Below are 144,179 nucleotides of genomic sequence, written 5' to 3'. Positions count from 1 at the left end.
GAAAGAAAGAAAGAAAGAAAGAAAGAAAGAAATATTTAACAAAATAATTAAAAAGAGAACAAGGACTTGATGAAGTGGGAAGATAGCACAGCCCATAACATACTAGACTTTAATGCCTGTGGCCCCAGAAGACCCAGGTTCAATGTCTCAACACCACTGTGAGCCAGAGGTAAGTATTTATCTGGTGTCACTCTCCACCTCCATAAAAATAAATAAATATAGGTGCCCAGTAGTGGCAAACTCAGTAAAGCGCACATATTACATTGCACATGGACCTAGGTTCAAGCCCCCAGTCCCCACCTGCTGGGGAGAAGCATCACAAGTGGTGAAGCAGTGCTGCTGGTTTCGTCTCTCCATCTCTCCATCTCTCTCTCTCTCTCTCTCTCTTCTCCTCCCTCTTTCCCTCACTCACCTCACCTCTCCATTTCTCTGCCTCTATCCAAAATAAATAAATAAAATATTTTAAAATAAAAGAATAGATCTTTAAAAAAAAAAAGAACAAGGACTTTGTCTTGTTCAATTCAGGTCTATTCTAGAATAGACCTTCTACAGAGAATTTTCTCAATAACATGACAAGGAAGAATTAATACCTCTATTTTTAAAAGTCTTCCAGAAGATTAAAGACAGTTTCTATGAAGCCAACATCACTTTGATAACAAAATCAGACACAACCAAAAAAGAAAACTACAGACCAATATCTCTGATGAACATAGATGCTAAAATACTGAACAAAATTCTAGCCAATCAGATATAGCAGTATATTAAAAAGATTGTTCATCATGACCAAGTGGAGTTTATCCCAGGGAGGCAAGACGGGTTTAATATACATAAATCAATCAATGTGATCCACCACATCAATAAAAGCAAGACCAAAAACCACATGGTCATATCAATATATGCAGAGAAAGCCTTTGACAAAATCTAACATCCCTTTATGATCAAAACACTACAAAAAATGGGAATAGATGGAAAATTCCTGAAGATAGTGGAGTCTATATATAACAAACCTACAGCCAACATCATACTCAATGGTGAAAAACTAGAAGCATTTCCCCTCAGATCAGGTACTAGACAGGGCTGCCCACTATCACCATTACTATTCAACATAGTGTTGGAAGTTCTTGCCATAGCAATCAGGCAGGAGCAAGGAATTAAAGGCATACAGATTGGAAGAGAAGAAGTCAAACTGTCCCTATTTGCAGATGACATGATAGTATACATAGAAAAGCCTAAAGAACCCAGCAAGAAGCTTTTGGAAATCATCAGGCAATACAGTAAGGTGTCAGGCTACATAATTAACATTCAAAAGTCAGTGGCATTACTCTATGCAAACACTAAGTTAGAAGAAGATGAAATCCAGAAATCAATTCCTTTTACTATAGCAATAAAAACAATAAAATATCTAGGAGTAAATCTAACCAAAGAGGTGAAAGACTTGTATACTGAAAATTATGAATCACTACTCAAGGAAATTGAAAAAGACACAAAGAAGTGGAAAGATACTCCATGTTCATGGGTTGGAAGAATTAACATCATTAAAATGAATTTACTACCCAGAGCCATATACAAATTTAATGCAATCCCCATCAAGATCACAACAACATTTTTAGGAGAACAGAATAAATGCTACAAATGTTTATCTGGAACCAGAAAAGACCTAGAATTGCCAAAACAATCTTGAGAAAAAAGAACAGAACCGGAGCCAGATCTCAAACTGTATTATAGGGCCATTGTCATCAAAACTGCTTGGTACTGGAACATGAATAGACACACTGACCAGTGGAATAGAACTGAAAGCCCAGAAGTAAGGCCCCACACCTATGGACATTTAATCTTTGACAAAGGTGCCCAGACTATTAAATGGGGAAAGCAGAATATCTTCAACAAATGGTGCTGGAAAAAAATGGGTTGAAACATGCAGAAGAATGAAACAGAACCACTGTATTTCACCAAACACAAAAGTAAATTCCAAGTGGATCGAGGACTTGGATGTTAGACCAGAAAGTATCAGATACTTAGAGGAAAATATTGGCAGAACTCTACTCTGCATAAATTTTAAAGACATCTTCAATGGAACTAATCCAATTACAAAGAAGACTAAGGCAAGTATAAACCTATGGGACTACACCAAATTAAAAAGCTTCTGCACAACAAAAGAAACCACTACCCAAACCAAGAGATCCCTCACAGAATGGCAGATCTTTACATGCCATAGTCAGACAAGAGTTTAATAACCAAAATATATAAAGAGCTTGCCAAACTCAACAATAAGAAAACAAATAATCCCATCCAAATATGGGGAGAGGACATGGACAGAATATTCACCACTGAAGAGATCTGAAAGGCCAAGAAACACATGAAAAAATGCTCCAAGTCTTTGATTGTCAGAGAAATGCAACTCAAGACAACAATGAGATACCACCTCATTCCTGTGAGAATGTCATACATCAGAAAAGACAGCAGCATCAAATGCTGGAGAGGTTGTGGGGTCAAAGGAACCTTCCTGCACTGTTGGTGGGAATGTAAATTGCTCCAACCCCTGTGGAGAACAGTCTGTAAAACTCTCAAAAGGCTAGAAAGGGACCTACCCTATGATCCTGCAATTCCCCTCCTGGGAATATATCCTAAGGAACCCATCCAAAAAGATCTGTGTACATATACGTTCATCGCAGCACAATTTATAGTAGCCAAAATCTGGAAGCAACCCAGGTGTCCAACAACAGATGAGTGGTTGAGCAAGTTGTGGTATATATACACAATAGAATACCATTCAGCTATTTAAAAGGGTGACTTGACGGTTTTCAGCCCATCTTGGATGGAGCTAGAAGAAATCATGTTAAGTGAGATAAGACAGAAACAGAAGGATGAATATGGGATGATCTCACTCTCAGAAAGAAGTTGAAAAACAAGATCAGAAGAGAAAACACAAGTAGAACCTGAACTGGAATTGGAGTAGGGTACCAAAGTAAAAGGACCTGGGGCAGGGGGAGAGAATACAGGTCCAAAAAGGATGACAGAGGACCTTTTGGGGGTTGTATTGTTATATGGAAAACTGAGAAATGTTATGTACAAACTACTGTCGAATGTACCCTCAATAAAGAAATTTTTAAAAAAGAATTTAGATTTCTAATGATCTCTAAGAATCTGCTTTAAGAATCTAAGAGGTCCTAGATCCCAGTTTGATAAACACTACGTAGGCTGATCATATGCCACACAATTTATATGAATATGGAAGATAATTTTTTGTTGATAATTGAGTTTGCAAATGATTTATCCTCATTCATCTTGCAAAAGAATGATGATGACAATGATGATAGATTTTGAGACTACTCCATAGAGCTTATATTAAAGTGAAAAGCATTAATAAATGGATAACTGGATCTGCATAGTTACCTGAAAAAAAAATAACTAAGACTCAACATTTTCATTTTATAAACAACCAAGAGTGACAATGGATGAGACCCTACAATTAGTGTTGTGGAAATCAAATAAACCCCATTCAATTTATACCAAAAAAATTAAAACAATAAAAAGGGGGTTAGGTGGAAGCATACCTAAGCGCCAATGGCACATGGCACACAGTGCAATCCCGGTTTGAGCCTCTGGCTTCCCACCTGCAGGGGATTGCTTCACAAGAAGTGAAGCAGGTTTGCAGGTGTCTTTCTTTCTCTCCCCTTCTCTTTCTTCCCTCTCCTCTCTTATTTTTCTCTGTCCTATCCAACAACAACAGCAGTAACAATAACCATAACATAACAACAACAAAATTAAAAAATGGCCGCCAGGAGCAAGGGATTCGTAGGGTTTGCAGACAGCGAGCCCCAGCAATAACCCTGGAGGAGGAAAAAAAAAAGTAGGTAAAATATAGAAGAAGTAACTCACAATCCTCATGCCAGAGAAAGCAGGTATTTTCAACTTATTGGTATGCCTAGAATTTTTTTTCAAACTTTTCTGGCCCTTTCCTTTTTTTTTTCTTTTAAAATTTTTACACTAGAATTCTTTTCCTGATCTTTAAATAATCTGTACTTGTAATTTTGCCATATTTATGAAATATTTTTAAGACCTTCTGTCCCCATCACATGTTCTCAAACTTTTTAAATTTATTTATAAAATGAAAATACTTACAAGACCATAGGATAAAAGCGGCACAGGTCCCACTGCCAGTACTCCACATCCCATCCCTTCCCTGATAGCTTTCCTATTTTTTATCCCTCTGGGAGTATGGACACAGGGTCATTGTGGGATGCAGAAGGTGGAAGGTCTGGCTTCTGTAATTGCTTCCCTGCTGAACATGGGCATTGGCAGGTCAATCCATACTACCAGCCTGTCTCTCTCTTTCCCTAGTGGGGCAGAGTGCTAGGGAGGTAGGGCTCCAGGACACATTGGTGGGGTTGTCTGTCCAGGGAAGTCAGGTTGGTGTCATGGTAGCATCTGGAACTTGGTGGCTGAAAAGCATTAAGATATAAAGCAGAACAAATTGTTAAATAATCTGGAACCTAAAGGCAAGAAGATAGCAGATAAGATTTGGGGTCTCCATTTCGGAGAAAGCTAGTAGTTCAAACTATATGTTTACTGCTCAAATAAGATTCCTATTATGCATAAGGTAGATAGCATAATGGTTATGAAAATAGACTCTCGTGCTTGAGGCTCCAAAGTTCCAGGTTCAATCCCCCGCACCACCATAAGCCAGAGCTGAACAGTGCTCTGGTTAATAATAATAATAATAAATTAAATAAAATTTAAAAAGATTCCTGTTACTTCTATATAGACAGCCAGTTTCCCCTCCTGAGTTAGAATTTAATTTTGTTAAATATGTTACCTCACTTATTTCTTGAAATCTAAAGATAATTAAATAGTCAACAAGGCAAGTTAGTGAGCTATCAGATGTCTTAAATTTAGGTGAAAATGAATCACAGGATAGATGCTGAGACAAACACCAGTACTATATCTCATTTAGTCCAAAGGCTTTATCCCCCTACTTTGGATACATTTTACTATAAGAATTAAAATAATGGGGAAATATTCAGAAGAAACTCCCCAAGAAATCTATACTTACTCATTCACTATTTACTGAGGACCTATTATTCAACAAACTCTCCAGCATCTAAGACAACCAAATGAAAGCATAAAACATACTACTCAGAAAAGTATCTCAATTCTTTTGCAAAAGAATCCTAGATACTGTACTAGCTACATAAGCAGGGAGGCACCACTGTGTCAGATAGATTTTGGTTTAATCCTTCAGTACATGCTAGCTTATAAACTGCTGGGTCATGGAGGCAGTACAGAAGCAGAGCACCATAGTTTTATTCTTGAGGCCCCAGAGGCTGCAGGTTCAATTCCCAATACTACCATATGCCAGAGCTGAGCAGCGTTCGTGTGTGTGTGTGTGTGTGTGTGTGTGTGTGTGTGTGTGTGTGTTAGATACGATCTTTTAAAAAATACCCAATGTCCTGACTTGACTCTTTTAAAAGAACAATGCCTGAAGAAGCCTGGGAAATCGTTCACCAGTAGCACATGCATAAAAACCTGGGTTCAAGTCCCACAGGAGACCCCCATGAACTACAGAGCAATGATATGATATCTCTCCTCTCTGTGCATCTCTCTTTTTCTCTTCTATAAAAAATGATGAAAAAGTTGGCCTAGGGAGGATATTTAAAAGTATCACATGTGCATGAAATTCAAAGCTCACTCCTTGGAGCTGCACAGAATAATTTAAAATAACTGCTGAATAAAATTAAATATAATAAAGTTAGAAAACATGGTATGATAATACTAGTTATCTTCTCCACTAAATGATAAGGCTCTGTGTGCATATCTAGAGCCTCTAACATAGTGCCTTTCCAGTGTTGGGCTACTCAATGAATGTTAAGTGGGTGAATAAAGAGATGTTTTTCTAAGTAGTGGATCCAGAATAGCATTGTAACATCCTGAAATTCTCTCTTTCACAGAATATTTTCTTCCAGAAACTTCACGTTACTATTACTCACTTGAATCCTTAAATATTTTTTTAAATGTGCCTAGAAAATAAATAAGCAGGCACAGGACCTACATGCTTGATGCTCCCAGTTCGATTCCCAGGAGCACATGTATCAGAGTATATTCCGGCTTCTCTCTTCTTCTCAGTCACATGTAATAAATATTCATATGTATTTTTGTGATTTTTTTATTAGTGATTTAATATTGGTTTGCAAAGTTATAAAATAAGTGGAGTACAATTCCACACTGTTCCCACCTCTAGAGTTCTGTGTCCCCATTCCCTCCACTGGAAACTGCAGTGGTTCTCCCAAAGTCACAGATCTGGGCTGACTAGTATTTCTATAACTATCAGTCTATCCATCTATCTATGTATATGTTTGCCCATATTTCTATGGTCCTGTCTTCTCTTCCTTTCTAAGTCCTGCCTACATCTATTACTACTTCAGAATGTCCTTCCTTTTTTCCCCCCTCCTTTCTCTGGGTCCTGGTGGAACTGGTTTTCAGAGCCCTCTAGTCATCTTCCCCTAACATTTCTCCCCCACTTGGGGGTATGGACCAACATTCTTTTGGGAGGTACAGAATACAGAAGTTACGGTGTCTGTAATTGCTTCTCTACTGGGCATGGGCATTGGCAGGTCTATCCACACCCCCAGCCTATTTCTGTCTTTCCCTAGTTGGGTAGGGCTCTGGAGAGGTGAGGTTCTGGGACATATTGGTGAGGTTGTTCACCCAGGGAGCTCAGGATGGCATCATAGCAGCATATGTGACTTGGTGTCTGAAAGACAGTGAAGATATGAATCACGACAAAATGTTTAATAAACAGGAACCAGAAAGTAGGAATATAGCAGGTGAGAATAGGGATTTGGGGATGCTAAGAAGCCAGGAAGTGTATTTTAGGTTAAGTTCCTAGGGGCCCAAGACTTCAGCAATTTTTGCTTGAACATGACAGTTAACATGGAGGTAGACTAAAAATATTGCCTGAGAAGATGTAATCAGAGTTGAGAATAGAACTAGAAAGCTGAACTAGGGCAGAGAGTAGCTCCCGAACTTGAAGAGAATATATACATTCAATCAGCTGTTAACTTCATCAATCTGACCCAAGACCCATGTATATTCATATTTAGCCTGTATAACCTCTGAGTCTATGTCAGTCTGAACTTACAGTCCATAGTCACAGCAGGGAACATTCTAGGCTGCACTCATTTCAGGACCAGTCTTCCTCAAGTGGTAGAGTAGGCTGACCCAGCCTCTCTTCAGAAAGTGAGATAGTCCATCCCTACCATTGCTAGTCGGTAGGACATATGATGATGTTCCTGATAGAGATGACTGCAGACGGTAGAGATAGGGCTCTAACTAGGCCCATCTTATCTATGGGGAAATTCTAGGATTCCCTGATTAGGGCCCTAGGGGCCGGGGTGGTCTGGTATTGACCAAAAAGGCCATAATAAGTGAGCCAGTCTCTTGCCCGTCTCCAGCTCTTATAGTCCCTTCTTTATCTGACGAGCTTGGGCTCTCTCCCTACTATTAAAACACTGAGTGTCATTTGTTGTATCCAAACCAGCCAGTATTTGGTCTATGGTGTCTGGTCTCAAGTTGAAATAGTTTTTAAATGAGAGAGCAGTGAATAATGCCTGACTAAAAGTTATGAACACAGTATGCATGCACACACATGTGCATATATAACGTACATATCTACATATTGGCCTGAAGGCATGTTTAATTGGATTTACATGTAAAGCTATCACAACTTAAGTCTGTACTCTTCACTTCAAGTCTGTGAAGCTTCTTTGTTCAGAAAGAAGTCACAATTTTCACAACACAAAATGTTTGCCTGTTCTCTTCTGTACAGCTAACAGTAAAGATTGAAGGTGCTCGGGGGTTCTTATTTCTGAAGCATTAAGTTAAAAAGTGACTGACAGTGAGCTGTTTCTTAACAGAACAGAAGTACCAAGTTGAGTCTATGGCCATACCACCCTGAACACGCCGGATCTCATCTGATCTCGGAAGCTAAGCAGGGTTGGGCCTAGTAAGTACTTGAATAGGAGAAATACCAAGTTGACAATGCAACAAGAAAGTCAGAATTGTTGCACTGGGATTGATAACAACAAAGAACTTTTTTTTTAGCTGATGAGAATGACTCAATTAGGTGACTCTAGAAAAACACATAAAGACTTCTTGAAGACTACACAGCTACCCTGGAAACAGCTTTAACTCGTTTTTTTTTTTTTTTTATTGTCTTCCACAATAAGATACTGAATAGACAAGGTTTTCTGAAGTCTTCCCAAGTTTCTAGCAGAAGCATAGACTTCCCTTATTGCCATGTGTCCCCTAGAGGGCAGCGGTGACCCAAAACATAGGGGGACTAATTTGACTGTCAGTGGTGCTTACACTGTCAACTGAGCCTCACTCTGGTCCTTTAAGAACTTCTGATGGATGTCTTCTATAAACTGGTGGTGGGGTGCTTATCTCTGAGTTCTTAACTAGAAAATTCACAGCACGGTATGAAGAAATGATGCGTGGTGTTTATACTTAAGAGATTGAAGGACAACAGGAAATGAAGACTACATTTTATTTGAATGTATCATTAACATACACACCAGTGGGTCCTTTTTATACATTTTTGCCTGCATTTTGGAGTAAAGAATAACATAAGATGATTGGGGAAATATCGTAAACTGTGACAAGGCCAAAAAGTCAGCTTTTTTTTTTTTCATTAACTGGTTTGAAATAAGCTAGAAGATGACTGAATGCTTACCCATTCATTTGTTCTCCAGGAGCTTATCTGATGTGTAAGAACCTATGTACTAGATATTACATTTGGTAACATTCACAACTAGGAGTTGTTAGAATGAATTTGTATTCAAAGAGTGATATTAAAAGAGAGTGAAGAACAGAAAGGGGAACTCAGAGCAGAAGCTGACTGAGTTTGGAGTATGGCGCCAAAGTAAAACTCTCTGGGGTGGGAGGAGGGTAGATGTTCAGCTTCACTGGGGGTGGGGGGAGACAACAGACCTTTGGAGGTGGGAATGATGTTGATGTACTTTAAAAAGTTATACAAAATTATCTGATACACAGAATAATGACACAAATATATACAACTTGTTGTAAACTTTGACAGCAATGTTTGGGATTTCTTTTGGAGATCTACAGGTATGAAATGCCTGTTCTATTCCAACAGAACAAATAACTTTTAAAGTGTAGTGAAGAGTTTCAGAGAGCTTCCTAGGTAGGAAAAAAAAAATCAGTCTGAGTATGCACCTTTCTAATGCTGAGGTTTTCTGTTTTACTTAATGTTGCTACTTAAATATTTCATTCTGCTCAGAGGTATTTTTATGCAAAGGGTGCAACTTTCAAAAGAGACTTTTTGCAGACTGCTCTGAAAGTCTCTTCTCATGCCGATGAATCTATCTTCAGGGATCACTTTTATTGTATTTGGAATACTTGCAGATTCAACTTCTTTACTCACTTTTATCATAAAATTAGAAACGAGATGCCAGAAAAAGATTGATAGTTTCAGAATTAGAATCCAGTCATTTCTGTAGAGAGCAGAGAATAAAGAAAACTGCCCACCGCCCACCTGTATAAAGTATGTGGCCCTGGTAACTTCCCTGACATACATTTTGGTTAGAAAAAACAGAATAGATGGCTTGTGTCATTGCTTACTTTCTTTTAAATCCCTTTAATTAAAACTTACGCATATTTGCAATACTTCCTAGGAGAATTCTGCCATCTTGTCTGCAACCATGGTCTGCACTGCAATCAAGAATTTAATGAGATTTTTAAAAAATTGACTTTTGGTCTTAACAACATGGTAACCATTCGTGATATTCTAATTTTAGATTAGAAATGGAATTGCTCAAATGCACTGAAACCAGTAGATATTTCAAATGGCCTTGCTGTGCATAATTAAAGTAACATATTCATACTATTTTTCACTGTACAGGTTATATTGTGAAACAAGGACTAACAAAGAAAAGTACAATTTTATAAAAATTACAAGGGGAGTCGGGAGTTAAACACAGGTGGCACAAAACACAAGGACCAGCATAGCCATCCCAGTTCGAGCCCCCAGCTCCCCACCTGCAGGGGAGTCACTTCACAGGTGGTGAAGCAGGTCTGCAGATGTCTATCTTTCTCTCCCATTCTCTGTCTTCCGCTCCTATCTCCATTTCTCTCTGTCCTATCCAACAATGACAACAACAAAAATAACTACAACAATCAAACAACAAGGGCAACAAAAGGGTTAAATAAATGTTTTAAAAAATTGCTACAATTGGACGAGGGACAATAGCATCTGTTAAGTTATTTCCATTTGCACAGAACTAACTAAACTACCTGGTATTTCTAGGACTTCAGAAAATAATCTCAAGGCTTTTTCAAAAGACAGATAAGCTCCTAAATAGTTTTCAAGTGAAAAATAAAAGTTCTCTAGAAGAAAACAGAAAATTATGATATCTTAAAAAAGACCTAGACACTGACAGCAGCTATCTTATGAAAAGGAAGAACATTATATAACTTGCTTCTTCCTGAGGGTGTGGAAATTTCCCCTAAAATGAGGGAAAAGTATGTATTAAAGCCAAGTTGGATGCCTGATTTTATTTTGCATTCGAAGTTTGATGTGAGACTACAAAATAGCTACCACTGAACAGAAATCATTCTTCCCACCCCTGCCATTTCTGTGTGTGTACACTGAACAGAAACAAAAACACTGTGTATATTTTGACATGTTGTATACTGTAGGAACGTGTCTCTTTTTTCTTTGGGGGAATGGTTATGTTAGAATTCACAAATAACCAAGTGATTTTAATGTTGATTCCAGCAAATAACTATAGACCACTAACTTCATGTAAACTTTCTGATATTTATAATCAGCAGATACTTTCTACCAAGTGACTCATTAAGATGTTTCTACTCAACAACAGCAATAACAACAATAACAACAACAACGACGTAAAACAAGGGCAACAAAAGGAAAGAAAAAATTTTTTTAAATGTTTCTACTCAGGATAGACCTTCTATGGCTCAAGTAAAAAAAAAAAATCCCTATAGAACTTTGTAAATGATCACTCCATTTAACAAGACATTAATAGCCTATGTGACTTAAATCGCATGACTTATAAAAGCACTTCCACAGGGAGGCAGGCGGTAGGGCAATGGGTTCAGCGCACCTGGCGTAAAGCGCAAGGACTGGCATAAGGATCCCAGTTTGAGCCCCAGGCTCTCCACCTGTAGGGGAGTTGCTTCACAGGCGATGAAGCAGGTCTGCAGATATCTATCTTTCTCTCCCCCTCTCTGTCTTCCCCTCCTCTCTCCATTTCTCTCTGTCCTATCCAACAATGATGACATCAATAACAACAACAATAAGAACTACAACAATAAAACAACAAGGGCAATAAAAGGGAATAAATAAATATATTTTTTTTAAAAAAGCACTTCCACACAAGGATATGCATGTGAACAGTCTGTTTCTTACTGGATGTAGTTAAATCCAATCTCACCATTTTTAAGAAATAGCTTGGGAAAGTTTCCCAAGGTTACATAACCTAATAATTTCTAAGTTCATATTGAGACAAGATCTTCTCATTCTCAGTCTGTATAAATAAAACATTCTATGGGCCTGTATTTACATGGTTGCAGTCATCTTATTCTATTAGGCATCCTAGTTACATCATAATGTAACATAACTGTGCTATCATTTTTGTGGGGTTATTTTTTATATTAAGGGATTAGTGGTTTACAGTAAATACATTTGTTGGTGCATGTGTAAAATTCTCAGTTTTCTGCAAAACACTCTTACCCCCATCCTAGGTCTACCATCATACACTAGGATCTGAAAGTGTCCCCTTTCAACAGGGTGGTGGCACACCGGGTTATGCATACATAGTACAAAGTATAAGGACCCATGCAAGGATCCTGGTTCGATCCCCCAACTCACCACCTGCAAAGAGAGGTCACTTCACAAGCAGTGAAGCTGATCTGGTGTCTCACTGTCTCTCCCCCTCTCTATATCCCTCTGCCCTCTCAATTTCTTTCTGTCCTGTCCAAAAAAAAAAGGTACCACCTCCCCACCACCACCACCCAGAATTCTTTCCTTTGGAATAATACACCAAACCCAGTCAAAGTTCTATTTTGTTCTATTTTGTGTTTCTCCTTCTGTCCTTATTTCTCAACTTCTACAAAAAAATGAAATCACTGCATATTCCTCCTTCCCTCTCTGGTTTATTCCTTTAAGCTCCGTGCAAGATAAAGTGGAGAAGGTGAATTCATCATTCTTAACAGCTGAATTGTATTCCATTGTGTGTATATAATTATATATATATATATATATATATATATATATATATATATATATATATATATCACAACTTTCTCAGGCACTCTTCTGTTGCTGGACACCCAGGTTGCTTCCAGATTTGAGCTATTACAAGTTTTGCTGCTATGAACATACATATCCACTGATCTCTTTGGATGACTGTGTTTTATTTCTGAGCATATATCCCCAGGAGAAAAATTGTCAGGTCATAGGGTAGGTCCATTTCTAGCCTTCTGAGAGTTCTCCAGACTGCTCTCCATAAGGGTTGGAGAGCAATTCACATTCCCACCACAGCAACCTCTCAGTATTTATTGTAGATAAAAAGAAAAAACAAAAACAACAACAAAAAAAAAAAACCTGTGGTATATATGCATGATAGAATACTACTTGGCTGTTAAAAATGATAAAGTGGTCTCCTTTGCATCATCTTGGCTGGAACCAGAAGGCATCATGTTAATTGAGATAAGCTAAAGAAAGGACAAACAATGATCTCACTTATAAACAGGACATAATAAAAACAAAGTGAATCCAGTAGAGAAGCAATTACAGAAGCCAGACCTCTGAACCCCCTAGAGGTCTTTGGTCCACACTCCCAAAGGGATAAAGAATAAAAGTTTCCAAGGAGGGGATGATACACAGCACACTGGTGGTGGGAACTGTATGAATTGTACCCCTCTTATGCCACAATCTTGCCAATGTTCTTAAATCACTAATAATTTTTTTAAAAAGTTGAAAATTAAGAAATCACAAAGCAGAACTTGTTTGGTGTACTGCACCAAAGTAAAGGACTCTGGGGTGGGGTGGGGGGAGGATTCAGGTCCTGGAATATGATGGCAGAGGAGGACCTGGGTGGGAGGGAGATTAGAGTGTTATGTGGAAAACTGAGAAATAGTACACATGTACAAATGACTGTATTTTAATGTTGACTGTAAACCATTAATCTCCCAATAAAGGAAAAAAGTGAAAGTGGTCATGCATCAGAGCAAGAGACTCTGGAGAAGGAGTCTTGAAGAAGCGCTGGAGTCTGATGCATAATGCAATCATACTCATGTGCATTTACCACATTGTGGAGCCCTTGCCTGTTGTATGCTCTCCCCCTGCCAAGAAAATTGGTTCAGTCCTGCTAGTTTTCGCGGCCCACTTGTCCCCACCCCAAGGAACCCCGAGAGAGTTCCAGAGTCCCAGAGTTCGAGAGTGCTTGGCACCGCCGCGGGGGGAAGAGGCAAGAGAGTTCTGTTTGGTGATTAGTTTGGGTTAGTTTATGAATCGTTGTTCCTGAATAAAGAAATACAGCTTCCCTGCCCAGCCATATGTCTCTGGTCGTCTCTGTTACCCGCCCGTGAAGCTAGCCCGGCCTGCTAGAGCCTCCGAATTTCAACAACACTTGCCCCTTAAATAAAAACAAAATAAATAAAAGGAGTTAGTAATGTACTTGTTATAAAATATTAGGCTGCAGATGATGAAATTTCCACTTCTCTAAAGGGGCACTGTCTATATCTACAACTAATATATAATATAACTGCTAAAAGCCTTGTCTGACCATGGACATCAGACTCTGTGAAACCACTCAGATAAAAGTAGTGTTTGATTAAATGCCCAAGAGTTCTCAATAAGGGGGAGGGGAGTCCCTGGTTGTCACATTAATCACTAGGAAAATTCTACAAATGCATTATTTCATTGGCTTTTTCACTCTGATAATTATCAGGGTATACAAAATGTTATTGTAGTTTTGTTGTTGTTGTTGTTATTGCTTTTTGCTTGGCAATGAAATCATTGGTACCTTACCAAAACTGAATCATGCAAGAATATCTTTCTGGCTTTTTTTTTTTTTTTTGGTTCCAGGGTTATCGCTAGGGCTCGCTCAGTGCCTGCACCACAAATCCGCTGCTCCTGGCAGTCATTTTTTTTTCCATTTTGTTGCCGTTGTTGTTGTTTTGCTGTTGGACAGGACAGTGAGAAATCGAGAGAGGAGAGGAAGACAGAGAGCGGGAGAAAAAGACAGACATCTGAAGACCTGCTTCAACGCTTGTGAAGCACCCCCTCCCCCTGCAGGTGAGGAACCAGGGGCTCAAACCCAGGTCCTATGCCAGTCCTTGCACTTTGCACCATATGCTCTTACCCCGGTGAGCTACCAACAGGCCCAAGAATATCTATCTTTCTGCAGTTCTTCCTGCTAATCATCTGTAATGATAGGCAGGATATGCAGAATTTCAATTTCTTTCTTTTTTTATATACCTTTTTTTAAAATTCTCTTTATTTACTGCATAGAGACAGCCAGAAATTGATAAGGTGGAGATGAAAGAGAGGGAGAGAGACAGAGAGAGACACCTGCAGTACTGCTGCACCACTCACAAAGCTTTCTCCCTGCAGGTGGGGGCCAGGGTCTCGAACCCAGGTCCCTGCACATTATTACATCTACACTTAACCAGGTATGCCACCACCTGGCCCTGATATGCAGAATTTCAAAGCTTTCCACAATACCTCCCAATCTCTGTGTCAGAGTAAATTGACATGTCCAGGCTACTGTTTATCACTGTGGTATTTTAGAGGCAAAAGGCAAATTCTTAAAAGCACCGATAACATCTATCTTCATACATGCTCAATATGCGAAGTGAATGTGGCAATTGCTACATCTACAAGACTCTGTGTTTGATCTACAAAGAAACATGAAGACATTCTTCCATTATACATATGTAGAAACTGCCATGGCAGGCCACAGATTAGAAAAAAATAATAAGGATGGTAATTCAGATCTGACTCATTCCAGAGGCCATTTAGTCTAATTCACTTATTTCAGAGGAACAGAAACAACTCCAGCTGGAGACAGTAGCTGACAAAAGCCAGGCTTATCCATGTCCTCTTAATTGCCATTAGCCATCGCTATAGGCCTGAGCTCCTCAGTTTTTACTTTGTTCCATTTTTGTTACAGAATATAGCAGCCGCTCAGGACATGTAAGCAATACCCATTAGTACTGCTGCCTCTGGTGTGTGGAGCAATCACATCTTTAATGGACTCTGAGTCCTTGCTGGTGTGCAGTGCTCTTAAAGAGGCGTGGAGTCAATCTTTTGCCCACTTGGCAGTCAGCATTTGGCATAGTTGCTCAAGTGGTGGAACTGGATGTACGTGGGTTTTGTTTTCTCCCATACCGCTTGGAAACTTTTCCCAAAGAATATGAGATTGTAGTTCCTTAGTCCAAGACCAACAACTATATCATTTCCTTAAAAACTTTCATAATAAGCAACAGTAAACAGATATGATGTGGCCATATCATCCCATCTTCTTCTCCTCCTCCTCCTCCTCCTTCTCCTCCTTCTCCTTCATCCCCACCAGGGTTACCACTGGTGCTCCTGGTGCTGGCAATACAAATCCACTGTTCCTGTGAGTTTCTAAACAAGTCCTGTTTATAGTCTGTAGGCTCTGAGGCAATTACTCACCAAGTTCTCATCAGCAGAACAATGTGGAAAGGCTCCCACTATACAGCCCCACCGCTAGGCCACTGAGGTGTAGCTCTTCTCCTGTGTTTCCTGGTCAGTTCTCTGTTCCCAGATGTCAGCATAGGGCCTCCCCCCTGCTGCTCCAGCCTCTGAGGGCAGCAGTCATGGAGACTCACAGTTGCATTTGGTGAGTCTTAGAGGAGTCCTCTGCTCCCTTCTGCAGTCTTTTTGTTGGTAAAACAGACTGGAGATGGCTCCTCAACTGGCAAACTGCCGGACTGTTACCAGCCGCTCGGGAGTAGATATGGGCTTTAGACCTGCTTCACCGCTCCTAGAGTCATGCATGGTAATGTGTGTGTGTTTCACTGGGTGTGCCACCACCTGGACCCCTGCAATGTTTCACTGTTTAGAGCACAGCAGCATACCATTGTGTATTCCAGGAATGGGGAACCTTTTTTTCCTATCAAGGGTGATTTGAATATGTCATTAGTGGGCTATAAAAATTATCATCTATCTAAAAATTAGCACTCAGTGCTGAACTAAAAAAAAAAGCTTCTATATCTAGAGGATTTTGAGTCCCACCTTGGCAGAGTCAGACCAAATGATTCTGAAGGCCACATACGGCTAGCAGACTCTTCATTCTCTACCCCTGGGGGATATATCCCACACTGCCTTTACCCAGTCGCTCACTGTCGGGCATCTTGGTTGTCTCCATGCCTCAGCTATGGTAAGAAGTGCTGTGATAAGCACATAAGCATGTCTATCATTTTGAATAAGTGTTCTTATATTCATGGCTAGGAGTGGAATCAGTGGATCATATGATAGATCTATGTTTAATATTTTAAGGAGTTTCTATATTGTTTTCCAGAAACCACACCTGTTTACATCCCTGCCAGCACTGTGAAAGACTCCAAATCAAGGGAAACAAAAGCAGTGATAACCAAGTGAGACTACATCAAACTGAAAATGTCTATATATAGACAAAAGAAATCATAAAGACAGAACAGGAGAAAATATATCTAATACATATACCTGATAAGGTCTTAATATCCAAACTACATAAATAATTCATACAACTCAACAACATAAAACAAACAATGCACTCAAAATACAGACAGAAGAGCTGAATAGACATTTCCCCCTGAAAAAAGAAAATGAAATCGCTCATGAAAAATGTGGATCATCACTTATTATGGGGAAATGAAAACCCAAACCATAATGACATTACATCTCAGAGAAAGGTCTATAGGAAAAAAATACATATACATATACATAAACAAGGAGTGCTTTTGGAAGTATGAAGAAAATTATGTTTTTTCCAGTCTACTAACATAATGTGCTTTACTTTATATGTCACTTAAAGTTTTGTTCAATACAGAGAAGACCCAACAGGCTACACCATATACAAGTGTGTAGTAAGCTAAGCTATAATAAAGATTTGTATAACTATGCATATCTACTGAATTTTTTACGTTAAAATGGCTCTGAATTCCTTACCAGTGTAGACATTTTGCTGTAGGTAAAATACACTCCTAAATATATTATATATATATATATTATCTATATATATTATATATAATATATATCAGATGGGGTTGGAAGATAGATCGCTCAATAGGATGCATGTGTTGCCTTGTGTGCAGCCTGGATTTGAACATCGGTACACATGGGGGTATCACAGCACCAAGGGAAAGTTCTAGTACTATGGTGTCTCTCCCTCTATGTCTCTATCTGAGATTTAAAAAAGAATGAAAAATTCAGTCCACAGGTAGTAAAAATCACACAGGTATAAGATCCTGGCAGCGCAAAACAAAAATATTCATATGGTTTCATCCTGCCATCATGTCAAAATCATTCAAAGAGCATTAAAGGTTTCTGTCCACTGACAACTTTGTAACCTGTTTTATTTCAACTTGCACCATGACAACACATAGCACAGTTACTCAAATAAAAAAAAATCATATTCACAGAAGATGGTACAATCAAGTGGTGGATTTGCAGATAGAGGGCCCAGGGTTCTATTACCAGCATGGCACATCCAAGAGTAAAGCTCTGGTTTGTTCTCTCTCTGTCTGTCTGTCTCTCTCTCTCTCTCTCTCTCTATCTATCATCTATCTAATAAATACTTAAGAGAAAAAAGTCATCATATTCTTTTATACTGTCAGAACTTTTCTCATGTTCTTCCTTATGTACCATTCCCTACCTAAATGAATTACTTTCATCATTCGTGACAACACTGATGCTATTCCTTCTAAGACATTTCTTGGAATATTCTGCTACTGTCTCTAGTCACTGGGAAAATGAATTAATTCCTGCTTTGTGCTGCCATTGCACTGGCCACACAGCGCTCTAACACAGAGAACAGATCCTGTGTGGGAGTGTTTGTGTGTCCTGTTAGACTGAGAGCTCTTCTGAGTCTCTCATCTCTGGGTATCTAAGGGCCCAAGAGCACCCAACATGGACACTAGGTAAACATTTTTCAAAGAATGAATACTTCTTCCATGTATTCTGCAATACACTGTGTTCTAACCTAAGTGTTTTCCCAGGTTTCAATCTTATGCCTATAAAGATGGAGTCACTGTGTTTTGGTTTCAGGGTCTTTCTTTTTTTTTTTTTTTTTTTTCCTCCAAGGTTATTGCTGGGCTCGGTGCCTGCCCCATGAATCCACAGCTCCTAGAGGCCATTTTTTCCCCTTTTGTTGCCCTTGTTGTTGTAGCCTCGTTGTGGTTATTATTATTACCATTGTTGACGTTGTTCATTGTTGGATAGGACAGAGAGAAATGGAGAGAGGAGGGGAAGACAGAAGGGGGAGAGAAAGACAGACACCTGCAGACCTGCTTCACCGCCTGTGAAGCGACTCCCCTGCAGGTGGGGAACCAGGGGCTCAAACCGGGATCCTTATGCCGGTTCTTGAACTTTGTGCCACGTGCGCTTAACCCACTGGGTCACCGCCCGACCCCCGGTTTCAGGGTCTTTCACAGCTAACATAAAATTGGTGCAGGAAAATGACTCAAGTGTAGGCAGATAGCATACTGGTTATGCAAAAAGACTTTCATGCCTGAGGCTCCGAAGTCCCAAGTTCAATCCCCTGCACCACCATAAACCAGAGCAGAGCAGTACTCGGGGAGAAGGGGGGATAAAAAGCCACCAGTCTTGGAAGGTGACTCAGCGGTAGAGCGTGGAGTTCTATCCTTTGCATCCCAATAAAAATGTGGAATAAGTCAAGTTCTCTATAATTTCTTTCCTTGGAGGGGCATGATTTTTCTACCTCCTTTAATTTGGCATTAGTATGTTGTTTCCAGCACTGTATCTTTTACCCATAAATTCTGAGGATCCAATTATTGATTGATTCTTAAATCCAATTAGCAATGGGATCTATGTAGGGTCTGGCAAAGAATAAAAGTCATTCACAGGGACACCTGCTCCCAGTCAGACTTCTCACTCTGCAGCATTAGCATATTGTGGATATGAACCAGTGTTTGAATTTAGATTCAGGATACTAATACTTAAAAAAAACACTGTTGTTACTGTTGTTTTTACTATCAATTTTTAAGAATATGCTTGTAGTCACTCACAAGTAGATTATTTTTACATTCTTATTTAATTTTAATGAGCGATAAAGAGAAACCAGAGCACTGCCCAGCTCTGGTTTAGGACAGTGCTGAGAAATGAACTTGGATATCAGATTCTCAGGTACAAATCATTTGCATAATCCAGCCCACTAGATTATTAAATTTGAAATAACTGAAACTCTTGATTTTGTCTCCCCTCATATTTAATAACTTACTTAAAGCTACTTTTTTTTTTCTTTGCCTCCAGGGTTATTGCTGGGGCTATGTGATGGCACAAGGAATCCACTGCTCCTGGCGGCCATTTTTTCCCCCGTTTTATTGGTTAGGACAGAGAAATTGACAGGGGAGAGGGAGACATAGAAGGAGAAAGAAAGATAGACATCTGCAAACCAGCTTCACAGCTTGTGAAATGTCCCATCTGGATTCGAGCTGGGGGCTCCAACCTAGATCCTTGTGCAGGTCCTTGCATTTAATACCTTGTGCGCTTAAGCAGGTGTGCATCTGCCCATCCCACCCTCTTTTTTTTCTGTTTTTTTTTTTCCCACCGTTCTAAGCATCAGTTAGCATTTGATTCAAGCTAATTTCTAGGCTAGGAGAAGGAAGGGATTTCAATCAACTGCTAAGGGTTAGTGATAATTATGCCACATCGCCAAACTATTTGGGAACAACTGAAGTCAGCAAGAAGAGTAACAGGCGACTAATAACCAAGGTCTAGTTAAACGAAACTTTCATAGAATTATGTGTGATAACAGTTTAACATATATGTTGAAAAAAATCAGGGTGGGTGTAGATAGCATAAAGGTTATGCAAAAGAGACTCTCATGCCTGAGGCTCCAAAGTCCCAGGTTCAATCTCCTGCACCACCATAAACCAGAGCAGAGCAGTGCTCAGGCAAAATAAATAAATAAATAAATAAACAAACAAACAAAGCGGTTTGGGAGGTGGCGCAGCGGATAAAGCATTGGCCTCTCAAGCATGGAGCCCAGCAGTGCAAGTACCAGAGTGATCTCTGGTTCATTCTCTCTCTCTCCTCCTATCTTCTTCATGAATAAATAAAAACACAATCTTAAAAAAACTAAATAAATAAATAATGATAATGGGCGAAAACTGTGAACTTTATAACATGTTTAATGAAAAACATCTCATCAACCACAGGGTAGCAAGTATTTAATTTTCAAACTACTAGCACTGTTTTTTTTTTTTTTGTATAGTTATTTATTTTCCCTTTTGTGCCCTTGTTTTTTATTGTTGTTCTAGTTATTATTGTTGTTACTGATGTCATCAATGTTGGATAAAACAGGGAGAAATGGAGAGAGGAAGGGAACACAGAGACAGAAAATAGACACCTGCTGACCTGCTTCCCCGCTTGTTAAGCAACTCCCCTGCAGGTGGGGAGCCAGGGGCTGGAACCAGGATGATTACACGGTCCTTGCATTTAGTGCCAAGTGTGCTTAAACTGATGCTCTACCACATGACTCCTGGCACTGTTTTTCAAACAACAGTTTGGTGTCCGTACAGGTTCCTGTTTCCTTTGCAATGAAACACTATACTTTTCTGAATATCTGTGACTGACAAGTTATAAATGACACATGTAGACTAGGGAAATACTTTCTAGAGCCACGTTTGTATTTTCTGTGCTACCCTAATTACAGCGAATCGCAAATCAGCGTTGCTGGCATGTACTAGACAGACATGTAAATGAAAGTATTTGTGCTGTGTAATGATAGCTGGCAGTTATCTTTAGTTTGGGGTAACCCAGGACAACTCCTTGAATAATTAACCACAATGACCCATATGTCAGCCCAGTCAGAAAAAAGCTTCCTTGTTGATTTGTTTGAAATGACTGATCTATTTGTACTCTTCTTATTATTATTGTTGTTGTTGTTGTTATTTGCTCTAATCTTCACTAAGTGGAACGCTGGTATTCTAAATTCAGCGGTGTGCTAAAATCACAAAAGTCTCCTAGTCAAACAAGCAGGGGCCTTTCAACACAGATTATTTCGCTTTCACAAATATGTAATTGTTACATACAAATGCCAAACTAATTTTTTAAGTAATAAATATAGCACTTGCTTTTTTTAAAAATTTTTTATTTAAGAAAGGATTAATGAACAAAAACATAAGGTAGGAGGGGTACAACTCCACACAATTCCCACCACCCAATCTCCATAACCCACCCCCTCCCATGATAGCTTTCCCATTCTCTAGCCCTCTGGGAGCATGGACCCAGGGTCGTTGAGGGTTGCAGAAGGTAGAAGGTCTGGCTTCTGTAATTGCTTCCCCGCTGAACATGGGCGTTGACTGGTCGGTCCATACTCCCAGTCTGCCTCTCTCTTTCCCTAGTAGGGTGTGTCTCTGGGGAAGCTGAGCTCCAGGACACATTGGTGGGGTCTTCAATCCAGGGAAGCCTGGCCAGCATCCTGGTGGCATCTGGAACCTGGTGATTGAAAAGAGAGTTAACATACGAAGCCAAACAACTTGTTGAGCAATCATGGATCCCAAGTTTGGAATAGTGGAGAGGAAGTGTTAGGGAGGTACTCACTGCAAACTCTAGTGTACTTCTGCTTTCAGGTATATATTTTGCAGTAGTTTATGGATACGTGTGAACATAAGCTCTCTCTCACAGAAACTGGTGTATATCTAGGTTATGGGACTTTGTTAGAAAGTGAACTACCTGATAACATTAACTATCGATTGTCTTTTTGAACCCTAAGACAGCAGGAACCTCACATCTCCACTATAGAGCCCCTACTTCCCCCAGTCCTGGAACCCTTGGATAGGGCCCACTTTCCCGTATGCATCTCCCAATCCAAACCAAATAATATTGCATCCGCCGATCACAACCTAACCAACGCACCGATTGCCACCTCAACATGCTTCACCTAAGACTGTGTCCAGAGATTTCACGTGTGGAATGACAACCCTTCAGCTTCATTACTCGGGTGAGACCTTTCCTTTTATAGTACACTCTAATTTCATCTCAGGTAGTTCACTTTCTAGCACTTGCTTTTAAAAATATTTAATTATTCATTCATTAAGGAGAAAGAACAAGAGAATCTCTCTAGTATAAGCAGTACTAGAAAAACATACTCGGAACCTGATGAACCCTCTTAGTGCCACTTGAAATGTGACTTTCTTTTTTTTAATATTTCTATTTATTTATTATTGGATAGAGACAGAGAAATTGAGAGGGGAAGGGGAGGTAGAGAAGGAAAGAGACAGAGAGACATCTGCAGCATTGCTTCACCACTTGTGAAGTTTTCCCCGTGCAGGTACGGAACAGGAGCTTGAACCTGGAACCAGGGGCATTGTAATTTGTGCATTTACCTGGGTACACCACCACCTCGACCCAAAAATGTAAGTTTCTTTTGAAATAAAAGTATTTCTTAGTCTTACATAACCATTTGAAAATAAAGTACTTTTCCCCTTTATTAATAGTTCTACTCAGAATTGGTACAACAAAATCTACTTTGGGAAATGCTACTTAACTGATTTATTGTCTCTCCTTTCACTTACTGTTATATTCACTAATGGATAATTCTAAAAATATTTTTGTCTACTATCTTTCCATTCAATTTTTCACCCTTCTCTTCACCCACTTAGGCCACTGGGTTGCAAGATTTGGCAAAAAAAAAAAAAAAAAAAATTAATGATACCTAACTATGTCTGAATTTCATATATTGAAAGTGAATAGTGGTCCTGGAGGTGGTAAAGTGGATAAAGCATTGGATTCTCAACCATGAGGTCCTGAGTTCAAGTCCTGGAAGCACATGTACCAGAGTGATGTCTGGTTCTTTCTCTCCTGCTATCTTTTTTATGAATAAATTCTTTTTAAAACAGTGAATATTCTTATGTAATGAAGTTTTAATTACACTGAATATTTCAACATTATTGGGTGTCCTATGGTTTATTTGCCTACCCTAACTCCAAGCCAAATGAGAGCCATCAGTAAGTAAATAATAAAAATCAGCTTGATTGGGGCCGGGCAGTAGTAGTCAGCAAGTTAAGCGCACATGGCCTGAAATGCAAGAACTGGCAAAAAGATTCCTGCTCCAGCCCTCAGCTCCCCACCTGCAGAGGGGGGAGGGAGTTGCTTCATAATCAGTGAAGCAGGTCTGCAGGTGTCTATCTTCCTCTCTTTCTTTCCCTCCTCTCTCGATTTTTCTGTCTGAACAACAAGGGCAACAAAATGGAAAAAATGGCCGCCAGCAGCTGTGGATTCCTGGTGCAGACACCCAGCCCCAGTGATAACCCTAGAGGCAAAAAAAAAAAACAGCTTAATTTAATAGTAAGTAAATGGAAGGAATCCATTCAATGTTGAGTATTTTTTGATCTTTAACAAAATTGTGAAGCACTTTTGAGTTCACTCTATCTTTGGTCTCTTTATAATTTCAGCAAAAGTAGAATAACCACTTGGAAACTGCAGACTGACATGAACTTTTACTCCAGTATAGATTCTCAATTTACAAATGAGAAAAATGAATTGACTTGCCCAAGAATTCCCCCCCACAATTTGAAAACTCACTCTTGAATTCTTGCTACCAATTATGCCAGCAGTCCAGACTCACAAGACAAATCTCCTTCCCTAAAAAAAAAAACAGGGAACTTATTATAGTCCAGTCAATGTCCCAATTTATAGTTGGTTAAGTTTAACATTTAAATTAAAAGAACCACAAGCGAGAAATATAACTTTTAAATTGTGATGGATATAGCTTCATGTTTCTTTAAAACTTAAGTCTCTCGGGGCCCAGTAATTGTATATTATGCAAGAGTACAAATGTAAAGAGAATTACAGAGTAAAGTGTCTTTTGTGTGCAATGTTTCTATTTCAAGATCACTATTCACGATATAAATGTTTTTTTTTTTTCACTCATTAGCCACTTTAGATACTACTGAGAAGAAACATCAAACCCAGCAGCAGCCATGCAAGGAAGAATGTGTGTGAGAGCTGCTACTACAGCAGGCTCTTTTCTCTAGAGAGTTGAAGGGCCTTTCAGATTCACGGTAGATGATGTCTTACCTCTACTAGTCAAGAAAATATTATTTAGATTAAAAGTTCTGAAAGCTGGTGAGGAGAAATTACTTATGTGCTGTTTGTTTCCTATGAGCATCACAGTTAGTGTTCATCCCATGCCAGCAAGCATCATTGTCACTTCAGGTACCAAATAGCTTAGAGAAAGAAGTAAAGGCCCAGAGTCAAGAGTTCTAGATTGATCAAGAAGTAAGAAGGGAAAAAAAAAAAAAATCGCTTTCCAACTAGTGGCTTCTTCTGTGTAGCTTATTCTCCTGTTAGATATACAAGAATTTTTAAATACCAAAGAGCATTCTTCCTCTTCCTCTTCCTTGTCCTCCTCCTCCTCCTCCTCCTTCTTTTTTCTTTCTTTCTCTTTTTGGCCACCAGGGTTATCATCAGGCCTCAGTACCTGCATTATGAACCCACCACTCCCAGCGGCCTTTCTTTCTTTCTTCCTCTTTTATTTCATAGAACAGAACATTATTGAGAGGAGAGAGAAGGAAAGATAAAGACACCTTCAGCACTACTTTGGTGCAGATGGGGAAACAGGGGGCTTGAACCTGGATCCTTGCACATAGTACTAAGTACTATGCATTCAACTGGCTGCACCACAGCCCAGCCCTCAAAAAATATTCTTAAGCAACTGAAAATGATAAACTCTTTAGGAGACAAAGTCTCTGTCTTAACTCAAATATTTAAAGCAAGCCTCGTCACGTCATCTTTTAAGACTATTTTCCCTTCTTACTCAGAGACAAAGATAATAAGAGGGAAGGTGGATATGAAGAGGGAGAGATGGGGGCTGGGTGGTGGCACACCTGGTGAGCAAACATGTTACAATGCTCGTGGACTCAGGTTCAAGCCCCCTGTCCTCACCTGCAGGGGAAAAGCTTCACGAGTGATGGAGGGCTTCAGGTATCTCTGTCTCTTAACCTCTCTATCTCCCCCTACCCTCTCAATTTCTGGCTGTCTCTACCCAATAATAAATAAAAATTATTTTTAAAAAAAGTCTTGAAAAAAAGAGAGAGATGTAGTGGGTAGAGTGAGAAAGAAAGAGAGACAGAGAGACACACCTACAGTATTACTTCACTGCTTGTGAAGCTTCCCCCTTGCAGGTAGGGCCAGGACTCCAAGCCTGTACACAGATCTGTGTGTGCTCAACCAGGTTCCTGCCCTGCCCCCCCCAACGTTATCTTTTAAAATAAGTTGTGCTTTCTCTGCATAACTTGGCCTTCTCTCATTATGCTGACATTAATGGCACAAGATGAAACCACTGTATTATCTCACCCGTTTCCTTAGGAAGTAGAGAATAATAGAACTTCCTTTAAAAATATCAAGGACTGAACTAAAAATCGTACTTCCTGTTTTCCCATAAATAATGTTTTCTCTAACACAGTGTTGGTGGTGAGGTCATATCAGGCACTAATAAACCCCTGATATATAGGTGTTGGCCAGCTTGTCGATGACACTGGGAGCCCTGAAGCTGTCAACTCACAGAGTTGAGCTCTCATCACATGAGACTTAGAAAATGTAAAATATTTTACATTTGGGCAGTAGCACAGTGGGTTAAGCGCACATGGCGGGAAGTGCAAGGACCCACATATGAATCCTGGTTCCAACTCTCCGCTCCCCACCTGTTGGGGGGGGGGTTGGAGGGGATGTCACTTCACAAGAGGAGATGCAGGTCTGCAGGTACCTTTCTCTCCCTCTGTCTTCCCCCTCCTCTCTTGATTTCTCTCTGTCCTACTCAACAACAACAACAGCAATAGCAATAACAATACAATAATGACAATAACAAAAGAGAATTAAAAAATGGCCACCAGGAGCAGTGGTTTCCTAGTGCCGGCACTGAGCCCCAGCAATAACCCTGGAGGAAAAAGTAGGGGAAAAAAAGGAAATATATATATAAATATTTAAGGTAGTTTGATATCAAGATTTGAGGAGGTAAATATACCATTACTATATGTAATATTCCAATTAGTCAGTGTGATGTCATTTATTATAATAAGCCTTTACTTTTAGAGAATGAACAGGAATTGCAAACATGAAGTGCTAATTACATGAAAGTAAAATATTTATCAGGAGTTCCTACTTAAAGATAAGAAGTACTTAAGGAGGTACTTCGATCTCTGGCAAGAAACTTTATATTTCTGGCTGTCAGTTTTTCTCATCTATAAAATGGAGAGATAGTCTATCTTTCTGATAAGTCACTGTTAGGAGTTCATAAAAATGTCAACATCTTTTAGCACCATGCCCAACATTTAGTGCATGCCTGCTAAATATTAACTAGTAAAATAACAGATTAAAAGTCTGCTGATGGGAGTTGGGTGGTAGCGCAGCAGGTTAAGCACACATGGCCCAAAGCGCAGGGACCCATAAAGATCCGGGTTTGAGCCCCAGGCTCCCCACCTGCAAGGGAATTGCTTCACAGGCGGTGAAGCAGGTCTGCAGATGTCTTTCTCTCCCCCTCTCTGTCTTCCCCTCCTCTCTCCATTTCTCTGTCCTATCCAACAACAATAATAAAAAAGGGGCTCAATAATAGGGAAAATAAATATAAAATAAAATATTTTTTTTAAAAAGTCTGCTGATGATTTTGGTTTTCACTAGCGCCTTACCTATTTAATATACTTTTATTTTTGTGATTCATTTTCATGATCTCACTGTCTTTTTTTTTTCCTTTTTAAAATAGAGACAGAGAGGTAAAAACAAAGACAAACAGACACACCACAGCACCAAAGATTACTTCAATGCAGTGGAGGCTAAACTCGAACCTGGACAGCACACATGGCCAAGCAGCATGCTACCCAAGTGAGGGAGGTACTTTACCAGCACCTCACAGTGTCTTTGCATGATGCTACACATCGTGCTGACAGCCACTGCAGTGAGACCAATGAAAGCATGAAAGGTATCTTTGCCTTTGAATGATAGCATTATAGCAAGTCACCTAGGCGACCTGTACATATGAATAATTAGAAGAAGTTATGATTGTAAAGGTTTTAGCACTATTAAAAACCATTGACTATAGCTTTGCTTGCCCATACTGCTATTCAAGGTATTGTGGGGATAGAAACACGACAAAGCTGGCAGCTAGGCGGTAGCGAGACTGGTTAAGCGCACATGGCACAAAGCGCAGGGACCTGGGCAAGGATCCGAGTTTGAGTCCCTGGCTCCCCACCTGCAGGGGAGTCGCTTCACAGGCGGTGAAGCAGGTCTGCAGGTGTCTCTCTTTCTCTCCTCCTCTCTGTCTCCCCCTCCTCATTTCTTTCTGTCCTGTCCAACAACAACAACAGCTATGACAATAATAACAACTACAAAAAGCATAACAAGGGCAATAAAATGGGAAATATGGCCTCCAGAAGCAGTGGATTTGTAGTGCAGGCACTGAGCCCCAGCGATAACCCTGGAGGCAAAAAAAAAAAAAAAAAGAAAAGAAAAGAAAAGAAATATGACAAAGCTTCTGTGCCTTATACTAGTCTTCAAGTTCTTTTTTAAAAAAATATTTATTTATTTATTTATTCCTTTTTGTTGCCCTTGTCGTCGTTGTTGGGTAGGACAGAGAGAAATGGAGGGGGGGGAGAGACAGAGAGGGGGAGAGAAAGACAGACACCTGCAGACCTGCTTCATCGCCTGTGAAGCCACTCCCCTGCAGGTGGGGAGCCGGGGGCTCAAACCAGGATCCTTATGCCAGTCCATGCGCCTTGAGCCACGTGCACTTAACCCGCTATACCACCACTGACTCCCCCAAGTTCTTCTTAGATTAATATTGAAGTGGGAAATGAAATTTTGTCCCTGGCCCCAGGAGCCTTCAGCTTAGGTTTACAAGCTTACGGAATTGTACTCCTTCATTGTGGATCCTGGAATGTTTAACTGCTCATATCATTCACAGGTGAGGCAGTTAACTACTTTTCCATAAAGAGAAGTTTACCAGGTGGTAAACTATAGATCATGTGAAATATTAAGATACAGCACAAATATTTGCATAGCTAAGAAGATCTTGACTTTGCAATTATGCGACTACAGACAGATGTTCCAGACTCCAGTGTAAGAAATCAGGCCCTCTGTACTTTTAAATAAAATACCATTGTGAGGGGCTGGAAGGTAGCATACCCTGTGGATGCCCGCCTCATTATGCACAAGAACCCACGCTCAAGCCCCTGGCCCTACATGACGCCACAAGGAAACTGAAAAAATGTGATATGAGCTGTGTGTGTATACTATAGCTGTGGTTCATTAAGAGGCAGTAACAGGAAGCAAAAAACAAGCCAAAAAAATCATACTTTACTAAACGTTCTACCTCATAGAAACAACTTGACAACAACTATTACATATAATATTGACAGGCAAAATTTGGGATGAACTGTAGAAATAATAGGATTTACCTTTGATGTTCCCAAATCAAATGATGTACTTTTGCTGCTATTGTGAAACAGGAACATAACCAATGTGTATAGCATTTCATATAATATAAAACATTTCCACCAGCATGACTTCATGTCATCCGCTTAACAGCTTTCTAGAAAGTTACTGTTCTAGTTCTCATTTTACGTATTTATCATTGATATGCCATGTGCTAGGCCACTAGTAAAGAATTAAGGGAGTCGGACAGCAGCGCAACGGGTTAAGTGCACGTGGTGCAAAGCACAAGGACCAGCCTAAGGATCCCGGTTCGAGCTCCTGACTCCCCTCCAGCAGGGGTGTCGCTTCACAGGGGGTGAAGCAGGTCTGCAGGTGTCTATCTTTCTCTTCCCCTCTCTGTCTTCCCCTCCTCTCTCCATTTCTCTCTGTCCTATCCAACAATGATGACAACGATAACTACAACAATAAAAAAAACAAAGGGAATAAATAAAATAAATATTTAAAAAATGAATTAAATGGTTAGTTAATGAGATGGCTAAAATACAATTCTATTGTCCTACTCTTTCCACTACCCTATACTCCCTTTAATATATGGGGTGTGTGTGTGGTGTGTGGTGTGTGTGTGTGTGTTTTACTTGTTTAATGATAAAAAATACACTCTGAGTAGGGCACCAAGGTAAAAACCATGGGTTAAGGGTAAGGGTGTATGTTCGGCTTCATAGGGCAGGCGGGGGATGGGGCTGGGGGGATTGGATGGGACACAGACTTTTGGTGGTGGGAATGGTGTTTATGTACACTCCTATTGATTTGCAGTCATATAAATCACTATGTAATTAATCTGAGAGGGGAAAATTGACTGAATGTCTCAGACATTTTAATGCACAGACCATAGGCTGAGTCTTTGATATGATGACTCTGTTAAAAGCTTAGAAAAGGGAGCAACCCACAATGACCCTAGGTCCATGCTCCCAGGGGGATGGAGAATGGGAAAGCTATCAGGAGAGGGGGTGGGATATGGAGATTGGGTGATGGGAATTGTGTGGAGTTGTACCCATCCTACTCTATGGTTTTGTTAATCCTTTCTTAAATAAAAAAAAAAAGAAAAAAGAAAAGAAAAGGGAGAACAGAAGCAACCAGTGGCACAGCTATACACAAATAATATCAAAGGACATAAATTATGGGGATGTTGTGTATGATACAGCAAATCCTAACAGAGATTTTTCAAAGTTAACTCAATTGCCAAATAATGTGATTATAGCAATAACTATCTATTGCCTTCTTAAACCCTAAGACAGCAAGAACCTCCCACTTCCTCTATAGAGCCAGTATTTCCCCAGTCCTGCAACCTCTAGAGTGGGGCTCACTTTCCTGCATGCTTCTCTCAAGTCATACCAAATGATATCGCATCTGCTGATCCCAACCTAATCAACACAAGGAATACCACCTCGGCATGCTTCACTGTAGATTGTGTCCAGAGACATCAGGCAGGGAATGTCAACCCTTCACCCTCATTACTCGGGTGAGACCTTTCCTTTCATAGGATTCTCCAATTCCATTCCAGGTGGTTCACTTCCCAACAAAGTCCCCAAACCTAGATCTAGACCAGGTCCCATGAGATAGGGCATATGTTCACATGTATCCATAAATTAGGGCAAAATATGTACCTGAAAGCAAAAGTACACAATAGTCTACATTGAGTCAGTATGAAGTTCATAATGAAATAGTATACACTTAGACTTAGATACCTTCCTCACATACTTCCTATTACAGTTCTCTCACTCACTCCCAAGCTTATCAAAGCAAGGACTGCAAAAGCTGAGTAAGGGCAAGAGACTAGCATACTTGAATGATGACTCTTTAGTCACTATCAGGCCACCCCATCAAATGGGGCCCTAGTCGGGGAGTCCTAAGATTTCCAAACAGACATGATGGCCTTAGACCTTGAATAAATCCCTCTCTCCATTGTTACCAGTCATCTACATCAGGAAGAACAAAACAGACCCCTTTGTAGACCCCCATAGGACTTTGTCCTCAACTTGGATCAAACAATGGTAGAGAATGTTCCATCCTCTGAAGGAAGGCTGGACAACATACTCTATGCTACACCTGAGGAAGATGGGGAAGATGAGGAAAATGATACTAGGGCAGCTTGGAATGTTCCTACTGATAACCACAGAACGTGAGCTCAGCTCTATAGGGATGCAGAGGTCACATAGACTCCTGAGCTGAATATGGGGCCCAGGTCACATCAAATCGATGGGGCTTAAAGTCAACAATATTTATACACCTTTCCCGTATTAGGGAACTCCTCTCTTCCCTGATCCAGCTTTCTGGACCTTTTTCCAGCCATGACATCATCTCCCCAGACAATAACTTGGATCTACCTGCATATCAGATTTCAGGCTCAGGGAAAACAAATAAAAGAAACAAACAACAACAAAAAAAAAAACTAGTATAGCCACAGGCCCTTTAGAATATAACTAAAATATGTCTACTAGCTATCTACAGAACGGAGACCCCCCCCCCCACCAACTCTTCATCTGCAGTATTTCAGCCTTTAGGTTCATGATTAGTCCACAACTTATTTGGTTTTATATGTTAACTCTCTTTTCAGCTGCCAGGTTCCAGATGCTAGCAGGATGCCAACCAGACTTTCCTGGACTGACAACCCCAACAATGTGTCCTGGAACTCTGATTCCCCAGAACCCCACCCCACTAGGGAAAGAGAGAGACTGGCTGGGAGTATGGATCGACCTGTCAATGCCCATGTTCAGCAGCGAAGCAATTGTAGAAGCCAGACCTTCCACCTTCTGCATCCCACAATGACCTTGGGTCCATACTCCCAGAAGGTTAAAGAACAGGAAAGCTATCAGGGGAGGGGATGGGATACGGAGTTCTCTTGGTAGGAATTGTGTGGAGCTGTACCCCTCTTATCCTATGACTTTGTCAATGTTTCCTTTTTATAAATAAATAGTAAAAAAATATATAAATAAATAAATAAGGAACACAATCTGTTGTGTGTGTGGGGGAGAACAGTGGTATTAATTTATTAAGCAAGATATCTTCAAACATTAATCTTGTCATTTATTTTTCATTAGATAAAACTCTAGAGGAAACATCTTTTATAATACCAAGAAAGTAGTTTATTCCTAAAGCAATGTCTCTCACATATGCAGATTTTTCCAGCAGAGAATCATATTCCTATTCGAATTAGATAATGTTTCTCTTCTTTCTAGAAGTGTGATGTTCACATTTTCCAGTTGGTAATGCCATACTAACAAAGCCAGATATGGTGTTGTCAGAAAAGTCGTGATGTATTTTTCTGGTTTTCTGTGCAAAAATGCAGCATGTCTTTCTGACAATCCAACATACAGGCCATAAAAGCAATTTTCTTTTATACACTTATACATGCTGAGTTAAATCAGTAAAACACTATCTTGATATGAGAGACTTTTACAAGAGAAAGATTGTAGTAAGGAAGAGCTTAAAAATCATTTTGCGGGGGGCTGGGCAGTAGCGCAGCAGGTTAAGTGCACATGGAACAAAGCACAAGGATCCGGATTTGAGCCCCTGACTACCCACCTGTAGGGGAGTCGCTTCATAGGCGGTGAAGCAGGTCTGCAGATGTCTCACTTTTTCTCCCCCTCTGTCTTCTCCTCCTCTCTCCATTTCTCTCTGTCCTAGTCAACAACAATGACATCAACAACAACAGTAATAGCCACAACAACGATGAAGCAACTAGGGCAACAAAAGGGGAAAAAATAGCCTCCAGGAGCAGTGGATTCGTGGTACAGGTACAGAATCCCAGCAATAACACTGGAGGTAAAAATAAATAAATGAATGAATAAATAAATAAATAAATATTTAAAATTCACTTTTTTTAAAAACAAACTCTTCCCATACTAGCAGAAAACCTAATGAACAGATCCAGACAGAAAAGATTGTATGAAGGATGTCTGGAGCTTGTTTCCTATGTAAATACAACTTAAGAAACAAGAACAGAAAGAGGAAACAAAGAAAAACTTGGACTGATTTGGTGTACTGCACCAAAGCAAAGGACTGCGGAGGGAGGAGAGGGAGAGGACTGGAGGGATGGGGGGGCTCTGAGGTGCATGATGATGGGGAAGGCCCTAAGCTGTGGCTACGAGTGTTTTGCAGACACTCATCATGGACAGCTGAGAGATTTTACTAATGTGTCAACATCTGTACTATAAATCATTAGTCCCCCAATGAAATGTTAAAATAAATACAATTTTTTTAAAAAAAATACATTTATTTTCCCTTTTGTTGCTCTTGTTTTTTATTGCTGTAGTAGTTATTATTGTTGTTATTGATGTTGTTGTTGTTAGATAGGACAGAGAGAAATGGAGAGAGGAGGGGAAGACAGAGAGGGGGAGAGAAGGACACCTGCAGATGTGCTTTACCGCCTGTGAAGCGATTCCCCTGGAGGTGGGGAGCCCTGGGCTCGAACCAAGATCCTCAAGCCGGTTCTTGCACCACATGAGCTTAACCCACTGGGCTACCGCCCGACTCCTAAAATAAATACAATTTTAAGATTTTTAAAAAGAAAGTGTTTTATGCTAACCCACACAAATCCATTCAACAATCTAGCTGAAAAAAGGTGCCATGTTGCCTATTTCCAGCACTTAATCTATGTCCACAGTGCCCACTGAAATGGGAACTAAGCATAAAATTTTTTTTAAAAAGCCATTGTTTGCCTTCACAGAACAACTAAAAAACACACAGTATTTATGAGTAATCATGAAAACTTTAAAAGCTGGATTAGACTCACTAGATTACCTTTAAAAGTGTTTTTCCTGGAGACGAATGTCAATAATCGACCTATAAATCCAAGACTAGGATTTAGTTTTCACTTCTGGACTTTAAGTACAAAACATCTCTTTTCAGTTGATTTCTACTGGCAAAAGTGGATAATCTCCACCCAGCCAGCAGTAGACAGAAAACAGGAGCTTTTGAGATCTCAAGAGTTGGTTTGAATAGGACCTAAAATAAATTCCCATGTAGTCAAACCCCAACAAGGTTGGACCAAAGAGTTTCATTCTTACCAATGTGAAAGAACTCTGAAAGCATAGACTCATCAAAACGTCTGCCAGTGGTATTTGGGACCAAAAGGGTTCAAGATGGTAGGTTATTTCAACTTGTTGATAATAACAGAAGCTGCCGAAGCCCCACCATCACTCCATTGGAATGCTGGACATTGCAGGACCCCAGAGTAATCTGTTATCTGCAAGAAACGAAGTACTGGAGTCCTTGTAAACCAGGGTAAAGCTCAGGATAAACATTAAGTCTCAAGAAAGTGAAGTCATAAATCTTTTTGCTCTTTCATTATTAATAGATAGTATTAGTGAAGAAGCCCCAAATCAGGGTCTGTCGTACCTGTCTGTCATCATTAGGTTGAGTCACACACCCAGCCCTGGGGGTGCAAGAGGCAGACTGGACCCATCATCGCCTGGGAAGTAGAAGCTGAGCCTCTCGGGTCTTCTGGGAAAGTGATACACGATATTTAAACAGCTAGTTGCTACTAAACCATTGATGAAGTCTAGTTCCCAGAGGCCTTATTCCATTCTGTACTTAAATATTCTATTCCTGAAATGTTTCTTTATAAGTTCAACTATGAAAATGTGAGCCAGCGTGTGAAATAAAGTGTCCCTGGAAATTTCACCTTTAGGGTATGCAAAGCGGTTGGCAGCAGAGAAAGTGGCCACAGTCAAGAACTCCAGGGATCCAATCCAAGCACATCGATTCTTAAAACACAGGCTATGAGTGCACTTACTTTGCTTTCATGCCTCTCGGGAGTACTGGTCAGTGAAATGTTTTTTGTTTGTTCGTTTGCTTTCATAACACTTGAGACTTGCCACTCAGGACAGTATTATCAAAACAGCCAATGACACCACATTCTGTACCCAGATACGGATAGACAATTCAAAGCAGGTCCTTCTTTCGGGTGTGCAATGATCACAGCAAGCAACTGGAGGAGGCATCTGCGCCTGCGCGAGACTCTGCGCACCTGCCTGTCCCTAGGCCTGCGCCTGCGCACCTGCGCCTGTGCCCATACCTGCGCCTGCGCAGAAGCCTGGCCTAGGCACCTTGGGCTGAGACCACGTGTTAGTCGGGGTCCAGGTGTCCGTTATCGACCGCTGAAATGCAGGTTTGTGAAATAAGCCTGGAGACACTCCATGTGTAGACGGCTCATGTAAGTACTTGTTTGTAGCTTGTGTAAGAATCAGAGACTGGTCTCTACGAAACCAGCAGTAAGTGTTGAAGGAAAATGATTGAATTTAAAAACACTATCGTGGCCCCTGGCGGTGGCACATCTGGTAAAGCGCACACACTATGGTGTGCAAGGATCAGGGTTCAAGCCCCTGGTAGGAGTGGGGAAGCAGGGCTGCAGGTGTCTCGCTGTCTCTCCCTCTCCCCTCTCAATATCTCTGTGTCTCTATCTAATAATAAATCAACTTAAGAAAAACAGTTTTGCTGGGGAAACAGCATAATGGTTATGCAAAAACTTTTCATGCCTAAGGCTGAAGTCCCAGGTTCAATTCCCAGTACCACCGTAAGCTAGAGCTGAACAGTGTTCTGGCATATCTAGCTACCTGTCTTATCTCTTTCCCTCTCACTGAAATGAATTCATCAACTATCCTGAGGAAGAACCTCATTTGCCCTTTGAAGTTTCTGTGATTTGGGGATACATTTTTTTAAGACGTTTCAGTAGTAAAACCGTAAGACCAATCATAAAATGTTGGCCCAAAACATGAGCAAATGATTCAAAAGCTATGCAGAGTTATGTAATACCATCAGCCACTAGGGAAATGCAGATTGCAGCCCTATTAAATAGCCCCTGTGAAACAATCAAACAAACTTACAGGACTGATTTTTTTTTTTTAAATGGAGATACAAATGTAGAGAACCTAGATCTCAAGTAGGAGGAGGGATGGTGGCTCACCTGTTTAAACACACACAGTACTAAGCACAAGGAATGATGCAAGGACCTGGGTTCAAGTCCCAGCTTCCCATCTGCAGTGAACAATGCTTCACAAACGGAGAAGCAGGTCTGCAGATGTCTTTCACTCTCCCCCCTTTTTAAAATTCCCTTACACTCTTAACTTCTCTCTAGCTTATTGAATAAAAAATGGCCACCAGAAGCCGTGGCTTGATAATGCTGGCACTAAGCCCCAGGAAAAAAAAGAAAAAAAAAAGTCTAGATTTCACATACAGTTTTGATAGAAATATAAAGTGGCAGTCACTGGAATATATCTTTAATACTTTGTTAGCATGTGATCCATAATCATATTGTTGGGCACTTTTTTCCCAGAAATAAAATGTTACATTTACAAAAATACTGACAGATGATGACAGAAGTGTTACCATAATAGCAAAATACTGTACAGACCTACTAGGTCTACTTTAAATGGGTAAATGGATGAGCAAACTCCAGTATGCCATACATTCGAAGTGTGCTACATATAGCACTCTGAAATAATAAGCATTATTCTTGGTAAAAATAAGGAAAATGCCATCTTAAAACATAACAGGATAATTGCTCTCATTAACAGAAATTTCTTAAAGTGACACTAACTTAGAAGTAGAGAACAGATTGTGGTCTGGGCAGTGGTGCAGTGGATAAAGCATTGGACTCTCGAGCATGAGAACAGATTAAAGACGAGGTTGCATCACAATAGGTGGCTTGAGGGAAATTTTTTTTTTGTGGTAATAAAACAGTTCTGTGTCTTGGTTATGGGTATATATACTTTGGTAAATATTTGCCATAAAAGCTAGTCAGCAGTTCCATTCTACTTTTGTGTATTACAATCCTGAACGTGTTTAAATTCAATTAAACCTAAGTTCTGATTTTTATTTACTTATTTATTTTTATTTATAAAAAGGAAACACTGAGGATAAACCATAGGATAAGAGGGGTACAACTCCACACAGTTCTCACCATCAGAACTCTGTATCCGATCCCCTCCCTTGATAGCATTCCTGTTCTTTAACCCTCTGGGATTATGGACCCAAGGTCATTGTGGGATGCAGAATGTAGAAGGTCTGGCTTCTGCAATTGCTTCCACAATGATCCATACTCCCAGCCTGTGTCTCGCTTTCCCTAGTAGGGTGGGGTTCTGGGGAATCAGAGCTCCAGGACACATTGTTGGGGTTGTCTGTCCAGGGAAGTTTGGTTGGCATCATGCAATCATCTGGAGCCTGGTGGCTGAAAAGAGAGTTAACATATAAAGCCATACAAGTTGTTGACTAATCATGAACCTAAAAGCTGGAGTAGTGCAGATAAAGAGTGGGGGGGGGGGAAATGTCTCCATTTTGTAGATACATAGCAGGCATATTTTAGTTATATTCCAAAGGGCTTGTGGCTATACTAGTTTGTTTGTTTTTTTCCTGAGCCTGAAATCTGATATGCAGGTAGATCCAACTTATTGTCTGGGGAGATGATGTCATGGCTGGAAAAAGGTCCAGAAAACTGAATCAGGGAAGAGAGTAGCTCCCAAATATGGGAAAGGTGTATAAATATTGTTGACTGTAAACCCCATTGATTTGAACTGATCTGGGGCTCATATTCAGCTCAGGAGTCTATGTGACCTCTGCATCCCTATAGATCTGAGCTCTGTGGTCATGAGTAGGAACATTCCAAGCTGCCCCAATATCAGGACCCATCTTCCTCAGGTGTAGCATAGAGTATGTTGTCCAGCCTTCCTTCAGAGGATGGAACATTCTCTATCTGTGTTGATCCAAGTAGAGGGCAAGGTTATATGGGGGCCCACAAAGGGGTCTGTTTTGTTCTTCCTGATATAGATGACCAGTAACAATGGAGAGAGGGATTTATTTGAGGTCTAGGCCCATCATGTCTGTTTGGCAATCTTAGGACTCCCCGACTAGGGCCCCATTTGATGGGGTGGCCTGATAGTGACTAAAGAGTCATCATTCAAGTATGCCAGTCTCTTGCCCTTACTCAGCTTTTGCAGTCCTTGCTTTGATAAGCTTGGAGTGAGTGAGGGAAGTATAATAGGAAATAGGTGAGGAGGGTATCTAAGTCTAAGTGAACACTAACTATTTCATTATGAACTTCATACTGACTCAATGTAGACTATTGTGTACTTTTGCTTTCAGGTACATATTTTGCCCTAATTTATGGATACATGTGAACATATGCCCTATCTCATGGGACCTGGTCTAGATCTAGGTTTGGGGACTTTGTTGGGAAGTGAACCATCTGGAATGGAATTGGAGAATCCTATGAAGGGAAAGGTCTCTCCCAAGCAATGAGGGTGAAGGGTTGACATTCCCTGCCTGATGTCTCTGGACACAATCTACAGTGAAGCATGCCGAGGTGGTATTCCTTGTGTTGATTAGGTTGGGATCAGCAGATGCGATATCATTTGGTATGACTTGAGAGAAGCATGCAGGAAAGTGAGCCCCACTCTAGAGGTTGCAGGACTGGGGAAATACTGGCTCTATAGAGGAAGTGGGAGGTTCTTGCTGTCTCAGGGTTTAAGAAGGCAATAGATTGTTATTGCTATAATCATATTATTTGGCAATTGGATTAACTTGGAAATATCCCTTTGTTGGGATTTGCTGTATCATACACAACATCCCCATAATTTATGTCCTTGGACAGTATTTGTATATAGCTGTTCCACCGGTTGTTTCTGTTCTCCCTGGTCTTGGCTTTTAAGAGAGCATATCAATGACTCAGCCTATGGTCTGTGCATTAAAAAGTTTGAGACATTCAATCAGTTTCCCCTCACATATTAATTAAATAGTGATTTATATGACTACAAATCAATAGGAGTGTACATAAACACCATTCCCACCACCAAAAGACTGTGTCCCATCCCCCACCCCTGCCCAGTGAAGCTGAACATCCACCCTCATCCTCTACTCAGGGTTTTTAGTTTGATGCCCTACTCCAACTAAGTTCAAATTTTATATTTATTAAAAAATGAGGGGGCCCGGTGGTAGCACAGTAGGTTAAGTGCACATGGCGTGAAGTGCAAGGACTGGTTTAAGCATCCTGGCTCCAGCCCCCGGCTCCCCACCTGCAGGGGGGTCACTTCACAAGGGGTGAAGCAGGTCTGCAGGTGTCTATATTTCTCTGTCCTTCTCTGTCTTCCCCTCCTCTCTTGATTTCTCTCTTCCCTATCCAACAACAACAACAGCAATAACAACTAGGGCAACAACAAGGGCAACAAAATGGGGAAAATGGCCTCCAGAAGCAGGGAGTGCAGGGAGGATTCGTAGTGCAGGCACGGAACCCCGGCAATAACCCTGGAGGCAAAAAGAGAAAGAAATTAAGAAAGAGAGAGAGAGAAAGAATAGAGTAGAAGGAAAACAAATTTTTGGTGCACAGTACCATGAAAGGGACTATTTACTGTTATTTTTTTCTTCTCCTATGGGCAAAATACACTCTGTGCTGTTTGATGCATTTTCTTCAACTTTTCCACGATTGGTGATTTTATGTATACAATTTGAAGACTACACACCACTATTTTGACAACCTCTTGCTCAGATCACTGCCTTTGTTTTGCAAGGGTTTTCTGAAACTGTGACTTTTCCTCAGCCTATCCAAATTAATGTTTACACTAACTAATTCATTTTCGTGAATGTTCTGGTCAGTTTCCCTCAATATTTAAGCATCCTGTAATCCCAGGATGACAGTTTGCCCTTTTCTCCACTGTGAAAGAAACATGCTTTGGGTGGTCTATGGAATCTAAGTATCCTGTGGAGTAGAGAACAGCTTTAAAGTGGGAGCCTGCCCAAATGGGGGTCTTTGTAAAGGTATCTCTCTGTGTTCGGCACCTGGCTGCTGCTTAAGCATGCCACTTAATGTTTTGTTTTGCTTTAATCTACAACTTTGGAAATTAAAGGAACTCAAGAAGAGCAGGCTATAACAAAGAAAGTTAGTGATAGAACAGGCCTTGTTACAGAGTGAGCCAGGCATGGCTTGGTTGCCTCGCCTATGAGTGGATTATGATAGTCACAATGGTACCCATTTCTTTGGCTGCTGTGAAGATTAAGATGTGCTTTAAATCCCCCAGTCAGTCATCATCATCATCATCATCATCATCCTCATCTCCTAGTCAGTTGCTACCATGTATGAGGACTGTGACACATGTTGATTCCCACTTCTTTTGAGTTCCTACCCTATCTCTTTATTGAGGAATGATTGCCAAGACTAAATAAGAGTTTATTAACTGTTCCCAAGAATCGGTGTCCATGAAAGAAAGGTATATTGATCAAGGCTTACAAAATGGAGTCACTTGACTGAGACAGTTTTGTGTCATATGTATGTGCTTTGAAGTTTCTAGAGTTCTGAAACCCATACTTCTCACTGCCCTTCCTCCCCTATATGGATGATTAAGAATAAATGACTGTTTCCAAAAACCGTGAAGTAAAAAATAAAAAGTAGGTTGTCCATACTGTTTTTCTTTGTAAAATATTGAATTTCAATACGCTTGGATCTCTGGGAAATTCAGGGAACACCAGGCAAGACTTTACGTCTGGGAGAGATGTCAGGTGGTACCCAAGAGTAGAAACACCTAATGGTCAAAAGCCACTTACGGGTCTTGAGAAGAGGTAAAATATTCCTTCTGGGGGCCCAGGTGGTGGCACACCTGGTTAGGTGCTCACATTACAGTGTGTGAGGATCTTGGATCAAGTCCCTGGTCCCCACCTGCAGGGGAAAGTTTCAAGAGTGGTAAAGCAGGGCTACAGCTCTCTCTCTCTCTCTCTCTCTCTCGCTCTCTCTCTCTCTCTCTCTCTCTCTCGCTCTCTCTCTCCCTCCCTCCCTCTGATTTCTGTCTGTATCCAATAATAAAAAGATTTTTTTTAAAAAGTATTCCTCAATTCCTGTTTTCTCTATTCAATAATAAAAAGATTTTTTTTTAAAAGTATTCCTTCTGGAAAACTGAAGATAATTTCCTGGAAGAAACTGAAAACCAGTTGTTAGCTTCCCCACCCCTCACCCCATGTTGTTCTACTTCTTGGTAACACAAGTAAATCACCATGACAATAAAGCACTTTTAATTTATTTTTGTTTCATTTCCATTTTATTTTCCTCCAGTAGTTCAATACCTGGGGAATGAATATAACACCTGAAAACCCCTTGAGGGTAAAGGATACATTGATGCCATATTTGTATCCCAGCCCTTGTATACAAACTCATTAAGGATTTGTTAAATGAATAAAGCCCCTTGTGGTAAAGGTGCACATGGATACTTTTATTCCCAGTTGCCCCTTTGTAAGCTAGGGAGTCTGGAAGGGTAAGGTACTCTCATTTTAGCTGACACATGGGACAGCCAGAGCCAGGCTTGTTGGTAGTGTTCATTCTTGTATCCTTAGAACTTGACAGGGTATCTGACATAAGGAAGCCACTCCTATTTGTAATGTAGGTGCCTGAAAACGACCTCTATCCCTGTTCTGGTCTCCAAACTCGCAGTCAGCTGTACAGAAGACAGTCCATTCCTTTCTTTTAAAAGATTTTATTTATGTATTAATGAGAAAGGTAAGAAAGAGAAAGAACCAGATATCATTCTGATACATGTGCTGCCAGAGATTGAACCCAGGACCTGATGCTTGAGAGTCCACTGCTTTAGCCAGTGCACCACCTCCCAGGCCACAACAGAGTTGCTGAGGACTGAGGACAGATGGACAGGAGTAACCAAAAATGCTGGCAACCCGTTGAGCGGCCAGAAAGTCAATTTCACTTCTTTACTCAGCCATTTGAAGAAGGTTGTAAATCGCGGTGGAGAGCCAGGGTTTGGCGATGGGGGTTGGTGCAGTGCCCTGTCGCTATTGCCCCCCTAAGCCAAGTCACAGAGTAAGGTAACCCTGGGGGAGGGGGGCGCCAGCACGTGCAAAGTCCCGGGGGAGAGGAGGCTGGGCTAGTGCAGCCCTTAGTCAGCAGCTGGGCTGGTTTTGAAACAAAAGCCAATGTCCTCCCTCCGAGTCCGCGGCCGGTCACCTCCTAGGGGGAAGAAAGTCATGCTGCCCAGCCGGTTAGTGGCCCAACTTACTTCTGAGCTTGGGACAAAGGACCCGCAGTGGGTGGGATGTTGGGGAGAGGGGACGGAGTGGGGGGGTTCTGGGGGGGGGGGACGCACACCAGTCTCCCTCCTGACCCTTCCCACCAGACTGCTTAAGAGAAAGGACGACTGTGCCCTCCCAGGCTCTCTCTGTGCGTGGTAGTCCGGGCGGGGGCAGCCCTCCTCCGAGCCGGGCCCTCGGGTCTGCGTAACGCTGGGGAACCTTTTCTTTCTTTTCTTTCTTTCTTTCTTTTTTTTTTTTTTTCCCTTGCAAGCCGAGTCCCATCACCCAGCCACACCAGGCCCGGGTTTCATGAATGAAATCCAATCGTGTGGATATAAATAGCTCCGCAGGCTGCTAACGTCACAGTGCGAGCGGCCGGCCGCAGCCCCAGCGGCGCAGCGCGGTCGGTGCCCGGCGCTCTGCTCGGCCCGGGGGCGCGGAGGGGCAGCGCGGCGGGCGGGCGGGGCGGGGCGTGGCGGGGCGGGCAGCCCGCGCCCGGGGCCTGGGACCGGGACCGGGACCCGCACCCCGACCGGCGGCGGCGGGGCGAGGCGGTGCCATGCTGCAGCCTTTGTGCAAAGTTGGGCGGCTCGGCGCCCCCGCGGGAGAGGCTGCTGCCCAGTGGCGGGCCCCCCCCTCCGCCCCCAGCCCTTGAAGGCGGAGAGAGCTCGCGTCTCGCTCGGCTTCAGGGTAGGTTCTGTGTCGTGAGTGCACCAGGGTCTGCAACTCCACCCGAGCAGCCTCCGCGGAGCCCCCCCACCACCACCACCACGGGCCTGGGGTGAGACGGGGGGGCGGCAAGTGGGAGCCCCCTGCCCCGGCCGCGCCGCCAGATCAGCCGAATCCCCCCGGAGAGAGAGAAAGAGAGAGGAAGGGAGGGGAAGAGAGAGAGAGAGAGAGAGTTGTGGGACCGAGCTGCTGCGGGAGCCGCCCTCGCCTCTGCCTCCCAGCTGCGGGGAGCGAGAGATTCCAGGATCGCCCGGCCGGCCGCGCCCCGAAGTTGGAGGCGGGAACAAGCCCAACAGGCGCCCTGGGCGGGCGGGCTGCGCCGACGGGGGGCGATCCGCGGCCACAGTGGGGCTCTTCCTCGGAGGAGAGCGGCCGGGAGCCCCAGGACTTAACAGGAGGAGGGATTAAAAAACAAGGAGGTTCCCTTTGGTGCTACCTCCCCCCCCTTAAGAGTTGACTTGCCTTAGCCCGCAGTTTGGCCCGCCATCCCCGCCCCCAGTCTTTTGGAGTCTGTTGTGAGTTGCTGTGACAACAGTGGGAGCTGCCATGAGAGGGGGTTGCCAAAAACACCTTACCTACCTGTCTTTGTGTGCTCCGTTTTTAAGGGGAGAACAAAGGGGTGAGAAGAGATGTGCAGACGAAGGAAACCGCCCCCCCCCCAACAAAAACAACAACAGAGTGGAAGGAACGCACACCAATGTAAAAAAAAAAAAAAAAAAGGATCATTAGATCCTCCTGTCTAACTGCACACAGTCTCTAGCCTCAGCAATAGCAAACAGCTCAACAGTGGAGCAGTGTCAATATTTAGACTTGGACAAGCCAGAAACTTAGAAGGGAGCGCCAAGCGCAGGGTTTTGACTTGGCTTTGCACATCAGCACACAAGCTGCGCCTTTGGAGCTGACTGTACACATTTCTTGGGGGGGTGAGGGGGTCGGGGGTACCATGAAGTGTGATAGATACACAAAGGCACCCCAACATAGTAAGATCTAGGAAGATAAGACCTGAAGCGTTGCCTTGACTTTTAACTTCCCCCAACCGTGCTGCTCACAGAACACATGCTCTCTCCTCTGTCTCTGTCTCTTGTCTGTGTTGGACCCCAACTAAATGCTCATCTTGAGGCTTAACTAACTTGGCTTTCCCCTACCTCCATCCTATTCTAGTGTATTGTTTTCCTCTTTAAAGTGCAAAACCAATACTGTTATCATTAGTTTTCATCTTGGCATAACTGTTGTCTCACTCATCAGTGGGTACATTATAAATAGCCAGTAGTCTCTGTCTGATTTAGACAAACTCTGGGCTTTTCTAAGCATGCGCTGGTATGTTTGTTAATAAACAGTGCTAAGAAATTTGGAATTAGATTTCATTCCCAATGACTTTGCAGATGCCTAAGAGAGTTACTAGTTGATAGGAAATAAACACAAACATTTCAGTATAAATAATATCTGTGTACTTCTCTGCAGGTGAAGTGGGCGGTACATTATTATATTAAACAAAGCTTCCTCTGAGATTCCTGGATAACGTTTTTGAGAACATACTAGTAGGAAAGTGGTTTAACTAGTTCATCCCTATGTGAAAATCTTAGGAAGAAATGAAATCATGTTCTTGTATTGCCTAAAAAAATTTCTAGGGATTGTCATTTTTCCAAATTCTGAAAGCAGCTTAGATTCCATTAATTTATTTTTAAGTTGTTTTTTTTTTCTGAAGTAATGGTCTGTATGGCTACATGTTTTAGGAATACAATTTCACACCTCTTCCTAATGTTACCAAGTGGTGTAAATTGTAGTATGTAAGGTTGTGTGTGATCATGGAAGTGGAAATGGAAACACAGTTTGTTGTTTCTAGCTTAGTAAATAAAATAGAACTATGCAAATATAGTTCAATAGGAAAAAGAATCATGTGCTCTTTTAATTATGATAATAGTGTCTTAAAATGAAATTTTGAAGGGATGACTTGTCAATGACTTTTCCATTGTAAAGTGTCTGATTGGTTTTCATTGTTCCTACTTATGAATTTGTAACCAAATTACTTTTTGTATCATTCCCCAGTTCTCAGAAACATTTCCACAACTGCTAAAAAAAAAAAAAAAATGTGAGCCTAGCTATTGTAGGATCTATCTGAACCCCCCTCAACCTCGCGCAGAATGCTGTGTTGACATGGTCACTTAGTCAAAGAGAAGCAGACTCTGCCCTTGGGAAAAGGGGAAGGAACACTTAACGTGTTTAAGATTTTCTTGGGTCTCCATGTACACCTGGCAAAGAGCAGAACTTACAGAAGTATTTCTTTTATGTAGGTTAGTCAAACTGTGAACAAGGTTTTCTGTTCTTCACTTCCTGCAAGCCGTTTCAGTGACTGCAGATCCATAACTATAGATTTATGGCATCTTAGGTCTTAATCTGACGCATACATTTCAGAACAGGTTTCTGAAATTGTCTAAAGCAATTAATCTCTGGCATTTTTTAGGAACCTAATCACGGTTAGCAAAACTCTACAGCTACTGAGAACTCTTCTGAACAAAATGTTTCTGAAAAGTGGGTCTTGACTCAGTTTGTCCTTTACAAGACTTCTTTTTTTGGGGGGGAGGTGTTTGGTAATTAAGGTTTTTGTCCTAATCTCTAGTACTTTGGAGCTTGAAAACATTTGAGATAATAATAGTTGACATTTTTGAGCATGAATCAAAGTTCAGTTATCAAGGTTCAGTTCACTTAATCAAAGTTCAGTTCAGCTGCATTCTTTTAAATTTATGTTCTCGTCCTATAGTAATATTAAAAAAAAAAATCCTGTGAGACAAAACTGCATACTTGATTCCCAGAAGACAAGTGAGTAATTAGAAAGTCAGGGAGAATAAATAGTATATTCAAGTCCTACATCTAGTAAATGGAAAAATTCGAATTAAAAAAAAAAACAAACCTCTGTCATATTCTAAACTTTAAATTCTCTCATTGAAAAATTATTCTCTATAAGGACACACAGGGACAATGAAGGTTATGTGACTCACCTAAGATAACCTGGTAATGACAGCTTATACGATAGTCTATGGCCCAGCTGTGTGTCCTGGAGCCCCACTTCCCCAGAGCCCCACCTCACTAGGGAAAGAGAGAGACAGCCTGAGAGTATGGATCGACCTGTCAACACCCATGTTCAGCAGGGAAGGAATTACAGAAGCCAGACCTTCCACCTTCTGCATCTCACAATGACCTTGGGTCCATACTTCCAGAGGGATAAAGAATAGGAAAGCTATCAGGGGAGTGGAGGGGATAGGGAGTTCTGGTGGTGGGAATTGTGTAGAATTGTACCCCTCTCATCCTATGGTTTTGCCAGCGTTTCCTTTTTAAAATGAAAATTAAAAAAAAAAAGAAAATTTGGACAGTTCAACAATAATATGGATATTAATTTCAAATAGTAATGTATAATAAGTCTTGCACATGTGACTTCACTGCTATGGGGTTGCTTTTTTTTTTTTTTTCATTTTTATTTCAGACAGAAAGAGAAAGAGCTAAAAATCAAGGGAGAGACACCAGCTACAGGAGCTTTCCCTAGTGCTGTGATTCTCCCATGTAGAGTCAGGGCTCAGACTTGCCTGGGCTGCATTCATGACACCTCTCTGGTGAGTTATCCTCCAATCTCCCACTAACAACAGTTTTTTGTTGTTGTTGTTATTGTTGTTGTTTTCTTAAAGTTTGCACAGTTTTGCTGTTATTAAATTTCATATAAATTTATTTAAGAAAATAGGGGCTCAGGCCCACCCAGTTGAGTGCATATGTTCATTCATGCTCAGGGACCTGGATTCAAGCCCCTGGCCTCCTCCTGTAGGGAGAGGGGTAGCTGCACAAGCAGTGAAACAGTGCTGCATGTGCCTCTCTTTCTCTTCCCCTGTCAATTTCTTTCTGACCTATCAAATTAAAAAAAAAAGGAAACGTGACCACCAGGAGCAATAGATTCTAGTGCACGCACCAAACCTCAGCAGTAACCCTGGGTGGAAATAAAAATATACCGATTTGAAAGGCAAAATACTGACCGTTGATGTAACTCAAACAAGAGACTATGGCTGACAGAATTGCTCCCCTAGGAGTACACCATGTGACCAGAGGCTAAGGTCCTAGTTCACCACATGAGAGCACAGCAGCCCCAGGGGGAGAGTGCGCTGTTGGGTCTCACCCTTTCTCTTTATCTCCACCTGCCCCCCCCAATATATATGGGGGAAAAGTCTGCCTGGAACCATGGAAGCCTTTGCACATATGTGAGATCCTAGTGACTCAAATATAAAAACGTAAAAAAAGAATAAATCAAGATCCTAAATGCCAAATGGCTACATTGGGGTGTCCAGTGGTACATTTACAGGAAGTTTAGCTTTTTGTCTGTTGTCTGTAGGATAACTTTGCAGTTCTCTTGTATGCATGGGAAAAATTTCCAAACACATGCCTGTCTGGATAGATTACAAATAAATGAGAGGGTTTCGGGGAAGACATAATGGAGAATTTCAACCCAACCAGGATTACCCAGTCACCCAAAATTGCTACATTATAGTATCCCAAATGTTTGCAAAGGCATTATTGCTTCTTAAGCATTATAGCAAAGTAGCGAGCCACTTGAATCAGCACAGCATCTTTGAGGAAATATTACAGTCTGGCATGATACTTTAAAATGCTGATTCCTTTTGGAATTTCAAATTTCCTAAATATGCCCCCATAGATAGATCTTTTTTTCATCCATGACAAATCCCAACCAAAGAACTGAAATTATATATAAACAAAACATCACTTTCCATGAGATGATATGTTTGTGGATAACAACACATCAATAAAAACATGACCTATAACTTCTCCCCAAAAAAGGAACTGAAATTTGCCAGAAAACTAAAGGTCAAATAGGGCATTTAAAAATTTTGTCTGGATTCATAGTCTTCTCTTTTCCCTCGTCTCTACTTTTTGTAGAATAATTTGTACAATTGTTAGTCCTTCTTAGTGAGCATTGCAGAATACTAAGTATCTTCACTACTACAAATTTTTATTGGCTAATATACTTAATGCAAAAGCATATGAAATCTTGCTATCTTTTGCTCAGAAAATTTACCTGACATAGATTTCTTTCTCTTTTCTTTGTATTAAGGTGCAAAGAGTATGGTGATTTTAATCTAGGTCTTGTGCTCATCATTTTTCCACCCAGACCTCTTTCCAACCTCATGACATCAAAACAATACTTGGCTAGGAAAGAGCTAGGAGTACAAATGTTAAAAGGCAGGAAGAGGGACAGAGAAGCTGTAGTGCAGAGGACAAAAGGCACCACACAAAGTGGCTAAGATGGTGTAGATTGGTTGTCTGTGTGTCAACATTTTGGGCTGGAGGAGTACAGAGAAGATGAAGGCCACAAAGTCACCACCGCTTCCTCTTCCTAAAATCTTTCGTTCCTTTTGTACTTGGGGAGGGGGGGGGGGGAAAGCAGAACTAGTCAAATAATGGCACAGAAGTGAAATGTGGATATGGCATTTTCTCTTCCCAGATGACAATCTTTTCTTTAAGTACACCCTCTTGCTGCCCTATCAAACAGATTGCCATGTCTTTGATAAGGTTCTGTTTACTAAGGGTCAAATTTGATATCTTAAAAAAAGGTGTTCCACTGGCAATTCCATCTTCTCCACTGCAAACCTTGGTTTACTGCTTACTGCTTACATAGCTATTAATGGCAGCTTTCCAGAGCTCATGAGAGAAAGATCTGGGGCTCCACTTGTCAGGCAGAAATTTCCTTTTGAATTGTTATCCGAGCATAGCTCAAACCCCTTATGACCATCAGAATAGCAATAGTCAGTAATTGTGCTTCAACTAGACGCCAAATACTTTAATGCACTTAATAGCTCACACTCATTAAAAATCACATTTTTATAGAAGAAAAAAAAAACCTGGAACTCAAAAATGTGTTAAGTAAAAGATCTCATTAGGAATAGCAGTTGGAATGCACCATTGCTATGCACTATGCCATCAACTTACTTAAAAGTAGCTCTGTGGAGCACAGTGGGTTAAGTGCATGTGGCATGAAGCACAAGGACCAGAGTGAGGATGCTGGTTCGAGCCCCGGCTCCCCACCTGCAGGGGAGTTGCTTCACAGGCAGTGAAGCAGGTCTGCAGGTGTCTATCTTTCTCTCCCCTTCTCTGTCTTCCCCTCCTCTCTCCATTTCTCTCTGTCCTATCCAGCAATAATGGCAACAACAATAAGAACAACAGCAATAACAGCAACAACAACAAAAGGGGGAAAAATGGCCTCCAGGAGCTGTGGATTCATAATGCAGGCGAGAGCCCCAGCAATAATGCTGGAGGCAAAAAAAAAAAAAAAAAAAAAGCACAGTGAGTTTCACCCAGATTTGCCTACAAACCTGAATATATATCTGTTCTAAATGAATCTGTACAAAGAAAACAAGTCTCTTCAAACCAGTCCATCTCCAAGTGAGCTATTCTTGCAGAGTATAGGAATTGCAATCCTTGTCATCTTCTCTTCTTAATGCAACTTGAACTATTGATAAATAGCAGGCTTGTTTGGACAAATCTGTCAAGTCTTCAGGTCATTACTAATGTATTTTGATGGAAGTCATAATCTTTAATAGTTGAGTCATGGAGGGTTGAATCATGGAACCAGAAAGTGCCTTAGTTCGGCCTTTGTGGCTGAGGAGCAAACTACCCAGAGACGTGATGCAACTTACTGTGCCTCATTGTCAGTTGATAAGTGACACAAGGAGAACTTCATCAACTTTCCAGGGCCCAGCCTAGGGCTTGATTTTCTTACATAATACTGGCTAAAAAGTGTCAGTCTTCTAACCCTCCAGCTTGTACGAAATGTGTCTGAAACCTATGGCTTGACTCACAAGTGGGGATGAGAGGGAGTTTGTAGCATTGGGATGTAGTAGGTGCTAGCAGACACCTTACTTTTATCTTCAGTAATATTGATATGGAAGAGGCCTTTTTTTTTTTTTTGCTTATTCAAAGCATAGCAACCTCATCTCCTGATCTTTTGCAAACCATCTTTTTGAGAGATCCTTATTTTTTTTTTGAAGGAAAAAATTTTTTTTAATTTAATGATGATCAACAAGACCATAGGATAAGAGGAGTATAATTCCACACAATTCCCAACACCAGAGTTCTGCATTCCTTCCCCAACATTGGACGTTTTCCTGTTCTTTATCCCTCTGGGAGTATGGATCCAAGATCATTATGGGGTGCAGAAGGTGGGAGGTCTGGCTTCTGTAATTTCTTCCCCGCTGAACATGGGCATTGACAGGTCAATCTATATACCTATATACTCCCAGCCTGTTTTCTGTCTTTCCCTAGTGGGACAGGGATCTGGAGAGGTGGGGGGTCCAGGGTGCATTGGTGAGGTTCTCTGTCTGGGGAAGTCAGGTTGATGTCATGGTAGCAACTGCAACTTGGTGGCTGAAAAGCATTAAGATATAAAGCAGAACAAATTATTTAATAAGCAGGAACCTACAGGTAAGAATATAGCAGATGCTCCTCTCCTGGGGATATATCCTGAGGAACCCAACACACCCATCCAAAAAGATTTCTGTATACCTATGTTCTTAGCAGCACAATTTGTAATAGCCAAAACCTGGAAACAACCCAGGTGTCCAACAACAGATGAGTGGCTGAGCAAGTCGTGGTCTACATATACACAATGGAATACTACTCAGGTATTAAGAATGGTGATTTCACTGTTTTCAGCCCATCTTGAATGGAGCTTGAAGAAATCATGTTAAGTCAGAAACAGAAAGATGAATATGGGATGATCTCACTCACAGGCAGAAGTTGAAACACAAGATCAGAGAAAACACTAAGCAGAACTTGGATTGGAATTGGTATATTGCATCAAAGTAAAAGACTCTGGAGTGATTGGTTGGGGGTGGAGGGTGTTTCAGATCCTGGAACATGATGGCAGAAGAGGACCTTGTGGGGGTTGTATTGTTGTGTGGAAAACTGAGAAATGTTATGTATGTACAAACTATTGTATTTACTGTAGACTATAGAACATTAATCCCCCAATAAAGAAATTACAAAAAGAAATGAAAAAAGAATATAGCAGATGAGATTTGGGGTCTCCATTTGGAAAAAGGAAGTCTATTTTAGGTATATTCCAAGGGGCCCATGACTTAGTACTAATTTTTGCCTGAACCTGACAGCTAACATGCAGGTGGACTAAAGGTGTTGTTTGGGGAGATGGTGTCAAAGTTGGAAATAGGACTAGAAAGCTGGATCAGGGAAGAGAATAATTCCCAAATCTGGGAAAAGTCTATAAATACCATCAAGTGTACACCCCATCGATCTGGTCTCTGTGACCCTTGCATCCCTGTATTTCTGCGCTCGCATTTTGTGGTCATAGCTAGGAACATTCTAGGCTGCACTCATTCCAGGACATATCTTCCTCAGGTGGCAGTGTATTTTCACCCAGTCTCCCTTCAGAGAGTGAGGCAATCCCCACCATTGTTCCACACTGAGGGCAAGGTCCTGTGGAGGCCCACAAGAGGGTTTACAATGCTGTTCCTGATGGAGATGACCAGTGATGGTGGAGAGAGGGCTCTGTTAGAGGTTTAGGCCCATTATACCTATGTGGGAATCCCAGGATTCCCTGACTAGGGCCCCGGATGGTGGGCTGGCCTGGTAGTGACCAAAAGGGTCATCATTAAAGTATACCGGCCTCTTGCCCTCATCTAGCTTTTGTAGTCCTTACTTTGTATGGCAAGGGTAACCTCAGAGTAATTGAGGGAAGTGAAATAGGAAGTAGGTGAGGAGGGCATATCTAGGTCTTAAGTATTAACTATTTGATTAAGTACTTTTTTTCTTTTTTTTTTGCCTCCGGGGTTATTGCTGGGGCTCAGTGCCTACACTATGAATCCACTGCTCCTGGAGGCCATTTTTCCCATTTTGTTGCCCTTGTTGTTGTTATTCTTATTGTTGTCATTGCTGTTGCTGTTGTTCGTTAGGATAGAAAGAAATCGAGAGAGGAGGGGAGACAGAGAGGGGGAGAGAAAGACAGACACCTGCCCGTGAAGTGACCCCCCTGCAGGTAGGGAGCTGGGGACTCGAACTGGTATCCTTACGCCAGTCTTTGTGCTTTATGCCATGTGCACTTAACCTGCTGTGCTACCACCCGACCCCCTTGATTAAGTACTTTATGGTGTATGTTTTAGGTCTTACCATCTATCAGGAATGTATATATATATATATATATATATGGCTCCACAGGAAGCCGTGGCACTATGCAGACACCAAGCCCCCTCGACAACTTTGATGGCAAAAGTAAAAGGGGATAATTCACTTCTTACATTTCAGAGTATTTCAAGGGAAATTTTTGTAACATCTTAGGATAGTCCTAGAGCTTGACCCTAAGTTTCCAGGAGTTATTTGAATTCTGGTATTATAAGGAATTATTACAGTAAACTTTTTCTTGGGTAAAAACACTCAGTTGTCTCTCTGGGTCCTAGTGGATGGTTATAATCACGTTCATTTTCTTCTCATTCTAGGATGGCCAAGACTTACTTGAATTATTTTATTGCTATGGTCTCTGCCACAAACTGATATTAAACTTTTGGAGATTTGTGGTTCTCATTTCCTTCCAGACACTGTTTAAGTATCTAATGTGTTTTCTATATAGACCGTTGCATTTCAGAGCAACGACTTTATTTTCAGCCAAATAACTAAGAAATATCTAGAGAGAATATTAAAGCCAATAGAATGTTTTTGCTTTCGATTCAAGAACATATGAGACTTCCCTGCCATCATTTCAATTAACTCTAGTATTCAGTATTTTCTGCATGTTGATTTTTCTTTCTGTCAGGTGTTACTGACTGATATACTGGTATCAAAAGCATAAGCACTACAATTTCCTCCTTTTCCCCCTTAGCACTTGATAACTACTCTAGGCTTAATTATATCTCTGGGAAGTGTTTCATCACCCTCCTCTCCCCAGCTGCCACACTTTGTCATGTGGCACCTTCTGACTTTCTGCCCTGCTTTGAATTTGGAACCAAATTCATGGCAATATGGTCTTCCCTATTCATCACACACATAGAGGAAAACTAGTGTCAAGGAATGTGTGTGTGTGTGTGTGTGTGTGTGTGTGTGTGTGTGTGTGTGTGTGTGTGTGTGTGTGTGTTTACCCCTACTCCTTTCAGGAATAGTTCAAGTGACCTGAAACTTTATTTTTCTTGGCTGGTGCAGTTTTGTCTATGACATTCGACAAAAGCATATTGCAGGATAGGTGTCCTTTTCTTCAAGGTTAAGGGTAGCAGATATGTGGTTTCCTCACAGTCTCATAAATGAAAGATCACCAATTACTTAGATTGTCTCTAATCGTATTACTAAGCCCAGTTTTCAGTAGCATAAGTTTAAACCAGTGCTTCTCAAACTTTACTTCGCATGCAAATCACGAGTGCAGCTTGTCAAAAGGTAGATTCTGGTTCAGGAGTTCTGGAGTGGGACCCAAGATTAAGCTTAAACTCTTAAACTCTCCATCGATACCGGCATTACTGGACCAGGGACAACATTTTGAATAGCAAGGCTAAAATACAATTGTCACTTTGTCTTGTGCTGAAATTCATCCTGGATTGTTGGCTTACTCGCTTGTTCCCTAAGCCACAATATAGTGTCATGGAATCTTAAAGATGGAAGGGACATCCATAGTTGTGGCCTGCCAAAAACGTCAGATCTTGGGAAGAAAAAAAGAATTCATTTATGTGCATAGTAAATTGATAATAAGACTCACTGACATAAGAAATGTGTGCAGCCCACAAATAATGATAAAACATATGACTCTGTCGTAAATGTCATATAACCTCTGGATTCTACAGAACACTTTGATTTTTTTTTCTCAACTCTTCTATCCATAGCCTTCATCTGTGATTCAACAGATGAAGGGATGTAGTTCCCATATAGATGCTAGCTGTGAGTTTTCCTTTCTGTTAATGAGGAAGACAAAAGTGAAGTGACAAGAAGATATGTCAGAATTGTGCGCACTCAGTAAATACATGGATAAGTTCTTTGCTAAACCATATAATAACTTTTAAATTTTGTAAGGATGTTTCCTTGCATGTACTATTCCCAGAATAACAGCTATGTGTAACTATACTTTTAATTTTTTTAACCTTTATTTGTTGGATAGAGACAGTCAGAAATTGAGAGAGAAGGGGGTAATAGAGGAGAGAAATAGAGACACTTGCAGCCCTGCTTCACCACTTGTGAAGCTTTCCCCCTGCAGGTGGGGACCAGGGACTCGAACCTGGGTCCTTGTGCATTGTAACATGTGAGCTCAACCAGGTGCGCCACCACCTGGCCCCACTATACTTTTAAATTAAATGCTTTTATATTTTAATATAAAAACTGCCTTTTCTTAAAAGACAATCAGCAGAACAGAACTCAAATTATTATGTGTAGTGCTTTCTAATTTCTGTGGTGTAAACACTCTTGGTACAACTGATTTCCAGTTACCTTTGTGGCTGAGCCTGGAGATGAGAAGTGATGGTACTTAGGGTATGTATGTATCATCGTATAGTATTTCTGTCATGACATAAATAATCGAACAATATAGATTAAAGTTACACGTAGCAAAATGTATGTTTCAAGTATTCATTTATTTATTTATTTTATTTACTTATTTTGTTTGTTTACACCAGAGCACTGCTCACCTCTGGCTTGTGGTGGTGTGGGGGACTGAACCAGGGACTTTGGGGCCTCAGACATGAGGGTCTCTTTTGCATAACCACTGTGTCGTCTCCCAAGTGTCTGTATCTTTGGTTTAAGTAAAATGTATTCAATTAAGCCTTATATAACTTAATTGTAAATTCAGATACTATTTGAACAGGCTTGCAAAAATCCAAAAATTTTAATAGTTGAAGCTCGCAGGGTGTGAAGGGCTGCTTCTAGAATGCCACTAAATTTAGACCATTTGAGTCAGTGGCCCTTAACTTTGTCCATACGGTTGTATACCCCTGAAAATTCACAGCCTACTACTTTACTAGATCCATGTTAAGACCCAGATATCTGAATTTAAAACATTTTTATTGACACCCCCGACACCCCCACCACCAGCCAATCTTCCCACAGGACTTGGTAGAGGTTGTGGTGACGTTCATGCAGCACATATATGCAGCACATACAGAAAATACTCCTAAAATTTGTAAATAAAATGTTCAATCACTAATAAAAAGATGCACCAAAATAAAACATTTTATTCCAGTTCTAAATACAGATATACAAATCTCAAATACATATAAACTTAAACACTTTCACAAATGATCACAACCACACACATAGCTAGCACCAGAATCTAACATCTCCAGACCTAGAAGCCCATCTGAAGCCCTTATCCGGTGCTACCCAGCCAACAGAACTCTCTTGACTTCTAATAGAAGAAGTTATTTTTTCCTACTTTGGGACTTTTATATAAGTGAATTGGTTTTGCTTGGACTCTTTCCCTCAATATTATGTTTGTGAGACCCATCCGTAATATAACAGCAGTAGTTGATTTGTTTTTTTTAGTGTCACATGTTATCATCATATGAATAGACCTTGATTTATTAACATATACATTCTGCAGTCAGTAGGTTATTTCCAATTTTTTGCTGTTATGAAGTGCTGCCAAGAGCATTCTTATACAGATAGTAATAGATTCTTTTGACTTTTTATTATCTTTCTTTATTTGATAGAGACAGCCAGAAGGGGGACAGGGAAGGGGGAGATAGAGAGGAAGAGAGATAGAGAAACACCTGCAGATTTGCTTCACCACTCGTGAATCTTTTCCCCTACAGGTGGGGGTTTGGGGCTTGAACCTGGGTCCTTTCTCATTGTAACATGTGCATTCAACCAGGTGTGCCACCACCCAGACCCCAGATAGCGATATTTAAAACAACTTCTGCCAGTAATTATAATGAGCAGCTGATCTCTTGAATACTTTCTCTGCTTCTCTTCTTGCCTTATTTCTCATATAACATGACTAAGACTGTTTATTATTTTGTATAAATACACTTTCAGTATCATAAGCGGTGAGGCTCTATGCTTCTATTTGTTACGGTATGTTCTCCTGGCTCTTTTTCTTTACAGATTCACCAATTCCCCATTTCACCAAGACATCTGCATTTGTACATTCTAAACAGGGATGAGATTTGGACTAACATCAACAGCACGGAGAAATAATAGACATGACAGCAGTGGAGCCAGGGCTAAATTTGGCAGGTGATCGTTAAGACTCCTAAAAAGATGCTTCAAGGAAGAGAAATTGTTTCTCTTTGTATATATCAAACAAAAATAATAGTGAACTTTTAGAATATTTCATATTTCAATATTTTAAGATGTTTATTTGTAGAACAAGGAGTCTTCTAAGGCAACATTTGAAATATCTCAAAGTCATATGACTTGATCTGCAAAGATTAGATTAGGAGGTTTCTTCTAGTTTATTTTCCTGTAGAGTACAACAAATATACCTTGGCTATATTGGATGAGTGAATATGTAGGGGCGTGTGTGTGTGTGTGTGTGTGTGTGTGTGTGTGTGTGTGTGTGTGTGTTTGGATTTAGAGAGAAATTACTTTGTCTCTGGGAAGATGACCTTACCAGTGTGTCCTGAAACCTCGCCTCTCCAAGAGCTCTAGCCCACTAGGGAAAGATAGAAACAGGCTGGAGGTATAGATTGACCTGCCCATGGATTGACCTACCCATGTTCAGCAGAGAAGCAATTACAGAAGCCAGAACTCCTACCTTCTGCACCCCAAAAACAAATCTTGATCCATACTCCCAGTGGGGGAGAAGTGATAGGAGGAAGAGGATAAGAGGGCTCTGAACTCCAGCTCCATCAGCACCCTGAGAGAGAGCAGGAAAAGGGGAGGGACATTTGCATGTAGTAATATTGTCCTGAATGACTTGGGGAGGAAGAGAGGACTCTGGACCCGGGAGAAAAAGAGGGGGGCAATTATGTACAAATGTCGACAGATAGTTGTAGAGATGATGGTTGGCCCATGTCCACAACCTTAGGGGCAACTGCAGTGGCTTGCAGTGGGGAGACTGGGAATTCAGAACTCTGGTAGTGGGAATGGTGTGGAATTATACTCCTGTTGACATGTAATTTTGTAAATCAATATTAAATCACTAATAAGGTTTAACAAAAAGAGGAGTTTCTTTGCCATAAGTCAAAGGAGCTGAGATTGAAATATCCATGATGATATAGTGATTAGCAGGATAATTGCTCATAATCTTAAAAAGTTTTCAAGAGGGGCTAGGCGGTAGCGCAGCCAGTTAAGCGCACATGGTGTGAAGCCTAAGGATCAGTGTAAGGATCCTGGTTCAAGCTCCTGGCTCCTCACCTGCAGAGGGGCATGCTTCACAGGCAGTGAAGCAGGTCTGCAGGTGTCTCTCTTTCTCTCCCCCTCTCTGTCTTCCCCTTCTCTCTCCATTTCTCTCTGTCCTTCTGGCAACAACAACAGCAATAACAGCAATAAAAACAACAACAAGGGCAACAAAATGGGAAAAATGGCTTCCAGGAGCAGTGGGTTCATAGTGCAGGCACCGGGCCCCAGCAATAACCCTGGAGGTAAAAAAAAAAAAAAAAAAAAAAAAAGTTTTCAAGGTACACAGAGAGAAGGCATAATAGTCATTAGTACTTCATAATGAAGAAAGGATATATGCTCACACAAATATTTTTTTTTGTTTTATCAGAGAATGAATGATTTATAAGACACTTGATACATGGGTGCAGCTTCACACTCCTCCAGGATAGGCGTCTACACAGCATGCCTACCCCCGACCTAGGTTTTCCTCCGCCATTGTGTGTTGATGCCCCAGTGTCCTCTCAACCCTTAACCCTCACCACCCCACCCTCCTGTGCATGGCCACACTGCAGTGGGTCACATCTAGTCCAAATTTCACCTGGACACAAATATCCTATGCCTTGGCAATCCTACTTTCCTCTCCCTCACTTTTCTGTAAAATTTTCTTAATTATAAAATAGCACATGCTCATTATGTAAGATAGAAGGTATAACTTTAAAAAATTTTTTTACTGGGGGATTAATGGTTTACAGTAAACAGTCAGTACAGTTGTTGGTACATGTGTAAAATTTCTCAGTCTTCTGCAAGACCTCTGGTTTTTAAATTTTTTATTAGTGATTTAATAATAATCCACAAGCTAACAAGATCGTGGGCTAAGAGGAGTACAGTCGCATACAATTCCTGCCACCAGAGTTCTGTATCCCATCCCTCCATTGGAAGCTTCCCCATTCTTTATCCCTCTGGGAGTATGGACCAGAGATCTTTATGGGGTGAAGAAGGTGGGAGGTCTGGCTACTGTAATTGCTTCTCCATTGGACATGGACATGGGCATTGGCAGGTCAGTCCATCCCCCTGAGCCTGTGGTGCTGGGCTCTGGGGAAGTGGGTCTCCAGGACACATTGGTGAGGCCCAGGGAAGTCAGGTTCAGAAAGACATTCTAACCTCCCACTTAGGTCTTCCTCCACCATCGTGCTCCAGGACCTAAAAACCACCACCACCACCATCCCGCACTTCCTCCCAGAGGCCTTTGGTGTATTCCACCAAACCCAGTCCAAGTTCTGCTTTGTGTTTCCTCTTCTGTTCTTATTTCTCAACTTCTGTCCATGAATGAGATCATCCTATACACATTCTTCTCTTTCTGGCTTATATCACGTAATATGTGTTAGATACCTAGGCTGCTTCCAGGTTTGGGCTCTTAGAAAAAAATGCTGCTATGAACGTAGGTATACACAGATCTTATAGCATGGGTGTGTTTGGTTTTTTTTAGGATATATATTCCCAAGAGAGGAATTGCAGGGTCATAGGGAAAGTCCATTTCTAGCCTTGTGAGAGTTCTCCAGACTGCTCTCCACAGGGGTTGGACCAATTTAACAATGTATAAATTTTTCAAAGAAATGAAATAAAGCCAGTATCACCCTACCTCATGACAGATGATGGCATTAATATTTCAGTGTATCTCTTTCCCAAATTTTCTGTGAAATATATTTAGGAACATGATTTTTTTTTTCTTGGGATGGTATTGCTCCATAAATTTCCATTATCTTTTTTTCACTTAAAAATTTACCAGGGCTAGGTTGATAGCACAGTTTTTTTGTTTGTTTGTTTGTTTATGAGCAAGAGGTACAGAAAGAAAGATATGTAGAGAGAGACCAGAGTACTAAACAGCTCTGGCTCATGGTTGAGTGGAGGGTTGAAGCTGGGACTTTGAAGCCTGAAACATGAAAGTTTCTTTTGCATAACCGGTATGCAATCTCCCCTACTAGAGAACACAGCAAATACACATCAGACTTTCATTATCTGTGGCAACACCTTAAGCCACCACTGAGCAGTGTTCTGGTAAAAAAAAAAAAAAAAAAGATGAAAATTCTTTTTCAGTGCCTTCTACAAACTTCCTTTGTGACTGGGAAGTTATACAGAAAGTGATGGTTCAAATTTGAACATGAAGTCTTGAATTCAGTCCCTAGCACTGCTTACGCTAGAGTGGTGGTCTAATTCTCTCTCCCTCTCTTGACAGTATGTGAATAAAACCAAAGATTGCTGTAAATATTGAACAATAGTAGTAAAATTCTCTCCTGTACCAACCTTTTAAAAGCTATATACTCTCCCATTATATGGATAGTCTCTGTTTGTTAGTTTTTTTAACCAATCGTCTGTGGTTGAATTTCAAAACTGCTTCTAATACATACGTATTTTTTATTTCAGGTAATATGATGAACACCCTTTAGTGAATTATTATATATATATATATATATATATATATATATATATATATATATATATCCTGGTTATTTTTCTAGAAACAGTCTTATATAGTTGGATAAAAATAATAAATGATTTAAAGTTTTTTGCAATCCATTTGTACTCCAGAATAATGGTATCATTTTCCTCACAAACAAAGCTTACCTTGTTTTTTAGAAATATTTTATCCTGCATGTAACTATTTTTATGTAGAGATACTAGGTACAAGAGAATCTCCTGAAAACACTAGTTAGCATATGTGCATATAGCTGTCAGCCAATTGCTTTAAACGAAGTTAGATTTTAAGACTTCTAGCTCGTTACCCATCAGAATTTGTACATTTTCAGTCTGTCTCTCTTTTATTAGAAATCTTAGTCTGGGAGGTAGCACAGTGGGTAAAGCATTGGACTCTCAAGCATGAGGTCCCAAGTTCAGTCCCTGGCAGCACATGTACCAGAGTGATTTCTGGTTCTTTCTGTCCTCCTATCTTTCTCATGAATAAATAAAATAAATTCTTTTAAAAAAAGAAAGACATTAAGGATGGGATTCTAGAAGTAATCAGTTTTGTTAGTTTGCCTGAATCACAGCGTAGATTAAACCTAACTGGCCTATCATACATAGCCTCATGAATTATTAAATGCAACTGTTTCCTTGTCATTATATCTGAAGATTTCACAACAGTCTCTTGCTATAGAAGCCGACCCAAAGACTAATTTATAGAGAATGCTTTTAGTGAGTAACTTTCTACAAAGCGTCATAGGATGGGTTTTTAAGTTAAGCTAGTCAAGCAACTTAATATTTAAATATTAAATATTTAATATTTAAATGGGCACTTACAACTTTCACATTTCTTTAAAGATGTGGCAGGGTTTTAATAATTTGTGATGCAGCTTCCTGATCCAACTTCAACTAAGTCTTATCTACATGAGGACTATATGCCTTCCACAGTCTGTGTCTAGAGCCATATTGCTTTCTTTATTTTAACTTGCAAAAAAAAATTAGTGTACTGAAGATTGACATACCTAGAGATGTGTCTGCAGATCACAAGGGTACAGTTTGTTGAAACTTTGCAGACTGGACATAGCTATGTAAACAGCCCCTATGTCAGAACCATATCACCTGCACCATCCACCACACCCTCACTGTGTTTGAAATGCTCCAAATTTTGTGCCTGAGGTAAGTCTTTCATTTACAGAATCTACTGTTGTTTTTTTTTTTTCTTGTTTTTGCTTTAGTTTTTTTTTTCTGACTTTTTTCTTTATTAGGGATGTGATAAAGATCAACAGGATTGTAAGATAACAGGGATACAATTCCATGCAGTTCCCCCCACCAGAGTTCCACAGTCCATCCCCTCCATTGGAAGCATCCCTACTCTTAATCCTTCTGTGAGGATGGACCAAAATTCTTTATGGGATGCAGAAGGTGGAAGGTCTGGTTTTTGTAATTGCTTCTCCACTGGATATAGACATTGGCAGATTGGCCCATACCCCTATTTCCTTAGTGGGATAGGGCTCTGTGGAGGTGGGGTTCCAGGACACATTGGTGATGTTACCTGCCCAGGGAAGTTATGATGGCATCATGGTAACATCTGCAGTTTGGTTCCTGAAAGGCAGTAAGATAGAAAGCAGGACAAATTGTTTAATAAACAGGAACCCAAATGTGGGGATGGAGCAGCTAAAACTAGGGGGCTTTGTGAGAGAAGAATCTAGGAAGTCTATTTTAGGTATATTCTAAGGGGCCTATGACTTTTGTAATTTTTGCCTGAGCCCGATAGCTAACATGCAGGTGGACTAAAAGTATTGTCAGGAAAGATTGTGTCAGAGTTGAGAATAGGCCTAGAAATCTGGATTAAGACAGAAAGTAGCTCCCAAATATAAGGAAAGTATGTAAATACCATTAACTATAAACCCCATCAGTCTGACCTAGGGCCCATGTCTATTCATATTTAGCACAGGAGCCTGGGTGACCTCTTGTCCCTGTCGGTCTGAGCTCTCAGTCTGTGGCCACAGCTGGGAATATTCTAGGCTGCACTCATTTCAGGACCAGTCTTCCTCAAGTGGCAGAGTAGGTTTACGAAGCCTCCCTTCAGAGAGTGGGGCAGTCCCTACCATTGCTGCTTTACATTGTGGGCAAAGTTCTATAAAAGCCCACAAGAGGACTTATTTTGATGCTCCTGATGGAAGTGACCAGTGATGGTGGAGAGAGGGATCTATTAGAAGTCTAGGCCCAGCATATCTCTGTGGGAATCCAAGGATCCCCTGACTGGAGCCCCAAATGATGGAGTGGCCTGGTACTGACCACAAAAAGGTCATTATTAAAGTGTGCCATTCTCTTGCCCGTATCCAGTTTTTGTAGCCCTTACTTTATCTTACAAGGTTAGATTTAACATGACTGAGGAAAGTGAAGTCGGGGATAGGAGGGAAGGTTGTCTAGGCCTAAGTAGCAAACACTTGATCAGGTACTTTATGGTGTTTTCTTTAGGTTTTTCTACTTGCTTGCTAAACTTACTCAGTCTTAAGTCTACTCACAGCAGATTGGTGACCACTTTTACTTTGAGGTGTACATTTCCCCTAATTTATGGATACCTATGCACAGGTACCCTATCTCTTAGGCCCTGGTCTAGATCTAGGATCTGTAATTTTGTTAGGGAATGTGCCATTTGAAATGGAATTAGGTAGTCCCACATGTTCGGAAAGGTCTCACCAAATGATTGGAGTTGGAGGGGGGACATCTCAGGCTTGGTGTCTCTGGATACAGTTCAAAGTGAAAGGCGGCATGGCGGCACTGGTTGCTATGATTTAGCTGAGATTAGGTTTTGTCTGAACACTTACTTTATGTGAACTAACTTTCGTGCCTGATGCAGCAAAGGTCTCAGGTTCAGTGCTCAGCACCACCATGAGCCAGACTTGATTAGCAGCAGTAGTCTGGTTTTAAAAAAAAAGAAAGTGGGGGTCAGGCAGTAGTGCAACAGGTTAAGCACACATGACGCAAAGCGCAAGGACTGGCATAAGGATCCGGGTTTGAGCCCCTGGCTCCTTACCTGCAGGGGAGTCGCTTCACAGGCGGTGAAGCAGGTCTGCAGGTGTCTGTCTTTCTCTCCCCCTCCCTGTCTTCCCCTCCTCCCTCTATTTCTCTCTGTCCTGTCCAACAACGAACGGCATCAACAATAACAATAATAACCACAACAAGGCTACAACAACAAGGGCAACAAAAGGGGGAGAAATGGCCTCCAGGAGCAGTGGATTCATGGTGCAGGCACTGAGCCCCAGCAGTAACCCTGGAGGCAAAAAAAAAAAGTGTATTAAGTATGTGTAAATATTTGAATTTTGTGATTTTCAGATACACAAATATTTGGAAAGCATAAACAACTTTAGAACATCTTTCTTCCTAATGAATTGAAAGCCAAGCTACACTATAGTGCTCCAAGCCTAAACTGTGTTAGCTTTCACCAGCAAGAAAACTAACCTGGAATGATGCCTGTTTTGTCATAATTACAACCTAGGTTTGAACTCAGCCACCGCCCCAGGGCAAATTTCAGTGCAGTGGTATCGTTCCCTCTCTTCTGTCTCTTTGACTCTGTCTCTGTCTACCTGAAAAAGCTCATTTAGAGCATAGAAGCCCCAATAATGATGATAAAAAATAACTTTTTTTTTTTTAACCTGAGCATTTCTTAGCTCTGCCTTATGTTGATGTTGGGGATTGAACCTAGGGTAGAAGAGTTTCAGGTATGAAAGTATTTTTTGCATAGCCCTTATGCTTTCTCCCCCACCCAATAAAAAAGAATCTCAATTACAATAAATTGCCGCAGAATATTTCATGTACAATTCCCTAAACTGCGCAGTTCAACAACCATAGATGCTTTCTTTAAACACTCAGTATTTAAGAGCCAAGAACGTTTTATCTTTGGTTTGGAGATAGAATGTGTATACATTTCCACCTCTGTCTGTTAATATGGTCTGTTGTTGGTAGCAAAATACAATGTAGATTCCTATAGTTTTTTTCAAAGGAGAGACTGAATCAGGAAATATAACAGGTTTAAAAAGGCTTACTAGCGGGGGCCGGGTGGTGGCGCATCTGGTTGAGTGCATGTATTACAGTGTGAAAGGACCTGGGTTCAAGTCCCTGGTACCCACCCGAAGGGGCAAAGCTTTGCAAGTGGTGAAGCAGTGCTGCAGGTGTCTCTCTGTCCCTCCCCCTCTCTGTCACCCTCTTGATTTCTAGCTGTCTCTATCCAATAAGTAAAGATAATAAAAAATAAAAATAAACATTTCAAAAAAAGGCTTACTGTGCATTATAAATATTTGATTTTCAGAAACAATATATGCGTCGCTAAAACAATTGACTATTATTGGATTATATTTGGTTCACCTATAATAGCTAGCAATCTACTTTTATACTATGAAAAAAAGTGCAGTGCTTATGTACTCATTACTTTTCTCAAAAGGTGAAACACTTTTCCCATTGTAGAATACATGTAAGAATATTATTCAGCCGTAAAGTAATGAGGTTTGAGTACATGCTACATGAGTCAGCAAAGAACAATGTAAGTCAAGAACACAAACACAAAAGGTCACATATTGTATGGTTTCATATGTATGACATGTCCAAGAGTAAACAAATCTACAGAGACAGAAACTCGGTTTGTGGTTCCCAGAGCTAAAGATAAGACTGACTGCTAATTGGCAATAAATTTATTTGGGGGGTGATGAAAATGTTCTAGAATTAAATAATGGGCAGTATCCTACAGCTTTGTGTGGCTATAAGAAAGATCACTGAATTATACACTTTAAAAGAGTGGCATTGGCATGTAATTTTTATTTCAGTGTACAGGAAAATAGAATATAATTTCACACTAGAAAATTTTCAACCTGAAGGAAAGAAGATGGCAAAAACAAGGAACGTAACCTCATTACCCAGCAATGGCCACTCTCATGTCTTTAGTGTTTATTTTACATATATTGTTACTGAAGAGGCTAGTGTTGTTTCTCTTGGATGACAGAGACAGGATTATTACATTGTAATTACTCTCCTTTTAATTGTCAGTCATCCCTTCCTCCAAAAAAAATAATAAATAATGATGGGTCCGTAGGAATCCGTTTTATTGGCAGGGACATGCAAACAGAAGAAGCAGAGATAAATGGCTAGGCCTGTAAAGGGGAGGGAAGAGAGCTGTTGCTCTGGGAGGTGGATGTCTAGAAAGAAGTATTCCAGAGGCAATTTAGAAGTGTTACTGTAAAATGACTCCCATGTTATATAAGCCGCCCCCTTTCTTTTCCTTTCTCCCCCCCTCACCTTTAAGGGGGTTATCTCTTTTTTAATATTTATTCTTCCATAGATAAAGGGAGAAACTAAGAGGAAAGAGGGGAAAGAGAGGGAGGGAGAGAGAGAGGGGGGGAGAGAGATAGGCCGGCCTGTAGCACAGCTCCACTGCTCATGAAGCTCTCCTCCTGCAGATGGGGGCTGGGAGCTTGAACCCTTGTCCTTAAGCATTTTAACATGTCTGCTCTACCAGGCTGGCCACCACCTGACCGTATAAGACACTCCTCTTTATTCTTAAATATCCATATTTTCAAGGACTTCCAGAAGTGACAGTTGTGTTCCTTTGGGATGTATCACTGTGCTGGCATAGTACTCAAAGTGAGAAAATGAGAAGACCCAATTTCTTCATGTTACATTTTTCTTTTATATGGCTTTCATCAACAGTATTTAGGGCTGCTGTCCCACTTTTTTCCTTTATACTGTAGCATTCATATTTCTCTATATTGCTGCAAGATCACCTTAAACATAACTAAATAATGACAGTTGTTTTTTCTTACTCTAAATCATTGGGGGTTGGGGGTAGGTAGTTGTTAATAGTACAGTCGGCACATGGGTACAATTTACCAGTCTCCCTGTGATAGGCATATACAAACCACCCTCACCCCCAACTTAGATCCTTTTCCATCATGTGTCAGGACCCCAGTGCCCTCTCTTCCCTCTTCCTTCCCCTCCTTCCCCAGAATCCTTTTCTTCAGCGCAATACACCAAGTGTTGAAAATAAGGGCACAAGTTAGACTTCACAAAATGCCGGTTTTTAAGTTTTTTCATTTTGAATTCTCTCTCTGTCTTTAGCATGTATTGTTTAAAAATATAATTCCTTGAAAGCCAGGTGGTAACACACAAGGTTAAGCACAAACGTTACCTTGGGCAGGACTCATGTTCAAGCCTCTGCTCCCCACTGTCTGGGCAGAAGCTTCATGAGCTGCAAAGGAGGGCTTTAGATATCTCTCTTTTTCTCTCCCTCTCTTATCTTCCCCTCCCCTCTCAATTTTTAAAAATTTTTAAATTAACTTTATTTATCAGATAGAGACAGCTAGAAATCAAGAGGGTGGGGTTGGTAGAGAGGAGAGAGACAGAGAGATACCTGCAACACTGCTTCACCATTTGCAAAACTTTCCCCTTGCAGGTGAGGATGGAGGTGTCAAACCTTTTTCCTTGTGCATTGCAGCCTGTGTGCCCAACCAGGTGCGCCACCATTCCCCTCCCAATTTCTGTCCTATCAAACAAAAAATTAAAAGGAAGCAGAATATATACAATACACATACATATATATGATAAATGGCCTCCAGGAGCAGTGGATTCATCGTCCAGGTACCAAGCCCCAGCGATGGCCCTGGTGGAGACAAAATATATATATATATATATATTATATATATATATATAAAATAAATAAAAGTATAATTCCTTAAAGGAATCCTAAAGAAAATAAACTTTAGATGTTTTTATTTGAAAAACTGCATGTTGAGAAATTCACTTTGTGACCCTATTTACTTCTTTACAATATAACAGTCAATTTTTGTGTCTTTCTGTCCACTGTAACACAATTATAAATTGTAAATTATGTTACAGTGGACAATTGACTAGCACATATAATGATCTCTTGATTTTTATAGTAAGAAATTGTAGTAGTAATGTTTTTAATTTTTTGCCTCCTAAGTCTTTTATATCTAAAATAGAGCTTTATGTTGCCAGAGACATATCCACTTGACCCAATTCAGAAATTTGTTATTATGTCCTTTTTTCTTTCAAGGCTCCGGATGTGCTGTTTCTGTTGTCTTAAAAGAGTGACTATTGTTGAAGTTTTGATTGCCTGTATTATTTCTTTAGGGGAAGGGAAATTTTGATCATTTATTTTAGAAAGATACTGACTGCGTTATTGTATGATTATGTTTTGCCCTTGATTTTTAAAAGATTATCCTGAGAAGTAAACGTAGACTTAAGAGACTTCTGTTTCTCCTCCTTGGTCACCCTGCTTCTTCCTCCCTTCTGTACTGAGATAATTTTTTTGTTCCGTTAAATCACATGTTGCAGCCTTTATTCTGTAAGAACCCATAATACCCAGGGGATTGCGTTTCTGCGGTCAGCCCCTTATCCGTTAGTTACCTCTCAGCATATCATTTGCAGATCATCTTCCTTCCAAAGTGTCTCATGTTTGACCTTTACCTCACTAATTCATTTTGCTATATTTTCTGGTCTGCTATTGTTGCTCGTGTGGTTTTTAATTTGACTATCCTGTATTTCATCTGTACAAAACCTTTATCCTATTACCTTCGCGTGGCCCCATCTGATGTTTATATTGGATTATCTTCTTTTACATGATAAAGTCTACAGAGCAGATATTTAAGGTCTTTTTTTTTTTTTCCCCCTCCTGTCGTTTCTTATAAAAAACAGCACATCTACTTCTGCAGTTTTCCTGTAAATTTTTTGTGACTTCTTGCCCCTTTTTTTGTGTGTCAAGATTTTAATAGACTGTGTATCCAGTGGTCTCTTTTTACTCCACCTATTGAAAAAATATTTAGGCTGGTGAAGAAGTTGAGTATATTCAGAGTAGGGGCCAGGAGGTGGAGCACCTGGTTGAGCATACATACTACAGTGCTCAAGGACCTGGGTTCGAGCCCCCAGTCCTCACCTGAAAGGGGAAAGCTTTGCGAGTGGTGAAGCAGGGCCACAGGGGCCTCTGACTGTCTCTCTTCCTATCACCCTCTTCCCTCTCAATTTATGGCTGTCTCTATCCAATAAATAAATAAAGATTTTAAAAAATTGGTATATTTAGAGTATATAAAAGTATGTGCTCGGAGGTGGGGGAAATGGTGGTACATCTGGTGGGCTGCAAAATCTTTGTCACTGACCAAGGTAAGGCTCTACAGGCTTCAAGGAATCCACCTATCCCCCCCCCCCCCCCCCCCCCGCCGCTGCCTCCGGGGACCTAGCACTACAAATCTATTGCTCCTGGGGACCATTTTTTCCATGTTTTATTGGCTAGAACAGAGAGAAATTGAAGGGGGGGGAGACAGAGGGAGAGAGAAAGACACCTTCCAGACCTGCTTCACTGCTTGTGAGGTGATCACCCCCTACAGGTGAGGATCCGAGGGCTCGAACCCATTTCCTTGTGCAGGTGCTTGGGCTTTGTACTTTAGGTGCTTAACCCAGTATGCCACTGTCCACCCCCCACCACCTAGTTCTAAAGCAGACAAGCAAAGTTGTTCAGTTTGGTTCACATAAAAAGAACTTTTGAAGGTAATGTCAGGACAATAAAGAGGAATGTCACCCCTTAGAGACACGTCCTCCAGACCCCCTCAACTCTTTGTCTCATTAACCTCACAAGACTAGATACTTCTTCTTTTTTTTTAATAATTTATTTCTTTATTGGGGAATTAATGCTTTACATTCAACAGTAAATACAATAGTTTTTACATGCATAACATTCCCCAGATTCCCATTTAACAATACAACCCCCACTATGTCATTCATCATCTTTCATGGACCTGTATTCTCCCCGCCCACCCACCCATCCCAGAGTCTTTTACTTTGGTGCAATACTCCAATTCCATTTCAGGTTCGACTTGTGTTTTCTTTTCTAATCTTGTTTTTCAACTTCGGCCTGAGAGTGAGATCATCCCATATTCATCCTTCTGTTTCTGACTTATTTCACTCAACATGATTTTTTCAAGGTCCATCCAAGATCGGCTGAAAACGGTGAAGTCACCATTTTTTATAGCTGAGTAGTATTCCATTGTGTATATATACCACAACTTGCTCAGCCACTCATCTGTTGTTGGACACCTGGGTTGCTTCCAGGTTTTGGCTATTACAAATTGTGCTGCCAAGAACATATGTGTACACAGATCTTTTTGGATGGATGTGTTGGGTTCCTTAGGATATATCCCCAGGAGGGGAATTGCAGAGTCATAGGGTAGGTCCATTTCTAGCCTTTTGAGAGTTCTCCAGACTGTTCTCCACAGAGGTTGGACCAATTGACATTCCCACCAGCAGTGCAGGAGGGTTCCTTTGACCCCACACCCTCTCCAGCACTTGCTGCTGTTACCTTTTCTGATGTATGACATTCTCATAGATCTAGATACTTCTTTAAAAAAAAATATATTCATTTATTATTGGATAGAGACAGAGATAAATTGAGAGAGGAGGGGAGATAGTGAGGGAGAGAGACAGAGAGACACCTGCAATCCTGCTTCACCACTCATGAAGCTTTCCCCCTGCAGGTGGGGACCAGGGGCTTAAACCTGGGTCTTTGTGCACTGTAGTGTGTGTGCTCAACCAGGTGAGCCACCGCCTGGCCCCAAGATTAGATACTCCTGTCGATGTTTCAAAAACTTTTGAATGTTTTGAACATTTGATGTTTCAAATGGCCTGTGTGAGTAGACTGGAGGAGGCAAAAGCAAACCAGTGTTTTCTATGCCTAGTACTCTCTCCCAGGTTCATCTACAGCAAGGGGCGATCATTGAGACCACTACTTACCGGTGGCAGCATGCTGGTTTCCTAATGCCTTCCGGTGACCACGACCTTTTCTTTCCAACTCAGTCCCAAATCTACCCAGCTCTGCTGTTCCAGGCCACTGGCCTATGTGAAGAATGTCCTTTCTGATGACCAGTCCATGCTGGTTTTCAGTGGCTTCCTCAACCTGGATCCATGGAAGTGAATTAGGTAGAACTTCCAATTGCTGTTACAGGGTACTCTTACTCTCAGTTCCAGGCATGCCTGTGGATTCTGCTATCTGTATAAAATAAGGTTAATTTTAGTGAGACTTGGGTAGAGGGGGATCCCAGGCCTCTGTTCTTTTACTGAAGTCCAGCTAATTGACTCTTGTGATCTGATTCTTTAGGGCATAGATTGCACTCATTCATTCAAGGCTAACTCATACTGCTTTCAGCCACCAAGGACAGGATACAGCATCTAGAACACAAGCTTTGAAAACATTAGACCCCAGATTTGCTCCATGGAGCTGCTGATGACCAGACATCCTTCCCTTCCTCCCCTCTCTTTCTTTCTTTCTTTTCATTTTTTTAATATTTATTTATTTATTCCCTTTTGTTGCCCTTGTTGTTTTATTGTTGTAGTTATTATTGTTGCTATTACTCATGCTGTCGTTGTTGGATAGGACAGAGAGAAATAGAGAGAGGAAGGGAAGACAGAGAGGAGGAAAGAAAGACAGACACCTGCAGACCTGCTTCACCGCTTGTGAAGCAACTCCCCTGCAGGTGGGGAGCCAGGGGCTCTAACCAGGATCCTTAACACTGGTCCTTGTGCTTTGCGCCACCTGCACTTAACCTGCTGTGCTACCGTTTGACTCCCCCCCCCCTCTTTCAAAATAGGTAAAGAAGAAGAACCAGGTGATATAGCACACACATGACCACTACAAGACCTAGGTTCAAGGGGTCAGACAGTGATGCACCTGTTTCAGCACACGTTACAATATGCAAGAACCCAGGTTCAAGCCCCACGTCCCCACCTTCAGTGGGAAAGCTTTGCAAGTGGTGAAGCAGTGTTGCAGGTGTCTGTCTCTCTCCCTCTCTATCACCCCCTTCCCTCTCTGTTTCTAGCTATCTCCATCCAATGAATAAAGATAATAAAAAATTTTTTTAAAGACCTGAATTCAAACCTGTGCTCACTACCTACAGTGGAGGAAACTTCACTGTGGTGCTTCCAATGTCTTTCCTTCTGTCTCTGAGATCAGACAAGATCCGGTTTGTTCAGAGTTGTATAACTGTAGACTCTTTCTGTCTCTTTCTCCCGGTCTCTGTCCCTATCTTTGTCTCTCACTCTCTGTTAGACAAAAAGGGGTCGGGGGGATTGACTATCAGGGGCAGTGAAGACATCAGTTGGCACCAAGCCCCAGCAGGTGACCTGGTGGCAATAATAATAACAGTAGCAACAACCCATTTTAAATTATTTTCCAGACATAGTAATTACATGTTATGTTCCTTTTCCATTTTTTTTCCAGCCAAGTAATGAGTTCACAAAACGGTTTAGGAAGTAGATGGCCATTTGAAGAAACTCTTACATGTGAATATTTCAAGATTCATAAATTATCTCTAGGCACTAGAATACTGACTGATGACATCTCTTCGCTCTCTAAATCAACTTCAGCTTTAAGTCACTTCTGTTTGCCTATATCAGGCTTCCCCTAGCTTCTTCCTTAACTTCCTGTTTTTATGAAAATTCTAGCCCTTAGTCCCTTTTGGTTCCCGTGATGACTGATACTTTTCCAGCTATGGAATCAGGGCTGGTGTGATCTCATCGGCCAAATACTGGGCCACACAGATGTGTCCCTCAAGGTGCCCTCCCACCAACTGCAGGCTCAGCTGCAAGCTGCTGCCTTCAAGACCATGATCTGGGTGACCAGTCACCAGAGGTGGCTGAACTCAAGATCTTTTTCAGCCCCTTAGAAGGTTTCCTAAGGAAGGGAGAGTAGTTCTGCATTCACATTGAAGTCAACCAGTGTTTATAAGCCACCTATGCCAGAGCATAAAACTTAACTTCACCTCTTCTCCCCTCCCCAACATGTTTATTATTTTTTTTAATACAGAGACAGAGTATGATAGGTAGTACAAATTGTTATAGAAAAGACTTTCATGCCTGAGTCTCCAGGGTTTCAGTTTCAATCCCAAGCACTCTCATAAGGCAGAGCTGAAAATTGCTAGAGGTCCAAGCAGTGACTCACCCTAGAAGCATATGCATTACCATACACAAGGATCTGGGTTCAAGGAAGTCCCCACCTGAATAGTGAAGCTTCACAGTGAAGCAGTGCGGCAGTTCGTTCATTTTCTCCGTCTCTCTCTCTCTCTCTCTCTCTCTCTCTCTCTCTCTCTCTTCCTTGTATCAAGGTAATGTCGGTCCCAAAATGTATTTAAAGGGATAGTCACTTTTCCAGTTTTTAAGAGTTACCATAATTTTTTCTTTGTAGGCTTGATGAAATTTACTAGTAAAACTACCTGGTCCATAATTTTCCCTTTTTAGGTTTATCATTGCTACTTTAATTTTCATATTTGTGATTAATCTGTTCACATTTCCTATTTCTTCTTGGCTTAACTCTAGTAGAATGTATTTTTTTTCTAGAAGATTGTTTCTTCTAGATCATCAAATTTCATGGCATAGGTTAGTGCAGTGTTCTTTTGTGATCTTTTATTTCTGTAGTCTCTGCTTTGCTTTAATTTACCCTCTTTCCTTCCTGATTCTGTTGGTTAGAAATTTCTCTCATTGTGAGTCTAACTAAAGGTTTGTGGATTTTATCTTTTTGAAGAACTAACTCTTTTGTTTTGCTAATCTTTTTGTATTGTCTTTTTTGTTTCTATTTCATTTATTTCTTCTCTGATGTCTCTTATTATTTCCTTCATTTCTTCTCCTACTTTTCCCTTTGTTCTTTTTCCTTTCTACTTTTGTTTCTGTTGTCATAAGGGTATACTGTCTTATCTTTCTTTTTTAAAAAATATTTATTTATTCATGAGAAATGACAGGAGAGAGAGAAAGAACCAGACATCACTCTGGTACATGTGCTGCCAGGGATTGAACTCAGGACCTCACGCTTGAGAATTCAGTGCCCTATCCAGTGCAACACCTCCCAGACCACCTTTCTTATCTTTCCATGATAGGTATCTGCACACTACTCAAGTTGCTTTAGGTATAAGGTCAAATTATTTATTGCAGCATTTTTAACTTTTATGTGGACCTGTGTTGGTGGTAACTTCCCTCTTACTATAATTTTTGCAGTGCACCATAAATTCTAAAGACTATACCTTCACTTAGTTTTGCCTCCAATAATTTTTAACTTCTGCATTAATTTTCTCATTGCCACAGTGGTTACTGAGCAGCATAGTTTAGTCTCCACCTATTGAAAATGCACACTGTTGTCTTTTTGTGGTTCGTCTGTAGTTTTCTAACATTGTGACCAGAAAAAAAAAAAAAAACTTGGTGTGATTTCAGTCATTGTAAATTGATTGACAGTTGTTTTATGCCCTAACATATGGTCTAATCATGAGAATTTTCCATGTAGATGAGAAAAATGTGTAAATTATGTTATATTGGAATGAAATATTATATAAACATCTACTAAGCCCTTCTGGTCAAGACCATTATTTAAGGCTGTTGCTCCTTCATACACTGTTTGGTCGATTTGTCCATGGTTTTAAGTGAGGCATTAAAACCTTCAGCTGTTTCTGTTTCGTTGTCAGTGTGCTTCTTTAGTTCTGTTAATAATTGTCTTGTCTGAGGGCCACAGGTGGCTCAGCCAGTCCAGCCCACACATCACCGTGTACAAGGACCTGAGTTTGACCTGAGTTTGCCGCCGCGGGCACCTGCAGAGCGGCAGCTTTACTAACTGCAGAGTGGTACTCCAGGGTCTCTTTCTCCCTCTCTCCTGTCTCTCTCTCTCCCCTCCTTCATTTATGTTTCTCTGACTCTCACCTGCAGTCCAAAAAAAGGGGGGAAAGGACTGCAAGAAGCAGTGAAGTCATGCAGGCATCAAGCCCCAGTGGTAACACTAAATGAAAGAAAATATTTATTCTGATGATCCAGCCTCCCTCTGGTGCATTATGGGGGCCATGCTGGGGGTCCTGGGAACCCTGCTGATGAGAGAAAGTGCATAGAGAGAATTCACGACCTCCGGGAGAAGCTTCAGAGAGACAACTCGTTTGTTTGGGAGCACAGGCAGGTAGATATACCCAAGGGTTAGGAAAAAGGTTGAGGTAATCATGAATCCATACACAATACAGGGTTTAGTCTTGACCTATCAAGTATTTGATCATAACTGGAAAGTGACTGTATAAGGTCTGGTCACGAGCTCACCATGCATAGGCAGGCTTTTCTCTAAGGGTGAATTACGAGCACCTCAGGGCAGGGGGGAGGGAGCAGCTGAGCAAAGCCAGGTTATTTGCAGTGGATTTCAGTTGGCCACACTCAGTAATTTACGGCCTTTGTTCAAAGGAACAAAGGAACGAGGAAGGATGAGCAGGAAGGTTCCCAGCCTGGAAAACTCCATCCATCATAAGGTCCTAAGGTCAGGTGGGGACCTGTCTACCACCCCTCCTGTGAGGAGGGGACTCGGGGTCGACCCCCTCAGACCCTCATGGAGATGATGGCCTGGATTTCCCAGACAGCAGGCTTTTCCCCACAGTGCATGATATATAATGACTCTGTCTTTTGTATTAAGCCCATAATCACTGTACAGTACCCACTGATGTGTCTTTCTTCCTAAAAGTCTGTTTCATTTGATCTGTTTTTAACTATACTGTCTTTTTTTAGGTTACCACGTACTTATAAAAGTGTCTTCCTTTACGTTGAACCTGGACCTGTCTTTAGAGCTAAGATGACTTCTCTATTGGCAGCATAAAGTTTAGTATTTGATTCATTCCACCACCCTGTACCTTTTAACTGGCAAATTCAAACTGTCTGAGTGTCATTACTGAAATACAGATATTGCCTTCTTATTATTTGTGCTGGGAATATATTTTTTTTCTTTGCCGCCAGGGTTATCACTGGGGCTCAGTTCCAGCAATACAAATCCACCATTCCCAACGAGCATTTCTTTCTTTCTTTCTATCTTTCTTTCTTTCTTTCTTTCTTTTTTACTGGATAGGACAGAGAGAAATTGAGAGAGAACAGAGAGGTTGATGGGGAAAAAGTGAGACACTTGCAAACCTGTTTCACCACTCATAAAGCAAGCCCTTCATGTGGGGAGCAGGGGCTTGAACCTGGGGCCTTGTGCATGACGACATGAACCCTTAACCAGGTGCACCACCACCTGGCCCCAGAATATTTTATATTTTGCCCTCTCCCTCTCTCTCTCTCTCTCTCTCTCTCTGTATACTTGAGTTTCTTTTCAATTTCATGTTTATTTCTTCTCTGAGTTTAATATGTCAGATTGTGAGCTTTACATGTCTGATTCCATACTTAAAAATTACTGGGTAGATTTTACCCTAATAACATGCCACTGGTCCGTCACTTTACAGTCCTCTTCATTATATACTTTGGGTGTCTTTCTGCTTCTAGATAGGATTTATATTCAGCTTACACAAGACTATGTAATATTCCTTGCATAACTGATTCAGTGGTAATGGATTCCTTAAATTTCTATTTGTCAGTAAACACTCTCCTCCTTCAATAGTGAATTATAATCTAACAAAATAGGTCTTTCTCAGTTGAAAATGTGTTTTCTTTAACTGTTTAAATATAATCTATTATTTTCTGTTGCAAGGTTTTTGCTAAAAAATTCAGAACATATTATTGCAGTTCCTTTATATATGATCCATTTTTCTCTGGATACTGTTAATCTTCTGCCTTTATTTTATACTCTTGCTTTAGTTCTGTGCCTTGGGAAATGTGTTCGAGTTTCTTTTGTCTGGAGCTCTTTGAGTTTCCGGCTACTAGATTTGAATTTCTTTCCAAAGCTGGGGAAGAACTCAGTTATTGTGCCTCTTGATATTTCCATGCCACCCTGAGCCTATCACGTGGATGTAGTTTCTCTTGATGTTATTCCACAAGACACTTACTCTGTTTTCATGCATTGTAACTATTTTCTGTTAGATTGTCTGTTTGGATGTAGTTTCTCTTGATGTTATTCCACAAGACACTTACTCTGTTTTCATGCATTGTAACTATTTTCTGTTAGATTGTCTGTTGGGGTGTGTGCTCCACATTCCTGTGTCCCAGCTTGCTTAGTCTGTTAGCTGCTGGTCCTTGCCTGGCTTTGAGCCCATCTGCTATGTTGTTTTATGCAGAACCGGGGTCCTCATCATGCAGACAGTACCACAGTTGAGAAGGCTCCAGGCTGAAATTCTTTTATTAAATTTTCTAACTCAGCTATTGTGGTCTTTAGCTTGATTATTCCTGCTTGAAACTTTCTCACATTTTCTCTGTCTGCCCTTTACTATAGTTCTAATTTTGTTTATTAGTAGCTCTCCTGATTTCACTATTAGGACTGCTACTTGGAACTCTTTTTTTTTTTTTTGGGGGGGGGGGTAAGTTGCCTCATCCTGTGACATTTAAATGTTTTCTCTCCGTATTGGTTTAGTGCCATCATTTGTGGTATATTCTTGTTGCTTTTGCCTGAAATTATTCATTAATTTTAATGGCTTGAGCAAAACAATGTCTGTTTCCCTTGCCTAAATGCTTTGACTTTATATTAATAGGAACCAACTGATAGAACATTAGACTCGCACGCCTGAAGCTGCTGCCTCGACCCTCAGCAGTCGATGTGCATGTATGGGAGTAGCGCTCAGACTTCGCTCTCCCCCCCTTCTCTGTCTCCTTCTCCTTATCTCTCTGTCAGTGTTTCATGTGAAACTTTCCTGTGTCATTAGTAAATATTTTAAACAAAACAACAACAACAAAAAGTTCAGGTTGTTTGTTCAGAATAACTGGGCGTGTGCTGTTTTGTTCATCGATGTTTCTGTACCTATTTGCATGGCTGACATTCTAGTGCTAGCACAGGATAGGCAGCAGGCAGGGGGAAATGAAGAGGTTGCTTCTCAAGAGTTCAAACCTTCCCAGAGGTTGTGGGTGCCCGAGCTGAGGAGGTAGGCTGCAGCCACCCTCTCCTTCAGGCCAGTTCCTCAGAGCTTTCTCAGCAATGTCAGCTTAGCATCCACCTCTCCACTGTGATCCAACTCTTGTCTGGAAGTTCTGAAACCCCTATTTTTTTTTCCTTCCTAGATATGCAGGCAGTGAGCAACAATCTGGGAGCTGTGGGTGTGGGCTGTGAATAGGCAACAGTCTCCAGAAGTGCCACAGTAGATTAGGGGCGGGTGCTTCTCATCCTCTGGGCAGTCCATAAAAGACTGCCTTCCTCCCAGAGATCTCCCAATCCTCTTTCAGGGGTTCGAGCCATAGGATGGAACTATTTTAGGAAGGGAGCTCCAACCAGCGTGTTGTTCCCAGCATTTCCAGGGACAGAGCTTTCCCCAGAGGGACATGCTACTGCAACCAGCACCCGGATACTTGCTGACTAGAGGTAAATCTATCCCAGCATTCATTCCAGACAGGGAACGGTGCCTCACCGAACCCTGAAGTCGGGTGTAGAGAGTAGCCTTGCTTGTGAGGGGCCATAGGTAAGGCTTCACTCAGCTCCCAACCAGTTTCACTAAGCAGGCTTCCACAAAGGCTGGTGTTCAGAATGCCTACAACCTGGGGGGGGGAGGGGGGGAGGGGTGGCCTCACACTGTCAATTACTGCTTGGACAAGATCTTCACAAGTAAGTCATCCAAAGGATTTACCAGTGTCCCTAGATGCCCGTAATCGCAGGCTGCAGGGCTCTTTGGTTGATTTCTAATGATTTGAAAGACCCTTTTGGATCAGTCACCCCAGCACTCAGCTACTAATCTCTGTCCCCCTGTATACCGTTCTCAGGAAGAAGACACTTTTCTTTTGCACCTAGGGTTGGTTTCACTTCTGTCACGAATACAATCTCTAGGTACCAAGATTCCTGATGTGGGCGAGAGACTAGAGAGTCCCCAGATGAAAGGCTCCACGTCATAGTTGTCTCTCCGTTTCTTGGGTTTCAGGGCCTGGGTGGAATTCCACAGAAAATTATCTTTCCTCCCCTCTCTAGGTAAACACTAGTCCTCCAGTTGCTGAGTCTCTTCAGAATGTGTGTGTGTGTGTGTGTGTGTGTGTGTGTGTGTGTGTGTGTGTGTGTGTGTGTGTGTGTGTCGGGGGGTGGGGGGTTGTTTTGTTGTTGTTGTTTGTATGAGGAGAAGTTGAACCCAGCCCCTTTGCCACTCTGCCACCTTACCTGAACTCTTCGCTTCCTTTTCCCACTCATTATTTTCTCTGGTGACACTCTCTAGTTTTTCTTCAAGAAAGTTACCACGTCAACGATTACGTCTGGCTATTTACTTGTCTCTCCTCAACCAACTACGAGGTCCAAGAGGGCGAGGACCAGCCCTGGCTTTTTTCCTACTGTTCACCTCTATCCTTTGTTCTCAGTGAGCGCCTGAGCCTGTCTGTCTTCCATTCACATAATTGACTAAGAACCACTTGAGTCCTTGCAGTGGAGAACCTTTTCAGCAGATGGAAGAAGGATATGAGAAAGGCCTTTGGTCAAAAGTCATGAAAAAAGCAAAATTATCAAAGGAGAGATTACATGATATTTGTAAACTGAAAAAAGACCAGTGTGTGTGGAAAGTAGCATACAGTTTACTTGAAGTGATTTTGAAATTTACTCTAGAGTTCGTATGCATATTTTTCAAGTCTGTTTTCATCTTTATTTATTGGATAGAAACAGCCAGAAACTGAGATGGAAGGAGATGATAGAGAGAGAAAGAGACACCTGCAGCCCTGCTTTACCACTCGCAAAGCTTTCCCCTTGCAGGTGGGGACTGGGGGCTCAAACTGGGGTCCTTGTGCACTGTAACATGTGCTCAACCAAGTGCACCACCATCTGGCCCCTGTATGCATCTTTTGAGTTATCTTAGTACTGTGCTTATTTATATAGATAATTGGATAGAGACAGAAATTGAGAGGGGAGGGTGAGGGAGGGAGACCTGCAGCTTTGCTTCACCACTCAAGAAGCTTTCTCCCTGTAGGTTAAGACTGGGGGCTTGAGCCTTGCTGAGTCCTTGAGCACTGTAATGTGTGTGCTTAACCAGGTGTGTCATTGCCTGGCCCCTGAACTGTGCTTGTCAATCAGGGCAGCATTTTTAAATTATTCTCTTATTAGTGGTTTAATAATGACTGACAAGATTGTGGTATAAGAAGGGTACAATTCCACATAGTTCCCACCACCAGAGTTCCATATCCCCTCCCTACATTGAAAGTTTCCATATTCTGTATCCCTTTGGGAGTATGGGCCAAAGATCTTTGTGGGGCGCAGAAGGTGGGAGGCCTGGCTTCTGTAATTGCTTCTCCACTGGACATGGGCGTTGCCAGGTCTATCCACACCCCCAGCTCGTTTCTATCTTTCCCTAGTGGGGTAGGGATCTGAGGAGATGGGGTTCCAGGACACATTGTTGAGTTTGTCTGCCCAGGGAAGTCAGGTTGATATCATGGGAGCATCTGCAACTTGGTGGCTGAAAAGCATTAAGATATAAAGCAGAACAATTTGTTTAATAATCAGAAACCTAAAGGTAAGAGTGTAGCAGAAGAGATTTGCGGTCCTCATGTCGGAAGGAGCTAGTAGGTCTATTTTAGGTCTATTTCAAAGGGCCGGTGACTACTAATTTTTGACTGAGCTAACAAGTAAGTGGGGTAGGAGTATTTTTCTGGGAAGATAATGTCAGACTTGAGGATAGGAGTAGAAAGCTGGATCAGGGCATAGAGAAGCTCCCAATTATGGGAGAAGTCTATAAACACCACTGACTGTAACCCCATCAGTCTGACCTCAGGCCCATGTCTATTCGTGTTTAGCACAGGAGCCTGTGGAACCTCTGCCACTCTGCCAGTTTGAGCTCACATGCCATGGAAGGGGGAAGCATTTTAAGGGTGGTGAATGTACTGAACACACACACAAAAAAAAATTCTTTTTTTAAAAATTTATTTATTTATAAAATGAAAACACTGACAAGACCATAGGGTAAGAGGGGTACAATTCCACCACCAGATCTCCATATCCCACCCCCTCCCGTGTTCTTTATCCTTCCTGTTCTTTATCCTTCCTGTTCTTTATCCCTCTGGGAGCATGGACCCAGGGTCATTGTGGGGTGCAGAAGGTGGAAGGTCTGGCTTCTGTAATTGCTTCCCCGCTGAACATGAGCGTTGACAGGTCAATCCATACTCCCAGCCTGTCTCTCTCTTTCCCTAGTGGGGCAGAGCTCTGGGGAAGTGGAGCTCCAGGACACATTGGTGGGGTCATCTCTCTAGGGAAGTCTGGTTGGCATCCTGGTAGCAGCTGTAACCTGGTGTCTGAAAAAAAGAGTTAACATATAAAACCAAACAAATTGTTGACTAAACATGAACCTAAAGGCTGGAATAGTGCAGATGAAGATTCAGGGTCTCTGTTTTGGAAATAGCAAGTAGGTCTATTTTAGGCATATTTCAAAGGGCCCATGACTTTATTAGTTTTTGCCTGAGCCTAACCTCTGATATGCAGGTGGACCCAGGTTATTGTCTGAGGAGATGATGTCATGGCTGGAAAAAGGGCTAGAAAGCTGGATCAGGGAAGAGAGTAGCTCCCAAATATGGGAAAAGTGTATAAATATTGTTGACTGTAAGCCCCATCAATTTGATCTGGGGCCCATACTCAGCATAGGAGCCTATGTAACCTCTACATCCCTGTAGGCCCGAACTTGCATTCTGTGGTCATGAGTAAGAATTTGATTCACCTCTCCCATTAACATTGTTTTGTTCTAATTGTTTGTTGTACCAGCATGATTTTGTTTATATATCCATTGACTCAGGGCTCCGTTAAGAAGAATAAGTGTCTGTTTTAAAAAGTACCTCTATGTGTAATCCCGGTCTGCTATGAAATGTCCTTTTTGTCATTTAATATCTTTTCCTTTTTAATCAAAAATTTCTATTGAAGAATAACATTGATTTAAATGATGATAGGTAATTTAATCCTGTAGATAGATTTTTGTGAGGTTTTGATTTCAGGAAGCCCAGCCCTTACTGTGTGTTTCCCAGCTCTGGATCCAACTGTCATTCCAGTTGAGATGTTTATGTTATATAGAAAGCAGGTCCTGCCTGCTCGGAATAGTGATTAATAAGTTCAGGTTAATGAAATCTGCACAGCTGAAACTCGGCCTTTGACTTAGTTATTATGCAATTCACACTTCCTTTTTGTTTCTGTAGATAATTTTTAAAAATCCTGTTTTTCAGAATAACTCTTCAAATACACTAAATTTGTCCCACTAGCATAATTACCAAGTTAAATTAGTTTTTAAAAAGGAAAGAAAGGAAGAAAGGAAAAAGAAAACAGAGAGACAGAATGAAAGAGACCACATCACCAAAACTTCCTTCAGTGCTATGGGGGCCTGACTCAAACCTGAGTCAAACTTAGTATTATCAAGGGGCCAGGTAGTAAAGTGCATACACATTACAGTGCACAACGACCCATGTTCAAGCCAGTGGTCCCCACCTGCAAGGAAAAAGCTTCATGAGTGGTGAAGCAAAGCTGCAGGTGTCTCTCTAACTCCCTAGCCCTCTCCTCTCAGTTTTTCTTTATTTCTATCCAATAATAAATAACTTTTAAAAATTAAATATATATTTATAAGAATATTAATGTTATCAATATGCTTCTCTAAGGAACATGAAAATGTAGTGTCTGCACACCAGCATTGTTCAAAGTGCCTGTGACAATGCAACAGTCCTTCTAGGGGCTAGAGAGTTTTGTCTTTAGACATGCTGCTTACCGTGCATGGCTGTAACAGCAAACCCAAAAACAAGAGACACGGCAAAAGTGTTTGTAAGAGGTGGCACATTCCGGTGATGGGGGGGACTCAGAGCAGTTAATTAAAAGAGGCCAAATGAAGTGTCTTGGACAAATGATAAAGCATTCCCTGCCTTTCCCACCTCCCTAATATCTGGATTCCTGATGTCAGAAAAGGCTCACACTTCATTTGAATGCTGATAATAGTCCTACGTATACTAAAGCGCATATCGGGAACAAGCATGAGTATCTTGGATTTCATCAGTCACAGTGCACCAGTGAATTATAACTGCTATCTGACCAGCGTGTAATTGAGGCAGTAAATGTGCCTGACACTTCCTAGGAGTCTGTTTCAGAGAGAGACAGGACACTATGAAGGTCCTCATGACACAAAATGGCAGTGGAGGGGGGGGAGTTTAGGCACCAGCACGGGAAATTATTTGAAGAGGAAATTGAGCCACATAAGGTCACATTTGACTATGTCACTGTCTTGTATGTAATTGGCCTTAGGAAAGAATCACAATTAAATTGAGACACCTTTGGGCCACCATAATGAGTAGAGAAAACTTTATACAAGAGGGCACATGTATACTCAAATACTCCAAGCACATCAGCCCATGACACTCCCAGAAACTGATTACTCACTCATGAGACTAAAGTCTTTGAAGATATCAACACAGGGGAAAAAAAACTAAAAGTTCACCATGACCATTTTATGACTTGCTAGTATAAGAAAAAAAAAAAAAAACCCTACATTGCTAGTGTAGGAAAGGCATAATGTGTATATATGTAGGTAGTAGGAAAGGTGGGGTGTGAGTGTGTGAATTTGTGACTATTGTTCTTGGAGCCACTTATAGAGGAGAAAGTAAATTAAGGAAACAGAGATATTAGTACATGAATAAAGCTTTAAGAATTGAATCTTTCAGGCAGACAAGGAATTGTGGTGGGTTTCAAAAGAAATTGTATGTCTAAAGGCATGCAGTGGCAAACAGTACTTAGCATTTGCAAAGCTATTTTGAATGGCTAGACCATGCTGCATCATAACCTCTTGCTACCATAACAAATTACCAAAAATTTAGTGACAAAACGGTACATATTTAGTATCTAGTAAAAGTGGGTTCAAAGATCTGAAATGGTATTCTTGGCTAAAGTCGAGTGTTGGTAAACTGAGTGCCTGTTGGAAGCTCAGGGGGATAATCTGTTTCTTTACAGTTTCCAGCTTCTAAAGGTCACTTGCATTCCTTGGCTTGCGGCCTCTTCAAAGTCAGCCGTGTAGCATCATCACATGTCTCTCTGGCTTTAGACTCTTTGGTCCTTTCTCCCGTATGTAAAGTTCCCTAGGGATTCCATCGAACCTACACATATACTCTCTAGTAATCTCTTAATCATAAGGTCGTTTAATTAGCAACCATTTCCCATCTACTACCCTAACCCCCCCCACCACCACGGAAATTGAAAGTAATGTCTGAGAAAAGTCGGCATGATGGATCAAATATTGGTAGGAAAGATTGTCCCTAAGAAGACTTTTCCTTTGTGGTTCGGGCGGTAGTGCAGTGGATACAGTGTTGGACTCTCAAGCATGAGGTCCTGAGTTCAGTCCCCGGCAACACATGTACCAGAATGATGTCTGGTCCTTTCTGTCTCTCCTCCTATCCCTCTCATTAGTAAATAAAAAAGAAGAAGACTTTCCCTTCTTTTTTTGGTTATCACCAGGACTTCACCATCACTCCAGCAGCAGACTTTTTTTCCCCTCTCAGATAGAGAGGGAAAGACACCACAGCGCCAGAATTTCCCTGTCTGGTGGGGGCTCAAACTTGGGCTGTTCACTTAACAAAGTAGATACCTCCCAGGTGAGCTATCTTGCTCACCCTAAAGCCAATTTTATAATGTTTTTTTTTTAATGGAAGAGTCAAGTTTTTAGAGATTTCCAAAGGTGTAATGGGTTAACTATTGTTGCATAACAAACTATTCCAGAACATGACTTCAAACAACAACTTGTTATTTTTCGTAACTCCGTAGACTGGTGTCACCTGGGCTCACTCTTACCGCCATATTAAGCTAGAAGATGGAAGTGTGGCTTTTGGTGACGACTATCCTTAGAGTCGTGTCAGTAGCTCTCTGTGAATTTCAGTTCCCTACTAGGCTAGGCCAGCTTCCTTAGAGAACATTTTCAACAGCATGAAGATGGAACTTCAAGGTCTTTCGAGTCCTTGACTCCAGACTATAACCCCTACCACGTTCTTCCAGGTTGGGCCAAGAAGCCTTGTGAAACTAGCTGAAATTCAAGTGGAAGAGGAAAGAGATACCATTTCCTGCTGGGAGCTGCTGCAGTGGCCACATTTCACCTAGTACAGGCTACAGTGATAGAAGTTTTTGCTCTAAGAAGATTGTGAGATTTGAGATTGCCGAGGTAAAAAAAAAAAAAAAATTCTAGATAACAATAACCCATTGTGTGGTCAAGTGTATGAATGCCTCAAGTAGAATGTGGCAAAGATCACTGGCATTTAAGAGGCGAAAAAGCTGTGAGATTAGGGTTTGAGATGCCTCACCACGAAGTATGCAAGAAAGAAAGCTGAATTTGTTGGTAACTGGAGGCATGATGACCTCAAGTCCAGTAGGTGATAGTGGTAATTACAGGAACAAATATGGGACCACCCAGCCAGGTGGGAAATTTGAGAGTTGGAAGATTATGCATGATCATTCTGTTGTTACTGTTCCCCTCCTCCCGACCCCTGAGGGGTGTTTCCCTCAGTCTAGTGGAGGTGGGGCTGAAACCTGAACCTCTTGAATAGAACAGTCATATTCTAAATCAGCCTTGTGGATGGTGGTCCACAGCGCAGAAGGCAGCAGTGTCCCTGTGTCCCTCAACAAGTGATTCACTCCCAGCCTTCAAGTGATCACACCCGTTTGCTAGTTTCTGACTTCCAGGTTGTGCAGGTAAATTCTTCAGCACCTTAGCTCACCACGTCTGTGAGGACTCTGTGAAACTGTACAATGAAACTGTACAACTGGCGTTGAGTAAGTTTAAAAAGCCGTCCTAGTAACAAGTTGCTAGCGTCTGTCTGTTCTAGTGTTTTCTTTTATACCTTGTCCAGATACTTGTAGCCAAATGCATATCCACAAAGATCAGCAGGGTTTATAGTGGTGAAATTTATGGACAGTATTAAATGAATGATATTTTTTACTCTCGTTCTAGGTAAATAAAAATCAGGAACCAGATAGCCATTACCCAGATGGTCCTGAGAGCTAGTTCAACCATAAGAGGGGAGAATATGAATGTTAGAGCCCATAACAAGATGGGTAAAATTGCATATTTGTATAATTCATACCATAATTTAATGTTTATGTGTAACAGATTAACAATCCATTCACATTAATACAAATATAACATGGGTTTCCATCTTTGGCTGTGACTTTACACATAAAAATGCGTTTTAGATTACCACAAAATGTAAGTTTCTAACCCAAAGAATCTGAAAATCCAGCTCCTGGAAATCCCATGTCTCAAGTGAGTGTTCTGGACCACAAGCATTTAATTCTTCCCTGACTTTTATGTACATTTATTCACCTCCGCATAAGGCTCTACACTTGGTTTTTAATTGACTGCTGGCGATTAGAGGATCCCTGGATATTATTCATTTTAGAAAGTATTCATGAAATGTGTCTATAAATAAGTAATGATACTTTTAAATCATAGCCTTAGGACAAAGCTAGGATGACTTCTACCCTGTAAAAGTTGTCTTCCATAAAAGCTTCACAGCTTTTCCATCAGTGCTATCATGAATCATAATGCTTGGAGAAGGATTGTCATCAGAAATAGTTTTGTAAGCCAAGAGGAGAAACAGCTCTATAGTTTTCTCTCATCTCAGTTCAGTATTCTCTCATCTCAGCCCAATATTCCTCCAAATCTCCAAATTTTATGTGTTGGTTCTGTATGTCGTCTATCTCACTAAAACAAAACAAAACAAAAACAGTTCACTCTCAGAGGAGTAAGGTGTGGATCTTTAAATCAAATAACTCAGGTTCCAGAGTAATGGAGCTCCAACTGAAACCTGTTTCTTTCTCTCTCTCTCTCTCTCTCTCTCTCTCTCTCCCTCTCTCTCCCTCCCTCCCTCCCTCCCTCCCCCTCCCTCCCCACCCCTCTCTCTCATTAGTACCACTTTATATTTTTAATTTTATTAATCATTTTTTCCTCCACAGTTATCCCTGGGGTTCAGTGCCTGCACTACATACAAATCCACTGCTCCCGTGGCCACTTTTTCCATTTTTCTTGGATAGGATTGAGAGAGAAGGGGGAGATAGAGAGGGAGAGGTAAAGATAGACACCTGCAGGCCTGCATCGCTTGTGAAGCAACACCCCCTGCATGTGGGGAGCTGGGGGCTCAAACTGAGATCCTTGTACCAGTCTAGTGCTTTGCACTATGTGCACTAAACCCAGTGTGCTACTGCCCGATCTCCTTAATTTTGTTGGTGAGTTTTTAAAACAATCTTTATTTGTTATTAGTAGTTACAATGCTGGAAGATTACAGGGTATAGCTCCATGCTACCCTCACCACCAAAGCTCTGTATCCGCACCTTCCTACCTCCCAAACATAACCATCACAGTGCTTGCAAGTCTTAGAAACAGTGGTTGCTTATGTCTTTTTTTTTCTTTCAAGTTTATGTGTATGAGATCTCTAGATTCCACATATGAGGGAAACTGTCTGGTGGTTGTCTTTCATCGCTTATTCCATTAAGGATAATCACCACCAGTAGAACCTGTTTCTATAACATGACCAGTGGTAATGCCATCTGAAAACTTGTCAAAGACTGTTAGGAAGCATTACCATTTTTATTCCAAAATCAGCCCATAAAATTAGTTTTAACCTACCTTCCCGGCTTTTACCCTCTAGTTAACTATGACCTCCTTGCTTCCATTCTCCTCACATGGAACTTTTCTGCCTTTCTTCTTCCTTTCTTTCTCTTTTTCTTTTTCTTTTTCTTTTTCTTTTTGCACAAGGGGCAGCTGTGCTTCACCATATGTTTTTGTTATTCCATTTTCAACAAACTACTCTTCAGTTCCTTTCAAATTTATCTCTTTTTGTTTGTTTTTTAATTTTTATTTATAAAAAGGAAACACTGACAAAAAAACATAGGATAAGAGGGGCACAACTCCACACAATTCCCACCACCAGAACTCCGTGTCCCATCCCCTCCCCTGATAGCTTTCCCGTTCTCTATCCCTCTGGGAGTACGGACCCAAGGTCAGTATGGGGTGCAGAAGGTGGGAGGTCTGGCTTCTGTCATTGCTTCCCCACTAAACATGGGCACTGACAGGTCGAGCCATACTCCCAGCCTGCCTCTTTCTTTCCCTAGTGGGGAAGGGCTCTGGGGAATCGGAGCTCCAGGACACATTGGTGGGGTTGTCTGTCCAGGGAAATTTGGTTGGCATCTGGAACCTGGTGCCTGAAAAAAGAGTTAACATATAAAGCCAAACAAATTGTTGACTAATCATGAACCTAAAGGCTGGAAATAGTGCAGGTGAAGATCTGGGGTCTCCATTTTAAAAGTAGCTAGTAGGCCTATTTTAGTTATGTTCCAAAGGGCCCATTACTGTACCAGTTTTTCCTGAGCCTGACCTCTGAGATGCAGGTGGACCCAGTTATGATCCAGCTTCATAGCCCCTTTTGCATCAACTAAACAAACCTCACTTTGATCATAGTAACTATTGTTTTTGAAGACATACGTGTGGCGGGTATAGTACAAGGAACTTAGAACATCAATCTGCCATAAGTCCCACAACGACATGAAGTGATGGCATTATAATTCTCATTTAACAGACACAAATAACTTTCTCAAAGTTAAATGACTGGAAAGTAGGGAATTCCACACCCACCTAAGGCAGAGATCCTCAACTTGGATACTGTTGAGTTGTTGGAAAAGTCATGACTCATTTTTGCATAGAAAAACATGGAAGAGGGGCTGGTGGTGGCACACCTGGTTGAGCTCACATGTTACAATGTGCAAGGACCCAGGATCCAGCCCCCGGGCCCAAGGGAAAAGCTTTGTGAGTGGTGAAGCAGTGCTACAGGTGTCTCTCTGTCTCTCTCCCTCTCTATCCCCCCTACCCTCTCCAGAAATAAAGATTTTTGAAAAGAGAAAGAAAAACATAGAAAAATATGTCATGACCTTTCTTTCTTTTTTTTTTTTTTTTTTATTAACAAGTGCACTGCTCAGCTCTGGCTTTTGGTGTTTGCAGGGGATTGAACCTGGGACTTTGGAGCCTCAGGCATGAGAGTCTCTTTGCATAACCATCATGCTGTTTCCCTTCCCCCACCCTGTCATAACTTTCCCAACAGCCCAATATGACATCTGGAACTGGGTAACTCTGGTGTGGGGGCTGTACTAGTTTTAATAGTATGTTTCGCACATGTTCTGGGCTTTAGTCACAAGAAAATGGTGTCATACCCTACATCCCATTATTTCAACTAAAAGTGTCTCTAGACATTGCTAAATTTCTCTGGTGAGTACTTAGAAGTTTGATCGAATGTCAAAGTTGTGGGGGTGCCGCATGATGTTAAATAAGTAACTAAGAAAACCATAGAATCCTAAGACCAAATTTTGGAGAGACCTATTTTAAGAGTCACCACACCAAACTGACTACCCAAATTTTTATTTTTATTTTTTTTTAAGCTCTTCTTTCCCCTCCCAAGACCTTCAGAGTCAGCATTTACCAGGTGGGGGCCAGGTATCCATTTTAAGCCTCTCCACAGGGTGTAAGCACAGATCAGCTCCTCACCTCACCCCTCACCACAGGTCTGTTCCTTGCATCCCTGCTTTGCTGCACTCCTGCCAAGTAGCTCCCCAGCCCCAGGTTTAGCACCTTTTGTGAGTTTTAGAGGAGACAACTCCACCTTTAGATGGTATGACTGTTAAAATTCTTTCTCATTCTCTTAAATTCTCCCCCTCTACAATACAGTGCCCTTCATGTCTTATTATCTAGGTACCTTTTTTTTTTCCCTCCAAATCTGTTGGACTAAACATTTACTGAGTGCAAGTAATGTATCAAATTAAAAATTAAATGTATCAAATTAAAAATGATCATCTGGCCAGTTTGTCAGTTTAACAATTAGACTTCCTCAAAAGGACGATTACACTAAGTTAAGCTCCTAGCATGATTGGCCGCCCATTCAGCTGCTCCTGGAAGCAGTTGCCTTGCAGCCTGAGAAGAGTCCTAGGCCCCGGGAAACACAGCTGACAGCTCTCTCTCTCTCTCTCTCTCCCTCTTGACCTTTCACTCAGCAACCCTTTGGAGTCCTTTTTGAAGGTTTCAGGAAGATCCCAAAGTAACTCCTCTTAGTGGTAAGATTATTCTTGACCACATAATTCAGATTTCTAGATGAAAACACAGAGAGGGTTTTTTTTTCTTTCTTTATTTTTTAATGTGAGTAAATGAACATATAAAATACCACTGAGGTAGCTCCCTGGCCCAGTTTCCTTCCCTCCCTCCCTCCTTTATTTTCTTCCTTTCTCTCTTTCTTTCTCCTTTTCCTCATCCTCCTTCATCTTTTAGAAAGATAAGAGGGAAAGATAAAACAGATGCTACTCTTGAGAATAACTTTTTGATTACTAAAATAAATGAGTAAATATCAATGAATGCTGTTAATGTATCAAAATTCAGGCAGTTTACTCTTTAAAGTTGGGGAGCACTTTATGATTACACTTTGAGTCTACCCTGAGTCACCTATGGAAAGTCACTGTTTTCAAGAGACATTGGATCTCTGGAAGATTCTGATGGCTTAAATGCTGGTATTGTCAAGGCTGTATATATGCCAGTGTCAGGAGTCTGTCCTGCAGGTGACCAGTCTCCTTCGCAGGTCAACATGAGTAGCCAGTTAAGTGCCAGATGTGTGCCAGCCATCCCTGCTTGCCTGGATGGAGCAGTATGCAGGTTATGTTTAGAGAAAATCAAGGAGAAAATAACATGGTAACTGCAAAACCGTTTGGGGTCAAAATAACAGTCCATTGTTTTTGTACTTGTGAGAGATATAAATAGGAAACTTGAGTCTCAGTTAAACATAGTGTGAACCTCCAAACATCTTGCGTATATTTGCGTACTCCCCACCTCCCCCCGCCCCCCAGGAAGTGGCCAGTCCGAAGGCAGACTCTTTGAACCCCTGATGCCTTTGATTTCTCTGGAAAGATTAGGTGTCTGGAGTATAATATCTACTCTCTGCCAACAGAGTTTTATAAATGGACACTGACATGGACTACGAAAGACCCAATGTTGAAACCATCAAATGTGTGGTCGTGGGAGACAATGCTGTGGGCAAGACTCGCTTGATCTGTGCCAGAGCATGCAACACGACACTAACACAGTATCAGCTGCTGGCCACCCACGTCCCGACCGTATGGGCGATTGACCAATACAGGGTCTGCCAGGAGGTAAGTAAAACAAAAGCAGTGGTCTCAGTGTCACAGGAGAAAATAAAAGCAAAATGCCAACTGGAATGGGTATGCTGTTTTGATGAAGGAGGGTTCCCAGGAAGAAAATTAGGGAGTTTGCTAACCAGTTAGATAAAAGAGACAGATATGCATGTCAATCAAGTGGGCATCTTTTTTTTTTTTTTTTCCTGATGGACTTTGAGCATGTTTGCTCTCTTTCCTGCAGGTCTTGGAACGTTCCAGAGATGTTGTTGACGAAGTGAGTGTTTCTCTCAGGCTTTGGGATACTTTCGGTGACCATCACAAAGACAGGCGTTTCGCATATGGCAGGTAAACCAAGCCCAGTGCAATGTGGTTGTGGTTGAGCTTGAGTTGAGTTTCCTTTTCAAAACCTGCAGCTGCTTCATATGCTAGCAACAACGAAAACCACATCATATGGCCTTGAAACGTGTTGGGTTTTAATACTGTGTCTAAAAACAGGGAAAAAAAAAAAACAGAATAGCATCATTTCTTGATGGGAAGAAAAGTAGTCTTCCTGGCCACTTGGCTCATCTCAAGAAGTACTTTATTTAAGACACCCAGTACTATGTAAACTAGGACATGGTGAGGGCATTCTGTTATGCTGTCAACCTTGGGCTGCTCTGCTGTTTTCCTGAATAACACTTTATTTGCCTTCTGTCTGCATGTATTGCTGTTTTAGCACTTGACCACCCCCATGCCAGAAGCTCTCTTTGGTCGTTTTGTGGTCATATTAGCAGAGTCTGATGTTACTTACTTTGGACTTTTGTGTCTGAAAAGCCTATTATTCTTTTTATTTGAATGTCATTTAGAAAAAAAAAAGAAAGAAAAATATCTCTAAAGTTCTTCACAAGGCCTATTTCCAAGATGAACTGAAGAACTAATGTTTCTTTTTTTTATTAAAAAAGAAAAAAGAAAGAAAATAACCCAGTGAAAGGAAGATTGAACTGAGAACTGTTGTTTTCGACGGGTTATGTTGTTTTCGCCAGGCTGGCTTCACGGGCAGGTAACAGACGACCAGGGACTCATGGTTGAGCTGTAGGCAGTATCTCTTTATTCATGCAGGACGCAGCACAATCTAAGCCGAGCTAAGCTAAACTCAAGGTACTCTAAAACTCACAATGCTGTCCATTATATATACTTGCCAAATAGGGTGGAAACAGGATGTGACATTAGAGAGGGTGGAGAGAAAAGTGACTGGTGAAAATCAGAGTGTGACAAGGAGGGGGCAGAGCAGGCGAGAATCCTGTCACTGAACCACCAATGCCCTGGAGTGCTTTATGTAAATGTAAAAGTGATTTATGTAAATAGACCAAAGCTTTGAATGGGATTAAATCTATCCCTATACAGGCATATGGTTAAGCAGAAGCCAGGGGGAGCTGGCATACTATCCAACAGAGAACATTAATAAGTAGAACACAGTCAAGTATCTTAAAATATTTAACAACATCTTGTCACCATAATTGAAGTCTTTTTTTTTGTTTTTTAAAAAGTTTTTTTATTATATTTATTTATTTTCCCTTTTGTTGCCCTTGTTGTATAATTGAAGTCTTAGTGAATGTGTTATTGCTATCAAAATCCAGATATGGAGAAGATTATCTTACCCCTTGAATAGTAAATTAATACATTTCATATAAGTTCAGAATTTAAGTTTCATGGATCAGTTGTCTCTAGTTAACATCAAACTTCATGTTACCTTACAGGATTGTATCAGTGAGATACTCCAACTGTATGAGTTACTCCTTGGTATTGAGATAAGCATTTCTGAAAGAACCTCTTTTTCTTCAAGCCAGTGATTCTCTTATGCCACCAGACAGTTTTATTTGGTACTCATCAAAGTGGTCTAAAATACTGAATAAACTGTTGAAAAGGTTTGCTCTGTTCCTGAGAAGTAGTTCCCACACTGAGTCTGCAGTTTAGACCAGTTTGTTCAAGGACTTTCAGAAAGAGGCATATGGAAATAAAACATTGATTTATAATGTCCCTTTGGTAACAAGGACTTCTCAACTTAATACCCAGTATCATAGGTAGATACTTTTCTTCTCCTTGAACTTCCTGTTTTGTTCCTTTCATCATGTTCTTTGTCTTTATCTTAATTACCACTCTGTACATTCCTCTTGTCCACTTATTTCACTTACCAAAAAAAAGGAATAAATGAACCTGTTTATATGTACCATGCAGTCAGATGTCAGGTATCGGTGGTTTTAAGGAAGCATAGTAAGGATGATGACTCTGAACAGTGTAAGGAAACAGACAAGAGCTTGTCCCAGGGTGCTTTATACCCTGGCTTCTAAAAAGGTGTCAGAAAAATGCTACACCTAACAGTGAGCTTACTGACACATTTGAGTTTATCTTCTCTCTACTATTTTAGCAGGTCAGGGGGTTATTGTTATGAAATTATGTCTTTGACATAATTTTTTAAAATATTTATTTGTTCTCTTTGTTGCCCTTGTTGTTTTATTGTTGTAGTTATTATTGTTGTTGTTATTGATGTCCTTGTTGCTGGATAGGACAGAGAGAAATGGAGAGAGGAGGGGAAGACACAGAGGGGAAAGAAAGATAGACACCTGCAGACCTGCTTCACCTCCTGTGAAGCAGCTCCCTTGAAGGTGGAGAGCTAGGGGCTTGAACCGGGATCCTTAGACAGGTCCTTGCGCTTTGCGCCACCTGCACTTATCCCGCTGCACTACAGCCCGACTCCCGACATAATTAATTTTAACCTGGCCCCACAGTATAAAATCGGTTCTGTGGTGATTTAAGGGGTGTTTCAGGCTCATGTGAGAGCCCCTGCTTCAAACTGATGGGAGAATGCAGTGACCTTCATAGATCTAATATTGACAGACACCTACACTGGGGACCATCCTACTCCCTTGTCTGTCTGAAGCCATTTTCTGTGTCGTGTCTCTGCTTGCTTCCTCTGAACAAAAAAAAAAAAAAGAAAGAAAGAAAGCTGTTCTTCCATGTGACTGTCACTTCAAAGTGCATTGTTCTGTTCTTTTGTCTGTGATATTTGGTTCCATGACGGTAACCTGTTTCCCCTTTGATGGAGCCGGGACATGCTTCTTCCCCAGCCAAGTCTGAACAACAGAGAGGGGCATCAGGAAGCACTCCCATGTTTCTGGCCAAGTTGTCCTTGGACCTCACACTATGTGCACGTTTGTCTTGTATTTCCTCATTCTTTCACAGTTCTTCACAGCCTCCAGGTATCCTGTCCCAGACCCCACTACTGGGAAAGAACCAAACAGCAGAGCTGGTCTTTCTATAAGCATTAACTATGTTAGGACACATAGTGTAGTGCTCCCGCAAAAAAGTACATTTTGTGGGCAGATCAGATAAGTAGGGGTTTCCTTTTATTCCGTGCATTTCATTGCTGTGTGAATGCTGTCCGGTGTCTTTATGATTTCTGTGGTAGCTTCATCTCATTCATGAAGAAAAAAAGTCATGATTATATCCTGTGAGAAATTCAGGGTGCAAACCTTCTGTTGACTGATGTTTTTCACTTGCTGTGAATTACAGGTCAGTTGGGTATGACACACTTTTGATAGTGGGAAACATATTTGGAATCTTTTTAATAGAGTCTTCTGATAAACTTTTAAGGTAGTAAAATTTTCACTAAATGTTTGTTTTAGACATCACATGCCTTAGGCCTTGTCTTTAGTTTTCCCTACTTCTTTAACATCATGGTTGATACCAGGTTGGCCCCTTGACTCTAGACCAGACCGATCGTGGCGGCGACGACCCATTCGAACGTCTGCCCTATCAACTTTTGGCGACTCTAGATGACCAAGTTGGCCCCTAAAACATGGTGTGGACAAGCCTAGAGGGTGTCAGTTTGCTAACCTAAATTTGCAACTGTCTGAGCATTGTATAAGTATAGTGAGACTGCGTGTGCCTTCTTCATGATTGAAAAGCAATCAATTCAACCTATGAGTTAACCAGCAAAGACAGTAGTTATAATATGTGAAATTTGGCCTACAAAACAGGAAGTCAAATTATTAGGTGTTCAGCCAAAATTAGTTTGCTAATCCTTTCAGAAATCTTAAGAGACGAGGATTATCTCCATGTCACAGCTGAGGAAAGTGGTGTACTCTTTGACTGTCATAACTTACCCAACAGTAAGTTTCAGAGGCAGTTTCAACACCAGCTTTGCTTGACTCTTTCTACTGTGCCAGGCTACCTCAATCTCATTTGAAGCAGGACACAACTCAAACAACACAAGCTGGATATTGGTATTTATTTGTTCTTTCATATTTGTGCAAAGGCTTGGAACTAAGAGATTTTTTTTTTTTTTAACCAGAGCCCTGCTCAGCTCTGGCTGGTGGTGGTGCAGGGGATTGAATCTGGGACTCTGGAGCCTCAGGCATGAGATTCTCTTTGCATAACCATCATGCTATCTACCCCCTCCCCCTGCCCCTGCCCAAGAGAAATCTTGACTGACCCTTTTTCTTTAACAGAGAAAAATAACCCATCCAGAAGAAGGAGTCCTTGTAGTTAATGGAGATGAAAAGGAGCAGAGTAGCATCAACAGTGTATCACGACACATTTGAAGCTTGTTGAAACCGTCTCTCAATTGGAATGAGAGACTTGACTCTCTTGTAGCCTTTCCTTCCCCACCACCTATTTTGGATGCATTTTCAAAACTCTTTTCTGGATCTTTTAAAATGTCAAGAGCAAAACTGTACTTAGCAACCATAACTCTATATCAGCTGCTCTTTTTGGCAAGAACATGGTTTTAAATAAATATCATTTATTTCAACAGTATTTCAGGGGCTGAGGGATAGCTTATCCAGGTAGGCTTATGCCTTGCCATGAATGTCTTGTCTGAGTTCAAGCCCCAGTACCACATGGGAGTGTCATGACACCAGGAGAAGCTCTCTGATACGTCCCTGCCTTTCTCTGTGTGTGTCTGTGTGTGTCTCTAGCCAAAGTAAAAAGTTAGCTCACAGCTAGTTTAACTACTCATGCACAAAACCCCTATGCCATGACAAAAAAAAAAAAAAAAAAAAAAAGAGCGTTTCTCTGGAACTACTTGATAATACAGCATTTCCTCTTGGGCACATGGCACTGTGAGTGCAGACAAGTAGGATGGGCTGTACCTTCAGCAGGACATCTGGGCTCCTCTAGTCTACTCCTGTAGTCACAGCTACATGTAGATAATTGCACATGTCGTTTCCTTTCCTTGAAAATTTCCATCACTGATCAGTCTCAGAGTCAGATAACTTAGAAACATTTAATAAAAACCTTTAGTGCTAGAAGTGGTGGTAACAGCAGTTGCCATTTAATCAGGATTCCCCCCAAGTCAGACCTGTACTTTATGCTGTCTGTATCTTGTCCAGTTTTATGTCTGTGGTGACCCTGCAAAGTAGAGTCATTTCACAGTTGAGCAAGCAGACATAGAAAGGGGCCAAGGTCAAACAGCTAGGAAAGAGGAGAACTGTACTTTTCCTGTTAGTTCTATCCTACTCCCAAAGCTCCCTTTCCACCATGCTGTTATGACTGACAATAATAAGCCTTGACAGACTTCCTTTAAACTGATCCCCTGTCCATTCTCATTCTCACTCTGTCCTATGGAAATGCTGCAGTCCCGCATTCACCATTGATCACCAGCCCTAATAGCCCATTGCTCCTCTTAAGTTCTTTAGTCCATAGCAAATAACTTAGTTCTTAATAGACATGAGAATCTGAGTAGCTAAAACTGAACCTTTTCACTTTCAGCAAAATAAATAAATAAATAAAGGATCTACCCAAGCAAACTTTTTAAAATTTTAATGTTTACTCATTCCCTTTTGTTGCCCTTATTGTTTTATTGTAGCAGTTATTATTGTTATTGATGTTTCTGTTGTTGGATAGGACAGAGAGAAATGGAGAGAGGAGGGGAAGACAGAGAGGGGGAAGAGAAAGACAGACACCTGCAGACCTGCTTCACCGCCTGTGAAGCGACTCCCCTGCAGATGGGGAGCAGGAGGCTCGAACCGGGATCCTTAAGTTGGTCCTTGCGATTCGCTCCACATTTGCTTAACCAGCTGTGCCACCGCCCGACTCCCCCAAGCAAACTTTTTTTTTTTCTTCCTCCTCCAGGGTTATTGCTGGGCTCGGTGCCTGCACCATGAATCCACCGCTCCTGGAGGCCATTTCCCCCCCCTTTTGTTACCCTTGTTGTAGCTTCGTTGTGGTTATTATTATTGCCCTTGTTGACGCAATTCTTTGTTGGATAGGACAGAGAGAAATGGAGAGAGATGGGGAAGACAGAGAAGGGGAGAGAAAGATAGACACCTGCAGACCTGCTTCACCGCCTGTGAAGCGACTCCCCTGCAGGTGGGGAGCTGGGGGCTCGAACCGGGATCTTTATGCCGGTCCCTGCGCTTGGCACCACATGCGCTTAACCCACTGCGCCACCGCCCGACCCCCCCAAGCAAACTTTTAGAGGGTCTTGGAAGACTGGGAATAGGGCATGCTTCCTGCTCAAAATCTGACTTCACTGTCCCTGACCCTCTGACATGCCCTTGCGCAGTTTCTGGATACATTCCCAGTCCATTTGGAACTCATCTACTGCATACAGTGCTGTCACATAGTTCTTTTTCTCAGTTCCTGTTAGCTCCTCTGCAGAGCAAGTCATATGTTTTAAACTATAAAATTCATCAGAGCCACCGTTTCTGTGAGTCGTTAAATAACAAGTCTGGATTCCAGTTGAAAGCACATGTAAGCAAATACAGAATGAGCATACCTCATTTTTAATGCTCTGTTGAAGCCCTTTTGAAATTTCCGGGACTATGAATAACTGGTGTTTATATCTTTGGGACTGACTAGTTTTTTAAAAAATTAAAAAATCATTTTTTTTTAATTAAAAAAAAAATTTTAAATGTATGGATAATATTTTTAAAAGACAGAGTCACTATCTACTTACTTCCCTTGGCCCCCAAAGCTGAGCGTGGCACTGCTGCTGTCTCTGTCTTCCTTTAAAATGGGATGGCTTGTTCTCCATAGGCTTTTTTTTTATATTTTTTTTTTATTATTTTATTTATTTATTCCCTTTTGTTGCCCTTGTTGTTTTATTGTTGTAGTTATTATTGTTGTTGTCGTTGTTGGATAGGACAGAGAGAAATGGAGAGAGGAGGGGAAGACAGAGAGGAGGAGAGAAAGATAGACACCTGCAGACCTGCTTCACCGCCTGTGAAGCGACTCCCCTGCAGGTGGGGAGCCGGGGTTCGAGCCGGGATCCTTATGCCGGTCCTTGTGCTTTGCGCCACCTGCGCTTAACCCGCTGCGCTACAGCCTGACTCCCCTCCATAGGCTTTTTTTACAGGCTTGCTTTTAAGTGTGTTAAATTATTGTTCATCAGGATTACTAAGTGTTTCAGCACTTATTTAAATTTTAAACCTGAGAGGTCATTTTTCACCTGATACTCGCACTCTATTCTGTTCATCCAAGATCTGAGCCTGGTGGTAGACTTTATGAGTTCATCTCACAGCTGTATAGCAAAGAAAGGCAGCAGTGGATGTATTTTATGGAAAAGTCATTGAACCACCATTTCTAAATGGGAGGTTCAAAGAGATCTAGAACAGTTACTGCAATTTGTGCCCTAAAGATACTTAATCCTCAGTACTACCCTGATATGAGGGACTAAGTGCCACTCTGGCTATGAAAAGTATAGGCAAAACACAAGTAGAACATAATGTAGACAAAGGGTTAAGAATTGTCGTTTCCTACAGAGCTATACCCAGGCTTCTAGTTTCCACATTTGAATCTACCTAAGCATACTGATTACTCTGATATCTGAGTTCTCAGAAGAAATGAATCAGCAAACTTGAGTCAGTATGTGGATAATTATAAATCAAGGAGGCTTTTAGCCATGCTTTGGTATACATTGTCCTATAATTATGATGCCCTTTACTGAACTTCAATAAAAGAAAGAAAGATCTTGAAGATGAGAGAGAGAGAGAGAGAGAGAGCTTTTGAGTGAAGAGGGCCAGGGAAGAAAGAGAGCATATATTCCATTTTCTACAGCATTGTACAAAGTACTATCGTGACAACAAGTAGATCACTGGGTGCCAGAGAATGGAGAGAGCAAAGGGTGAATTAGGAAGTGACACAAGGAACTTTGGAGATAGTGAAACTGTTGGCTGTCTTGACTGACTAGAGTATTAGGCGCTTGTATGTCGGATGGTGCTGACAGACTACACATTCTGTTTTTACAGGCAACCTAAGTAGTCTGTGATATTTGAAGAAAGTTTCATGGTAGATAATAAATGTTTACATTATTGATAGTGCTTAGCTCTCATTGAAACAAATCATTTGTGTATATTAGGGGTGGGGGCAAAGTGGAATTACACACTTAGTAATTGAGAATAGGAAGTAGGATGGTTTTACATCTCAGTACAGATGATGAGACACAGTCTGACTGTCCCCAAGTCATGCTGGTTCCCAGAGATAGAGTTCTGAGCTGTGTGGATTATAGCCTGACCTCAGAGGCCTGGGTCTTTGACGGTAGTTCTATTTGTATCATTTTGAGAGATTTGGCCCTGTACTTAGTGATAGGTGAATAGAGAACACTGTATTCCCAGAAGATTTTCTTTTCTCCATCAAGTAGTAGCAATTTTGTCTTTCCTGCTTGGTACATTCTGGAACCAAACAAGACGGTGGTAACCTCTAGCAGTAAGGAAATGACCTTCTCCATTCGAGTCAGTCACTCTGGCTAGGCCTTGGTGTACAGTTGAGCAATCAGTTGTGTCTTCTCTGAGAGTCTATAGTCCTATGACAGGTGTGAGTCTCACCTCTGTTTGTATTGGTGGATTTAATCCTGGCCTCATCTCTTACTTCACACATAACAAAATATTTATACTTCACTGCCCAAGGTAGACTGTGGGTCCACGTAGATAGATGACACATACATACATAGAAACTGCTTCCTTGTCCCCACCTAATCTTTACCTAATTCTAAGAATTTAGAACAAGTAGCACATACTTCCAGAAATTTTTGCCACACAATTTGTACCCACCCCTTGGTGTTACCTTTACAGTCTGGGTGAAGTGTTTCCTTTATGTTTCCAAAGCAGATGCCTTCACCTGTTGTATCTATGATCACATTGTTTGAAAGTTGACTCCATAATCACCTTCTCCTGTCCCTCTTCGCCTACTGTTCCTGGTACTATTAAGACAGGAATTATGTCTTTCTACCATATGTTCCCAATACTTAGACTCTGGTAGATAGGAAGAGGTTAATGCTAGCTGAATGACTGCATGAATTTATTAACAGATCTTATAAATACCAGAATCATCTAGCTTATAAGGAAATGTCAAAATGTTATTATAGCAAATCCCAAATTGTTACACTACGTAACATATGTATATGTTTGCTACCAGGGTCATCAGTGGGTCCCATGCCTGCATGATGATACCAATCCCAGTGGCCATCGTTGCTCTTTCTTAATTTCTTTTTATTGTTGATAGAAGATGAGCGACAGAGGAAGAGAGACGCCTGCAGCACTGCTCCACCACTTGGGGAACTTCGCACCTTCGGTGGGAACTGGGGACATGAACCCAGGTCTCAACATATGGTCACAAGTGCACTCTATTGGGCATGTCACCACCCAGCCCCTCTGTTGAATTTTATATTTGTGCTTTTTAAAAAAAACTTTTTTAAATATTTATTTATTTTCCCTTTTTGTTGCCATTGTTATTTATTGTTGTTGTAGTTATTGTTGTTGTTATTGATGTTGCTGTTGTTGGATACGACAGAGAGAAATAGAGGGAGGAGGGGAAAACAGAGAGAGGGAGAGAAAGATAGAAACCTGCAGACCCGCTTCACCGCCTGTGAAGTGACCCCTCTGCAAGTGGGGAGCTGGGGGCTCGAGCCAGGATCCTTACACCAGCCCTTGCACTTTGCGCCACATGCACTTAACCTGCTGTGCTACATATTTGTGCTTTTATAGTAAGACAGCAACTTATATAATTGGTATCAAGGGAGTAAAGATGTGAAACACTGGTAAATAGTCTCTCTTTTAATTAGCAACTAAAAAGATGAACTGAGAAGTCAAGAAAAAGAGAGATACACTCAACTATAGCTCCAAAGACTCCTTTCCTTTTTTTTTTTTTTCCCTCCTAAGCCTTAAGAAATCTCTTATTAGGTTTGTGGCATTTTTTTCCAGCATTTTAATATTTCTCTCATTTAAACTTCTGCTCTGATAATATACTTCTCAGCACGATTGGGGTGTTGGAAGAGTCACAACATGTTTTTTATTTTTTAATACAATAAATACAATACAGTACTGTATTTTTTAAATACAGTAAATACAATAGCTTGTACATACATTTCTCAGTTTTCCACATAATAATACAACCCGCACTAGGTCCTCTGTCATCCTCTTTGGACCTGTACTCTCCCCCCACCCCACTACCAACTTCAAACCCCAGAGGCTTTTACTTTGGTGCAATGTAACAACTCCAATTGAGATTCTACTTGTGTTTCCTCTTCTGATCTTGTTTTTCAACTTCTGCCCGAGAGTGAGATCATCCCATATTCATGCTTCTGTTTCTGACTTAGTTCACTTAACATGAATTTTTCAAGGCCCATCCAAGATCAGCTGAAAACGGTGAAGTCACCATTTTTAATAGCTGAGTAGTATTCCATTGTGCATATAGACCACAACTTGCTCAGCCACTGGATTGCTTCCAGGTTTTGGCTATTACAAATTGTGCTGCCAAGAACATATGTGTACACAGATCTTTTTGGATGGGTGTATTGGGTTCCTTAGGATATATCCCCAGGAGAGGAATTGCAGTATCATAGGGTAGGTCCATTTCTAGCCTTCTGAGAGTTCTCCAGACTGCTCTCCACAGAGGTTGGACCAATTGACATTCCCACCAGCAATGCAGGAGGGTTCCTTTGACCCCACATCCTCTCCAGCATTTGCTGCTCTTACCTTTTCTGATGTATGACATTCTCACAGGAGTAAAGTGGTAGCTCATTGTTGTCCTTATTGCATTTCTCTGACAATCAGAGACTTGGAGCATTTTTTCATGTGTTTCTCGGCCTTTTGGATCTCTTCTGTGGTGAATATTCTGTCCATGTCCTCCCCCCATTTTTGGATGGAGTTATTTGTTGTCTTGTGGTTGACTTTGGCAAGCTCTTTATATATTTTGGTTATTAAACTCTTGTGTGATGTATGGCATGTAAAGATCTTCTCCCATTCTGTGAGGGGTCTCTTGGTTTGGGTAGTGGTTTCTTTTGCTGTGCAGAAGCTTTTTAATTTGATGTAGTCCCATAGGTTTATACTTGCCTTAGTCTTCTTTGTAATTGGATTCGTTTCATTGAAGATGTCTTTAAAATTTATGCAGGAAAGAGTTCTGCCAATATTTTCCTCTAAGTATCTGATAGTTTGTGGTCTAACATCCAAGTCCTTGATCCACTTGGAATTTACTTTTGTGTTTGGTGAAATAAAGTGGTTCAGTTTCATGCTTCTGCATGTTTCAACCCATTTTTTCCAGCACCATTTGTTGAAGGGACTCTGATTTCACCATTTAATAGTCTGGGCACCTTTGTCAAATATTACATGTCCATAGTTGTGGAGGCTTACTTGTAGGCTCTCAATTCTATTCCATTGGTCAGTGTGTCTATTCATGTTCCAGTACCTAGCAGTTTTGATTACAATAGCCCTTTGATGCAAGTTGAGATCTGGGAGTGTAATGCCTCCAGTTCTGTTCTTTCTTCTCAAGATTGTTTTGGAAATTCTAGGTCTTTTCTGGTTCCAGATAAGCATTTGTAGCATTTGTTCTGTTCTCCTAAAAAAATGTGTTTGTATCTTGATAGGGATAGCATTAAATTTGTATATGGCTCTGGGTAGTATATTCATTTTGATGATGGTTAATTCTTGCAACCCAAGAGATAAAGCAGGGTGGGGGAGAGATAGCACAGTGGTTATGCAAAGAGACTCTCACACCCCAAGGATCCAAAGCTCAGGGCTCAATTCAGCTTCTCTGCCGAGCCAGGCAGCACTGCTGGGCCCTGTGAGTTTCTAAACAAGTCCCGTTTATAGTCTGTAGGCTCTGAGGCAATTACTCACCAAGTTCTCATCAGCAGAACAATGTGGAAAGGCTCCCACTGTACAGCCCCACCGCTAGGCCACTGAGGTGTAGCTCTTCTCCTGAGTCTCCTGGTCAGTTCTCTGTTCCCAGATGTCAGCACAGGGCCTCCCCCCTGCTGCTCCAGCCTCTGAGGCCAGTAGCAATGGAGACTCACAGCTGCATTTGGTGAATCTTAGGGAAGTCCTTTCCTCCCTTCAGTGTCTGTTTGTTGGTAAAACAGACTGGAGGTGGTGCCTCGACTGGTCAACTAAAGGACTGTTACCAGCCGCTCAATCTGTCCTTAGGCTCCTCTCTGTCCATGAGCCACACGTGTTTGCACTCACAGGTGGTTTGGTGAGTTCCTGAAGTTGTTCTAGTCCTGCCGTGTCCCAGGTGGTCTCCTTTGGTATTCCTAGTTGACCCGGGAGAGGAGAGGAGAGAAACACAGCTGCTGCTGCTCCATAGCCCTCAGGACATGCTTTTCTGTGCAGAGATGTGCCATGACTTTTCCGACAACCCAACAGTATCACAGTGTAGCTGAAATAAAAGTTGAAACACAAATACTACCAGTGTGCATAGATGGTAGAGTAGCTCTGTTATTTTGAGATTGTGTTCTTCTACTTAAACTGAAATTTCAAAAATGAGAAATAGCATTTATCTTTCAGTTCAAAATGACATCTATCTAAAAACTTTCTAAAGGATCCTCAAAAAGTTATAAAAAGACACTTCTCCAGTATATTAAGTGGCAAATGTTAAGAAGTTTTTGTTCTACGACTCCTCTGTGAGTTTAGCAGTTGTGGTTATAGGTTAGCAGTCTCTTACTAAATGAGAATACAGAAATAGATCAGGTTTAAGTCTGATTCAGCCTGTTGAATGGACTTTGTAGTTAGTTAGTTACCTGAGGACCAAGTCCATTCTCATCAGACAGGAAGCTACCTGCAGCCTGTATCCCGTGACTGAACGCTGGGAACAAAGGCTCGACCCCTTGTCTTCACTCAGGACACTTCTGAATGGTCCACTCAGGCTCAAAGCTCCCTCAAGTATCACCTCTGGGCTCTGTTGCAACTGAGGCATAATTCCATTTTTTTAAACCTATTCCTTTCATGAATGATTATTTTGATACAAATAATTCCTTGTTTTAACACAAATACTTTCCTGATCATTATAGGATTTTTTAAATTTATTAGGAGATGAATGGTTTACAGTCAACAGTCAAATACAATTGTTTGTATATGCATAACATTTCCCAGTTTTCCACATAACAGTACCACACCCACCCCAGGTCCTCCTCTACCATCATGTCCCAGGACGTAAACCCTCCCCCCTCACCCCAAAGTCTTTTACTTTGGTGCAATACATCAAGGAAATGTTTTAAGAAATAATTATGTGTCTTAATGAATTTTCCTAAAGATGAAGACATTAAATAGAACAAGTAATAGAAGGGAGATTATTATTTCTTTATGCTCATCGAAAACAAAAAAAATACATTTTATTAAGTATATACAGTAACCCAAAGAATTAAATGTGTTTAATTAGTCCAATTGATGGGTTCTGTGTGAAAGCCCTCAAGCTTTCATGGACTGCAGTGACCACAGCTGATCTCTATGCCACCGTTGGCTTACTGTTCCACACTTTTCTCCCTGCTCTAAGCTTTTATAAACAAGCTTGTATTTTAGCTTGAAGTCATAATTGTATAAGAGCTGGGATTCCTGTGTCCAACTCAATCCTGTCCCCAGGTTAAAATTGTCCGTGGAAAATAGCAGTGCTAAACAGATGAGAGAAGTGAACACCGAACATGTGCATTATTCGGTTCATTGAGAATTTGTGTTCCACTTTCTTTTTACTTTTTCTATTACTAATAATAACTTGTAACTTCTTGATACATTGGGTCAAATGTAGCTAAACCAGTTCACTTTTCCTTGTGAATTAGGAAGGAAAAAGCGTCAGTTTGTTAGAATCTCTTGGTGAATCATCAATTTCACTCCATATAGTTTTTTTTCCCCTTTTAAAATATGTGGTATAAAGCAAAAGAGACCAGTGAATACTTCAGTGTTTCAGAGGGTAATTCTATCACCATCGTAAAGCAATTCTATGTCAGTAAAGGAAATGAGCCTGCAAATCAAAATAAAAAGGTATCTTGATTAGAATGCCTTGCTATCTTCATTAGCTGCAACATATAAGATATACTCTTGGTCACTTTAGAAGCCATAATCAAATTAGAACTGTGCAGTTTACAGAACGCTTGTCAAATTTACTTTTAGTGAATCTTAGCAATAATACTATCAGTTACTTTCAAAATTGGTCATTCGTAAGAACTCCAAAATCATTCTACCATTTTATTTTATCTCCAGAACTCCTCTGCCACCAGTGTGGCATATAATCACGGGGTGGTGGGGGAAAGAGTTCAATTAAAGAAAGATAAAACAAAGTAGAAATTTCTCCTTGATGTCACTTTCACTAGCTTTTGGTCTAAGATTATAGGTTACTTCCTTAGGCCTTAATTCTATGTAACTAACCCAGTAATTAATCCTGAAAGTAAACTGCCCATTTCTTTACAGCTTCTTTGTTTCTGGAGATCATCTAATTTCTAGAAAGTAGCTAATGCTACTTTCATTATTATTTCAAAATATTCACTATTATGATGGTGCTATTAAAACATCCAATTAATTGGGGTGAGTGGGTTTACATAAATTCAAGTTATTAACATTATATACCCACCGACAAATCTCAGCTGTACACCAGAAATAGTATCTGACTGTCTATCAGCAATAATGATCTAGAGAAACATAATGTCTACATTGTATTTTCATTCTTCAATAATATGTCACTCTGTCCCCAACTGACTGTTTAGGCTCAACTTTATATCTTTCAGATTTTGAGTTTGCATTGGCATCTTTTAATCATTGATAACTATAAGGTCCTTTTGCTTGATAAGCAGCAAGTGAGGGCCTTGTTTGCACACTGGGGGAAGAAATAAATGGGGATAGACAAAAATCTCCAAAAAATAAAACTCAGAGTTTAGTGGGGGAGATAACAACACTAAATAATCATAATTCACTTTTAGGAAAGGTGAACTAAAGATGCCCATCCCAGTATCGGGGAAGAGAGAATTGCCTAAGGCAAAACACTTGGGCATCTCTCCATATTCCTCTGGCTGCCTCCCACTTCCAGCCCAGCAGCAACCCTTCCTTGTTGACTCTGCCCTCCACCTGAGGAGAGAGTGTGGCCGCATCTCGCCACCTGCTTTCCTTCCCAGCAGAGTCACCGTCATCATCTCTCTTTCTGAATCCTTTTCTAGTTTGCTTGGTTTTGTTGTGCTTTTTTTTTTTTTTTTTTTTTTTTTTTTTATCATTTACTGACTTATTTTCATGAGCAAAAGATGGGATCATGGGAACCGTAGGGGTGACCAGATTCCTGTTTAGCTCTGTCTGGCACATGGTCTAGGGGTTTAAACCAGGGGCCTCAAACGTACAAGTCTGGTGCACTGCTGCTGTGCGCCTCCCTGGGTTGTAGCCTTCTAACTGGTGCAGCTCACCCCTCTGCCCAGCAACTCCTCCCTCCTCGTTATTTTGTCTGTTTTCTTTATTTCATTGTAGCAATGGAGCCTTCGTATTTTTTAAATATCTTATTGATTCATGTATCAGAGGAAAACAAACCGGAAGGGGAGATAGAGAGGGAAAAAGATACTTGAAGCACTGCTTCACCACTTGTGAAGCTTCCTCTCTTTCCCCCCTCCCACCCCCAGTACACACACAGGTTTGGACTGGGGGCCTGAACCCAGGACCTTGCACATGGCAGCATGTATGCTCAACTGAGTGCGCCAGCACCAGCCCCAGGTACTCATATTAAAACATAAGTTAGGAGCTCCAGAGCCCCACCCAACTAGGGAAAGAGAGAGGCAGGCTGGGAGTATGGATTGACCTGCCAACACCCATGTTCAGCAGGGAAGCAATTACAGAAGCCAGACCTTTCACCTTCTGCACCCCACAATGACCTGGGGTCCATAGTCCCAGAGGGATAAAGAATAGGAAAGCTGGGGGTCAGGTGGTAGCGCAGTGGGTTAAGCACAAAGCGCAAGGACCGGCAGCATAAGGATCCCAGTTCGAGCCCCCAGCTCCCTACCTGAAGGAGAGTCACTTCACAGGCGGTGTAGCAGGTCTGCAGGTGTCCTTCTCTCCCCCTCTCTGTCTTCCCCTCCTCTCTCCATTTCTCTCTGTCCTATCTAACAACAAACGACATCAACAATAACAATAATAACCACAAGGGCAACAAAAGGAGGGAAAAATGGCCTTCGGGAGTAGTGGATTCATGGTGCAGGCACTGAGCCCCAGCAATAACCCTGGAGGCAAAAAAAAAAAAAAAAAAAAAAGAATAGGGAAGCTGTCGGGGAGGGGATGGGATACGGAGTTCTGGTGGTGGGAAATGTGTGGAGTTCTACCCCTCTTATCCTATAGTTTTTGTCAGTGTTTCCTTTTTATAAATAAAAATTAACAAAATAAAATTTACAAAAACATAAGCTAGGGAGGCAGGTGGTAATACAGCAGGTTAAATGCACATAGTACAAAGCACAAGGACCCGAGTAAAGGTCCCGGTTCGAGCCCACAGCTCCCCACCTGCAGGGGGGTCACATCACAAGCGGTGAAGCTGGTCTGCAGGTGTCTATCTTTCTCTCCCCTTCTCTGTCTTCCTCTCTTCTCTCCATTTCTCTCTGTCCTATCATACAACAACAGCAAGGGCAACAATTACAATGACAAAGGCAACAAAATGGGAAAAATGGCCTCCAGGAGCAGTGAATTCATGCAGGCACAGAGCCCAGAAATAACCCTGGAGGCAAAAAAAAAAAAAAGTTATGTCATGTTATTCTATCCACAAACTCCTAGTGACCTGATTACTCAAAGTAAGAGCCAAAAACTAATGAGGACCTCCCTACCTCAGCCCAGCACTGCCTCTCTGAGTTCAGCTCCTGTTTTTCCCCCTCATTTTTTAAAAAATTTATTTACTTATAAAATAGGAACACTGACAAGGCCATAGGATAAGAGAGGTACAATGCCCATCACCAGAAATCTGTATCCCATCCCCTCCACTGGAAGCTTTCCTATTCTTTATCCCTCTGGGAATATGGACCCAGGGTCATTATGGGGTGCGGAAGGTGGAAGGTCTGGCTTCTGTAATTGCTTCCCCGCTGAACATGGGCGTTGACTTTTTGATCCATACTCCCAGCCTGCCTCTCTCTTTTCTCTCATTTTTTGAAGGAAGCATCATAGGAATGCTCCAGCTTTAGAGCTTTTACATGAGCCTTTTTCTCTTCCACAGTGTCCTTCCCCACCTCCAACCCCTAGATATAAATGTGCTGAGTCCCTCCCCTTCTTCAAGTCCCAGTTGAAACCCTGCATCCTCCGTGAGGCCTTCCTAAGTGTCTCATTTCATTGGTGGCTTCTCCGGTATTTCTATCCACTTCCCCTGTCTTCTTCCCTACTTGGTACTGAATCACTACTTAGCATACTACACATTATAGACCTTTTTATTGTCTCTATCTGTTGTTAAAATTTCGTGGGCTCTTGCCGGGCTGGCTAGCTTCATGGGCGGGTAACAGAGACGCAGAGACAACGGCTGGGCAGGGCAGCTGTATTTCTTTATTTAGGAACAACGATTCACAAACTAAGACAAACTAATCACCAAACAGAACTCTGCTGTCTCTTTGCGGCGGCGCAAGCACTCTCTCTTACTCTGGAACTCAGGAACCCTCTCCCTTACTCTCGAACTCAGAAACTCTCGCACTCTCGCACTCTCGAACTCCGGAACTCAGGAACTCTGTCACTGGGGAACTCAGGAACTCTCGGACTCCGGAACCCTCTCCCAGGGTCCCTTGGGGCGGGGCCAAGCAGGCCCGCGAAATTAACAGGACTCATCCAATTCTCTTGGAGGGGGAGGGCTAGAACAAGCCAATGTAAAGCATACGACATCTATCGTTTACTAAAATGTAAGCATGGTGAAGATAAGCTTAAGATCATCCATTTGTATCGCAGTTAATTGCTATACCTCCAGTGTCTAAAAGAGTGACCAGTAGACCTACTGGTAATCAGGTCATTTTCTGAAGAAATAAAGGAATGATTGCTTACTGATTTTGAATAATTAATTAACTTGACAGGCCATTGTAAACTTGACCTTTATTAATTCAAATAGGATTGCTGAGAGACCTGAGTTAAAAATCCCTTTTTGTGTGTTGTTAGAATGGTTTTGCTGGTTTACAAGTTTCATTTCTCAGGAAGTCTAATCTCAGAGACATCCCACCTGGAATTCTAGCTGACATGGAAACTTTCTTATATCTACAGCTAATCTTGCTCTTAAAAGGAAAACATTAGCAGTACAGGAAGTGGGTTCCTCAGTCACATAGCTTCAGGAAAAGCCAAAGAGAAATGAGAGGCGGAGTAGAAGGGAAGTCTTTTTTAATTTATTTTATTAATAATTTAATAATGATCAACAAGATTATGGAATAAGAGGGGTACAATTCCATACAATTCCCAGCACCAGAGTATCCCATCCTCTCCATTGGAAGCTTTCCTACTCTTTATCCCTCTGGGAATATAGACCAAAGATCTTTATGGGTTGCAAAAGGTGGGAGGCCTGGCTTCTGTAATTGTTTCTCTGCTGGACATGGGTGTTGACCAGTTGATCCATATGTCCAGCCTGTTTCTATCTGTCCTGAGTGGGACAGGGACAAGAGGGAAGTTCATTAACACAGTTTCACCTTCCCTTGTTAAACAAGTTTCTTTATGTCAATCTTTCCTTCTTTAATTAGAAATCAAATAAGATTGCTGAAGCTACTTCTTACAATAAGTTACTTGTGCTTCACCTAATTTCATACACATCCATGTTTGACTGATGGCTTTGTGAGATGTAAAAATATCCTAAAGGGAAACACAGATTGCTAAGAACAGAAAACGGATACCAAGTGAAAAATTGCTAGCGTCCATTCATTAGCTGATAGCCCACCATCATCGGGAGTGGTGTTGTCCCCTGCGATATTTGCCCTGTAATAACAGAGCCGACCATTTTTAACTTGTGTCTTACATGTCCTTGGGTTTGGCGGCACTGGCTGAATGTTGATACAGCTTTCCTACATTGTCATACATGAAAGCGTGCGTTTCTCTGGTCCCATTTTTGAAGGGTGGGGGCAAGACGGGTTTAAAAATGTCGCTTCCTACTAAACATGCAGTTATGAGCTTGGAAGAAATAGTTATGCATGCTAATCGCTCCCAAATCTGGATATATTTCAGGGTGTTTTCACAGTTTTCCCTATATAACATCTGCACTTAAGAAGCTTCACTGCTATTGGTAAAGTATTGACTTGATTTCTCTACTCACATCCAGAGCACTGCATGGTACTGCCCAGCTCTCCCGAGATCCCTTGCCAGGTGCTCTCCCATGGGCCTCGCCATCCTCCATGAGTATGAGCTTACACAGCCATTCATCTCCAGGTGGTTCTGCTCACCATCACTGACAACTTCCTCTGCATCTCATACACACCGGGCTGCTCCCCTACTAAAATTTTCCAGAGCCACGTGCCACATACCCCTTTTCTCTGCCATGCTCCCAGCTGTTCTGTGCTGTTTTGACCTGTCTGTTTGCATAGCACTGCCAGACTACATGCATGAAAGGTGTGTTGTTGACATGAACAATGTTTTGTTTTTGTTTTTGTTTTTATTTTTCCTGTAAATAACATGCACTGATTATGGGGTTGATGGCGTGAAAGCAACTTGAAACCTCAAAAGTGAAAAGGAGGGACTACCACTTGAATCTTTGTCATTAATCTTGTGAGCGTGAACAAAGAAGTCGATTAAAATTTGATCACAATCTCTACCTCTGTATATACAAAGGAGAAAAAAGTCTTAACTCCCCCCCCCCAATTAAAGGAATAATAATAGACAATAGGGACGTTTTAAAAGGTGAGATCCAGCCGTATGACAAAACGTATGTTCTGGTGACACAGATTTGAACCTCTCCCTAGCTACCACACAAGACTGCGGTGTAGTTTCCTTCTCTCTCTGTCTCTCTAGGTCTGAAAAAGTCAGCCTGGAGCTGTGAAGCCCCAGCAACAACAACAACAAAAATTTATGTACTCGAGTTAAGTCCAAATAAGACTCAGGGAAATAGGATTGTGAGTTGATTCATGGTCATCAGTGCAAGAGACCCAGCCAGAACTGGAGAAGCACACTTGATTGTCCACTCACAGCCAGGCAGGTGAATCCACTGTTGGTCACATTATTCATCGATTGACCTGATCTCAAACTTTTACGTACAGAAGAATTTGGGAAATCTTTCCACTTACCCGTAGAAGAAAACCAGAGCACTGTAACACCTCAGCTCAGTAGCAGTAGCAGTAGCAAAGTAGATAAGGTCAGATGAGGGAAGACCGACTGAAAAGATGGAGAGCACTTCTGTGATAGGAAAGAATTTAGAACAAAAGGATCCTTAATGGTTTTCATATAGATTATTTACATATTTTCTTTCTTTTTTTTTTTAGTCTATTTATCTGCTAATTCTGTTGCCTTCAGGGTCATCATTGGGACTCGGTATGTACCCAAATCCACTATCCTCAGTGACCATTTTTCTCTTTTTTTTTATTTTATTTATTTGTTAGGATAGAGAGAAAATGAGGGAGGAGGAAATAAAGGAGGAGAGAAAGAAAGAGGCTTCCCCCATGCAGATGGAGACCAGGGATGTGAACTCGGGTCCTTGCTCACGGTAATAATATACGTGGTCACACCACTTCCTAGCCCCTAAGGACTTTATTCAAAGGATGAATTTGTTATTTCACATTGGAACAGCAGTTTAACTATGGTTGATTCTCTATCTTTTCCTAGCAAGTTTGCTATCTCTGACTTTAGGTGTCTTAGAGACAGTCCTCGTGAACATGTTTGGCATTTGCTGTTTGAAGTCTAGCTGGGGCACAGTGACACACCAGGTAGAACACACATGCTACCATATGCAAGGACCCACATTCTCCCCCCTCCCAGTCCCCACCTGCAAGAGAGAAGTCTCCCAAGCAGAGAAGCAGTGCTAGAGAAGTCTCCCTTTCTCAGTGCGTATTTCTAGCTCTGCTTCTCACCCCCTATCAAAACAGAAAGCAAAGGGTGGATGGCACCAGAAGCCACCTTGTCCCTACGATAACCCTGATGGCAAACAGTAATTAATTAGTTAAATTCTAGCTCAGATCAAGATATGTTGGTAAGATACACTTTTTCAGATTTATTTTCCTTGAAGTTTCTAACTAAAACTGGTCCCATTCTCACCTTGTTATACAGACATTTGTATCTATTCTTCACGTGTTATCTTCTTACAAGATAACCAAAAAGAATGATTTTTGTTTGTCATCTGGATAAAAACTATACAGCTGAGGCCAACTGCCAGCACAAGCATTTTTGAGTACTTGAATTAGTTAGTCTCTGACTCCTCCTCATGCCCTACCCCTCCACAAAACTGGAGATCCACCTATGTTTCAACATAGACATTTACTTTGGATTGTTCCTAACTAATCAAAGCATCCTTTCAAAGACATAGTGGTGTACTATTACTCTGATAAAATATTCGTATTGATATCTCCCCTTATGAACAAGAAATTATATATCTTTCCAAATTAAATACACACACACACACATACACACACATGCATATACATGAGTGTATTTTTTTCAGACAAAAAGAAAAAAAAAAAAAAAAAAAGACCCAGCCTGTATTGTAATCCTGGCCTTCTTTACTAAAGTCACTTAACCCAATCAAAGAAATTTTCCTCTCCCACCTCATTATTAGAGTTCTATGCATTCTCTTCCTGACTAGAGACTCTGTTTAAATCATATCCGATTCCTTTTTGTAGCCAAAATAGAAACCCAGAGGTCATTTCTAGGCTAACTCTTGTCGCCTACTGCATGAGAATGCCCTTAGCACATCCCTCCACCCCGTGATTTTTAAACTCAACATTTTAGTGTGTGTGCATTTTAAGTATAGTGGAGTCATCAAGGTAGAAATACTAGAACCTTTTTTTTACATGCCAAGCATTGAGTAATCTTCACACATGAATCAATATTTTAATGAAAAGGTCCTTAGTTATCTAGTTCCCTGAACTCCTCCCTAAAAGGGGAAACGTTTCTAGCAGCGGGTCATGTACTCTCTCTGATTAGATTTTTTTAAAAAATGACTCCAAGGCTAGAGGGAATAAGTAGCATTCTCAAAGTAGTGATCCCAGAATATGAATATAGAGATCGAGGCAAGGTGGGAAGTACCCGAGAGACGTGTCTGTGTAGCTTTCTAACTACGTTCATGGGTTCCCAGCCTTTAATCTAACATAAGGCGTAAGCTGCACATAAAGAATACAGTTCTGCATAGTGTTCAGACAGTGTTTCTTGAACTTGCATTTGTTTAGGTAAACAAGGGTTTAGCCAACGGCATTTAGACAAGTTAGTAGTAAAATAATGTCTTCATTTTCAACTGCTTCAAACATAAAATAATGGGGACAAGTGGTCAGTCATACTACCTAGTTGTATATACAAAGGGGAAAAAGAATAACTTCATTCTGAGAACACAAACATAATTTTGACTCAATAAATCAGGTTAGCTTTAGAGGCAGTGCTACCCCCAGTAGAACCTCCTTTCCTTAATTATGCTTTTGAGGTAAAATATTTGTAGAGCACCGAATTATTTTCCTAGCTTTCCCAAAGCTTTTCCTACAATAAAATATTGTTGTAACGCATTTGGAAATTGAGCCCTCCGGACCTGTATTGTGTCGTGGCATTGTGCTGCTATCATCAAGAGATTCCATTTTTTCCAACCCCCAAGGCCCTATCTGTACTTGTTTACAGGTCATCTGGATAGTAACTAGTATGTGTTCAATAGTATGTGTCACCACGGTAACCTTAGCAACCGAGCTGGCTCTGGTTTCAAAACCTTACTTGCTGTATCATAAAAATGAGATAACAGAATTGGCATTTAGCTTCGTGTCTATCATATAAATTAAGCTCTGAAAAAAGGCGATTTTTTTTCTTCTTAAGGTAATGTGGCTTAATGTGGAAATAGAAGGAATCAAATTAGAACAGTTTTGTATAGCAGACATACTGTTCCTACATCCCGGTGTTATATCAATTTCCTTGGCTCCTGTACAGTAATGAGCCTGTTGTATTGCCATCCTAGTCTCACTGTGTCAGAATTCATGGTGGTTTTATGATCAGTACAAAGCGTATAGCAGAGCTGCATCAGATACCCTATAGGATTATGAATAATAGAACATGCAGGCTCTGAAAAGATATACGATTCAAGGCATTCTCAGCTTTACTCGGCACAGTCATTTATGCTGAGTAGAAGTAAGACGGTGCACAGAATGACCCACTGACTAAATCAGATCCCAAAGACATGACATGTTTATACATATTTAACCCATATTATATTGTATTGTGCCCAGCGGTCTCTGATAGTAACTTTATTTCAAGGACATTGTAACATGCAAATTAATACATTGTCTTCTTGGAGTCTTACGTCCTCTTTATATATGTCTTGAGAAGATTTCATACCAAGCAGAATTTTCCACTATTTGTTGTGGTCTAGTGCATTTTTTTTCTTAGATGTAAATTTAAAGACTCGACTTGTGGATTAAATTTAATGTAAGCGCCCTACAGCGTTCTGCATTGCAAATGATTATTTTTAGAAATTTTATGGTTGCCTAGATCTATTTGTTTGTCTTCATTGATATGTAGAGGGGAAAAGCTCATTAATGATTTAAAAAGGAAGGTGTTTTGATTCATCAACTTGATTCTTTTCATTTTATAAACAGTAGAAGCAACAAATTAACGTCTAATAAAGTTGTAAGTTTATTACTGAATTTAGACGCAAGAAAGTCTGGAATCCCTTGGCCTGACTTTTTCTATTCTTTATATCTGTACCTCTTATGTTTTCAAAGTCACCATTCATAATATTTTAACCAGAAACAATGGATTATAATCCTCATTAAAGATACCTTTTAGCAGATATCTGTCAAACACCATAATTGAACAACTGTTTTAGAAAACAGTTCTTTGGCTTCAAGAAGGTAAGTTATCACATTAAAGTAGAACATCTTTATGTCAAAAATGACATGAAAGCAATTTTTAGTTTCCCCATTTTCCTGCTCCTCGTCATATATAACATTCGAAAAATCCATTTCCAACATTTTCACATCTTATTAACCCATTCATATAATTTTTGCTATTTTTATGTTAAACATTACCTTCCTGTCCAGTAAAGATTCAAAAGTTTTGCAAATTTGGTTTTCTGATTTATTTATTTATTTATTTATTTATTGCTTTTCGGAAACAGATACGTTTTGCTGTGCTTGCTACTTATGTGCTTTAGTGGAAAGAAGGGCAGAAATCTTTCTGTGTATTTGCTGACCCTGTGCAGCAAATACCGGCTATGTTTTGAGCATTATGTAAACTATTTGCTGTTCTCATTGGGGTGAGTCATGACCACCTGTATGTTTAAACCAGTAGACACTTTATCGTTTTCTTATCTTGAAACTATTTCTGACAAGCAGAAACAGTTCAGCATGTTGTGGTTCCAGGACTGAATTAAGTTTGAGTATAGCCATCTCAACTGTGAACTGATTTCCTGGAGACTCATCAATGCATAGACGTTGTGCGGTGTGATATGGAAGTCAACTCGAGTTTTGTTGGTGCTGGAATGTGGGGACTGTCAGACTGTTTGCATGACTCCAACATGCGTTTTAATGTTAGATTTTTTTTTTTTAATTGTGACTTAATATGGCTTTAGATGAATGAGAGAAGAAAAGGAAACAATGATTTTTAGAAAGTCAAAAGGTGACACAGTTTATTTTGTCATTTTCTTTTAGGTCAGATGTCGTGGTCCTTTGTTTTTCGATTGCTAATCCCAACTCCCTAAATCATGTGAAAACCATGTGGTATCAGGAAATCAAGCACTTTTGCCCTCGGACACCTGTTGTTCTAGTCGGCTGCCAGCTCGATCTCCGCTATGCTGATCTTGAAGCTGTTAATCGAGCCAGACGCCCTTTAGCAAGGTAAGCCAAGGGACTTGGTGTTTCACTATGCTGCCAAATTAAAACTCAGAGGTAACAGATGTCTCTCTAGCCTAGGGTTGTGTTTTGTCAGTGGTTCTGAGAACCCATCACTCCACCATATGCTTTGAGTGAACTTCTTAAGCATAACTGGGTATATGTTTATATATACTGATCCCTGATCCTTCTCACGCCCAGCATCTCCTCTTAGGTAGGAACTCATGTTTGTAAAAATAGCCAGTTCTTGAAGTGAATTATTAAAACATGACATGCTTTGAAATGTAAAATTAAAAATACAGTGATTACCACTGGCTTCATGTCATTCTGGAAATAATTGTTATAATCCAGTCAGCATTCAGAATAATCAACCATGATTCTTTGCCACCAGAGCATCAGCCCTGTACAAGTACTCTTATTCCAAGGATTTTCAGTTTTCTCATTTTCCTCATCCAACTTCCCCAACATGACTTTGTCCATTTTGCAAAACAACAATGATCTTTAAAAAAAAAAAAAAAAAAAGAATTGTTTTCATGAAAGTTCTGAATTTCTTCATTGTATTTGCTTATTTTCACTTAGAGACAGAAAAAGGGAGAGAGATGGAGAAGGATATCAAAGCACAGAAGCTTCCTTCAGTGGAGTGGGGGCTGGATTCAAACCTGGGTCATGCACATGGCAAAACAGCACATTATAGGGGAGGGGTAGATAGCATAATAGTTAAGCAAACAGACTCTCAAGACTGAAGTTCCAAAGTCTAAGGTTCAATTCCCCAAAGCAACATAAGCCAGAACTGATCAGTGCTCTGGTAAAATAAATAGGTAGGTAGGTAGGTAGGTAGGTAGGTAGGTAGATAGATAGATAGATAGATAGATAGATAGATAGATAGATAGCACGTAGGCTACTTCTCCAGCCCCCACAATGCTCATAGAATGAAAGCAAGAGTTGAATATCTGGAACTCCACTCAAGGGAATGAGAAATTGAGATGAAGTGTCCTGTCTGACCTCAGGATTTTTCTGCATTAAAAAATAAATAAATAAAAAGAGTAAGCTCATTGGCCCTCTTACCCATGAACACGATGTGGATGTCTGAAAGGTTGTAGGGGACTGTGAAGATGAATATTCAACAAGCAGTTCTGGGATTTTGTGAAGGAAGCAGCATTTGACTTAAACCGTGAAGAGTTTCGTTCAGTGATTGCTAAGTCAGACTAAGGAACAAAAAGCACAGTGTACCCACAGGAGTCAACCAAGAAGTTAAACCTTCTTCCCTGTGCTTCCCTTTCATCTTTGCATCTGTTCCCTTTCCCTTCTTTTCCATCCAGATCTTCAAAGGCGACTTCTGTCTAGCATTATCTTATTTCTCCTAGGGCCCATTAGACATCACACTCATTACCTTTGGTCTTGAAAGCTAAATATTTGTTTAGGAAGATCAGTTCCTAAAAGTATGTATCTCAGATCAGGTATGCCTCCATAAAGATTGTAACAGAAGAACAAAGTTTTCTGTGTTTTGGAATTTTTCTGTGGCTTTATCATGGTCTTGCCATCATCACAGCACTGTTCTTACACTGCTCCTAAGTTTTTAGCCTTCTTCTATATGAATCAATTTTAAAGGGTCTTGTGTATCAACCTAGGAAGTATAGACTTTATTCCATGACTTCATGAAACCAGAGGAATTTTTTTCAGAAAATTTGAGACTAATTCATACTTGTGTTATTGAAGTTTTTTTTTTTTTGCAACAGTGATAACTATGGATTAAAATGTGTATAGTCTGAAGAAAAACCAGTTAAAAAGCTTACTGAACTTACCAGTCCAGGCAAAAGATAATGGATATTGATGAAAGAGCAGGAGAACAAAACAAAAGAATAGGAAAGATTATAATAGGCCTAAGACAAGAACTTGATGAGCTTTAGAGGTGAACCAGTTGACTGATGTAGAGAGTTCTCAACTGTAATTGCTTAATAAAGTTCTCTCGTCAACTTGCAAATATGAACTTGGGCAGTCCCCTTGAACTCTAAAACTTAGATCATTCAAAATGAAGAGTAAAGATAACACTGGTAGGATTATTGTGCAAGTCGTATGACAGAATGTATAAGGATTCATTGTAAAACCGTCAAGGCAAACATAATGGTGAAAATGATGGTAGCAGGGGGAGTGGCCGTCACAGCTGACATACATCAGATCTTTATTACAAGCTAGATACTACATACAAAGTGTATTATCACCTTTAAACCTCTCAGTAGTCTTTTTACAATGTAAATCCTCATTATGCTTAGATTACTGATAGGGAATGCAAGTCTTAAAAGAGTAACTAGCCCAAGATGAAATGTAAATGTTGATATTTCATTTACTGTGGTTATATGGAAAACATTTTTTTGTCTCCAACACAAGTTCTTTGAAAGATTTGTAGATTTTTTCCCCCCAAGAGTCTTATTAAGAGCTGCATCCGTTTTTCTAATGTATGATTTCATTACAGGCTTAGACCCTGGATAATATTTTTTTTCCTGAGGTAAGACTGATTCAAAAAAAAATTTTTTTTTAATATTCTATTTCAGGCCTATAAAGAGAGGGGATATTTTGCCCCCAGAAAAAGGCCGAGAGGTTGCAAAGGAGCTTGGCATACCATACTATGAAACAAGTGTGTTTGACCAGTTCGGCATCAAGGATGTGTTTGACAATGCAATCCGAGCTGCACTCATCTCCCGCCGGCACCTGCAGTTCTGGAAGTCCCACTTAAAGAAAGTTCAGAAGCCTTTACTCCAGGCACCGTTCCTACCTCCGAAAGCCCCTCCACCTGTCATCAAAGTCCCCGAATGTCCCTCCTCGGGGACTAACGAAGCTTCCTGTTTACTGGACAACCCTCTGTGTGCCGACGTCCTGTTCGACCTTCAGGACCAGGAGCATATCTTTGCACACCGAATTTACCTCGCTACCTCCTCGTCCAAGTTTTATGATCTTTTTCTAATGGAATGTGAAGAAGCCCCAAGTTGGAGTGAAGGAGCTTCTGAGAGAGAGAAGCAGAACAGAGATGCCCAAGGGCAGGCACTGAGTACTGTGCCCGATGAAGAAAGGGAAGACGGTAACCCCAGGACACCTCAGGCCAATCAGTGGATATGTTCGACTCAGAACATATTCCAGCAGGAGACTCCAGGCCTGGGAGCAGAGGGCTCTGCTCTGGAGACGCGGAACTTGTCCAGCTGGAGTAAAGGGTTCATTAGCATGCACAAGGAAGTGCGAGTCAACCCCATCTCACAGAGGGCAGGCCCTGTGACAGTGGTCAGGATGGACTCTTCAGTCCAGCCAGGTCCTTTCCGAACTCTACTCCAGTTTCTGTATACAGGGCAGCTAGACGAAAATGAAAAGGATCTAGTGGGCCTGGCCCAAATCGCAGAGGTCCTGGAAATGTTTGACTTGAGAATGATGGTGGAAAACATCATCAACAAGGAAGCCTTCATGAACCAAGAGATCACAAAAGCCTTTCATGTCAGGAAAGCTAATCGTATCAAAGAATGTCTCAGCAAGGGGACATTCTCAGGTGAGTGAGGTCCACTGATAAAGTCGCCCATCCCTGAGCAGGGGAAATAAACACCACAGGGGGGCAGGCCCAAAGATGAAGCTCAAAGACCCTCACAAGGATCTGGGTTCGAGCCCTTTGAGCTTAAGCATTCTGGCGGTCTGCGTACTGGCGGCCTGCATTCTATCTAAGTCAGGGGCCTATGCTTGTACTATCTTACACACTTTTACTGTTTTTGTTCTGAAATTGCCCTCTGGGTGTGTATTCCACTGTATAAGTCTGACTTCCTGACATCGGTTTACATGCATGCTTCTATTTTTGTCCTTTCTTTTGTAGTATCTGTCATAATAAGACAGAAGAAAATAGTCACTGGGTGTGTTCTCAGTTTCAAAGCTTAAATAATTTCTACGCCAGACATTGGTCACAGTGGTAGAGGATCATGTTGAAATATTACAGACTGGGAGTCAGGCAGTAGCGCAGTGGGTTAAGCGAATGTGGCGCAAAGTGCAAGCACCGGCATAAGGATCCTGGTTCGAGCCCCGGCTCCCCACCTGCCGGGGAGTCGCTTCACAGGCGGTGAAGCAGGTCTGCAGGTGTCTCTCCCCCTCTCTCTCTGTCTTCCCCTCCTCTCTCCATTTCTCTCTGTCCTATCTAACAACGACATCAATAATAACTACAACAACAATGAAAAACAACAAGGGCAACAAAAGGGAAAATAAAGTTTTAAAAAAAAAATTTTTAAAGAAATATTATAGACCTACAGTGAATCAAGACAGTGAACCTGAGTTAATGGAATCACCTTCTCACTGGAGAGGCATAACGACTAAGCTAAGCATGTATTCTCTTATATTTTACTAGTTTTTATGAGGCAATCACGAGACATAAACAAGAAGGGACTCTGTGCTCAAAGCACTGCCCCCACCATCCATAAAAGCCTTAACTCCTTTCTCGTCTTTGTTGCTCACATATGGATTAATCCAGGGCTCCATACACCCAAAGCAAGCATTTTAGCTCTTAGCAAACTCCCTAACCTCCTGGACAATTTTAATATGGGCTAGGTAATGGATGATGTTAGGGAATTCTTGCTAATTTTCTTAATGAATAACGATAGTATGGTTATCTAGGGGGAATGCTCTTATTTTTAGGAAACTTGATGAATTAGGAATTTATTATTATACTAGCAATAAAAAGTTTATGTAAATATCAGATTGTATAACAGACATATGTAGCTAAAGAAAGGATGGTAAAATACTATTAATAGAGTAAATGACTTATCACTGTACTATCCTTTCCACAATTCTTTTTTTTTTTTCTCAGTGCCTGCATTACTAATCCACTGCTCCTGGAAGCCATTTTTCCCATTTTGTTGCCCTTGTTGTTACCCTTGTTGTTGTCATTGCTATTATTGTTGTTGGAGAGAAAGCAAGAGTGGAGGGACGACAGGGGGAGAGAAAGACAGACACCTGCAGACGTGTTTCACCTCCCGTGAAGCAACCCCTCTGCAGGCAGGGAGCCAGGTGCTCGAACCAAGATCCTTGCACTTTGTGCCATGTACACTTAACCCACTACTCTATCACCTGACCCCCCTCTTTCCACAATTCTGTATCTGAAACTTTCCATTAAAAAAAATGAAGAAAAATACTCCTCCCCGTTGTATGATTTTATAATTCAAAAGAATTTATCTTGTGACCTGAGGTATAATTTTTAGGAGATGACTCCTTAAGTCTTTAGAGAACATAAGGAAATTGGGTGTTCTAAAGAAAGGAAACTAGTGCATAAAAATAGTGAGTGAGAGATTAAGGGAGATAAAACGTGATGAAAATGGATGGAACTCTCAGTGGGGCTGGCTCACGGTTTTGCTTTCTCCTTGGGCAGATGTGACCTTTAAATTGGATGATGGAGCAATCAGTGCCCATAAACCACTGTTGATCTGTAGCTGCAAGTGGATGGCTGCCATGTTCGGCGGGTCATTTGTGGAGAGCGCTAACAGTGAGGTATGTGCTCTCCAAAGAGCCTAAGGGCTTTCATTATGACTGTGTGTGTGCATGTGTATAAAATGTTTAATTAGCCAGATGACTGATGGATGCTTCCGTAACTGTTTCTGTAAAATAGTCTCTTACACAGTTCTTAATTGTACAGTTATAGGGAGCTATTGTTTATTGTTTGCTTCTTACATGTAAGCACTTACGTGGCCAGCACATAACCTGTCCTTTCCTCCCTCCTCACTCATGAAAAAGTGATCAGCTATTCTTTTTAGCAAATGTCGAAAGGCAGAATTGCCACTAAATCACACACAAGTGGGACAGAGTCTATTTTCCAGAAATTCTACGAAAAGCTTCTTCAGTCACCTCATGGGCTCAGCTCTGCCCCTAGCCACATAGGAGACCTTGAAAAGTCACTTTCATTGCCTCCCTTTTTTTTCTTTTTTTTTATTTATTAACAGTCTGTTACAGGATTATAATATTACAATATATAGTCCCACCCTCCCACCTCCCAAACATAAGCACCATAGTTCTCTTAAGTCTTACAAAGAGTTTGCTTGCTTCTGTTTTGTTTGAATTTTTTTTTTTTGGCAAGTTTGTGTAAATCGGGTCTCTAGATTCCGCATATGAGTGAAACCATTTGGTAGCTGTCTTTCATCTCTTTACTTATTCCATTAAACATCACCACCTCCAGGTCCATCAATTTTGTCTCAAAGGGCTCAATATCATCTTTTTTGATTGCAGAGGATTGCAGAGATTCCATGGCAAATATATCCCGTAACTTCCTTTAAAAAAATTTTATTTATTTATTAATGAGAAAGAGAGGAGGAGAGAGAGAAAGAACCAGACATCACTCTGGTACATGTGTTGCCGGGGATGGAACTCAGGACCTCATGCTTGAGAATCCAGTGCTTGGTCTACTGTGCCACCTCCCAGACCACTATCCCATAACTTCTTTAACCTGTCATTTGATGATGGGCATTTAGGCTGATCCTACTCTTTGGCTTTTGGCCTCACACTTTTCATTGTCAAGATGAAGGGTGCACCAACTCACCTGTGAAGTCCCCTTGAGCTGCAGGACTTCCTAAGGCTCTGCTTTGTGTTTTCCTTCTCTGAGGGCTTGTTAACTAGAGGGACATCATTCTGGAGTATATGGTTACTCCTCTGAGCAAGTCTCTTCAAGTGCTTAGGTCTAGTCAAATCACTTGTTAGACACTATTTTAAAAAAGAGAGAGAGATACTCTTAGAGCAGAACATTCAGTGCACTGGAATCACTATATCTTCGTCTATTTGTACAAACTCTGTTAGGAAAAAAAAAAAAGAAAATTCCATGTAGGCACTTTTAACTTGAGTCCAGAGATGAGCCAGAAGCATTTCTTCTGGTTTATTGTAATTTTTTTCACCATCTTTATTAAAAAAAAAAAAAAAAAGGAAACATCCAATCAGGTTTATTGTCCTAAGAAACTTAACTTTGCTTATCTAAGCATCTCTCCAAACTTTTAAAAAGAAATACAGAAAACAATAGTTAACTTTTTGAAAAAGGACACTCACACCAGAAATCCGAGCACTCCTCCTGTGGTGACCCGGGAGTCTGCATTTGCATCCCCAAGTTGGAAACCAGAATCCTAGACTCACAAGCCCTGAGAGCTGGGCCTGAGGTGGTCACTGGGTCACCCTCCTGCTTCCAAAACAGACTGCAGCTGCTCTAATTTTCAGCAAAAAGCTGTCTGCTGTTTTTGAGAAGGCTGTTACAACTATTCAGGTAACCCCCTTTCTAGTTTCTACGTCTTTATAATGCAGAAAGTTCTGTAATTAAATGAAGGACTGCCAATGCTGTCAAATGTTTGGAGTCGCATTACTAAGAGTCATACAGCCAGTGGAAACTACCTTTTGAGAGGCCTACGATTCAAATCTCAGCTTTGCTTTGTAAGAACGTTACAACCCATCACCTTTTGAAACTCCACTTCCCCCCCATGGAAAACACAGTAATCACACATGGTGTGATTACAATGTTTAAGAATCAGGACTTGCAAAACATCAGTCTTTAAATATGTGTAGTGGTGATTTTTATTCTCTTTGCCTTACTTCCAAAAAAATTTGGAGAAAATGCTGGCTTTGATAAAAACCACTTCCCAATGGTGTTCCCCAAGAACTCCCAACAATCTCCAATCCTCCTTCCTGCTCAGTGAAGTTGCACACTGACCATCTGCTGCTAACCCAGCAGAGAGAAGTTGATCAAGGTCAGGAACCCAGACACAAAGTGACACTGTCAGAGCCGACCTCAGAAATGCTAATCTCCTTTATCCCTTCCCAGAATGGACTATAATCATCTGCAGGAGAGGCGACCAAAACAAAAACTTGGTGACAAATGTGCAGAATGCACACGGATCTGGTTGTCTGGTGGCCTCTCCTGGAGGCAGCCAACTGCTTAGAATTCCAAATTATAAAAGAACAGGTCAGTTGCCACTCAACTGTCTAGCAGAGGTGACGCAGCTCCGAATACAAGGGCCATGAACCAGGCATCCCAAGATCTGTGCCAGAATTCCTTCAGCAGATACATCAAGAGTGGCAGGAGCTGGTGACATGCCTGCCCTCTTTTGCCCCTTCTCATCTCCCAGATGAAACTCTAGGAGGTACATAATTATGGGCTCTACTGTCAGCTTGACCTTGGACTAGCCACTGAGCCCCGTAAACCTGAGGAAAGCAAAAGAGTTCTTAAAATTCTTTAAAAGGACTAGTAAGACAGGATAGGGTATGTACGAGATAGCAACTTTGCCTAGAACATGCGAATGCTCAAGAACTGTTAGTGATTATTATCATGGAGAATTTTTGTTAAATTACATCCATGAGAACTTAAAGATCTTTGTGTCTTGAATGTCCTGGACTTAAAAGCCCTCAGGTTTATTTTTTATTTATTTAGCTTTTTTATTTTTATTTTGTTTTTATTTTTTTTATTTAGCTTTTTTGTAATTCATTTAATTGTTTTCTTTCTTTTTACCAGAGTACTACCTGAGCACTCTTCTCCCTCCCTTTGGTGTATGGTGGTTCTGGGAATTGAACTTGGAATCTTTGGTGCCTCAGGCATGAAAGGCTTTTTGCATAACCATTATGCTATCTCTCCAGCCTCCCTTCACCCCCCCCCCAGCTGCCTTTCTAAGCTAGTTAAATGTGGTAAAGGTGGTTAATAGAGGTAAAAGAAGCACTATGAAAAGATCAAAGAAGGTAAAGATATGTATATATGTTACTACAACATGTAATATAAAGGTACATATGTGAAATACATATAAATGCATATGGAATGCATAATAAATAAGTATGTATATTAAATATATTAGACAAGTAAGTATATATGTATAATTAATAAAAATATATAAAGGTCTGTTTTGTTCCTTTCTAAGCTACTGTGTTTTTTTTTTTGGTTTTTTTTTTTTAATTTTTTATTTAAGAAAGGATTAGTGAACAAAAGCATAAGGTAGGAGGGGTACAACTCCACACAATTCCCACCACCCAATCCCCATAACCCACCCTCTCCCATGATAGCCTTCCCATTCTCTAGCCCTCTGGGAGCATGGACCCAGGGTCGTTGAGGGTTGCAGAAGGTAGAGGGTCTGGCTTCTGTAATTGCTTCCCCGCTGAACATGGGCGTTGACTGGTCGGTCCATACTCCCAGTCTGCCTCTCTCTTTCCCTAGTAAGGTGTGTCTCTGGGGAAGCTGAGCTCCAGGACACATTGGTGGGGTCTTCAATCCAGGGAAGCCTAGCCAGCATCCTGGTGGCATCTGGAACCTGGTGATTGAAAAGAGAGTTAACATACAAAGCCAAACAATTTGTTGAGCAATCATGGATCCCAAGTTTGGAATAGTGGAGAGGAAGTGTTAGGGAGGTACTCACTGCAAACTCTAGTGTAATCCTGTTTAACTCTTTATTGACTTGCGAACATCTGAGTTCACCACAATATTTAGCCTATTTTTTGCCTTAGTAGAACTCATTTATATGTATCTAAAAAGAAATAAAATATGCTCATTGATGTTACTTTAAAACTTTTTCAGTCATTTAATATTTAAGAAGACGCTGTGCCTTACTGATATTTTTCTCATTACTTTAATGTAGCAGTAAGCATAATTCTCTCCCCAGAGGTTCTCAGCAAGTGGTTCATTAAAAATGCATGCCTGAGCTGTAGTAAGCAATGCTTTGGGTCTCAAATACTTTTTCATCCTCTATGAGACCATCTCTAATTATAAGCCTACTAATGTGAGCTGATCTTCACAATTAAAATTTTAAGCCAACTAAACTAGAATATGGGATGTTGTTTAACATAACATTACATTCTGTCATTACTTGTTTTAAGCTACATCCAGCATGCAGGATGCAAATTTTTTATTTCATTTCTCATATGTATATGTATTATATCTTTATATATGTTATTTTTTCAAAGGTCTATAAAGTGGTCTCTCCATTGTTAATACAGTTAATCTAATCGTAGATATTGAAATTACAGAATCAAGAATTTAAAAAGCATCCATGGGAGGGGAAAAACTGGTGTCCTAAAGCATCATTAGTTTCTTTCCATTGGCTGGTTACATCTGAAGGCTCCTAATGCAAGCATGGGAGACAGGGCAGTGGTAGCACATGAGACTTGCATGTGACATTGCCCAGGTTTGACTGCTACTACCAAGAGCCAGTGCTGAGCAGTTCTCTAGTAGGAAAGAAGGGAGAGAGGAGGGAAGGGAAGCAGGGAAGGAAGGAAGGAGGGAGAGAGGAAGGAAGGGAGAGAGGGAAGGGAAGGGAAGGAAGGAAGGAAGGGAGGAGGGGGAGGGAGAGAGAGGAGGTTCCACAATGTTACTTGCCAAACCACCTGTTGCTTCACGAAACTGTCAGCATTGTATTAAACCAGAAGGTAGCCAACAGGTCATGAATGATAACAAATGTCCAAGTGCCCTGAAGACACTGGAAATATGGGGGCAGGGCTGCTCACTGACATCTGTCGTCTCTTGACGGTAGGAATGTTGTGATTTATGATGTTCACTTTGCATAGCTTAGACTTTTACCTTCCAAAAATGTTAAGTGAACCTGAATATCTTCATATTCTGAGACCTTAATGAAGAAGAAAAAAAAAAAAGCTTTTAGGTATCATTCCTTCCAAATCCACGCCATACAGCATACGAGAAAGTCAGAGGGCGAGTGATAGATAGGAAGACACGTGCCACGCAACATTCTTTTTTTTTTTTTTTGCGCCAGAGCTCCATGTATGACTCGTCTGCTCCTGGTGGACTGCTCTACTTTTTCTTTAGCCAGGACGACAGAGAGCAGTAGAGAGAGACAGAGAAAGATGAGACAGCACAACTCTGCTGCACCACTTGTGAAGCTCTCGTGTGGCAGTTGGTGGCCGCATGCCGGATCCTCACACGGGCGCAGTGAGCACTCTGCCTGTCAGCCGCCTTCACACACGATTTCCTTCCTCAACATCCCCCTAGGCCGGCCCCTGGGTCCCTTGCTCCATCCTCCCCTGGGCCATTGTTCTGTTCAGAAACAGAAGACAGCTCCCTCTCTGAGAGGACAGGTATTCACAGGAAACCATGAGACTTTTGACCTTGATAGCATTCAGCGCGTACTGAAATGTGTACACTTTCACTCTCTCCCTCTCCTCTCGTCCTTCTCATAGTAAGTAAATATTTTTACAGTACGAGGTAAGGAAATTCTGTAATGCATGCAGGAAGCCTCCTGTGCGCAGAAGACCTTCAATTAAGGTAGTGCTTATAATCACCGTCATTCCAAAAGTAAACATAAATGGCACCTTTCATTACTACACCAGGGACCATCCAGTGGAGTCTGAAACCCTAAATGGGGGATCGGGCGGTAGCGCAGCGGGTTAAGCTCACGTGGCACAAAGCACGAGGACCTGGGTAAGGATCCCGGTTGGAACCCCCGGCTCCCCACCCAGGGGAGTCGCTTCACAGGCGGTGAAGCAGGTCTGCAGGTGTCTGTAGTTCTCTCCTCTCTGTCTTCCCCTCCTCTCTCAATTTCTCTCTGTCCTGTCCAACAGCAGCAGCAGTGACAAATAATAATGACAACAACAAGGGTAACAACAAGGGCCACAAAATGGGAAAAATGGCCTCCAGGAGCAGTGGATTCGTAGTGCAGGCCCCGACCCCCAGCGGTAACCCTGGAGGCAAAATAAATAAATTAAATTAAATTAAATGGGGGGGAGGAAACAGTGACTACTAGGAGCAGTGACTTCCTAGTACAGAGACTGACGAGTCCCAGCAACAACTCTGAAGGCAAAAAATAAATAACTAAATAATAAATAAATAAAACCTTTAGAAATCCTAAGTACCCTACTGAGCCATGCCCTGCCATCCAGAACTCTGCTTCCAAGACCCTCTCCAACTCTCTAGAAAATTGCAGCACGTGTCTACACAGGCGCTAGACACAGGTGCTCGGGATGGAGATCAGAGGAGAAGCCCTTGTAGACACTGCACCCTGCTTTTCCCTGAGACGTGCCAGGCAAGGATTTCTCTGGACTCTGAATTTCCTGATGCCTGATGGTGCTTCAGTGGTCCTGAATCTACTCAGCATATAGTTCTGGGGACCAAATTCTATAGGAAAGAAAATAGTAAGTCGTGTCTATTGTGCTAGCGTGTAGGTAGAATGTTGGAACCAACCAGCCGTGGTGGCAACTAAGATGGCTGCCTGTCCTCTGCGCATCTTCAAAAGCTGGGCTTTATCGTATGTCAACAGCAGTGTTTGTAGTGCCTCCTCCCCCACGCACACACACACACACACACACACACACACACACACCTGTCCTGTCATGTTGCTAGGAGCTCTCCCCACATTGTAAGACACTTGGCAGGGAGAGGCTGTGTCAGCATATGTTTCCAACCCATTTGCCTGATTTATAAGTCCACACAGCCTTTTAAAAAACTCCAAATCGAACTTTTGTCAGGCAGCCCCACTGCTTGTCGTCTACAGATCAAACTGTCATGTTTAAAGACATAAATACCAAATGACTTCTGTGGATAAATACATAAATACCAAATGACTTCTGTGGATAACCTCAAAGCAGGAGCGGTGGGTTCATAGTGCTAACACAAAGCCCCAGCAATAATCCTGGAAGTAAACACACAAACAAAAGGATTCACTTAAAAATATGTCCCCCCTGATTTCTGCAGAGGAACTTAGCTTTTCAAATGACGTTTCAGGTGTATCTTCCGAACATAAACAAGATGTCGATGCAGGCAGTGCTGGAATATCTCTACACCAAGCAGTTGTCACCTAACTTGGACCTGGACCCACTGGAACTGATCGCCTTGGCAAACAGATTCTGCCTGCCACATCTGGTCGCCCTTGCAGGTAAGGCTCAGTGACTCAGGACCATGGAATGTCTGTCATATTTCTCAAAGTTATATTTAAGCAAAAATAAATAAATTTCCTTTTTCATTAATTTTTTCTTAATTTCTTTATTAGGGGGTTAATGGTTTACAGTCGACAGTGAATACAATAATTTGTACATGCAGAACATTTCTCATTTTTCCACATAACAACACAATGCCCACTAGGTCCTCTGTCATCCTTTCCCCACACACACACACCCACCCCACACACACCCACCCCAGTCTTTTACTTTAGTGCAATACACCATCTTTGAAAAGAAAATTTTCAAAGAATACGAGTTACTTTTGTCACCTAATATAAGACCGTCTTATACAGGATGATAGGAACGGATTGAATGTACCAGACAGCCCAGTTCAATTCCACAGATATTTTTGTAAAGATATCTTCTTTCACTTTATTTATTCTGATAGGACAGAAAGAGTCTGAGAGGGAAGGAGGATAGGAAGAAGGAGGATAGAGGTGAAGAAGGCACCTGCATGCAGCACTATTTCACTCATGAGACCTTCCCCCCTGCAGGTGGAGACCAGGGGCTTGAACCTGGGTTCTCACTCACCGTAACATGTGCGCTTAACCAGATGCACCACTGCCCGCTGCCCCCTCCCCACCCACTCAGTATGAAAGAGCTACTTAATAGTTGACACAAATATATAAAGATGCATAATAAGTTGCCCTATCTTTTAGACTGATGTCGCATGCAGTCTGCCTCGTTTGTGGACAACAGAATTCACACTAAAATTATTTTTTCCTCGTCACCTCCAGAATGAGTGTTCCTACACAGTCTTTAAGTGAGAAACAGTGCTTCAGAGCTTAGACTGCAGAGCCAGATTGCTTGAGTTCACTCCCTGGCCTCCACTGCTCATAACTAGGTAACCTCACTGATTGACTTTAATGGTTCTCATTCACCTCTTTTTAAAAATGGGGATAATGGGCCGGGCGGTGGCACACCCGGTTGAGTGCATATGTTACAACGTGCAAGGACCTGGGTTCAAGCCCGTGGTCCCCACCTGCAGGGGGAAGACTTCACAAGTGGTGAAGCAGGGCTGCAGGTGCCTCTGTCTCTCACCTTCTCTATTCCCCTCATCCTCTCAATTTCTGGCTATCTCTATCCAATAAATAAAAGTAATTTTAAGAAATGGGTATAGTAATATTCTACCAGTGAGCTGTTGTGAGGATCAAATGAGTTGTCTATGCCTGTCTAGTTCTTAGACTCATGTCTGGCACCTAGGAAGCATTATGTAACTGCTTTTCTTAAAGCTATTTTAGAGAATGTTCTGACATTGTCAAGATAATTTGGGGAGGAGGAAAAAGAAAGGGAGACTTGGCTTAACTTTAACATAAAGTCTTCTGTCTGGTTCTAAATTTGTTCATCTGGTAAGCTGCAGCAGGTCGAAATAATATAGACACACTCAAATAATCTTCTTCTCCTTCTCCTTCTCCTTCTTCTTTTTCCAAATAACCTTCTTAAATCAAACCCTGTGGCTTCATTCAGCAGAGGTGCCAATCAGCGGTCCAGGTTTTTATTGATACACTTAGTTGATACTTACTATACATGAAAGCAGAAAATACTGTCTGCTTTGTTCACTGGCCTATCCCACACACAGAAAAGTACCTGAGTATATTAGCTTCTCAATAAATATTTGTTGAACCATTAAATGAATAAAAAAGATTTGAACAAAGTCCTTGACTTTCTAGCAGTGACTTTAAAAAAATAAATAAGCAAATAAACTTCCCCGTGCTTCAATTTCTGCTACCTTCTCCTTTCCTTAATTTTCCACAGTTGGATAAAAAAGATATAATTTAATCATTGCTATTCAATTTTTAAAGAATTTAATCCTCCCCACCTGCAGGGGAGTCGCTTCACAAGTGGTGAAGCAGGTCTGCAGGTGTCTATCTTTGTCTACCCCACTCTATCTTCCTTTCCCATCTTGATTTCTCTCTGTCCTATCCAATTAAAAAAAGGAATTTAATCAACATCTATAAGTCATAGACTGAGATGAATGTTTGAATGTATAACTTTTCAACTACAAATTCAAGGGAACTACAATAGGCGTTTCCTATTTAGAGAAATATGAATTCTAGCCGTTTGACTACTTATGGCTTTTATACATTTTTTTCTCTTTGAGGATAATTTTGGTTGTTTTGAAATAGTCAAAAATAATTTGATGTTGGGAATCGGGCAGTGGCACAGTGGGTTAAGCGCACGTGGCACAAAGCGCAAGGACCGGCATAAGGATCCCAGTTCCAGCCCCCCGCTCCCCACCTGTGGGGAAGTCGCTTCACAGGTGGTGAAGCAGGTCTGCAGGTGTCTGTCTTTCTCTCGCCCTTTCTGTCTTCCCCTCCTCTCTCCATTTCTCTCTGTCCTATCCAACAACGACATCAGTAACAACAACAGTAAGAACTACAACAATAAAACAAGGGAAACAAAAGGGAATAAATATTAAAAAATAATAATAATTTGATGTTAAATCTCTTGAACAAGGTTTATGATCCGTCACCCAAATGGTGCTATTTTTGCTTAAGTACTAAATATTGGGGATCTAGCAGATCACATCTGTTATCATGCACAGAGGAGCTAGGTTCAGGCCCCCAGTCCAACCTGAGGGGGCAGAGGGATCTTTGCTAGCATTGGGGCAGTGCTATAGGTATCTATCCTGAGCTCTTACTTGCTCTCTCTATTTAAAAAAAAAAAAATTTGTCTGAGGCCAGGTGTTAGCACACCTAAGTGCTCACGTTACAGTGCACAAAGACCCTGGTCCCCACCTGCAGCGGGAAAGCCTTATGAGTGGTGAAGCAGGACTGCAGGTGTCTCTCTGTCTCTTTCCCTCTTGATCTCCCCCTCCCCTCTCAATTTCTCTGTCTGTCTCTATCCAATAATAAATATTTTTTAAAAATCATCAGTAGGAGACAGTGGAGTTCTGCAGGCACTGAGCCCCAGCAGTAACCCTAGTGGCAAATAAATAAATATTAAGTGTGGTAATAAAAAAAATTTTAAAAACCATGGGACCACTTTCTCCTCGAAAGAAAAGTACCAACCCAAAGAAAGCTTCTTGTGTGAATTGCAGGATCTTCTCTCTCTGTGTGTGTGTGTGTGTTTGCTTTGTTTTTAAGTGCTGTTATTACAACTATTCTTATTTAATTCATAGCTTCCTAAAACAATTTCTTTTATCATCTATAGTCTTTAGGATCTACTGTTTAGCATCTGTAAGAAATGTTTAAAACATAGTGTTTAAAAGTCAGATTGTGGGGAGTGAATAATCCGCATGCCAAAGTGTCAAATAAATATAGAAAATTCCCTAAACCTCAAAGCCCAAGTTGTTTCTGTGAAATTTACCTCCAAACAATTCTTTGTCACTCCCATGGAGAAACATCATATGAGTGAAACCAATTTAATCTAGATATCATATTGACCAGACAGAGGCATATTGACTAACCAGCCAGAAAGTAAGCATGGTTTGGACAGTCTGTTGAATTAAAAGGAAAAATGCAATGAGGGGGCCAGGCAACGACACACCCAGTTAAGTGCACGTATCACCCTGAGAAAGGGCCCAGGTTTGAGCCCCCCCCCCCGGGGGGGGATTCTATGAGCAGTGTTATCTGCCTTTCTCTGCCCCTCTCTGTCTCCCCTCCTCCTCTCAATTTCTCTCTGCCCTGTCAAAATAAAAATAATAGGAAAAAAAAAAAAGGAAAAATGGCCACCAGGAGTAGTGGATTCATAGTCTAAGCACCAAGCTGCTGTGATGGCCCTGGATACCAAAAAAAAAAAAAAAAAAAAAAGATGCAATGCTAAAGACCCAGTTTCAACTTCAAGAGGCCAAAATGTGAACCTAGACTGTACCCACACATGTCAGTCCTCAAGATTACTGACAGTCCAAATGAAGGAAAAAGAGAGATTAATCTCAGAACCATCTGATACAAGTCCCAAGCAGAAATGTTTTGTTGTTGTTGGTTTTTTTTTTTTTTTTTTTGGTTTTTGCCCAGCTAGATTTCTGTTACTTATGGCAGGAGACCTCCCCAAGACTCTGAGAAGCTGAACAGCATATCATCCATCTTTGTGTTGAGATGGACTGACTTGTTCATGTGAACTCCTTTCTCTCTTGATCAGTCTTCCCACTGCAGGAGATGATTGAGACATGGACTAATTTGAGTGGGAAACTGTCACCTAGGAAAGGACTAGAGAGTCTGGGAGGCTTTAGGAACGTGCTGTCTACTATCTACAGCAACACTGTCCAATATAACTTTCTCTTTTTTAGCTTAACTTATTGATTAGATAGAAATTGAGAAGGGAAGGGGAGCTAGAGAGGGAAAGAAATAGAGAGACAACCTACAGCACTCGTGAAGCATTCCCCTCTGCAGGTGGGGACCAGGGGCTTGAACCTGGGTCCTTGCGCATTTGTTATGTGTGAGCTCAACTAGGTGTGCCACCACCCGGCCCACCTACGATACAACTCTCTACAGTGATTGGGAATACTCTGCAATGACATTGTTTAATAATACTGTGTGACTGCTGAGCATTTAAATGTGACTAGAGAACTGACATTTGTATCTAATTTAATTAACTTAAATTTAAAACACCTGCAGTGGCTGCTACTTAACCGTGCTGACAGTGTCGATCTGGAAGATACTGGCTATCTCAGAAACGCTAGCATGCAGCCCCCAAGTCATTGCTGCAACCACAGGAGACCAGAACTCTGCGTACTAAGTGCACAGCAGAATGACCTCAGGGCCAGTTGAGCTGATGCAAGAACTGCCTCCCACACTTGTTCCCCTCTAAGGTGGTCCTGGACCAGACTCGCCACCCAGGAAGCCTAGCTCTCAGGGTACTGTCTAACTTCCTCCCTCGTCCCTCTGTTCCCCAGAGCAGCATGCTGTCCAGGAGCTGACCAAGGCTGCAATGAGTGGTGTGGGCATTGACGGGGAGGTGCTCTCTTATTTGGAATTGGCGCAGGTTGGTAACTATTCACTTTTCACCTTTTCGATTGTATTCAACTGGTCCATTTAATGCTGATAAAACATTCCACTGTCACATCTGTCTAAATAAAGATGTCACCACTGAGTCACAGAGACCCCCTGTGTACACTGAGATCTGAGAGTTTTCAGTTTCCTCCACTGTTCATCCTGCTGGGCTTTATTTGAAAAAACAAGGACCCAACCCCCCCCCCCCCCCACATCAACTCCAGTGTCCCTCTTCCCCCCCTGAGGAACCAGCTTCACATGTGGGACAGAGCTTTGGGCATGATAAGGGAAGGGAATTTTTTTTTTTTGGTTTTGTTTTTGTTTTCTTTCCTGTTTTGGCTTCTTGGATATTTGTTATCCAAGATCAAAATGTTTCTGGATTTCCATAAAGCCCCAGGACACCTCACACTTTACTGTTGCTGTCCTGAGATTTGTTGAAGTCAGTATTTGTTAATATTGCAGTTGCGTTTTCTTAGTTCCAATCACACTTGCACACTTCTTCCAGAGAGAGTCTGACTGCTTCAGCTTCCTTATCCATAAGATATGATGATGCTGATTAATACCCTGCTGACGCTCCAAATGATTTCAAGAACCAAGTAGGATAAAGCACTTGATTGAAAACACAAGCAACCGGGAAAGAGCACTGAGGAGTGGACACACTCTTATAGTACACAACACCTGCGAAGGGTTGCCTAGTGTCTGAAATAGCACTTCCTCTTCCCTTCCGTCTACTAGGCTTTGCATGCCTGTCCCTTCACTCGGGGTAGTGATTTATTAAGTCTTACATCAGGCCGTTTAAATTGATATTCCTCAGTCAAGGAAAGGAGGGAGTTACGTAGCAGGTGCTGCTCAGGTCATTCTAACTGGCTCTATATAAGACATAGCTCAGGTTCCAAAGGAAAAAAGAAATGGTAGAATGGGACTTGACAGGAGCTCGTTCATTCTGATTTTATAGCCAGCAACGATTTGTTGCTTTTCTCACCATTCACCACGCACCAGCCTACACCAGAGCTCATAGAGCCACAAACAGTAGATTCCCTGCCCTTAGGGCAAAAACAAGTCAATGAAAGAAACAGACATAAGCACAAAGTACTGAATTCCAGTGTGAAAAAAAACAACCCAGCAGAGATTACAATTAAACTAGAAGACAAGATAGAGATTATAACTGGTATCAAGCCCCTATCAAAATGGGTTATCCACACTTGGAATTAGGACTTTCACAAAAGACCAAGGGGGCAACTTGCATGACTTGTGCTGTCTATTAAGTATTCTCCCTAGAGAAAAATTAGATGACCCAGCATTTCATACAGAACCAATCCATCTGAGGTCATGATTCAAAGTTCCCCCAGTGCCCCACCCCACCCAACTATACATACTCCCTACAGAGAACTAATGACAAGCTTCAGTAAGCCTTGACAGGAAGCATTCAGTATTCAGTCTCTCATGTTTTAACTTACGTGTTAGATGTTATCCCAAGAGTGTGCGTGTAAGAGTTTAGCATTCAGCCTGGTTACCAACAGGACCCTAATGCACCTTCCAGTTTCTCTGATGTAAACACTCCCACCTGGTCCATGTTAACCAAATAAACTTATTAAAGTCAGAGTGACAAAGAAATTGTCACCACTGGCTGTTCAGCAGATATGTCCTTTCCAAGCATACTACTACCCTAATATTATTTTCCAAATGAAATGCTTCAGAAGAAGTTAAAAGTACCAAATTATGGTGTTGAGGTTGTGATCTCTAGTGAGTGAATTGAATTGAATTGAATTGAATTGAGTTGAGTTGAGTTGAGTTGAGTTGAGTTGAGTTGAATTGAATTGAATTGAATTGAATTGAATTGAATTGAATTGAATTGAATTGAATTGAATTGAATTGAATTGAATTGAATTGCTCAGGACTGTTCTCTTGAGAAGAACTTTTCTCTTGACTTTGTTCCATGGTGGAGACGCGAGCACCACCACACTCACCTGCAAGCTAAAGTTTCCAGCATTTCATTGAGCAAGAAGAAACTTGTAAGAGCAAGCATAGAATTAATGTCTTGAGAGGGAGGACAGTAGACAGCATAATGGTTATGCAAAGAGACTCTCATGCCTGAGGCTCCAAAGTCCCAGGTTCAATCCCCCCCACCACCATAAGCAAGAGCTGAGCAGTGCTCTGGTTAAAAAAAAAAAAAAAATTAAAAAAAAAGAATGACTGTCTGAGAGAGGCATGAACAGAAGAATGAAGGATGAGGGGGGCAGGCAGTGACGTTCCAGGTTAAGCACACATAGTACAAAGCGCAACTCCGATTCGAGCCCCCGGCTCCCCACCTGCAGCGGGGTCGCTTCACAAGCAGTGAAACAGGTCTGCAGGTGTCTATCTTCCTCTCCTCCTTTCTGTCTTTCCCTCATCTCTCAATTTCTCTGTCCTATCCCAAAAAAGCAAACAAACAAAGGGCCACAGGGACATTGGATTTGCAGTGTAGGCAAATAACCCTGGAGGCAAAATTAAAAGAAGAATGAAGGACCAAAGAAATTTGGCCATATCTGAGGAGAGAGTGGGGAGTTGAATATGGATTTTTGGAGTCTCTAAGTCTTTTTTTTCCAGTGGCAACCACCCCAGCCGCACCCTCCAAGAGCATCTGCTCAGAACAGAGCAGTGGGGTATTCAGATCCCTCCCACCCGGCCCACACTACTGCTTTTCTTAACCAGAGGACAGGCATAGGGCAGTCACACATTCTGCAATCTGAAAGTCTCCTGTTTCCCATCTCAAAGTCTCCTCTTTCAGGCCCCAGCAAGCCCAGCTCTGACATGCGACACACGAGTATTCCGTTGCCAGGGCTTCCTTAAACAGAGACGACATTGCCACTTCTGGCTGTTTGGCTGGTGTCTTCCAGAGGCCACAGCCACTTACCATTCATCAGCGGGCCAGAGGGCCAGGGAGAGTGGGAAGGCAAGGCAGAATTTAAACTCCTGATGAGATACAGTGAGTATTTTTGGCATGCCTATCACAGGGATAAGAGAGGAGCGAGCCTAATGCTCTACTTGCTGCCCTCGGAGCCAGTCAAAACACTGTAGTCAAAACAAGAGGTTTGCTGAATTAGTCATGCATGCCCTTTATTTCTTTCACCTCTACGATGGCTTCCTATTTTTTTTTATATCCCCTCTTCAGAAAACAAGAGTCTGACCCCCTTTTGGTCAATTTCCTACAGTTTCACAATGCCCACCAGTTGGCCTCTTGGTGTTTGCACCACATCTGCACCAACTACAACAGTGTATGTTCCAAGTTTCGCAAGGAAATCAAGTCGAAATCTGCAGGTGAGATGGCATGGTCCCCATATGTTCAATGTTCATTCCCTGTGATGGGATTGTTTATTCTCTGTGCCCCTAAAGGGGGCCTTTAATAAATTTGGGATGATCCCGCTCATAGGAGCTGGAAAGTAAGAACAGAAGGGAAAAACACAAAGCAGAACTCAGATTAGGTTTGGCGTATTGTACCAAAGTTAGGGACTCTGGGGTGGGGCAGGGTTCAGGTCCTGGAACATGATGGCAGAGGAGGACCTAGTGGGGGTTGTATTGTTATGTGGAAAACTGGGAAATGTTACACAGGTACAAACTACTGTATCTTACTGTCGAGTGTGAACCACCAATCCTCCGAATAAAGAAAAAAAATGTTATAAAGGAGCCTTAAATTGTAGGGTGCTCTTGAAAATTCCTCATGACTAGCTAGAATCATAAAGTCATGTGGCGTGATGCAAGGAATTGTAGTTTGACAGCAGTTCTTGAAGAACTTCACAACTGGGGAGCCTAGAATGGAGTGTGAGGTTCATAGTACTCTGATCAGACCATGCCAGTGTGACCTCCTCCCCTGTCTAGGGAGGTGAGTTTCGGAGTAAGGCTTATACTCTGCAGCTGAGTCGTCCCGGGTTCTGGTTCTTTTCCCAGCTGCATGATACTAGGAGAGTTATTCTCCCTCACAAAATGTTGGTTACCTGGTCTGAAAACCATTCCTCTCCTAGTTGCCACTTGGTGGGTTGTTGAGAATATATATTATATAAAGATCAGCAAGGTAGCACACCTATAGAAAGGGCCTGCTTTGTCCATCAGGGACCAAAATTTGAATATGGTACCCATCCCAGTGGACAAAGAGTTAGTGATATGGTAAATTCTACTCTTTCTCTCTCTCTCTCTCTCTCTCTCTCTCATATATATATATGAAAAAGTCATCCTGGAGCAGTGAAGCCTCAGTGATGATGAGAGAGAGAGGGAAAGTATAAACTAACTATATATGAGAAGCATTAAGCCTAAGACCTGGAGCATAGAAGAAGCCAACTGATATTATTATCATTATCACCCACACTTTTCCTTCACCAGACAACCAGGAATACTTTGAGCGGCACCGCTGGCCCCCAGTGTGGTACCTGAAGGAAGAAGACCACTACCAGCGTGTGAAAAGGGAACGAGAGAAGGAAGATATGGCACTAAATAAACATCACTCAAGACGAAAGTGGTGCTTCTGGAACTCATCTCCAGCAGTTGCCTGAGGAGGAAGAGGGGGAAAAAAAATCAACAATCTGACAGGCCATTTTTAAAAGCACTACTGTAAAATTAGTCTTATTATTAGCTAGCAGATGTAGTTCAGGTTTCAGGCACTGATTTTCCTCCACTTTTGTGCATTTATCTTTGTTGGGATCAAAGCACAAGCTCACCATCAATGAGCCTGGACAAAAAAGGGAAGTTAATGCTCACTGCATTCCTTAAACTCACATGTATATTATTTTTTGTTAGGTGGTTTAATAAATTTTAATCCATGGTCTCACTTCTTTTGATACAAAGAAGGAAAAAAAAAAAAACAGTCCAGCTTTCATGTTGCAAATTCCAAATGGGAAAATATTTTTATATGGTCTCTTGTATTTGGTTGAAATAAAAATACTATGTATTACTTTATTTTACAGGCCATAAATTAACCATGAAGTCACCCCAAGTACATGGCCACTGAGCATTATGACATAATCAGAGGGTTATCCTTTTGTTGTGAAGTAAAGGTTTGGAATGAATTTCCCAAAGTGCAAGCTAGAGACTGTTTAATCTATGTTCTGTCGAATAACATTGGTATAATTACCAAGTCAGCTCTAAGAACATGTATTTACAATGTTTGCTGTGTAATTGCTAGTAATTATATGGTTACATGTGCCATGTAAAATATAGTGATATCAAATCTTCTGTTGTTTCACATGTCTAGATTCAAGATGATAATCTTTATAATCATTAGAAGGGCTTATTAAATCCCAGCATTATCCAGGGCAAACTCACTGGTGGACCTGAATATAAAAGATACCATAAGAGTGCTAGCGTTTGGATTGCTGTCTTAAGGTTTATATCTCTCAATATTCCTCGATCTTGCCATGCTTCTGCATATAGCTATTCTACTGACTTGAATAAGAATGGGCAAGAAATGGTCCCTGGACTCTGTCCCACCTTCAGTGGGCTTGTCACCACCAGAAATGGGCTTCCTCAGGTCTCTCAACTGTGGCCAACTTCATTTTGTAAGACATGATACGTATTTTTAAATCTACCCAGGGAAAATTCAGATTGCTGCAGAAGTAGGTTAAAGCAGACCACCCACCCCCCGCTGAAATTCAGCCGGCCTGTGAAAGCACAAAGCTGGAGGCTAAGTGGTCTAGGATCCTTGTATTCTCCGAGGCAAACAGGAATCTTATTCCAAGAGTCTAGGAAATGGTGCTATTGTGAGTTCTGACACTCTGTCATTCTGAATTTTCAGTGTTAAAGTAGCAAGTACTGAGCAGGGGAGCTTTCAAGAAGCAGTCAGTCATTGCTTCTCTGAAAAGTCATTGTCACAGTGCTCATGCAAAGAGTATTCTAAGGCCAGAGCTTCAAACCTGCTGCAGGATGTGATGTAGTGGGGGACTAGGGCTTTTTCTGCTGAGAGATCAGCTTAATGATCTAAAGACTGTTGATTTGGTTTTGCTTTTTTGTTTTTCTGAAGATGGGGGGGAGTCAGTTGAGTTCAAACGTCAATGGTGATAACCATATGCATTTGAAAATCTCTCCGAATCACAGATGGGCCTTTATTACTGCCAGTGGAAACACACCAGATTTAAGAGTTTGGAGAGGTCTAGAAATGCACCCACATCAAGGAGGGAGCAGTGGAGTATGAATGGAAGTTTATAAATGCATCTACCTTAATTTTTTTGCCAGTAGGGCTATGAATTTTTAATAGATAACGAAGACAGACGGGAAAATAAATGTCAAGACTTGGAAAGAATTGGCCTATATCCCGTCATAAAATGGTAGAAGTTGAATTTTCAAGTCATCAAAGATGAGTCGTTAATAGCCAAAGCTCCCATGTGATTGTAATCTTGCCAAAACCTAATGGACGTCCAGATGAACCTGGGGTATAAGCAATAATCTCCACTAGTGCTTGTGATCAGCTACTGTAACCAAGTGGCTGGTTCATTTGGTTGATGCTGATCAAGGGCCTTTAACTGTGGTGGTTTATTTCGTGTTTTTTATTTCACAAAAAGCCAATAAAATTGTTTCGTTACAAAATGCCTCTAGTTTTTGTTGTCGTTTTATGGGATGCCATCCTGTCATGTGAATACTTTTAACTTCCTTTTTTTAAAAAAAAAAAAAAAAAAGTCACTTTATTTAGCACTCATAATACTATAAAATCCAAGAGGTAGTTTCACTCATACAGGTATATAAGAGTCATCACTCCTACCACCAGTGTTCCAGCACCATTGTAACTGAGACCCCTCTATTTCCACACTTACTTCCTTCCCACCTTCAATAGCCATCATAGTTTTCACAGAAACATCAGTTTGGTTATTATTACAATTTTTAGAAGTTTGTCTTATATATTCCATATATTAGTAGTGCCGGGCTAGCACCGCTGGAGAGAGAGACTCTGAAACACGTGGCTGAGCGGGAACGCAATGCAATTTTTTATTGATCAGAGAAAAATGCCTTTATACCTTCTGAAGCAGAAGTGGCAGGTCAGAAGAGGAAATGGGTAGGCGAGTGGGTGGAGAGAAGAAAAAGAGCTCGAAGGTAGCAAGCTTCCATCTAACCAGTGGGGATTAAACAATGCCCTGCAGGCAGGGTGGGTCTCGGGCAAAACAGTGATTATGTAAATAGACCACAGCATCAAGCAATGCAGGGGAACCTGGTGTGATGAACAACATGGATAGAAACAGAAGGGGTCTTTAGAAGCAGAATTAGCCAAAGGAGAAATGATGACCAACAAGTAGAACTATTTAATAATCATTTAATAACTAATAATTATCTTTCTCTTTTATATTTCACTAGGTGGAATCACCTACAATTCCATACATTGTTTTCCAAAAAAGCACACTAGCTCGTGGCATAGCAGTGCTCCACTGAGTACATATCCCACAAACTTCTTTATTCTGTCATCTGCTGATGGGCATTGAAATTGATTCCATATTTTGGCTATTGTGAGTAGTTGTGTTCTGAATGTAGGGGTGCATATATGATTTCAAATGATGGTTCTCATATCATTCAGTTAAATGCCTAGGGGTGGCAGTGCAGACTCTCTCAAGAAATTTTTCAGTGGTCAGAGAGGTGGCACAGTGGATAAAGACCTGAACTCTCAAGCATGAGGTTCTGAGTTCAACCCCTGGCAGCACATGTACCAGAGTGATGTCTAGTTCTCTCTCTCTCTCCTATCTTTCTCATTAATAAGTAATATATATATATATATATTTTTTAATTTCATACCATTTTTATAGAGGATACACCACTTTCTATCTTTACCAATAGTCTATCAAGACTGCTGAGCCCCTGAAGTTTCCATGTGCTCCTTTAGCAAGACAGCCAATTGAGAGACCTGGATACAGAAGACGCTATGAGAGTGTGAGTGCTAGGATTGCTGTTTTAGGGTTTCCATCTCTCAGTACTCTTTGAGTTTATCATGCTTTTTTAGCATAGTCCACTGACTTGAAGATGGACAAGAAAGGGCCCCCTGGACTGAGTCTCATTTTCTACGGACTTGTCATGACCAGAAACGGACTTCCTCAGGTCTCTAATCAAGTAACCAAGTTCATTTTGTAAGATATATATATATTTTTTTAATTTCTTTATTGGAGGATTAATTGTTTACAGTCAATGGTAAAATTTGTATGTCATTTGTATGTGTGTAACACTTCCCAGTTTTCCACACAACAATTCAGCCCCCACTAGGTGCTCCTCTGCCGTCACGTTCCAGGACCTGCACCCTCCCCACCCCCCCATCCCATAGGCTTTTGCTTTGGTGCAATACATCAGTTCCAGGGTAAGACATTTTTGTAACGCGCGCTCAAACAGGTGCGCCACCACCTGGCCCCCGACACATCTTAACTCTACTCAGTCATCTTTGTTTAGTGTTAGCTGTTCTCAGCATTAACAGCAGACTCCAATGCCATGAGGCAAATGACTTTTTACTCTTCACTGTCACTAGATATGGTACAGCCTTGGGGATAAAAACAAAAATGGTGTTTCTATTTTCATAGACTGTCATCTGGGTTTGAGTAAATTTGCCGGCAATTAAAAAAAAAAAAAGTAGCATTGGCAAATTGGTCTTTTTTTCAGAAGCAGAGCTAAAAGGTCTTTAGGGAAAGTAATGTGGTGTCTATCGATGCCCAGAAGGAAGAAGGATCTCCGATTAGATCTCATAGGGTCACTTTTCTGATTAACACTGTCTGCTATAATTCTACAGAAAGAAGTTAACAGCTACATAAAGAAGATAGATTTCATGGGGCCAGGTGGTAGTGCACATGGTTGAGCGCACGTCAAAATGTTTAAGGACCCAGGTTTGAGCCTCTGGTCCCTACCTGCAGGGGGAAAGTTTTGCAAGCGGTGACACAGTGCTGCAAGTGTCTGTCTCTCTCTCTAACTCCCCTACCCTCTCCATTTCTGGCTGTTTCTATCTAATAAATATAATTTTTAAATTTTTTCTAATACATCTCCATGCTTTTTTATCACTTTATTGAGGAGTTAATGGTCTACAGTACATTTGTTAACATATGGATATGATTTCTCATATCCCTGTGATAGGTATCTGTAAAATATTCTCAAAATAGCCCCAACCTGGGTCCTCTTCCACCATCATGCACAAGGATCCCCAAACCAAGAAAGTTGTGGTATCTTTCCCTGTCTTTTAAAGTTGAGTATCCAAAGTATGGTACCTTTTACATAATGCTTACCAGTGAAGCTTTAACTATAAAATGTTTTGGTCTGGGAGTCGGGTGATAGCGCAGCGGGTTAAGCACAGGTGGTGCAAAGCGCAGGGACCAGCATAAGGATCCCGGTTTGAGCCGGAGGCTCCCCATCAGCAAGGGAGTCTCTTCAGACGGTGAAGCAGGTCTGCAGGTGTCTGTCTCCCCCCACCCCCGTCTTCCCCTCCTCTCTCCATTTCTTTCTGTCCTATCCAACAACTACGACAACAATTGTAACTACAATAAAAGGGGGGGGGCAACAAAAGGGAATAAGTAAATATTAAAAAAAGAATTTAGGGAGTCGGGCGTAGCGCAGCAGGTTAAGCGCAGGTCGTGCAAAGCACAAGAACTGGCATGAGAATCCCAGTTCGAGTCCCGGCTCCCCACCTGCAGGGGAGTCGCTTCACAGCCGGTGAAGCAGGTCTGCAGGTGTCTGTCTTTCTCTCCTCCTCTCTGTCTTCCCCTCCTCTCTCCATTTCTCTCTGTCCTATCTGACAACAACGACATCAATAACAATAATAATAACTACAACAATAAAAAACAAGGACAACAGAAGGGAAATAAATAAATAAATATAAAAAAAGAATTTAAAAGTGTCTTTCACCTAAGACAATGCCTAACAAATCATACAGGATTCCAGCAACATTAAACTGGCGTAAGAGCCATAAGCACTAAGAAGTGGCTCAAATACTTTCATAATAGAAATTCAAAAAAGGAAAAATAACATAGTTTTTGTTTGTTCGTTTGTTCATTTTATTTTTCCTCATCACTGGGGATTAAGCACTTCAGGCTAATGTTTTTAAAACAGAAGGTGGCAGAGATATAAAAACAGAGGGGAAAGCAAGACAACCTCGAAACTCCATTCGGTACGCTGGAGGCCATGCTTCACCTGGATTATGTATATGACCAAGCAAGTGAGTTTCCTTATGAAGCCAAAAATCCAGTGTTTTCTAAAAACGTTCAGACTTCCCTTTGTCCTTTTTTTTTTTTTCTTTTTGTCAAAACTCAATTTTCGGGGACCGGCCAGTAGCACGGCAGTTTAAACACCCATGTCACGAAGCACAAGAACCAGTGCAAGGATCCAAGTTTGAACCCTCAACTCCCCATCTTCAGGGGAGTCACTTCACAGGCAGTGAAGCAGGTCCACAGGTGTCTTTCTCTCCCCCTCTCTGTCTTCCCCTCCTCTCTCGTTGTCTCTGTCCTATCCAACAACAACAATAACAATAACAAGGGTAACAAAATAGGGAAAATGGACTCCAGGAGTAGTTAAGTCATCTAGCCCCAGCGATAACCCTGGAGGTGGAAAAAAAAATTTTTTTCTTCACTGTGACAAGCTAAAACAGGACTGATGTTTTCCACTCAAGAAAATAAAAAGTGGAGCCTACGTTTGGAAACAAGAACAGTGTTTTTGAAATGAATGCTGTTCTGCAAGTTGCAGGTTTCTCAGAAATTTTCCTGAACTTGAAGTGTTCATATATCTGGCATTTAACTGAAGTTCCTAAGTAAGTGCAGTAGAGAAGTAACATTGAGAGTCAGACTATTAAAAAAAAAAATTGTAAAGAGAAAACACAAGTAGAACCTGAACTGGAACTGGTGTATTGCACCAAAGTAAAAGACTCTGGCTGGGGTGGGTGAGAGGGAGAATACAGGTCCTGGAAAAGGATGACAGAGGACTTAGTGGGGGTTGTATTGTTTGGTGGAAAATTGAGAAATGGTATGTATGCATGTACAAACTATTGTATTTACTATAGACTGTAAAACATTAATCCCCCAGTAAAGAAATTAAATATATATATAATTACCCCCCCAAAATTGTAAATAATTAGCCAAAAGAATGTGTTTTTATTGTATGTGTATGTGTACATGAGTAATAACTAAGAAATAGTGTGATGAAGTATGGGTGAGAAAGAAAGAAAAGGAAAGAGGAAAAAGGGGGGAGGGGTCCCAGGAAGGAGAAAATGGCAAAAAAAAATTTTTTTTTTAAATAGGAAGAAAGTCTGCTAACAAAAGCCACTAACAAACTTCAAAATGGATCTTGAAGTAAGCTCTCTCACTCCAGAGTGAGAGACCCATGACTATTTCATAACAGTCTCATGACTATTTCCGAAAGAAGATTTTTGCCCTCTTGGATTTCCAATTAGGAGGTAGGCAATGCAAAAATAAGACACTGTTGTGGCAACACTAATGACCTCATGGAAACGCATTGTTGTCCTCTTTAACTACATTTGAAAAGTTCACCCTGTCCTGACAGTGCCTCTAACTTGGCATTTTCAATGAAGCCATTAAGATGTCTGGTTTTATACCGAGTTCATATGCAGGTGACATATTTACAGACCATCAGCTACAAAATACAGAAATAACTTGGTTGGCTCTATCGTTTTGGTATAAAACCAATCAATCACATAGATGCACATCCGTAGTCGTGTCTAAAAACAACAGGCAAAGAGGAAGTGGCTTGCCAGCAACTCACTCTGGTTGCTCACCATTTTTCTAAAAACAGAGCATCTCAGCAACCTAGATTTCTAACAGGATTTCGATTAAAAATGTGGTATCACAGGTGACCTCACTGAATAAATATACTGAAGTTGTTTTTATCGGAACACACAATCCCAAAGACAAAAACAGTTCAGCTTTGCAAACAATCAATATGACATGACTTGATACATTTCTTTCTCTTGTTTAGATGCCAAGCAAAGTTTAAACATTTACTTTCTTTTCTCCCAAGGAATAATAAAAATAA

The 144,179-nt window shown here is 41.2% G+C and overlaps 1 protein-coding gene across 10 annotated transcripts; it reads left to right on the top strand.

Moving 5' to 3' along the window:
* The first annotated feature begins 41,494 nt into the window (after nt 1–41,494).
* Nucleotides 41,495–138,773, top strand: RHOBTB1 (Rho related BTB domain containing 1). 10 transcript variants are annotated; one of them, XM_060191533.1, is made up of 11 exons: nt 41,604–41,688; nt 83,079–83,241; nt 89,054–89,255; nt 89,482–89,585; nt 114,208–114,393; nt 116,937–117,916; nt 119,771–119,889; nt 127,079–127,229; nt 132,128–132,216; nt 135,416–135,521; nt 136,578–138,773. In XM_060191533.1, the coding sequence occupies exons 3-11, from the start codon at nt 89,064–89,066 to the stop codon at nt 136,745–136,747; spliced, it is 2,097 nt and encodes a 698-aa protein (XP_060047516.1). In that variant the 5' UTR covers nt 41,604–41,688; nt 83,079–83,241; nt 89,054–89,063; the 3' UTR covers nt 136,748–138,773. The 10 variants fall into 10 exon arrangements, with proteins under 10 accessions (XP_060047879.1, XP_060047578.1, XP_060047516.1 ...); XM_060191792.1 differs by lacking the exon at nt 83,079–83,241 and adding an exon at nt 55,523–55,654 and having other exon boundaries at nt 41,644–41,688; XM_060191663.1 differs by lacking the exon at nt 41,604–41,688 and adding an exon at nt 42,165–42,409.
* Nucleotides 138,774–144,179: the final 5,406 nt, after the last annotated feature.

Source organism: Erinaceus europaeus, chromosome 1 (genome assembly GCF_950295315.1).
Source record: "Erinaceus europaeus chromosome 1, mEriEur2.1, whole genome shotgun sequence".
NCBI classification, from domain to species: Eukaryota; Metazoa; Chordata; class Mammalia; order Eulipotyphla; family Erinaceidae; genus Erinaceus; species Erinaceus europaeus.
The sequence above is the reverse complement of the archived record's forward strand: the minus strand, read 5'-3'. Positions and strand labels throughout refer to the sequence as shown.

Bases quoted from the DNA above. Each gene is read 5' to 3' on its own strand.
- RHOBTB1 (XM_060191896.1), top strand. From the start codon at position 89,064: ATGGACACTGACATGGACTACGAAAGACCCAATGTTGAAACCATCAAA. The intron at 114,394-116,936 runs GTAAGCCAAGGG...ATTCTATTTCAG, and splicing joins GCCAGACGCCCTTTAGCAAG to GCCTATAAAGAGAGGGGATA. The intron at 132,217-135,415 runs GTTGGTAACTAT...AATTTCCTACAG, and splicing joins CTTATTTGGAATTGGCGCAG to TTTCACAATGCCCACCAGTT.